Source organism: Lepus europaeus, chromosome 6, assembly GCF_033115175.1.
Source record: "Lepus europaeus isolate LE1 chromosome 6, mLepTim1.pri, whole genome shotgun sequence".
NCBI lineage: Eukaryota > Metazoa > Chordata > Mammalia > Lagomorpha > Leporidae > Lepus > Lepus europaeus.
Genome location: NC_084832.1, coordinates 54,865,341 through 55,009,519, shown reverse-complemented (window position 1 = coordinate 55,009,519; position 144,179 = coordinate 54,865,341). Strand labels below are relative to the sequence as shown.

General features: G+C 42.7%; 1 protein-coding gene and 1 pseudogene across 4 annotated transcripts; one reads left to right on the top strand and one right to left on the bottom strand.

The window, feature by feature from the left end:
* Nucleotides 1-1,062: 1,062 nt before the first annotated feature.
* On the top strand, nt 1,063-1,755 carry LOC133762322 (YEATS domain-containing protein 4-like; annotated as a pseudogene).
* A 38,961-nt stretch (nt 1,756-40,716) lies between these two features.
* NAA16 (N-alpha-acetyltransferase 16, NatA auxiliary subunit) lies at nt 40,717-134,089 on the bottom strand. 4 transcript variants are annotated; one of them, XM_062194114.1, is made up of 21 exons: nt 133,795-134,089; nt 129,363-129,447; nt 126,826-126,930; nt 124,727-124,884; nt 121,734-121,868; nt 112,043-112,196; nt 106,461-106,580; nt 105,402-105,428; nt 102,380-102,475; nt 83,656-83,762; nt 67,749-67,821; nt 64,122-64,291; nt 63,632-63,784; nt 54,372-54,500; nt 48,414-48,627; nt 47,519-47,712; nt 46,333-46,441; nt 45,725-45,823; nt 45,364-45,507; nt 42,988-43,085; nt 40,717-41,938 (listed from the first exon to the last, which is right to left on the bottom strand). In XM_062194114.1, the coding sequence occupies exons 1-21, from the start codon at nt 133,846-133,848 to the stop codon at nt 41,741-41,743; spliced, it is 2,622 nt and encodes an 873-aa protein (XP_062050098.1). In that variant the 5' UTR covers nt 133,849-134,089; the 3' UTR covers nt 40,717-41,740. The 4 variants fall into 4 exon arrangements, with proteins under 4 accessions (XP_062050098.1, XP_062050099.1, XP_062050100.1 ...); XM_062194115.1 differs by lacking the exon at nt 105,402-105,428; XM_062194116.1 differs by lacking the exon at nt 126,826-126,930.
* Between the last annotated feature and the right edge of the window lie 10,090 nt (nt 134,090-144,179).

Genomic DNA, 144,179 nt, shown 5'->3' with positions numbered 1-144,179 from the left:
ATACGTGTATGAACGTTTATGTGGACGTATGTCGTGAGTTCTGTAGGAGTAAAATTACTAGGTTAAATAATGGCTCTATGATTCACATTTTGAGGAACTGCCAAACTGTTTTTCCAAAGTAGCTACATCATTTTACAGTCCCACCAGCACTCAATAAAGGGTTCCAATTTCTCTGCAACTTTGCCAATGCTTGTTATGTCTTTTTGATGACAGACATCAGAGTTATGAAGTAACAGCTCACTGTGGTTTCCTTTTCCCTATTTTCCCTGGTTTCTGATGACTTCTAGCGTCAATTCCTGTGCTTGCTGATTGGTCTGTTCTAGATCTTCTTTGGGGAGATAGCTATTTGTATCCTTTGCCCGCTCATTAGTTGTTTATTTCTCTTTATCATTGAGTTGTAAAGGTGCTTCATATATTTGGCATACAAGTCATATATTTATATATATAGCTACTTGGGAAAATAATTTGGCAGTTCCTCAAGATGTTAATCATAGAGCCATTATTTAACCTAGTAATTTTATTCCTACAAAACTCAACGTTGTTACTTTTGATGAAGTTGCTTATCCATGTTGCTTCTTGCGCTTTTAACTCCCTAAGAAACAATTGCCTAATCGAGGTTGCAGAATTTACTACATTTTCTTCTACAAGTTTTGTAGTTTAAGCTCACATGTCTGGGTCTAATTTTGAATTCATTTTAGGTGTGGTGTGAGCAAGGTCTCTAACTTCATTCTTTTATGTATGGCTTATCTACTTATTCCCGCACTATTTGTTGAACTTACACTTTTATTTTTTGCATAATCTAAATTCTTTTTCACCTTAAAAATTATGTAATTGAGCTTCTGCTCTGCCCTCCTCCCGCGCCGGGGCTGAATGGCCTTCAGGGTCGGCGTCCGCATGGAAGGGTTGGCGGCTGCTGAGCGCCTCAAGCCTCCGGGACTCGCCTTCCCTTAGCAGGAAAGCCTCCGCCTGCGCCCGCGGGAGGAGCGGGTCCTCCGAGGGGAGCGGCGACCCCGCCGGCCCCAGGCTCTTTCACTGGCAGCCTCGGCTTCTCCGTGGGACAATATGTTCAAGAGAATGGCCGAATTTGGGCCTGACTCTGGCGGGAGAGTAAAGGGAGTAATTATTGTTAAACCAATAGTTTCTGGTAATGTCGCTTGATATTTTGGAAAGAAAAGAGAAGAAGATGGGCACACACTTCAGTGGACGGTGTAGTTAAGCCATATAGAAATGAGGATATGTCGGCATATGTGAAGAAAATCCAATTTAAATTGCACGAAAGCTATGGCAATCCTTTAAGAGTTGTTACTAAGCCTCCATATGAAATTACCAAAACAGGATGGAGTGAATTTAAATAATCATCAAGATATTTTTTATTGACCCTAATGAAAGACCTGTAACCCTGTATCATTTATTGAAACTATTTCAATCAGACACGGATGCAATGCTGGGAAAAAAGACAGTGGTTTCAGAGTTCTGTGATGAAATGATATTTCAAGATCCAACAGCAATGATGCAACAATTATTAACAACAATTAATAACATCGCATCAGCTAACATTAGGAGCCTATAAGCATGAAACAGAATTTGCAGAACGTGAAGTGAAAACTAGAGAAAAATTAGAAGCTGCCAAGAAAAAAACAAGCTTTGAGACTGCAGAGCTGAAGGAGAGATTAAAAAAGCAAGTCGTGAACTATAAATTGTTTAAAAAATGGAATCAGGAAACTTGAGGGAGATGATCAGACAAAAGACATATAAATGGCTTTGAAGAGGACTTGCTAAAAATAAGGTGGACTTTGATGGAGAAAAAGACCTAATGAAAATGCTGTGATGTTTCTTAGAGGAACTGTGCATGTAGTTGTTGACAGATTCTCGGCAATGAGGTCAAAGTATTCGTACTACTCAAGCAATCTTTAAAGGGGAATATGTCTATAGTAAGGACCAATCCTGCATAGGATTTTACCAACCCATTTTAGGGAAATTCTATGACATTAAGCACAATTTTTAAAATATTTTTATTTTAGTATATGTGTAGGTTATTGTCCTTTGACAGGTACCAAAATTTCATTATGAAGAATAACTTGTACAAATTTTGCGTGTATTTCTCTAGTAGTTAGAATTAGTGGTAAAATTAGCCTGTGTATTTAATTTCTTCAAGTTCTTACCTGCCCCTATGTTACCTGTCTTGTATATGGTGTGCCCAGTACATAGTCAATAAATATAGTTTACAGATCCTGAAAAAAATTATGTAATTGAAAAATTTATAGCACTGTCATAAAAGTGAAATGAATATTATCTGCCATAAAAGGAGAGACATACAAGTAAATATTCAGAAAACAAAATACTGTAAAATATGATTTAGAGATACTTGTGGCTGCTGAAGACCACCTGTCTGTCAAAAACAGATCAGCAAGTGCTGGGGTCGACTAGGCTATCCTAGCTCTTCCCAGTTAGGATTAAAAGAAGGTCTCAAACGAAGATACACTTGCCCTACTAAGTGATTTGCTGGGAGTTAGGGCCAGAGCTGAGCGCCTCTAAGCACGGGTGGCTCCCTTTGGGAAATACTTGTCTGTGTCGCTAGCATCAGCAGAACCAGGAAGAAGCTGGGCTGGGGAAGGAAGCCACAGCACGGGTCCTGCTACAGCTTGAATAGCATTTGACTGCAACTCACGCGGACATTCAAACTCTCAAGTCGTAAGTTGGTGGTAACAACTTGATCCAGTTATGGTGTTTAAAAGGTGGGGGGCCTAGCGCGATGCCCGCAGGTCTTTGGTGGGGTGAGCCCTCAGAAACCAGTTCTCAGGAGAGGGTTGGCTGTATGAGCCAGCGTCTCCATGTGACCATGCCTCTGCACACCCTCAGCCACTGCTATCCTGCAGCCTCACCAGGCAGCCAAGCCCGTGGGGCCCACCCGTCCTGGCTGTGAGACCTCCTTCGTAAGTAGCTTCTTTTAGGCATTGAGTTGCAGTAACAAAAGACTGCATAATACAGCTTTTTTTTTTTTTTTAATTTGACAGGTAGAGTTATGGACAGTGAGAGAGAGATCTTCCTTCTGTTGGTTCACCCCCAAATGGTGCGCTATGGCCGGCACGCTGTGCTGATCTGAAGCCAGGAGCCAGGTGCTTCTTCCTGGACTCCCATGTGGGTGCAGGGCCCAAACACATGAGCCATCCTCCACTGCTTTCCCGGGCCACAGCAGAGAACTGGACTGGAAGAAGAGCAACCGGGACTAAAACCCGGCGCCCATATGGGATGCCGGCACCGCGGGTGAAGGATTAACCAAGTGAGCCATGGCGCCGGCCCTGCATAGTACAGTTTTTAATCCCAGGCCCATCACTTATGGCCAGAATCCGGGCAGGTTGTTCAGCCTTGGTCTCACGGGACCTTTGTTCAACTGAAGGGAATCTCATCCTAATGTGTGGTGTGAGGATTTAGGACTACGCCAGATGGAGGCAGGTCGATAAGGAAGGCCCTACAGAAAAGTGAGTGCTGGCCTGGTGTTCTGGCCACTTCTAGAAAAACAGAGATGCCAATATCCTAGCCATGTTTTCCAAAATGTGGCTAGCGGCATGGCCCCAGAAGAAAGATGGAGGAGGATGTCCCTGCCGCTCAGTGACTCCGTCGCACACCCTGGAAACTGCTCCCACACACCTGCCTGGGTTCTCCGTAACTCCTGTCACCTCCGTCTTGACAGGCCCGTCTTGCTGAATGTTCCCAGAAGAATCTGAGTTCCTTCCATTCCTGAAGACACAGCCTCTGACAACCACTTTCAGGGTCTTTCAAGGCTTGGGAATTTGGTTTTATGAATGAAAGGAAATAAAAATTAAAGGCACAGAGTCCAAACACATTACCGAATGTTCAATGCTTCCAAAGACAGGAGCAGTGGCCACAGCCTGTCCTCACCCTTCTTCTCCCCAGCGTCGACGGTAGAAACAAAGATACAGAAATAAAGCACAAAGGCCATCCATGGGCTGCAGAAGTGGGACACTGGGAGATCCAAGCTGAGAATAACCCGGCCCTGAAAAACCAGGAGCTCACTCCTGCCATCAGGAACTACAGGGCTCCTCCTGAGGCCACAGCACCAGACACTGAGGGGTACAGGTGCCTTGAGGAGACGGACATGGGAAAACACACCTAGAACCTCACAGCCTAGAGGGGAGAAATCTCACGTCAAGTTAACTATCAACACAGGAGAGATCCTGAGGCACAAATCGTTTGTATGGGTGCAGGGCAAGGAAAGAGAAATAGTGACAGTGAGTTAACAAGGGAGGGAGGGAGGAGCGCAGGCCCCAGAGGAGGGATGTGTGGGAGGGATGGGGAACCAGGGTAACGAGGAGGATGGTGGGTGGGGGTGAGGACGACGGTGGGGCTTCCCTTATGGGTGGTGCTTTTTCTTTTTTTTTTTTTTTTTTTAATTTTTGACAGGCAGAGTGGACAGTGAGAGAGAGAGAGATAGAGAGAAAGGTCTTCCTTTGCCGTTGGTTCACCCTCCAATGGCCGCCGCGGTAGGCGCGCTGCGGCCGGCGCACCACGTCGGTCCGATGGCAGGAGCCAGGTGCTTCTCCTGGTCTCCCATGGGGTGCAGGGCCCAAGAACTTGGGCCATCCTCCACTGCACTCCCTGGCCACAGCAGAGAGCTGGCCTGGAAGAGGGGCAACCGGGATAGGATCGGTGCCCCGACCGGGACTAGAACCCGGTGTGCCGGCGCCGCAAGGCGGAGGATTAGCCTATTGAGCCGCGGCGCCGGCCTGCTTTTTCTTTTAAACAATTGAGAGGCACCGGCACTGTGGCATAGCGGCGAAGCCTCTGCACCCACGCGGGAGACCCAGATGAAGCTTCTGGCTCCTGGCTTTCACCTGGCCCAGCCCCAACCATCGTGGCCATTTGGGGCTTTAACACGCTGTGCCACAGTGCCTATCTTCAGATGTGCGATCTTTAAGACGTGATTAGGCCACGCGGGCTCTGCCCTCACGAGTGGATGAATGTTACAATTGCAGGAGTGGACTCCTTGTCGTGGCCACGTCTTTGTTATAAAGCAGTCGCTTCCGTCCCCTCTCTCACTCTGTCTATCCCACTCTTCTGCCTTCCACCATGGGATGTCACAGCTCGGAGACCCACCAGATGCTGGCAGTCCTGCCCCGAAAACTGTAAGCAATAAACCTCTGTTCTTTATAAATGATCCAGGCTTGGGTATTCTGTCACAGCAGCACCAGATGCCCTGAGACGCCCCCTCTTGGGCCTGCGTTTCTGATTCAGATTGGCAGGTGGAATCCTGACTATAACCTTAAGCCTGCCTGCTCCCCTACTTGGCAGAAATTCCCTGCCAGGCCAAAGTAGCTGATGGTAGAGGTGGGAAAAGCAGGTGAGGTGGATTTGAGGATGTCTTTCCCCAAAAAACCTCTTCTGTTTATCTGTCCCAATAAACATGCATGGAACAGTGGTGCTGGTGGCTTTCTTGCTCTATAGTTTGCATCCATGAAGTTGTCCTTACAAGATGATTGTGACATGGGGTCAGCACTGTGGCATAGTGGGTAAAGCCCCCCACCCACCCACCTGCAGTGCCAGCATCCCATATGGGCGCTGGTTTGAGACCTGGCTGCTCCTCTTCCGATCCAGCTCTCTGCTATGTCCTGGGAAAGCAGTGGAAGATGGCCCAAGTGTTTGGGCCCCTACACCCATGTGGGAGACCTGGAAGAAGCTCCTGGCTCCTGGCTTTAGATCAGCACAGCTCTGGCCATTTCGGCCAATTGGGGAATGGACCAACAGATAGAAGACCTCACTCGCTTGCTCTCTCTCTCTCTCTCTCTCTCTCCTTATCTCTCTGTGTAACTCTTTCAAATACATAAGTAAATCTTTAAAAATTTTTTTAAAAGTACCATCAAAAAAATAAAAGAAGCAAAGGAAACTCTGTACGCTGACTTTTATACAATTGAAACAATCTTAATATCTGTTGCTAAAAAATCCATATGGTAAATTGTGCTATGCATAATGGAACATTATATTACCATTAAAAATGACTTTTATTTTGATTTGGTTCTTTATTAGTTTCATTCTGCTGTAAGAACACAATGGGAGATCTACCCTCATGCCCACTCATTAACTGCTCATTTCTCCCTTCCTGCAGCCCCAGCACCACCATACTGCTCTTTGGTCTCAGGAAGTTGAGTGTTTTAGACACCTCAAATGCGTGGAATCGTGGATTATCTGTATTTCTGGAACTGACTTATTACCACCCCATACTGATCATAGTAGTTATATATTAAAAAAAAAAAAAGACAAGAAGTGTTGGTGAAGAGGTAAAGAAATCCGAACCCTTGTACCTGTTGGTAGGACTGCAAACTGATGCCCTCACCATGGAGAACAGCATAGCAGTTCCTCAAAAAACTGAAAGGTCAACTATCATATGATTCTGCAATTCCACTCACATAAATGTATGCTAAATAGTTGAAACCAAGCTCTGAGAGAGATGTCCGCATTTCTGCTTTCACCCAGGCTTCTTCCGGGTTACCAGCATCCCTGCGGGACACAAGGCAGTGATCCCAAGATGGATGGCTCCAGGGTGGGCACTTGGTGCAGCAGGTAAGTTGCAGCTTGGGTCACCTGAACCTGGAGTTGCAGTGCCTGACTGAAGTCCTGGCTCTCTCTGACTTCCAGGGCAACCTCCAGGTAGTTAGAGCTCCATCACCTGTGTGGGAGACCCTGCTGAAGTTCTGAGCTCCTGGCTTCAGCCTGGCCCGGCCCTGGCTTTCTTAAGCATTTGGGGAGTGACAAGCAGATGGAAGACCTTTCTCTCTCTCTCTCTCTTTCAAATAAAATAAAAATTAATAAACTTTAAAAAATAGACGCATGCCTCCCTAGCCTCCCCCAGCAACCTAGTTTCAAAAACCAGCTTTCAATTCTATCCTAAATGTTAGTAGTATTTCTTGCTGTTCCACCTCAGCTTGATCTCTCTCTTAATAGAGGCCTCCCATTCCCTCAAACGATACTTGGCATTTATTTGTTGAATCCTCCTATTTCAATAGGATTTTATGTGCTATTTAAATTATATGGAGGTTAGGATTGGGAAAAAAAAATTATCAACCTGGAATTTGCTATGGATTTGTTATTGTTAACCAGTCCTTTCATGAAGATGGAGTTTTTCAAGCCTTCTGGGTGCGCCCTCTAGTGGTGGTAATGTGGAGCTGGGTCCCACAGGCTCCAGGAGCGGTAGTGCCTTCTCTTCCCAACTTCCCAGAGTAGTTATGCCCAAGAAACAGCAAAGTGTCCGTGTCGGGCTTCCCCTTCCCCAACCGGTTATTAAACACTCACCAGCATACAACTGACTTTTCGTATACATTTAACCTGTTTTCTCTCTACACCACTGCTTACTAGGAAGATTTTACTCTGGAGAAATCCGAAGCCAAACCACTACGTGGTAACACAAGACTGAGCCAGCGCTCGTGACTTCTTTTCTCCATGCCCCACCCTCCTGCCCTACACCCTGGCCCCAGCTCTCACCTCCCTTCACTTCCTCCACCTGGATTAAAGGGCAAGAAATGATAGGGGGTCAGGAAAGGAGGTGGAAGTTGAACTGCCTGTAACTTCTTAAAAATATACATTTAAAAAAGTAGATACACCTTAAGGAACAGTGCTTCCATGAGTCCATTATTTAAGCTTCATTTATTTTTACTTAAGGACAGAGAAAGAGAGAGAACTTCCATCCAGTGGTTGACTCTCCCAAATGCCCACAACAGCCAGGGCTGGGCCATGCTGAAGCCTGGCGCCCAAAACTCCATCTGGGTCTCCTGTTTGAGTGGCAGGGACCCATGTACTTGGGCCATCTGCCATCCCAGGGTGTAGATTAGCAGGAAGCTGGAATTGGAAGCAGAGCCAGGATTCAATCATGGGCCCTCTGATATGGGATATGGACACCCCCCCCCTACCAAGCAGCATCTTAACCTCTCTGCCACACACTTGCCTTGGGCCCCATTAACACGCAGACCTCTCATGAGCTAGCCCTGGGGATTGCGTCCTATGTTCTGAACAGGTGGATCTGGGTAGCGATAATGGCATCTTCAAAGACTAGTAGGAAATTAGGGAAAAAGATGTATTGGCAACATTTGTGTTTCAAACACTAGCGACTGTAGGTGAGAGAGCAGGTGACAAACAGAGCCCTGAGGTCTCTCATCTGTCTCACATGTCTCTGACTTCGGTTTCTTCCTCTCTTTGGCTCATTTTCTGAGTCCCTGGGAGCTATGAAAAAAAAAATTTTTTTACTACAAGGTTAGAATCCTTGACTTGAATTTTCCAGTCTGGCTCCCATTGTAAGTAATCAAATATTCTCAACACCTGAAACCTGCACACTGTTGCATTCAAAGGATATTGTGAATTCTTTCACTCTCTCTGTAACTCTGCCTTTCAAATGAACAAATCTTAACATGCCACAATTTCCTTTTTGTTTATCTAAATCCATTGAGTTTTTATCCTTTTACACTCGTTTTCATATAAGCATTCACAATTGTTGATGCGCTGTATGAGATTCAGGGTGGCTGTTCCGTTGAGAAAAGGGACGTGGGCTCCCTGAGGCTGTGGGGGGAGCCGGCGGGAGGCTCTGGCTGCCACCCACGCCCACCCCAGTCCCTGCCATTTCACAGTGTGTAGATAAGAGACTTGGGCTTTCTGCCAACCCAGCGACTCCTCTGGTAAGTGGAGAATTAAGTCGACCCAAACCTCATGTTGCTCTCAGAGCGGGCTCTGACTGCAAGGTGCCTCTCCCCAGCTTAGATGAGGCCCTCACTGATGTGGTCCCACGTGCTCCCAATGAAACTCTCTCCCCGGTGCGGAGGAGTGGAGAGCAGCTGAGAACCCTTCGAAGGAGCCTGAGTTCCCCGGCTGTGCTGGTGACAGCGGCTGACGGACATGGCGCCGGGGCGAGGCTGTGGCAGGTTCCTGGGGGCGGTGGGGAAGGTGTGCACTGGTACTGGGACACACTTGTCAGCAAGGCACACAGACAGATTCCTAGATGGCTCCCAGACTCAGGTAGCCAGGGGAATCTAATTATGGTGGGAGGTGGGGGTGGTGGGAGTCCCTCAGCACGGGGCGGGGCGTGCCCTTGGGGAGGCGATTCGCAGGAGAGGGGCTGGGTATTTAAGCAGATCTCTCTACTTCCTGGCTCACCTTGGGTTTCTCCCTCTGTTCACAAGCCTGTCTTGCCATGTGCTGCTCTGCACCGCCTCGGGACTCAGCTCGCAAGACTGCCATCAACAGATGCCCCATGGATGCAGCTGCAAATCTTAAGATGGTGACTGCAAACGGTGAGCAGAAGGAATCTGTGACTGGCCCTACTCCCTCAGTGAGGGGAGGCTGCGAGGGCACAGAGGTGCCTGTGCTCTGGGCGACTGTGATGCTGTAGAATATGTGAGAAATGTGCAGTACATCTGACCCTGTGCAGCTTCCTGGCACACAGCACCCTAAACCAACCCCCTCATCTCCAACGCCACAGGTGTGCTTTTGTATGTTAATGATATGACTTGGGGAGTTGGGGAGGGGGGGCTCCTGGATGCCTCTGGATGGGTCCTGGTTACCAGGTGAAGCAACCAAGGGATTAAAGGATTGGAACTTTCAGCCCCACTGCCCCTTTAGGGAGGGGGAGATGGGCTAAATGTCCAGTTCATCGCTGATGCCAAAAGGATGGAGTTGGGAGGGCTTTGGGTAGTTAAGCACCTAGAGGAGGTGGGATAGGAGGGCGGGGCACTGGGAGGGGGCAGGCAAGCCCCACAGCCCTCCCCACATACCTTGTCATAGGTGCTTCTTGCTTCCTCTGGCCTTCGTATCATCTTTTGCAATATGCTGGTGCACAACTGTGTGCCTGAATTCAGAGAGCCGTTCTAGCAGATGATCCCACCCAAGGAGCAGGGCACGGGAGCCGCCTGTTGAAGGCTCATCACTAGAGGTCCTGGAGGCCTGCACTTGCAGTTGGCATCTGAAATGGGGGCAGTCCTGTGGGACCAAGCCCTGAACCTGTGAGATCCGATACTAACTTCCAGTAGGTAGGGGTTAGAACTGGACTGAATGGTAAGACACCAGTGGGTGTCAGAGAACTGGTCCCTGTGGAATGTACAGCCACATATCTCATCACAGAAGTGCTCTGTGCTGAGTGTTCCGAGTTCCATCACTTCCCAGTATCCGCAAAGGACTGGCTCCAGAACCCTCCTCAAATTCCAAACCTTGTGAATGCTCTGGTCTCGTAGAAAACGGTGTAGGATCACATAGAATCCACATAATCCTTCCGTGTCCTCTGAATCACCTCTACATTATTTACAACACCTTTTGCACTGTCAGTGCTAGGTAAATGATGGTTATATTGTTTAAGGAATGGCGATCAGAAAATTCTGTACGCATTCAGTACAGAGGCAAATCTTCCCCACATATTTTGGAGCCACAGTTGGGATGAAGCTGCAGAGGAAGACACACAGGCTGAGTGCAGGAGGAGGAACTGGGCTCGTTCTGTGCCAGCGAAGGTACTTGTGGATAGCAAAAGGGGTCTCCCACACTGCTTCCCCCTCAGGGTCTTGTAGTTTCAGGACACAGAGACAGGGCATACTGTCGCTTAGAAAGGCCTCCTCACTCTACAGGTGAGAAATGGGGGCCCTGGGAAGGCGTGGCCTGCCTGAGACCAGTCCCCGGTCCTCCCAACACAAAGCTACTGCCCTCTGACAAACCAGCTGGCTAGCGGTTTTCTGTCTCGGCAGAGGGCAACTAACATAGGGTACATTGCATCAGGAGGAATCGCATACACTTCCAGCACATGGAGAGAATCTAACTTCTTTGAAACAATTAAAACGAAAAGTTCAGGTCCATGAATAGGTACATTAATTTTTAAGAACTCGGAAAAATAAACTTGAGTTGGAAAGCTTGCCCTCTAGTGGGGACACAATGAACTACACACACATCAGTTTCACACAAAAGTGATTGCTGCCCTGAATTTTGTGTTAACCAAGTGTGTTTAACTGGAAAATGAATATTAAGGAACACATGTAGCACCTGGTATAGGCTGAGTGAGACCAGACTTTAAGCACACATGGGACCAGACAAATCATGACCGAGAGAAAGGGGCGAGGTGCTTGGCTCAAAGCTGGAAGGAGTGAGTTTCGATCCTGGTCTGTATGGAGAAGCTGCGAGCCCAGGGAAAAGCATCTGTCCTATTAGCTTGGTGCCATCTAAACCGAGAATCCCTCTTCGACGGGGTGAATGAGGGCTAATGAGAGACTAGTGGAGTACATAGTGACTGTGCGAGTTCCTCACCATGCTTCCTGCTAGTTTGCGTCTTTCGTAAAGACAGACCACAGAAATGATTGAGGTGACAGATACGCCAGTTCTCCTAATCTGGTCATTATGCATTGCTTATGAGTATTGCATGGTCACGCTGCACACAGGAGAGGGCTTCAAAAAGTAGGTGGAAAATTTACATTATGAGAAAACTGAATGGATTCCAAACCATTTTTGTGTGGCCCGGTAGGTTAACCCACCACGTGGAATGCTACTTCGAATTCTGGCTACTCCTCTTCTGGTCCAGCTTCCTGCTCATGGGCCTAGGAAGGCAGCAGAAGGGGCCCAGGTACTGGATTGCCTGATACCCACATGGGAGACCTGGCTGGAGTTCTGTGCTCCCGACTTTGGTGCCCAGCCCTAGCTGTTGTGGGCATTTGGGAATGAGCCAGCAGGTGGAAGACCTCCATCTCTCCAGACTCTCTGTTGCTCTGCCTTTCAAATAAATAGATTTATTATTAATATTGTTATTATTATTACTACTATTATTATTTGAAAGGCAGAGTTACAGAGAGAGAAGGAGAGACAGGTCTTCCATCTTTGGTTTGCTCCCCAAATGGCCTCAACAACTGGGGCTGGGCCAGGCCAAAGCCAGGAGCTTCTTCCCGCATAGGTGCAGGGGCCCAAGCACTTTGGATGCCTTACACTGCCTTCCCAGACTCATTAGCAGAGAGAGGGATCAGAAGTGGAGCAGCTGGGATGCGAACCAGCACCCATATGGGATGCTGGCACCACAGATAGCAACTTTACCTGCTACAGCACAGTGCCAGCCCCTAAAAAGATCTTAAAAAATGTTGTTGCACCAAAATAAACTTACTTCCATTTTTCTGTGAACTTTTTAAAGTACCCTCAATGTGCAATTATTATGTCAATACAAAACTATTTTTTATTATTTCACTTACAGATTCTTATTTATTTGAAAGAGTTACAGAGAGGGCCAGCGCTGTGGCATAGCAGGTAAAGCCGCTGCCTGCAGTGCGGGCATCCCATATGGGCACCAGTTTGAGTCCTGGCTGTTCCTCTTCCAATCCAGCTCTCTGCTGTGGCCTAGGAAAGAAGTAGAAGATGGCCCAAGTCCTTGGGCCCCTGTGCCTGTGTGGGAGACCCAGAGGAAGCTCCTGGCTTTGGATCAGCGCAGCTCTGACCATTGCAGCCAATCAAGGAGTGAACCAGCTGATGGAAGACCCTCCCCCCCACACACACACCTCTCTTGTCTGTGTAACTCTGCCTTTCAAATAAATCTTTTTTTGGAAAAAAAAAAAAAAAAAGAGGTCTCCCACTTGCCCAAGCACTTGGACCGTCTTTCACTGCTTTCCCGGGCCATAGCAGAGAGCTGGATCAGAAGTACAGCAGCCGGGACTCGAACCGGCACCCATATCGAATGCTGGGGCTTTAACCCACTGAGCCACAGTGCCACTCCCCAAAATTATATATATATATTTTTTTGACAGGCAGAGTTAGACAATAAGAGAGAGAAAGGTCTTCCTTCCATTGGTTCACCCCCCAAATGGCTGCTACGGCCAGTGCGCTGCACCGATCCGAAGCCAGAAGCCAGGTGCTTCTCCTGGTCTCCCAGGCAGGTGCAGGGCCCAAGCACTTGGGCCATCCTCCACTGCCTTCCCGGGCCACAGCAGAGAGCTGGACTGGAAGAGGAGCAACCAGGACTAGAACCTGGGTGCTGGTGCTGGAGGTGGAGGATTAGCCAAGTGAGCCGCCGGCCTATGTTGTAATATTTCAACACAGATACAGAGCATAACCCAAGCACTCCAGGCAACTTAGCCTTTCCATTTCCTTATGTCTGTTTTGTGTTTGGAGTCTCCCAGGTCTTTACACCGTATGTAATACACAGTGGTGAGGCAGCCTCACCCTGCCGTCCTGTTAGCGCCACCGCACAACTGGGGTTTGGTTCCCATCATCCAATCTCCCTTCCCACTCCTTAGCCCAGCCCCTACTAATCACTTTTAGATTCAGATCGAATATAACCTTTGCACTTTTTAGTTTCTATATATTACAAAGAACAGGCAGTCTTTTGTGTCTGATTGACCTCATTGAATATAACGACCTCCGGCTCCACCCATTTTGCTGTTTGGAATGTCATTCCTTTTTACAGTAGATTAATGCTTGCTTTTCTTGAGCCGTTCATGTATTGATAGATACCCAAGTTGGTTCCATAGCTTGGCTATGATGAATAGTGCTGCAATGAGCATTGAAGTACAGCTATCTGTTTCAGCTGCTGATCTCATTTCCTCCTGATAAATACCCAGAAGCGGGCTATCTGGGTTCATGTGATCTATTTTTAGTATTTTGAGGCACCTCCATACTGTTCTGTTTTTTTTTTTTTAATTAAGATTTACTGTATTTATTTGGAAGGCAGAGTTAAAGAGAGCTTCCATCTGCTGGTTCACTCACCAAAGAGCCGCAACATTCAGAGCTGGGCCAGGCTGAAGCCAGGAGCTTCATCTGGGTCTCCCGTGTGGGCGCAAGCTCCTGAGCCACCTTCCACTCCTTTCCCAGGCACATTAGCGGGATGCTGGATCAGAAGTGGAGCAGCTGGGACTCAAACTGGCACCCACATGGGGTGCAGATGTGGCAGGCAGCAGCTTTACCTGTTAACGCCACAACACCAGCCCCATCCTTCTGTTCTTCAGAGAACTTCCCAAAGGCCAGAAAACCAATCAAACGCATTGTCCTGGCCACCCCTGGCTTCATAAATAGCACATTCTGACATCTGCCACAGATTTCAGCATTATATTACAATCCAAATTGTTTCTCTTCAAGAGGAAGAGAAACAAACGGCCTTCTCTACCTGGTAAGAATGACAGGCATTCCCACACAAGTGCAACCAACATTTACACACCGATCTTCCTGTTCAGTCATCAGCTGTCATTCTAACCCCTGCAACATCAAAATGTAAGAATTGCCGGCGCCGTGGCTCAACAGGCTAATCCTCCGCCTTGCGGCGCCGGCACACCGGGTTCTAGTCCCGGTCAGGGCACCGATCCTGTCCCGGTTGCCCCTCTTCCAGGCCAGCTCTCTGCTGTGGCCAGGGAGTGCAGTGGAGGATGGCCCAAGTGTTTGGGCTCTGCACCCCATGGGAGACCAGGAGAAGCACCTGGCTCCTGCCATTGGAACAGCGCGGTGCGCCGGCCGCAGCACGCTACCGCGGCGGCCATTAGAGGGTGAACCAACGGCAAAGGAAGGCCTTTCTCTCTGTCTCTCTCTCTCTCTCACTGTCCACTCTGCCTGTCAAAAATAAAAAAAATAAAAAAAAAGAAAAATGTAAGAATTTACTTAACACATCAGCTTGATAAAAGCTGGGACAGGACAAGCCCAACCTAAGCTTAAAAAAAGCTTTTTCATCTTGAAGGTGTTACTGCCTGCCAACCACTTAAAAGACCAACACATTTGGTTACCTCCATACTGTTCTTAATAATGACTATACTGACTTTTGCATTCCCACCAGCAGTCTGTAAGGTTTCCCTTTTCTGGAATATCCTTGTCAGCGTGTTATTTTTTGTCTCTTTGATGATAGACATTCTAACTGCAGTGAAATGAGATGATACTTCATTGTGGTATTGATGTGCATTTCCCTGGTGGCTAGTGATATTGAGTATTTTGAGTATTTGCTATTTGTATTTTTTGAAAAATTTCTATTCAGAGTGTTTGCCTATTTCTTAACTGAATTGTTTTTTTGTTTTTTGGGTTTTTTTTTTGCTATTTTGAGTTCTCTGAATTCCTCATATATTCTAGACAGTAGCCCTTTGTTAGATGCATAGTTTGCAAATATTTCCTCCTCTCCTATTGGTGGTCCCTTCCTCTGTTATGCAGAAGCTGCATAGTTAGCTATAACCCCATCTGTCTAGTTTTACTTTAAGGCGTGATCCAAAAAAATCATTGCTTATACCAATGCCTTGAAGTGTTTCTCCTGCGTTTTCTATTAGTTGCATAGTTTGGGGTCTTACATTTAGATATTTGATAACATTTTGAGTTGGTTTTTGTATAGAGTGAGAGCCAGGTGATCAAGTGAGGGTCTTCTGTATGTTGAATATCCAATTCTCCCAACATCATTTGTTGAAGACCTTGTCCTTTTTCTTTTTTTTTTTCCTTCATTTTCAATTCTCTTTATATACAAAAGGTCAGTTTAGTATATATTAGGTAACGATTTCAACAGTTTGCCCCCATATAGCAACACAAAGTGAAAAAAAAAATACTGTTGGAGTACTAGTTATAGCATTAAATAAGAGTGTACAGCACATTAAAGACAGAGATCCTACATAATATTTTTTTAAAAATTAATTAATTTTCTATGCCATTTCCAATTTAACACCAGGCTTTTTTTTTTTCATTTCCAATTATCTTTATATACAGAAGATCGATTCAGTATATAATTAGTAAAGATCTCATCAGTTTGTACCCACGCAGAAACACAAAGTGTAAAAATACTGTTTCAGTACTAGTTATAGCATCACTGCACATTAGACAACACATTAAGGACAGATCCCACATGGGATGTAAGTACACAGTGACTCCTGTTGCTGACTTAACAATTTGACACTCCTGTTCATGGCGTCAGTAATCTCCCTAGGCTCTAGTCATGAGTTGCCAGGGCTATGGAAGCCTTTAGAGTTCGCTGACTTTGATCTTATTCCGATAGGGTCACAGTCAAAGTGGAAGTTCTCTCCTCCCTTCAGAGAAAGGTACCTCCATCTTTGATGGCCCCGTTCTTTCCACTGGGATCTCACTCACAGAGATCTTTCATTTAGGTCTTCTTTTTTTCTTTTCCATGGTATCTTGGCTTTCCATGCCTACAATACTCTCATGGGCTCTTCAGCCAGATCCGAATGCCTTAAGGGCTGATTCTGAGGCCAGAGTGTTGTTTAGGACATCTGCCATTCTATGAGTCTGCTGTGTATCCCACTTCCCATGCTGGATCTTTCTCTCCCTTTTTGATTCTATCAGTTAGTATTAGCAGACACTTGTCTTGTTTGTGTGATCCCTTTGTTTCTTAGACCTATCCAAGCCATCGAATGTGAACTGAAATTGATCACTTGGACTAGTGAGATGGCATTGGTACATGCCACCTTGATGGGATTGTATTGGAATCCCCTGGCACATTTCTAACTCCATCATTTGGGGCAAGACTGATTGTGCATGTCCCAAATTGTGCATCTCCTCCCTCTCTTTTTCCACTCTGAAATTTAACAGGGATCACTTTTCAGTTAAAATTTAAACACCTAAGAATAATTGTGTGTTAATTACAGAGTTCAACCACTAGTACTAGAACAACAACAACAACAAATACTAAAAGGGATAAAGTATTACATTGTACATCTAGAGTCAGGACAAAAGCTGATCAGGTCATTGTTTCTTATAGTGTCCATTTCACTTCAACAGGTTTCCCCTTTGGTGCTCAGTTGTCGCCGATCAGGGAAAACAAATGATATTTGTCTCTTTGGGACTGGCTTAATTCACTCAGCATGATGTTTTCCAGATCCCTCCATCTTGTTGCAAATGACTGGGTTTCATTGTTCCTTACTGCTGTGTGGTATTCTATGGAGTACATGTCCCATAATTTCTTTATCCAGTCAAATGTTGATGGGCATTTGGGTTGGTTCCAGGTCTTAGCTATTGTGAATTGAGCTGCAATAAACATTAATGTGCAGATGGCTTTTTTATTAGCCAAATTAATTTCCTTTGGGTAAATTCCAAGGAGTGGGATGGCTGGGTTGTATGGTAGGGTTATGTTCAGGTTTCTGAGGAATCTCCAGACTGACTTCCATAGTGGCTTAACCAGTTTGCATTCCCACCAACAGTGGGTTAGTGTCCCTTTTTCCCCACATCCTCTCCAGCATCTATTGTTGGTAGATTTCTGGATGTGAGCCATTCTCACCGGGGTGAGGTGAAACCTCATTGTGGTTTTGATTTGCATTTCTCTGATTGCTAGTGATCTTGAACATTTTTTCATGTGTCTGTGGCCATTTGGATTTCCTCTTTTGAAAAATGTCTATTGAGGTCCTTGGCCCATCTCTTCAGTGGGTTGTTTGTTCTGTTGTTGTGGATTTTCTTGATTTCTTTGTAGATTCTTGTTATCAACCCTTTATCTGTTGCATAGTTTGCAAATATTTTTTCCCATTCTGTTGGTTGCCTCTTCACTTTCCTGACTGTTTCTTTTGAAGTACAGAAACTTCTCAATTTGATGCAATCCCAAATGTTAATTTTGGTTTTGACTGCCTGTGCTGTTGGAGTATTTTCCAGGAAGTCTTTGCCTGTGCCTATATCTTGCAGGGTTTCTCCAATGCTCTCTAATAATTTGATGGTTTCGGGTCGTAGATTTAAGTCTTTAATCCACGTTGAGTGAATTTTTGTGTAAGGTGAAAGGTATGGGTCTTGCTTCAAGCTTCTGCACATGGAAATCCAATTTTCCCAGCACCATTTATTGAATAGGCTGTCCTTATTCCAGGGATTAGTTTTGGATCTTTGATCAAATATAAGTTGGCTGTAGATATTTGGATTGATTTCTGGTGTTTCTATTCTGTTCCATTGGTCTATCCATCTGTTTCTGTACCAGTACCATGCTGTTTTGATGACAACTGCCCTGTAGTATGCCCTGAAATCTGGGATTGTGATGCCTCCGGCTTTGTTTTTGTTGTACAAGATTGCTTTGGCTATTCGAGGTCTTCTGTGTCTCCATATGAATTTCAGCATTATTTTTTCCATATCTGAGAAGAATGTCTTCGGTATCTTGATTGGTATTGCATTGAATGTATAAATTGCTTTTGGGAGAATAGACATTTTGATGGTATTGATTCTTCCAGTCCATGAGCATGGAAGATTTCTCCATTTTTTGGTATCCTCTTCTATTTCTTTCTGTAAGGTTTTGTAGTTTTCATCGTAGAGATCTTTAACGTCCTTGGTTAAGTTTATTCCAAGGTATTTGATTGTTTTTGTAGCTATTGTGAATGGGATAGATCTTAGAAGTTCTTCCTCAGCCGTGGCATTGCCTGTGTATACAAAGGCTGTTGATTTTTGTGGATTGATTTTATATCCTGCTACTTTGCCAAACTCTTCGATGAGTTCCAGTAGTCTCTTAGTAGAGTTCTTTGGGTCCCCTAAATAAAGAATCATATCATCTGCAAAGAGGGATAGTTTGAGTTCTTCCTTCCCGATTTGTATCCCTTTAATTTCTTTTTCTTGCCTAATAGCTCTGGCTAAAACTTCCAGAACTATATTGAATAGCAGTGGTGAGAGTGGGCATCACTGTCTGGTACCAGATCTCAGCGGAAATGCTTCCAACTTTTCCCCATTCAATAGGATGTTGGCCGTGGGTTTTTCATATATTGCTTTGATTGTATTGAGGAATGTTCCTTCCATACCCAGTTTGCTTAGAGTTTTCATCATGAAAGGGTGTTGTATTTTATCAAATGCTTTCTCTGCGTCTATTGAGAGAATCATATGGTTTTTCTTCTGCAGTCTGTTAATGCAAAAATCCTCAATAAAATTCTGGCCAATAGAATGCAACAACACATCAGAAAGATCATCCACCCAGACCAAGTGGGATTTATCCCTGGTATGCAGGGATGGTTCAACGTTCGCAAAACAATCGACCTTGTCCTTTTCCTGGTGGATACTTTTGGTGCCTTTGTCCAAAAAGTTAGCTGTAGATGCCTGAATTCATTTCTGGGGTGTCTGTTCCATTGGCCCATCTTCCAGTACTATGCTGTCTGGGTTGCAATAGGTCTGCGGTATGTTTTTGGTTGGTTGGTTGGTTGGTTTTTTTTTAAGATTTATTTGAAAGAGTGGCAGAGAGTTGCAGAGAAAGACTTGGGCCATCTTCTACTGCTTTCTCAGGCCATAGCAGGGAGCTGGATCAGAAGTGGAGAAGCTGGGACTTGAACCAGAGCCCCTATAGGATGTCAGCACTGCAGGCGGTGGCTTGACCCCTATGCCACAGCGCCGGCCCCTGCAGTATGTTTTACTATCTGGTCTTGTGATGTCTCTAGCCTGGTCCTCTGTAAGATTGCTTTGGCTACTCAGAGACTTTGTACTTCCATATGAATACTGGAATTTTTTTTTCCTAGTTGAGTGAAGAATGTCATTGGTATCTTGATGGAGGTAGCATTGAATCTGTGAGCCATTTTGGATAGTTTGGACATTTTAGTTCTTCCAATCCATGAACACGAGAGGTCTTTCCATTTTTGTGTCTTCAACTCTTTTGTTACTGTCTTGTAATTTTCATGGTAAAGGTCTTTCACATCCTTGGTTAAATTTATTCTGAAGTATTTTAACTTTTATATCTATTATGAATGGGATTATTCTAAGGTCTTAATGAATTAGTTGTTGATATATTGAAATTCTGATTTTTTTTTTGTATGTAGATTTTTGTACCCTGAAAGTTTACTGAATTCGTTTGTCAGTGCTAATAGTCCCCAGTGGAGTCTTTTTTTTTTTTTTTTTAAGATATTTATTTGAGATGTAGAGTTACAGACAGTGAGAGGGAGAGACAGAAATTCCATCCATTGGTTCACTCCCCAGATGGCCCACATGGCCAGAGCTGTGCTGATCCAAAGCCAGGAGCCAGGAGCTTCTTCCAGGTTTCCCGCCTTGCGTGCAGAGGCCCAAGCACTTGGACCATCTTTCACTGTTTTCTCAGGTGCATTAGCAGGGTGCTGGATCAGAAGTGGAGCAGCTGGGACTGGAACTGGTGCCCATTTGGGACTCTGGAGCTGCAGGTGGAGGCTTAGGCCACCACAACACAGTGCCGGCCCAGTGGAGTCTTTAAATTTATATTTATACATAGAATCATATCATCTGGGGGAAAAAAGGCTAATTTAACTTCCTCCTTTCCTATTTTTATGACTATTATTTCTTTTATGCAGTTGCTCTGGGTAAACCTCCAGTACTATGTTGAATAATAGCTTCACCCCCATTCAATCTAATGTTGGGGGGCCAGTGCTGTGGCATGACAGGTAAAGCCGCCACCTGTGATACCGGCATCCCATATGGGCACCACTTTGTGACCCAGCTGCTCCACTTCCTATCCAGCTCTCTGCTATGGCCTGGGAAGTCCTTGGCCCCCTGCACCCGCATGGGAGACCTGGAAAAAGCTCCTGGCTTCGGATAAGCGCAGCTCCAAACATTGCAGCCATCTGGGGACTGAACCAGCGGATGGAAGACTCCTGTCTCTCTGCCTCTCCTCTCTGTGTAACTCTGACTTTGAAATAAACCTTTTAAAAAAAACATGATGTTGGTTGTGGGTTTGCCAAATATAGCCTTTGTTATACTGAGGTATGTTTCTTTGACACATAATTTGTTCATCCCTATTGAATTTTTAGTTAGGCCACTGTTGGAAGAATTTAGGTGAGAGGTAGATGTCCATCCACAAAAATGCAATAGATAAACAGTAACGTGGCATTGTAACAGACACATGGTTTAAACGGGTCAGTGTTACACCAAGATTTTTTTAGTAGAGAATACTCATCAATCCCAATAGACACACAGTATCATTGATAATCATTGGTTTGATTACCATGAGTTACACTTCAGGAAAAAAAATTCCAAAAAAATTCCCCAAATGGGAGGGACACGTATGTATGTCAGGGCTGGCCCTGTGGTGCAGTGAGTTAACGCCCTGGCCTGAAGCGCCAGCATTCCATATGGGCGCCGGTTCTAGTCCCGGCTGCTCCACTTCCAATCCAACTCTCTGCTATGGCCTGGGAAAGCAGTAGAAGATGGCCCAAGTCCTTGGGCCCCTGCACCTGTGGGGGGGGGGGGGCAGAAGAAGCTCCTGGCTCCTGGCTTTGGATCAGCGCAGCTCCAGCTGTTGTGGCCAAATGGGGAGTGAACCATCGAATGGAAGACCTCTCTCTCTCTCTCTCTCTCTCTCCCCCTCCCCCTCCCTCCCTCCCTCCCTCCCTCTCTCTCTCTCCTTCTTTCCCTCCCTCCCTCCCTCCCTCTCTCTCTCTCTCTGCCCTCCCCTCACTCCCATAACTCTGACTTTAAAAAAAAAAATAGATGTCAATGTCTGGATGCATGAAGAGGTTGATGAGGGTGTAACAAATAATATCTTTGAGTCTGATTTTTTTGTTTTAATCACACAGGATAACCTATAATGTTCTAAGTGGCTAAGGTTTTTATTTTTGTTTTTGTTTTAGATTTATTTGAGAGAGTTTCAGATAGAAGGAGAAACAGAAAGGTCTTCCATCTTCTTGTTCACTCCTCAAATATCCGCAATGACCAGAGCTGGGCCAATCCAAAGCCAGGAGCCTCCTCCGGGTCTCCCATGTGGCTGCAGGGCCCCAAGGGCTTGGGACAACTTCTGCCGATTTCCCAGGCCATAGCAGAGAGCTGGATTGGAAGAGGAGCATCTAGGACTTGAACCAGTGCCTATAGGGGATGTTGGTGCCTCAGGCAGTGGCTTTACCCACTATACCACAGTGCTGGGCCCCAAGAGGTGGTATTTTCCCAAGTATACTTCTGGGACTCTAAGAAAAGATAGAATTTGAATAAGCACATTAGACACCATGGTTCCAAGGGCATAAATTATAAGAAGTGTAAATGCAGGGCTGGCACTGTAGCACGATGGAGTAAAGCCCTGGCCTGCAGTGTCTGTATCCCATATGGTGCAGGTTTGAGTCTTGGCTGCTGCACTTTCAATCCACCTCTCTGCTAATGTGGCTGGGAAAACAAGGGATGACCCCCCAAGTGCTTGGGCCCCTGCACTCATATGGAAAACCTGGAAGAAGCTTCTTGCTCCTGGCTTTGGATCAGCCCAGCTCTGGCCAGTTGCAGCCAATTGGGGAGTGAACCAGCAAATGGAAGACCTCTTTCTGTCTGCATCTCTCTCTGTAACTGTCTTTCAAATAAATGAAATAAATCTTTTTTAGAAAAGTGTAACTGCATGCATTACAGGCCTGGTCAATAGTCCTAGGTATCTAGCTGTCTGCATTTGATAGTGGCAATCTCTCACCCTCATTCTAGCAGTATAGCTTTAATTTGAATTTGGATATTCATTAGAAAGACCTCTTTGGAATTGGCACCTTTTTAGATGAGAATTATGAGCCCAAGAGGCAATTCTTGGAAGCTTAGCAACACACAAAGTGGTTACCAGGACCTGATATGGTCCCTTCCATTTAGGCTGCAGGGAACGTTTTACCTAATGATTCCACAGCATAGTGACCTGCTTTGTCATGAGCCTGCACATCTTCATTTGTGAGTAGATGTGATAGCTGATGATGAATTTGTATGGTCTTTCAGATTTTTACTCAGTTGTTTGCATAGTGTAATAGATATTAGAGCAAAGTAGGTTCATATATTCCTCCTTTTTAAAATGTATTTACTTGAGAGGTATTTATTTTACAGAGAGGCAAAGACAGATCTTCCATCTGCTGGTTCACTCCCCAAATGACCACAACGGATGGAGCTGGGCCTATCTGAAGCCAGGAACTTCTTCCAGGTCTCCCACATGGGTGCAGGGATCCAAGCAGTTGGGCCAACTTCTGCTTTCCCATGCCATAGCAGAGAGCTGGATCAGAAGTGGAGCAGCCAGGACTCAAACCGGCGCCCATATGGAAGTCAGCCCAAAGGCAGTGGCTTTACTTGCTATGCCACAGTGCCAGCCTCTATTCTAAGATTTATTTTTCCCAAAGAACCTTTTATTTAAGGAATACAAAATTCATGCATTTCATAAGTACAGCTTTAGAAATATAGTGATTCTTCCCACCATACCCGCCCTCCCACTCACACTCCTACCCCTCCGCCTCCTCCCTCTTCCATTCCCAGTCCCAATCTCCACTAAGATCCATTTTCAATTAACTTTATATACAGAAGACCAACTCTATACTAAGAGTTAAACAATTTGCATAGGAAAAAAAAAACTACTGTTCCTCAACAGTCATGATGAGGGCTGTTCAAACTCATTGCATCTTGAAGTTAATTTCACTACTTTTATTTTCTTTTTAGAAACGTATCTTTAAAGAAGCACCCAAGAATGATATCTTTTGTGAGCACTTAGAGACATAATTATAACCTATGAGACATAGGAATATCCCCCACTTAATATATCAAAAGAAAGTCCTTGGGAATAAGTTTTATCATTAATTAAGGAAGCAACTAAGAAAGCAGGCAATGGAGTTGTACGCTTAGGCATAACTAAAACTTAAGAGACATTAGAATATCCTCCACTTAATACACTAAAGAATAAATCTTTGAGAACAAGTTTTACTGTTAACTCTTAATACAACTCTGTGGATAGAGGTCCTTCCTGGAAAGTTGGTGCACAGTGACTCCTGTTGTTAAATTAACAATTGACACTCTTGGGTGATCACTGACGTCATACCTAAGGCTCTTGATATAAGCTGCCATGGCTGTGGAAGCCTTTTGAACCCACAAACTCCGTCAGTATAGAATTATAGTATAGAAAAGGCCATAGAGAAAGTGGAAGTTCTCTCCTCCCTTCAGAGAAAAGTACCTGCTTCTTTGATGACCACTTCTTTCCACTGTGGTCTCATCCACCGAGGTTGTTCTTTAGGACAATTTTTGCCACAGTGTCTTGGCTTTCCATGTCTGAAATGTTCTTGTGGGCTTTGCAGCCAGACCAGAATGACTTAAGGGCTGATTCTGAGGTCAGAGTGCTGTTAAAGCTATAGTCATTCTATGAGTCTGCTGTATGGACTTCCCATGTTGGAGCATGTACTCCTTTTTAATTATTATTTCCAGACACTTAATCCTATTTATATGATCACTTTAACACTTAATCCTATCTATATGATCCATTTACACTCGATCTTAGCCAAAAGGCCATGACCAGTTAAACACTTAATCCTATCCATATGATCATTTTAACACTTAAGATGGTATTTTTACCACCTAGTTAAGGGGACTTAGGGTCCCATGGCAAGCTTTTAAGCTGTACCCTCAGAAGCAAGTCCATAGGGATGTATGCAGAACAATACAGCTCTACAGTTAAACTGCATATACTTCATAATTACAACCTTAGGAACATGGTGGTTCATAAACCTGTGCTCGCCCTCCCATCCATACTCTCACCCCTCTCCCTCCTCCCTTCTTATTCCCACTCTTATTTTTAACTGAGATCTATTTTCCATTTTTAGAAAGCATTTATATATTTATATATAAATATATTTAAATATTTATAAATATAAACTTATATTTATAAATATAAACATCATAGGTACAGCTTTTGGAATATAGTGGTTCTTCCCCCCATACTCACCCTCCAACCTTCACTCCCATCCTACCTCCTACTCCCTCTCCCATCCATTCTTCATTAAGGTTCATTTTTAATTATCCTTATATACAGAAGACCAACTCTATACTAAGTAAAAATTTCAAATTTGTATCCACTAAGACACATAAAGTATAAAGTACTGTTTGAAGACTAGTTGTACTGTTAATTCTCATAGTACAACACATTAAGGACAGAGGTCCTACATGGGGAGCAAGTGCACAGTGACTCCTCTTGTTGATTTAATAGTTGACACTCTTATTTATGATGTCAATGATTACCCGAGGCTCTTGTCATGAGCTGCCAAGACTATGGAAGCCTCCTGAGTTCACCAACTCTGACCTTATTTAGACAAGGCCATAATCAAAGTGAAAGTTCTTTCCTCCCTTCAGAGAAAGGTACCACCTTCTTTGCTGGCCTCTTTTTTCCACTGGGATCTCACAGAGATCTTTCATGTAGGTCATTTTTTGCCACAGTATTTTGACTTTCCATTCCTGAAATGCTCTCATGTGCTTTTTACCCAGATCCAAATGCCTTAAGGGCTGAGTCTGAGGCCAGAGTGCTGTTTAGGGTGTTTGTCATTCTGAAAGTCTGCTTCCCATGTTGGATCATTCTCTTCTTTTAAATTCTATCTATTGTTATTAGCAGACACTTGGTCTTATTTATGTGGTCCCTTTGACACTTACTCCTATCTTTATGATTAGTTATTAACTTAAACTGATCACTTTAACTTGTATGATGGCATTGGTACCTGCCAACTTAATGGGATTTGGAGTCCCATGGCAAGTTTTTAGCTTTACCCTTAGGGGTAAATCCATGGGAACATGAGGCAAACTGTACAACTCCTCCCTCTCATTCTCAGTCTCATTCTTCAAAAGCATCAGCTTTCAATTGAATTTAAAAACATAGAATTATTCTTAGGTGAAATAGAGTTCAACCAATGGTATTAAGTAGAAAAAGAAAATACTAAAGAGAATAAAATAGTAAGCTTTTCCTCAACAGGACGTGGGCTGATCAAGTCATTGCTTCTCTTAGTGTCAGTTTCACTTCCATAGATTTCCTTTTAGGTGCTCAGTTAGTTGTCACAGATCAGGGAAAACACATTTGTCCCTTTGGGACTGGCTTATTTCACTCCGTATGATGTTTCCCAGATTCCTCCATTTTGTTCCAAGTGACGGGATTTCATTTTATTTTTTGCTCCTGTATAGTATTCCATAGAATACATATCCCCTAATTTCTTTATTCAGTCTTCCATTGATGGGCATTTAGGTTGATTCCATGTGTTAGCTATTGTGAATTGAGCTGCAATAAACATGGAGGTGCAGAAAGCTCTTTTATTTGCCAATTTAATTTTCCTTGGGTAAATTCTGATGAGTGAGATGGCTGGGTCGTATGGTAGGACTATATTCAGATTTTTTTTTTATGTACTTGAAGCACATCTCATTATCAACCCTCTTGTGCAGTCTCCCCTTCATTTTCTACCTTTAATTTGACTGAGCTTTTGTACATTCTCCAAATGTATTCTGTAATCTTCCCCAGCCTCTTCGGTCCTGAATGTTTTATATCTTGCATATGCCTCTTGCTCACCCTTGATTACTCTCAGCTCTGTTCCTTCATTTACATGGTCTCTGGAAAGCCTATATTGTGTTTACCATTCAATGGCTTGCATAGCCCCTGGGCATATATTAGTTTTTGTTCAAATGCTTGCCATTTCCTTCTGCATCCTTCACTTCCATCAACATGTCTTTTTTGTCCCCATTCATTATACCCCATACTCCCTAAGAGATTGATTTTCTAGGCAGTGTTTTCTTAAACATTATTCTTTGAAATTTTTAAAAATATTCTTAATGTGTATCATAACACTAATTATCTTATTTTCTTTCTTTTTTTTTTTTTTTGATCAATTCTATATTCAGATTTCTGAGGAATCTCCATACTGTCTTCCATAGTGGCTTTATCAGTTTGCCTTTCCACCAACAGTGGATTAGGGTACCTTTTTCCCCCACATTCTCACCAGCACTTGTTGTTTGCTGATTTCTGTATGAAAGCCATTATAACTGGGGTGATTTAAAACCTCATTGTGGTTTTGATTTGTGTTTCCCTGACGGCTAGTGATCCTGAACATTTTTTCATGTGTCTGCTGGCCATTTGGATTTTCTCTTTTGACAAATGTCTACTGAGGTCCTTGGCCCATCTCTCAAGTGGGTTGTTTGTTTTGTTGTTGTGTAGTCTCTTGATCTCTTTGTAGACTCTGGTTACTAATCATTTATCAGTTGAATAGTTTGCAAATAATTTCTTCCATTCTGCAGGTTGCCTCTTCATTTTCCTGACTGTTTCTTTTGCAGTACAGAAACTTCTCAATTTGATGTAATCCCAGTTGTTAATTTTGGCTTTGGCTGTCTGTGCATCTGGGGTCTTTTCCAAGAAGTCTTTACCTGTGCCAATATCTTGCAGGGTTTCTCTAATGTTCTCTCACAATTTGATGGTGTTGGGTCATAGATTTAGATCTTTAATCCAGGTTGAGTGGATTTTTATGTAAGGTATAAGGTAGAGGTCTTGCTTCATACTTCTGCATGAGGAAATCCAGTTTTCCCACACTATTCGTTGAATAGACTGTCCTTGCTCCAGGGATTGGTTTTAGCTCCTTGGTCAAATATATAAGTTGGTTGTAGAGGTTTGGATTGACTTCTGGCATTTCTATTCTGTTCCATTGGTCTATCCATCTGTTTCTGTACCAGGACCAGGCTGTTTTGATTATAACTGCCCTGTAGTATGTCCTGAAATCTGGTATAGTGATGCCTCCAGTTTTCTTTTTTGTTGTATAAGATTGCTTTAGCTATTCAAGGTCTCCTGTGTTTTCCTATGATTTTCAGCATTTTTCTAGATCTGAGAAGAATGTTCTTGTTTGGTATCACATTAAATCTGTAAATTGCTTTCAGAAGAATGAACATTTTGATGATATTCTTCAATCCATGAACATTAAAGAGTTTTTACATTTTTTTGTGTCCTGTATTTCTTTTTAAAAAAAGTTATTTATTTGAAAGAGTTACACAGAGAAAGAGAGGCAGAGAGAGAGAGAGAGAGGTCTCCCATCTACTGGTTCACTCCTCAGATTGCTGCAACAGCCAGATTTGCAGCAATCTGAAGCCAGGAGCCAGGAGCTTCTTCCAGGTCTCCCACAGGTCCTGGGCCATTTACTACTGCATTCTCAAGCTACAGCAGAGAGCTGGATCGAAAGTGTAGCAGCCAGGACTCGAACCGGCACCCATATGGGATGCCGGCACTGCAGGTGGTGGCTTTACCCATAAGCTGCAGCGCTGGCCCCTCTTTAATGTTTTGTAATTCTCATAGTAGAGATTGTTGACATCTTTGGTTCAACTTATTCTAAGGTATTTGACTTTTTTTGTAGCTGTTATGAATGAGATTGATCTTAGAAGCTCTTTCTCAGCTATGGGATTGTCTGTCTATACAAAGGCTGTTGATTTTGTGTGTGTGTGTGTGTGTGTGTGGATTTTATATCCTGTCATTTTACCAAACTCTTGTATCAGTTCCAATAGTCTCTTAGTGGAGTCTTTTTGATCGCCTATATATAGAATCATGTTGTCTGAAGATAGGGATAGATTGACTTACACCTTCCCAATTTGTATCCCTTAATTTCTTTTTTTCTTGCCTAATGACTCTGGCTAAAACTTCCAGGACTATATTGAATAGCAATGGTGAGAGTGGACATCCTTGTCTGGTTCCAGTTCTCAGTGGCAATGCTTCCAACTTTTCCCCATTCAATAGGACACTGATCATGTGTTTGTCATAAACTGCCTTGATTTTGTTGAGGAATGTTCCTTCTATACCAATTTGCTTAGAGTTTTCATCATGAAAGGGGGTTGTATTTTATCAAATACTTTTTCTGCATCTGTTGAGATAATCATAATTTTTGTTCTTCATTTTGTTAATGTAATGTATCACATTGATTTGCAAATGTTGAACCATCTCCTTGTATACCAGGGATAAATCCCACTTATTCTGGGTGAATGATATTTCTGATGTGTTATTGGATTCCATTGCCTGTATTTTGTTGAGCATTTGTAGAGATACTTTTTTTTTTTCCTGTGATGGCTTTTATCTCTGGACTATGCCTCTGTGGATTAGTGGAGTGTCTTACTTTTTCAGTGAGTACCTAAAGCATGTGGTAGGTGTGGCCAGGGAGCTCCATTCAGTGTTTTAGGGTGAAGGGAATGTCTGTGGTGACACCCAGGTTGGGCATGGTAAATCTCCTCTTTTTTTATATCAGAGGGGAGATTTGTTCTGCTGTGTTGGTGTAGACTTGGCTAACCTCTCCTCAAAGGAGACCAGTGCCTGGGCACTAGCCTCAGTGGGTATAATATTCATCCACACTGCCACAAGAACCACACAAAGCATCTGTGCAGTCCTTGGTGTATGCATATTCCACAGCAATGTCCCTCCCAGGTAACCAGGAAGCCCTGAGCATGTGGAGCCTCCCACAGTGACTCCCAAGTCCCAGCCACACCCTGAGCCCTCTCACTCAGCCTCAGTGTTTTCACAGTCCCAGCACACCAGCCTCCCACAGTCACAAGCATCCAGCCCCCTGTCATTTCTTCCTAACAGACATGAGTCTCCACTCTGCTGGTTGCGGGGTGCAGACATGAGCTGACACAGTTGTTACATATGTGCAAAATGGCACCTGCTCCCTATCAGCTTGTTACAGCACGTAGTTGCAGGGTGACTGGGGAGAGAGAAATATTCCCCTCTATTTCTCCTCTAGTTTGGCAGGTACACTATCCCCTACAGGGCTCCAAGCCTAACTTACTTCAGGCTCTTCCTGCAGCTTTATTGCCAGTGGCTTGGGCTTCTGAAGTCTGGTCTCATCTTGTTGTTGTTGAATTCTCTACAATGTTGCAGTGGGTTCGTTTCTGAGAAGAGCAGCATGGTGGGGGCAATAGGCGCGGAGTCAACACACAGACCCCGGGAGTCCGGTGAGAGCAGGCTTGAGGCGAGCAGCCTGCAGACTCGTTTATTACAGTTGGTACAACAGCTTATATAGCCAAGACCAGCCAATCTGGTCAAGGGGCGGTCCATACCCCAACCAATCACAGCCTGTCGCCAGGCAGTTTCCAGAGCCATCCAATCACAGCCTGTTGCTAGGCAGTTTCAAAGCCATTCCTGACTAACTGACGCTCGCTTGCCAGTGGCCACCTTGGCATGGCCTTCTCATTCCACTACATTTTCCCCTTTTCGTTTATTTTTGAGCAACGGGAGGCATGATTCTTGGCCATACCATTGTTGACCCCGTTTCCATGTGGTCTCCGTACGCAGCTGTGCCTGTCTTAGGTTGTCCCCCAGGGGATCTTACCCGTCATTGACTAACCAGCGCTCAAATCGAGAGACCACAGGATTGCTTGCTCAGATAGGGGTAGGAATGAGGAATAACGGTTATCAGGAATGGCATGACCGCACACAGGCTGTGGGCCATTGGAGTGGCTGACCAGAGCTAGTGGGGTACACAATGGTAACAGATGTGGCTTTGGGCAGTTTCTCAGGGTAGGATGATAGGGCAGGTGTGTCTGCTAACAAGGCGGAGTCTCGGTCTTATTCAGCTGGTTCTGGTTGGCTGTCAGTTGCAGGCTTGATGTTTCTGGCTGGTACCCAAAAGGGCTGTTCTGCATTCTCTGGAAAGACACAAGCATATCCTCGACCTTTGGTTAATAGAAGCCTTTTTACAGGCGTTGGAATCCAGGGCCTGAATTTTGCGTACACTTCGACATTAGCAGCAAACATACTGATGGCATGGGATCTAGCGGCTGCCCTGAGATATTGGGGTACCCAAGGACTGCCACAAATGTGGGGATCCTCACTGGGTGCAGATGGGATGACATTGCATGAGTTATTGTCTAGAGGTCCTCTTAATTCATCCCACGGGTATGTGGGGGGTGGCTGACTAGGCATTGCTACCTTGTTTGCTACATTGTTTTTTTTACTGTCGGAGTTCTCTCTCCCTAAGTTGGCAACCGTTGTCTGTGAGACAGGGACCTGGAGTGTCAGGCTCCTATCACTCACAGATTCACTATCTTTGATAATCTGCACAGGATTCTGAGAGGGGGGTATCTTTCCCATGTCTGAGCGCTTAAGAGCGGCACGGTACGCCAACTCTAGCCAGAGGAAAGACACGTATAGCACTGCTACCGTAACAAAGCAAATTCCTAGCACCTCAACTGTGGATGGCATTTTGTAGGAGGTTTCCCTATGCTAGACAAACAGATAGTGGTGTATCAGATCGTACGTATGTCCTGTGCTTAGTGGGGGACTTCCTTGATTCGTTAGGTCAAGGCCGTATGCCCACACGGTGTCTCCGGAGCGTCACCTCTCTCGAGTGAGGGAAGATGACTTGGTTCTGAATTCTGGGATGATCAGTCCCTTATGTGAATTCGCCGGGCGAACCGAAAGTAAAAGGAGGAGCCGAGAAGCGACGTACGCTTCAGGGCGGTGTGTGCTAACCTGGGGTCACTTAGACCAAGGACAAGGACAAGGAAAGGGGCGTAGGAGGGGGTTCTGTGCTCACCCTCACAGAACCGAACAGCACACAAAACACCGAGGGGCCTACTTGCCGAAATCCAGGGGGGACCTCACCGAGTCCTACACGCTGTTTCTTTCTCAGTCACGTTGGGGCGCCAGATGTTGTTGTTGAATTCTCTACAATGTTGCAGTGGGTTCGTTTCTGAGAAGAGCAGCATGGTGGGGGCAATAGGCGCGGAGTCAACACACAGACCCCGGGAGTCCGGTGAGAGCAGGCTTGAGGCGAGCAGCCTGCAGACTCGTTTATTACAGTTGGTACAACAGCTTATATAGCCAAGACCAGCCAATCTGGTCAAGGGGCGGTCCATACCCCAACCAATCACAGCCTGTTGCCAGGCAGTTTCCACAGCCATCCAATCACAGCCTGTTGCCAGGCAGTTTCAAATCCATCCAATCACAGCCTGTCGCCAGGCAGTTTCCAGAGCCATCCAATCACAGCCTGTTGCTAGGCAGTTTCAAAGCCATTCCTGACTAACTGACGCTCGCTTGCCAGTGGCCACCTTGGCATGGCCTTCTCATTCCACTACATCATCTCACTCTCTAAAGCTGGTGAGGAGGCTTTCAGCTGCTGGAGTCCTGAGTTGTGCATGCCCGCACCCTCCACATAGGTCCACAGTGTCCCTCAAATTTGTATGGAGTTTCCTTCGCAGTTTTCTCCCTAAGTCTTCCCTGAGATTGCACCCTCTCCACTTTTTTTTTTAACTCTCTTCTCCTAGAATAGAATAGTAAGCTCCCTCCTTACTCTGCCATCTTAATCCCTTCTCAGAATTTAACAAAGAGAAATACACAGCACACTAACTTTGTAGTTACCCTACTGTGTCACAGAACCACAGAACTTCTTTCTCCTATCTAACTATAACTTGCTGTTGGTCAACCTTACTCTACTCCTCTTGCCTCCTCCTCCCCAGTCTAGTAACCACCATGATACTCCTAAGTTCTGTGACATCCATGTTTTTTATGCTCCACTTATGAATGAGATCATTAGTACTTGCTTTTCTGTGCCTGACTTATTTCAAGTCAGGCACAGAAAAGCAAGTACTAATGAAATACTTACATAATGACCTTCAGTTCCAGCCATGTTGTTGCAAATGACAAAGATTTCATCCTCTTTATGGCTGAATAATACTCCATTGAACATATGTAACATACTTTTTATTTATCATTAGATTGACAGTTAAGTTGGTTCCATTTCCTAGCTTTTGTGAATAACATGGGAGTGCAGTTGTCTCTTGGGTGTATGACCAGTAGTGGAATGCTGGATCATACAGTAGTTCTATTACTAGTTTTTTTTTTTTAAAGCATCTGTATACTATTTTCCACAATGACTACTAATATACTTATTGATCATTGGTATGTCTTTTTTTTTTTTGAGAAATGTATGCCCATTTTTAATCAGATGGCTTGCATTTTAGCAATTGAGCTGAGATCTTCATATATTCTGGTTATTAACCCATTGTAAGATATCTAACTTGCAAATATTTTCTCCAGTTCTGCACACTGCCTCTTCACTCTATCGATCCTTTTGCTGTGTAGAACCTCTTTAGTTTGATGAAATCTTGTCTTCAGTTTCCTGTGCTTTTCGAATCTGGTTCAAAAATTCTTGCTCCATCCCAGTGTCCTGAAGCATTTCTCCTGTGTTCCAGTAGTTTAAAAGTTTCTGATCTTACATTTAGATCTTCAATCCATTTTGAGTTGACTTTAGTACACTACGAAATAGGGGTCTGGTTTCATTCTTCAGTATGTGACTATCCAATGATCCCTGCACTATTTACTGAAAAGATTGTCCTTTTTCCATGGCATATGATTGTGAGTGCATGGGTTTACTTTTAAGATCTCTATTCTGTTCCATTGGTCTCTTATTGTTTTTATGATAATGTCTTAATTAACTTTGTAATATACTTTAATTTTTAATTTTTCCCTTCTGCCTTTTTAAATTCTCATTTTACTTGAAATGCAGAGAGATAGCAAAAGGTCTTCCATCTACTGATTCATGTTCCAAATATTCACAATAGCCAGGGTTGGGCCAACATGAAGCCAGGATCCTCAAAGTCAGTCTGGGTCTCCCACATGGAATTCAAGGACCCATAATGCTTGAGCTAGATTGTAAGTGGAGAGGCCAGGGCTTGAACCAGGCACTAATTTTGAATGTTGGCATCTCAAGCAGCAATCTAACCATTATACCTAATGCCTGCCCTGTGCTTTGTGCTTCTTACTCAAAATTGCTTTCGTTATTCAGAGTCTTTTTGTGGTTCCTTATAAATTACAGAATTGTTTCTGCTGGTTTTGTGGAAAATGTCATTGGTGTTTTGAAAGCAATTGTACTGTATCTGCAAATCACAGTGAGTAGTATGGACATTTTAATGATATATAACATGGATGTATTTCCAATTCTTGTGTCTCCTTCTATATTTTTTCATAAATGATTTGTGCTTTTCATTTCATTTGTACTTTACATTTCCTCCAGAGCTTTTTTCCCTGATTGATTAAATTTATTATTAGACTTTTTGTGTTATTTTATAGTTACTGAAAATGCGATTGCTTTCTCTTTTTTCAGATAATTAACTGTTAGTGTGTGAACATGCTACTGAGTTTTGCATCTTTGTATACTGCAACTTTTCTAAATTTGGTTATTAACTCTAATAGTTTTTTGGTGGAGTCTTTGAGGTTTTCTATATATAAGATTGCATCGCCTGCATACAGCAGCAATTTGATTTCTTTCCAGTGAGGATGCCCTTTATTTCTTTTGCCTAATTGCTCCAGCTAGGGCTTTCGGTACTACATTGAATAAAAGTGTTGAACATGAGCATCCTTGTCTTGTTCTAGGTCTTAAACTTTAAGCCTTTAGCTATTTCCATTTTAGTAAGAAGTTAGCTTTTTGGCTTTTAAGGCTTTTATTCTGTTCGGGTACATTCCATCTATACCTAATTTTTTTTCAGAGTTCTTATCAGAAAAGGATGCTAATTTTATCAAGTGTCTTCTTGGCGTCTATTGATTATCATGAGTTTGTCCATTCTGATGTAGTCGGTCACACTTACTGATTTGTCTATGTTGAACCATCCTTGCACCCCTAAGACATATCCCAGTTGATCACAATGAATAATAATTTTAATGTGCTGTTGGATTTGGCTTGCTAGTATTTTGCTGAAGATTTTCAGGTCTATATTCATCAGCAATATTTGTGTGAAGCTCTTGTGTGTGTCCTTGTCCAGTTTTTCTATCAAAGTAATGTTGGTTTCATAGAATGTCCTCTTGCAAGGATTCTTCTAAAGAATTCTCTCTCCTACTTTTGGAGATAATTTGAGAATGGGTGTTCATCCTTTAAATATTGGAGACATCAGCAATGAAGCCATTGTTGGGCTTTTCTTTCATGGGAGACTGCTATTTATTAATTCAATCTAACTTCTCAGTGATCTGATTAGTATTCTGTTTCTTAGCGATTCAATCTCGCTAAGGTGCTTGTGTCCAGGAATTTGTTAATTTCTTCTGGATTATCAAATTTGTTGACATAAGTGTTCATAGTAATCTCTAGTAATTCTTTGTATTTCTGTTGTTAGGTATAATGTTCTTTTCATGTCAGATTTTATTTGAATCGTATCTTCTTAGTCTAAGGGTTTGTCAAATTTATTTACCCTCTCAAAGAACTAGCTCTTCAGTTCATTGATTTTTTTGGGGGGAGTATATTTTCTTAGCTGGTATGTCATTTGTGTTCAGAATTTTATTTCTTCTACCAATTTTGGATTTGATTGGTTGTTTTCTAGTTCCCTAAGGTACAACAAAATAAATTGAGAATGTTCTCCTTTTGATGTAAGCATTGATTGCTATCAACTTCTCTTTTGCTGTATCCCATATGGTTTGGTATTTTGTGTTTCCATTTTCATCCATTTTAAGAAATTCAAATTTCCTTTTTTGTTTCTACACTTATCCGTTGGTAGTTCAGGAGTAAGTTGTTTAATTGCCATGTATTTTTCAGTTTCCAAAGTTTTTCTCATTATTGATTTCTACTTTTATTGCATTGTTGTCAGAAAATATATTAAATATGATTTCTCTTTTTAAAACTTTGAGACTTGTTTGGGACCTGTCACATGATGTATCCTGGAGAATGCCCCATGCACATGTGTATTCTGCAGCTGTTGGCTGGAACATTTTGTAAATGTCTGAGCTACAGTATCATTTAACTCCATGGTTTCTATGTTACATCCTGCATGGATAATCTGTCCATTCCGGAAAGTCGGGGGTTAAAAACTCCTCCAACTATCGTGTTAGAGTCTCTCTCTGCCTTTAGGTCTACTAATATTTGCTTTATATATTTGAGTGCCCTACTACTGAGTGTGTACCTATGTACACATCTGTTACTACGTTTGCCTGGATTGAACCTTTTTATACAAAGACCTTCCTTGTCTCTTTCCCTGTTTGGATTTTTACATATATTTTATCTAAGTATGACTGCCCCTGTTTCCTCTTGGGTTCCATGTGCATAGATCATTTTATTGCATCCTTTCATTTCCAGTCCATGTGTATCATTAGAGGTGAGGCCAGTTCAAGTAGCACACAGTTGGATATTTTTTTTTTTTTATCCATTTGGTCCCTCTTTTTTTAATTAGAGAATTTTAACCGATTAAACTTAAAGTACTTATGGATAGGTACGGTCTTGCTCCTGCTATTGTGGTTCTTGTTTTCTAGTTTTATTATAGTTCCTTTCTGTCTTTCCTTTCTTTCAATCTTTTGTGGTTAAATGACTTTATTCAGTAATATGCTTTGATTCCTTGTTTGTTTATTTTGGTTAACTCTATTACAGATTTTTGCTTTGTGGTTATGAAGCTTACAAAGATCTCAGGATTGTAACAAGCTATTTTGAAATAACAGCATCTTGACATTTGTTATAAGATAGGAAAACAAATAGTAATAAAGAACTCTGCACTTAAACTGCATTTTAAATTTTTTTATTTTGACAGTTATAAACAGTGTCATCTTAGACTTATTCATGGGGGCAGCGCTGTGGCATAGCGGTAAAGCTACCACCTGCAATGCCGGCATCCCATATGTGTGCTGGTTCGAATCCCAGCTGCTCCACTTCTGATCCAGCTCTCTGCTATGGCCTGGGAAAGTAGAAGATGGCCCAAGTCCTTGGGCCCCTGCAACTGCATGGGAGACTCAGAAGAAGCTCCTGGTTTCAGATTGGCCCAGCTCCAGCCATTGTGGCCATCTGGGGAGTGAACCAGCAGATGGAAGATCTCTCCCTCTCCCCTCTCCCTGCCCCACCTCTGCCTCTCTGTAGGTCTGCCTTTCAAGTAAATAAATCTTTATTTAAAAAAAAAAAAAAAAACTTATTTGAAAGGTAGTTAGAGAGGTAGAGGCAGAGAGAGGGAGAGGTCTTCCATCTGCTGGTTCACTCCCCAGTGGCCACATCGGCTGCAGGTGCGCTGATCTGAAGCCAGGAGCTTCTTCCCAGGTCTCCAACTCGGGCCATCTTCTTCTGCTTTCCCAGGCCATAGCGGAGAGCTGGATCAGAAGTGGAGCAGCCAGGACTCCAAGTGACATGTATATGGGATATTGGCACTGCAGGCAGTGGCTTTACCCCGGTACACTATAGCGCTGGCGTATTTAGTTCTGTCTTTTTAGTTTCATACTGAGATATGACTTATGTACCATGTTTACAATATTAGAGAACTCTGAATTTGTCTATATATAGTTCATTACTCTTGCTGAGTTTTCTACCTTCTGTATTTTCTTAAGTGTCTGTAGTTTGAAGAAATCACTTTAGCATTCCTTGTAAGGCAGGTCTGGGGGAGGGGGAGAGGAGTGATCAATTCCCTTGGGTTTTGTTTGCTAATGCCCTTGTCATTCCTTCTAAGCATCTCCCCCCCTCCCCCGCCAAAAAAAAAAGGCTTGGCTGGGTGTGGTAGTGTTGGCTGGCCTGCTTGCCAGGACGGTACACTTGCTGGTGAGAAGTGTTCAGTCATGGAGTTGGGAACACTTAATGTGCTTCTTTTCTCTTGAAGCTCGGGAAATCCTCTCTGGAGAGGACTGATTACGAATTGTGATCAACACAATTTAAATCTGACTGGTGACCCCAGGCTTTCCTGTACCTCGATAATTGTATCATTTCTTTTTTGCTTATTTGAAAGACCTACAGAGAGGCAGAAAGGGAGGAGAGAGGGGTCTTCTATTGCTGGTTCACTCCCCAGATGGCCACAATGGCTGGAGCTGAGCCAATCTGAAGCCAGGAACTGGGAGCCAGGAGCTTCTTCCTGTTCTCCCACACAGGAGCAGGGGCCCAAAGACCTGGGCCATCTTCTACTGCTATCCCAGGCCATACCAGAGAGCTGGATTGGAAGGGGAGCAGCCAAGACCAGAACTGGTGCCCATATGGGATGCTGGCACTTCAGGCCAGGGCTTTAACACGCTGCACCACAGCGCCAGCCCAAGACTAGTTGCTTTCCTCAGTCTGTGTAATCTGGCTTCATTGATAGCTTTGTTCTCCGAGAAGGGCTAAAAGGTCTGCTTGTTTTCAGAACCTGTGTGCACTTTTGCTATGTTAGCACTAGATGGAGCCCTATGTCAAGGTTTGCTGGAAGTCCACTGTTGACACTCAGTGTTGTTCAGAATAAACGTGGTTAGTGTCTTAAAGGGGATAGACAATCCTCTTCCTGGTGCTGGAGTGACCACCAACACCACAATGCTAGATCATACCTAGAGCCTAAAGCTTGCCAAGACCAGCACAGCACAGGGGTTGGATCATAGCCTACTTAGCTTGTCTGCTTTAGCGATGGATTCACACAGCCTAGGGCCACTGCAGCCCGTCACAGGTGACGCCGCCTGGGTTATAAATCCAACTGGGGCCATGGGACCCCACTTGGCATCTGGGCAGGTGCCAAGGCCGCCTCGAACACACTGTCCTGGGGATAGGGAACATTAGGATCTCTCCAGTGTTGGGTATTAGCAGCCCTGAGCCTCAAAACCCAGTCCAGTGGTTGGTGGACAGCAGCAGTCCTTTTGATACAAAGCTAGGTCAATTCTGGAGGCCTGTATTAGGCTGGCAATCATTTGAAACAAGTCTCTTCCAGCAGAGCTCACACTTCTGATGCCAGGGCAACTCGGAAGGACCCTAGTCTACAAGCCCTAGCCTGGGAAGTAGAGGCTTTTTGGCGTTATTAGGTGCTTCGCATCACAGGTGGTGGACCCAGCTCTGAGCTCTACGGCAAGGTTCTAAATTCCCTTTCCTGCCTTAATCCCCAGCAGCTGGAGTCCTGCCAGAGGTCGACAAGGGGTGGTGGAGGCAATCCCTGGGCACCTGGAAAACCAAAGTCCAGAGACTCAGCCTATGTGGGGGTAGGGCCCTGTTGTTTCTGTTTCAGCATGGTCGTCTGGTCCTCAATTTCAGGTCTTGGGATCTGAACCTAACTCTTCCCCTCCAAACTGGGAGGGGAGGCAGCTCCCTGAACTACTTGGACATGGCAGAGGGGCGATATGGCAACTCTTTCCTGTCTTCCTGAGTCTTAATGTAAAACCAGGCACTGGTGGTCTCCCACCGGGCTTCCGAAGCTCTCGTGAAGGTGACTTGCTATGTGAACAGCTGGCTCAGTACGCCTGAGGGAAAGGATCACCAGGGCAGCTGGGCCACCATCTTCTGCCTCCCCTTGGTCTTTCCAAGGGACATCCTAGTAAGGAACTTCTGAATTGCCTTCCCCATTACCCACTCATGGAAGAACTTAGCGCATACCTACCTGCAGTGCAGACAACTGGCTGAAAAAATTCAATCTTGAGTAATCCAGAAATGTAACACTGGGGGGTGTCTCACTCTTAAGGCCAGGGCCCCGCATAAACTGGTAGGCTGACAATGGGGCCTGCGCAGGCACTGGGGCTTCAGCATCCACACGGTGTTCCAGTTGGATTCAGGTGATCCACTCTGGGTCCCCTGATGACTGCCAATACTGGCAACCGAAATCATCAGTCCTGTTAGAGAATCAAAGCGAGCCTATTCAGAAGTCAAACTGAGGGTTTAAGCTGGGAAAACCATTGCTTGGGTAGATGCCCCTCCAACTTCTCTTTGGTTGCAAGTTTCATATTCTTTTTTTTTTTTTTTTTAAGACTTATTTATTTGAAAGAGAGGCAGAGACGAGAGAGGTCTTCCACCCCTTTGTTCACTCCCCAGATGGCTGCAATAGCCAGAGCTGTGCCAATCCAAAGCCAGGACCCACAGGTCCCTTACATGGGTGCAGGGGCCCAAGGACTTGGGCCATCTTCCACTGCTCTCCCAGGCCATAGCAGAGAGCTGGATTGGAAGAGGAGCAACCGGGACTAGAACTGGCGCCCATATGGGATGCCAGTGCTGCAGGCCAGGGCTTTAACCTGCTGTGCCAAAGTGCCGGCCCCATGTTTCGTATTTTTCATACAGAATGTATACACACAGTGAGTCAAGTTTAAACAAGACAGATCTGTGTTGCAGTTATTTTTAATATTTGAAAGTCAGTTACAGAAAGGAAGACAGAGATACCTTCCATCTGGGGGTTTACTCCCCAGATGACCACACTAGCCAGGGCTGGGTCAGGAGCTTCTGCCAGGTCTCCCACATGGGTGGCAGGAGCCCAAGTATTTGGACCATCTTCCACTGCTTTTCCCAGGCCACAGCAGGGAGCTGGATCAGAAGTGGAGCAGCTAGGTCATGAACCGCGCCCACATGGGATGCCAGTGTCACAGGGTGGGTGGGTGGGTGGTTTTCTGGCCTATACCTTGTGATTATTCTTAGAATGTATCAAAGGAGGTTACATTTAGTTATGGTTTAGTCTTGGTTATTTATCTCAGGGATATATTACATCCCTGTGCTGATTGTTCATTATTCTTCTTATAATGACCCTAAATGTAAACCTAACTCCCTCCATCCTGTTTATTCCTTCTTAGCACAAAGATGTTTCTTAGGTTACGAGGTCAGAGGCTGCTGAAAGATCCTGGTGAATGTGCTTGATATATGGAACTGACCTTCATGGTTTCTTCACAGCACGGATGTGACCTGGCTGACTTAGGCCTATGTAGTCACCATTCTACTCTCAAAGCTGCAGTGCCACTGACAAAAAGGTACAAACATCTCTCCTCTTAAGCAATACTGATAGATCACTATAGAGGAAATACAGCTACATCTATATTTTTGAAAGAAAACACTTTTGTATTCGAATCAGAAAAAAAGATAGAGCATGCCTAATAATATTCCTTTGCCCCCAATCCTCTTATAAATACCTCAACAATCAATTGATCTGACTCAACCAGATAACCCTCTGCAATCCTACTGTAAGGGCACTGATGTCCAGTGCATCTGCTATGTTGCCAACTTTTCTTACATTTCAGATAGTATAATTAGACATCTTATGAGATATGGTGTAGTTTCAAAATGGCTACTGTTGAAAGCATAATGTCCACACTGTTTACGTAAATGGCATTTTGTTGAAAATAACAGGACAAACTACAATTTCCCATGACAACCAGTTGACAACATTTTTTTAGACGTGAAAAAACTAAGTTCTCCCTCTAAAAACACTTTGCCACAAATAGTTGGGCAGTGTGAAGTAGTTAAGAAAACACAAATAAGCAACTGTGTACAAAATAATTTATTCAAGCATTTTCTAGGTTGGCATTATTTTACAGTGAGGCTTTTTTCCCTTTTAACACTTTTGAATCTAAACAGATAAGGGTGAAGGGAATCCAATTAGAATATTTGCCTAAATAAAATCTGCCTTTTTGAATTATATTTGCCTATAAGGGGTGCATTAACATTATAGACATATTTACAGTTAAAACTTAATCAGTAACTCCATTGTTTTCTGTACAAGATCCAACAAAAAGCTAACTGTCCTTAAATCCTCAAAATACTGTTCAACAATATTATGTCTTACTAGTCAAAGTAATGACAATTTAAATTCTCATCTTGCTAAGATATAAAAATGCATTTAACATAGCTATAAGTTAATAAAGCTTCGTTTTAATTTGTAGTCTGCTCTTTTATGCACCCTTGAAGCAGACCTCTCAGTATAAACTACTTACTAACACTCAAAGCAACCTGTGAGCAAGAAATATGCAAAAAAGTCACCAGTGACTTTCTATGGTTAAGAAGGGAAACCAAATTTTCACATTCTCAATCTACGTAAAACTGGAGTACCCTTGTGTCACTGTCATGGATGCTACAAAGGAAATGGTGAGTCATGAAAAATTAAGGTGAAAAAGGGGAGACTTAAATTTCAGTATCTGCCAAGAGCAACTTCATACTGACTTTAACAGTTAACACCTTGAAAGAAATAAACAGTAACAAAACAGCAAGACAAGGGATCAAAACACACATCCTGAAACCAGAGTCTAAAGAAAAAAATACACCAGGATTCAATATAACTTAACCTATAACAATCACGAAGCTGATAATTTGAGTTTTAAGAAAAACTATACAAGTACAAACAGTAATCTTAACAGACATTTATGTAAGTGGCAAGGTCAAAGAATAAAACGAGCTTACAGAATACTCCATTTAAAAATTCAACCCAAACATCGCATTTCACATCTATATTAAAATGTACCCTGGCAAGGACACCCTGATCCATGTCTGCGTCACTCTTCCGTGAGACTTCACATCTCATTTGCCAACACCTCGGAGTTCACAGTGTGCTTCAGCGCTGCAGCAGGACTGTCCGCTTTGTTCACAGCAGGCAGGAAAGCAGGTGTGAAAGGAAGGAGGTTATGACAGGCCACCCTGTACTCTTCATATTGGGAACTACAGTTCCCAAAGCTGCCATCAAGCAGTGCCTCGGAAACCTTTATTAAAGTCTAAAGAAACGAGGGGAAAATACAAGTGACTTTTTTTTTAAATGTAACAAAAAAGCTCACTTAATTACTTTGCAGCTATTGTTCAATTTGCTCATGAAATCAAGACAAAACCAAAGAAGTTTCATTCTGATAACTCTTTGGTATCTACAGTAAGTAAACATCTCCTAAAAAGCCCTGCCAAAGATAACAAGTACTGGCAAGGATGTGGAGAAAAGGGAACCCTGTGGGTGAGAATATGAATTAACACAGCCATTATAGAAAATAGTACACAGGTTCCATAAAATATTAAAAATAGTAGGATTGCTGGGTTACAGGGTAGTTCTATCTGGTATGTACCCAAAGAAAATTAAATCGGTATTGGAGAGATGACTGCATGGAATGTTTACTGTGGCATTATTTCACAAATAGCCAGGTACAGAAAGATAATTTCTGAATGATCTCACTCATTTGTGGAATCTAAAAATGTTGAGAGTAAAACAGTGGTTACCTAAGGCTAGGAAGTTGAGGGGGAGAAGAGGGACACGGTTGGTCAACAAATACTAAGAAAAAAAAACGAGACCACAAAGAGGTATAGAAGCTTACCCTGACTGGAACATTATATAATGTATACCTGTATAAGTACATAACACCCCACAGATACACTGGAATTTTGGCTTGTGAATTCAACAACAAAAAAAATGTTTTGCAGAGTTGATTTATAAGTAGTAAAATTTTAATACTTGACAAGCTCTCCAACTGACGGAAAACAGAAGTGTTGTTGATGAGTAACAACAGCTCATGTTCACTGAGTGCTTACTATTCCCCAGGTACTTCCTGCTACTACTTACTGCTCTGATATAGGCAGTATTTTCCTTACCTTTAAAATAAAGGAGACAACTGTCTCAGTCACCTGAGACATGGCTGAGACATGAGTCACCATGGCTTGTGATGGGTGGAGCTGTGATTTGTATCTGAGCATACCTCTAAGGGCCACTTAGGAATCCGTGAGCTAAAGATACATGTTTTGTTCCATCACTCAGCATCTACAGTCAGCCTGTGAAAAATCTTACCTTTACATTTTTATCTTTTATAGTTTCATCCAGTCTAGTGGCTATAGCAACTGCTTTCTCTTGCCTTGACTTGTCCAGGAAATACATCATTTTGGCACCTGAAATATCAGGACATTTCAAAGTGAGTAAACTCTTACATTTTACATTTCATCTGATTTATACTGACTGGTGACTTAAAACTCTTCAAACCATATTTTATCTGTGGTGAGCTAGTGCTGGCTCTCACCAGTTCTCAAAAGTCCTCTGTGACATCTCTCCCCAATTTCCTATTCAGTGAAAAATAAATGAACCTTACTTTGTTTCTTCTGCAAATTATATGGTTTATATTCTATATTCATTTTTGTTGGATTTTTATTAATTTATAAGGGTATATTAGCTTTTTATCAGTTACATATCTGAGATTATTTCTTCCTACTTGGACTTTCTTTATAATACTTTATTTTCATATTGTGAATATTTTTCTTTTTTTCTTAGAATTTTATATAACAGTTGGAAATGCATTTTCTACAACTACAAAAGAGAAATCTTTTCTTCCACCTAGCCTCTAATCTTGAAGTGGTTTTATTTCTAATTCTTCTTTCAAGTAAAAACAAAGAGTAAGAAAGACAGATCTTCCATCTACTGGTTTACACTCCAAATGGTCACAATGAAACCAGGAGACTATAACTCCATCCAGGGCTCCCACATAAGTTGGCAAGGGGCCCAAGCACTTGGGCCATCTTCTGCTGTTTTCCCAGGCCGTTAGCAGGGAGCTGAATCAGAAGCGGAGCCCATAAGGGATGCTGGAGGTGCAGGCAGCAGCTTAATTCATCGCGCCACAACACCACCACTAGAAGAGAAATTCTTATCTGTTTTTACTATCAAGAAGTAACTTTTCAGTTCTTGTGTCTATGGAAAAAAATCCTTCTGAAAAGTTTCCTTTTAACAAGAAAGCTTAAGGTAGCATAAGCGTAAATCTATGGCTTAAAAGCCTGCCTCAGTATGGTCCAGCCTTCATTTTGACCCCAACTCCCTTTTCATTTACACCATACTGTCATTCTACACATTGGTATAAACTGCCTAAAACCTTTCCTGTAGCAAGGCAAGTATATAAATAAATAAATCCTCAAGGTAGAAAATACATAAAGCAGTAACAACATAAGAAAAAATAAATCACTAAGAACCACAACAGTCAAAGGCTACATTAAAGCTAAACATATACTTCTTTCATTCAGCCTTTCACCCCCGTAGGCGCTGAGATACTGTGGGTGCATGTCTGGATATGTAGTAGAAAAGTATTTATCCCTATTACTACAAACACTTCGAAGAAACACCATCTTAAATAATGACCTGGTATTCCACCCCACGAACCAACCTCCGTTTTACCTATTATGACACATACAGTTAACCTGACCTCCCTCTTTCCCCCAAACTTACACACAGCATTTGAGTATCTTTGCACATAAAGCTCTTTTTTTTTTTTGCTTCAGGATAGTTATTTTAAAATTATTTATAGAAACTTCCATGTGAGGGGACGATCTTGCTAAGAACAAGACAAACAGCTCTCCTAACTGGCTGGGCCAATTTACAATCACAAAGTACAAGTGTGCCACATCCTGTGCACACTTCACTCTTCTTTTTTACACACTTTTGGGGGTGTATATTTGGTACAGCAATTAAGTTGCTGCTTGAGACCCCCCATCCCATATCTAAGTGCTGGGTTCAATTCCTCGCTCTAATTTTAAACCAGCTTCCTACTAATGGGCACCTTGGGAGGTAGTAGGTGATAGCTCAAGTACTAGGGTCCCTGCCCCCATGTGGGAGACCTGGATTGAGTATATGCTGCCTAGGCCGGCGCCGCGGCTCACTAGGCTAATCCTCCACCTTGCGGTGCCGGCACACCGGGTTCTAGTCCCGGTCGGGGCGCCGGATTCTATCCCGGTTGCCCCCCTTCCAGGCCAGCTCTCTGCTGTGGCCAGGGAGTGCAGTGGAGGATGGCCCAGGTCCTTGGGTCCTGCACCCCATGGGAGACCAGGAGAAGCACCTGGCTCCTGCCATCGGATCAGCGCGGTGCGCCGGCTGCAGCGCGCCAGCCGCGGCGGCCATTGGAGGGTGAACCAACGGCAAAAAGGAAGACCTTTCTCTCTGTCTCTCTCCCTGTCCACTCTGCCTGTCAAAAAAAAAAAAAAAAAAAAAAAGAGTATATGCTGCCTGGCCATACCCTGCCTATTGAGGGTATTTAGAGAGAGAACAAGTAGATGGGAACTCTCTCTCTCAAATTTAATTTTTAAAAAATGGTACTGTGTTCATTTATTTTACGCTTGTAACATCTTTCCAAGTGTTTTCCACCACAGTCTTTTCCTATAAACATTTTAACCCCTGGGATGAATTACAAACCTGAAAGTAGGTGCTGAAGAGAGGTAGAATTATGTTTGAGAAAATCTTCATTAAAACTTTCCAAATCCCTGTTGACAAATATTTTCTGCATCTCTTGAGATAGAACTTTGCTCACAATGTCTGGAAGATTACTATGATTCGATACTGCAAAAATAAAAATCAATGTTTTTGAGCCCTTTGAAAAAAATTAATTAGAAAACTTAGTATTTATTACTCTGCTCGATATATTCCACACAGTAAAAATACTGCTTTGGAATAAAACACATCTTCATTTAAATAATATAAACATTTCCTTTAACTTTGTTGCAAAATGGAAAATAGCCCTATTTGCTTCTCTATAAACATTACCTTTAATACTTACCAGATTTAGAAAATTTAATTAAACATTCATGTAACCATGGGTTATTGCTGTTGATAGCAAAAGCACGTTTGACAGACTGCAGCATCAGTAGGAACTTTCCTGTGTCAGAAAAAATGTAACAGCTTCAATATGATTTTTATTTGTCAATTAAATTGAGTGAACTTTTCTATAATATTAGTAGGCAAAATTCAAAACTGACAAATAATTATCAAAACAACTTGTGGTTTCCAAAGAAAAGCTTAAAAATCATCAAAACTTCTTTGGGTAAACAATTCTTAAACTGGATTTTATCTTAACATGTAATACATATTTCTGTGCAACATTTCAGCACATGCACACATCATAAACTGACCAAATCAGACAATTTGTATTTCCATTTCCTTTTAGGTTTGAAGGACTGTTAGTCATTCGCACAGTATACACCACATTATTATTGTGAACCAGTTATTCCACTGTGCTGTGTCAGCAAAGTTTTGAGGAACAAGGACAAGAAGATCAAGAGTCTTTGCAAAGTTAAAGTGGAACTCTAAGAAATGAAACAGATCTAACTGACAAAGATTACACTGAGCATAATCACCAATATAATTAAGGATTAAAAAAACTATTACCTTTTCTAAAATATATTTCAAATGCTAATAGATGAGTGTTAATGTTATCGGCAACAAGATTCTTAAGAGGTATAAGGAACTTGATAGCTTCTTCTAATGGGTTCTCTACCTGTTTTGGAACAAAGGACAATTATTACATTTACACAGCTATGCAAGTCAAATGTCCCCTACAGTTTTGGATGGTTTTCTTCATATATCCATATAAGAAAACATGTTAAAACAACTATCTTCTACAAATATATTTAAAGTACAGAGTCAAATTTTCAAATAGCTCCTTTTTTTTATTACAAAATCAAGGTACTTTTTATTAATATTCCACACACTTAAGAAAATGATACACTAAGTACAGACCTTTATATACCACAAATATTGCAAGAAAGAAAATGGCATCATATAATTGGGGGAAAAAGTAATGATTGATTCAAAGTCCTTATACTGGATTTACAGTGACTGTAAGGCAGAAAGCTAAATATTTCACTAAATCTACTAAATTTATCAGCAATAGAGATGAACTATTGCTGTGTAGCTACATTATCTAATAAGACATAAAATTATTCCATGTTTAGTAGGCAAATCTATTGCTGCAATAATGTATTACCAAAAAGTTACTGGATTAAAGCAAAGCAAACTTATATTGCAGTTCAGTCTGTCTCACTGGCTTAAACGTCAAAGTGTCAGCAAAGCTGCCATTTTGAAGGTGTTGGGGAAAATGATCCCAACCTTTCCTAGCTTCTAAAAGCTAGAGGACTCCTTGGCTTGAGGTCCCTTCTCCCCAACTCCAAAGCGAGCAGCAGCAGGGGAGTGCTTCTCCCATCACCCTAACCTTTTCTGGCTTCCCTCAGAAGCCCCTTCTCCTTGCACTGGGTAACCTGGAAAACCCAGGCTAATCTACCAAGTTTGGGGTCAGCTATTACAATCTTAACTCCCCTTTGCTAGGTGAGGTCTCACAATCACAGGTTCTAGGGATTAGAGCCCAAAAAGCTTTAGAGAACCATTACTCTGCCAACCACAATAATTCTATATATAATTTGCATTAACCAAAATGTACATATTATCTCTCAAAGACAATTGATGTGGACCTTGAAATATTGCAAAATGGCTTCTCACAAGACAAATCATGCTCATGGCCAAAAGAACCAAACGGCATGCTTTTTACCAAATAACAAAGATGGTAAATTCATCTCACCCTTTCTAATTTCTCAGGTATGAGTTCCTCCTTGAGACCACTGGCTTCTTCTTCATCATCATCTCTTTTTTTCTTTAGATTTTTCTGTTGACGTTCCTTTTCCGAATGCTTTCTCTCTTCTTCTAATTTAGCTTTTTTCTGAGCTCGTCTCTGTTTGCTAAGCATTTTCTTCAATTCTTTGGCTGACAGGTTTTCTATAAACATCCAAACAAAAATTCTATTTGAGTCATTGTTTGCATTTTTCCTCACATTCTAGTACAGCTTTTTTGAGAAAAGAGGGGCTCAGAAAAGTAATGGTAAATGCTGCATGAACTATAAAATGAACCAATTCTAGCCAGTTCTGCCTCCTAGTTAACGTCTAACCTTTTAGTCTCAAGTCCTAAGTTGTGTAAAAGTGGGCTGATATCATCAACTATCCTCTGAGAATATTTCAAGGGTAAGTGAAATGGATTTAAACACACTTGCAATCTTTAAATGTCATATAAATGTTAGAATGAAAGCTTGAAAAATTTGCCTCCATGCCAGTAATTCTAATATTCCTACATACTAACATTCTAGGAAATAAAAAGCTGTACAAACAGTCTTACTGGCATTCGTATAATAAAGCAGGTACTAGAAGTTTTAAGAACATACATTTTCCTTGTGCTCAAAGCTACTTTCATTTACAATTTACGAAAAAAGAAACAAGATCATAGGCATTTCTATTTGTTCTGAACCACTCCATTAAAATGACTAAGAAGCATCAGCCCACAGAGCTTCAGTCTCCTTTGACTCTTCCCCCACTAGTCAGTAATTGATACCTTCATATCCATGTGACAAGGCACTTTTCTAGGCATTGTTTGTTAATGACACTCTATAATTTAGTGTTCTTTTCAAATCTCTTTAAGTCAGTTACCTGAATTTATTTCTTGTTGTTTGCTTTCATTGGTTAAAGGGTTATCATACAATTTCAAGTATATTTCAATCGCTGATCTAGCAGCCTTGAAATAAAAAGCATGTCTTCTGAGTATATCTTCTAACCTCAAAAGGTCAACATAGGCACGGAGGGTCATCTTTCTCATGCAGTATGTATGGAAGTCAAATTGATCATCGGTTATCTCAAAAAAATGCTTAAAAACAAAACCACAGAATTACCCCTTACATTTGTGTCAGTCTACCTTTTGAAAGAAAACCATAAAAAAAGCCCCCCAACAAAACAGTGTAAATAATGCCTTTTTTATTAACAGTATCATGTTCGAGTTTTTCCTACAATACATCCCCATTCCCTATAAATCAAGTTTTGTGATGATATTCAACAAGTCAAATGATCAGGTTTTTTAAACTGGACATTCGTATATGTGATGTTTTCACTTTAGTAAGTGATTTCTCCTCCATATTCACCAAATTCAGAATGGCAGAGTTAAACATAAGTCTGGATGAAGACTAACCATGTAGGTACACACTAAATGTTCACAAGTCAAAACTGTTCTACCCCACTCAGCTCTTGGTGGGAAAGTCTTATCTTCTCTATCCCCACTGCCTGGCACAAGAGCCTAATAAGTGGCAGACATTCAACAGCCACAGTATTTTGCCAGCTTGAGGGATAAGCTGCTTAGGAGACATGTGACCTGAGAAAGCCTTTTCATCTCCCACAGTTATACAGTGAGGAATGAAACTCTACACAGCTTGTTTCTTAAGGCTGACTCTCAACAGTAAACTGCTAAGCCAGTGCACAGCACTATGGTTTTCTCCCTTCTCATTAAGCTCCCATTAACTGTCTACATTCCATTTTAGCCCAATTCACTCATCTGGATTCTTCCTAAAGAGACAGCTCGAGAGCTTTCATCCAATTATTAAAGGATAGATGGCCCATAAAAGGTTATGAACATTTGGTATTTTACATGGAAAGGAGAACATCAATGCCTTACTCCTCAAAAAATTTTGTTCTTTTAAAGTCAGAGTTAGAGAGATCTTCCATTTACTGGTTCACTTCCCAGATGGCCACAACAGCCTAGGCTTGGCCAGACCTGAAGCCAGGAGCTTCTTCCAAATCTCCCATGTGGGTGGCAGGGTCCCAAACACTTGGGCCATCTTCCACATTCTCCCAGGTGCAGCTGGGACTTAAACAGCACCCTTATGGGATGCTGGTGGCAGGCGGTGGCTTTAGCCAATATGACACAATGCCGTCCCACCAACGAACAGTTTTACATTTTATTTTCTCTCCTCTATGCATTTCTACCTCTGATTCTGTTTCCCTACATTACTTTTTCCATGTGACTTTAGAGATGCTAATGATTCTACCCATCAACAGAGGTAAGTTTCTCTTGCACTTGACAGTCCTGGGTGTCTACTAAGTCCTCACAGTGAGGACACATCAGTAATCACCCATAGCCATTTGACAGTTTTAGCCATCATGGTAATTACAAACACACTATACACAGAACATTCCCTAGACTTTAAGATTTTTAAGAATAAAAGCACACAATGTGGAGGGCAAGAAATAGAAAAAAATATTTTCTATTAGTTTATACTTATAACTAAAAAAATGCTTTCATGTTCTATTCAAGTACCGAATTCTTCCCACCAATAAAATAAGCAATTCATATATAACAAACTTGGCTTCATTTTCAAAAAGTGAAAAGGTTATTATGTCATAAAGTTGCTGGTTTTCCTTAAATGCAAATCAAGTAACAAGTACCATATCTTAATATTCAATACAAATGACCAAGAAAAAAATAGCAGTGCTAATAGTCATGGCCACAATGATACAAAAACACCTAAGAGATTTTAGGATGATTTCTAGGTTGAGAAACATAAAAAGGCAGATGACAAGCTTCAAGAGATATTCCTAGCAGCATCGGTAAACAGATTTTAAGTCAAACTTTGAAAGGAACCAAAATTCTTGATGCTGCCTCTTTAATCAGTAACAGCCCATAGGCTGCCTCTCTCCAGTTAATGTCTTCCATATACAGGGTGACCAACTTATCCCAGTATGCCGAGGCTTTCCCAGTTTTTCCAATGAAAGCACTGAGTCTCAGGAACCTACCCTGACAGAGGCAAACCTGAGCAGTTAATCACCCTATAGTAAGCTAAAGGTGATATAGAATATGGCTAGACTAAGAAAAAGTAGGATACAGCAGCTATGGCTTATTAATCCTTTTGCTTTTCAAGAAATGGTGTATTGGGTAGGTCTTTTTAACCTTTTGTTCTGAAATAATTACAGATAAAGTGGACGTTGCAAAAGTGGTATACAGAGGTCCTATCTATTCTTCCCTCAGTTTCCCCCAAGGTTCCAGCATATAAGCTACAGGATATGGCCAGCGCCGCGCCTCACTTGACTAATCCTCTGCCTGCGGCGCTAGCACCCTGGGTTCTAGTCCCGGTTGCTCCTCTTCCAGTCCAGCTCTCTGCAGTGGCCCAGGAGTGCAGTGGAGGATGGCCCAAGTGCTTGGGCCCTGCACCGCATGGGAGACCAGGAGGAAGCACCTGGCTTTGGGTCGGCACAGCGCGCTGGCCGTAGCGGCCATTTGGAGGGTGAACCAACGGAAAGGAAGACCTTTCTCGCTCTCGTTGTCTAACTCTGCCTGTCAAAAAAACAAAAACAAACAAAAAAAAACTACAGAATAGTATCAAAACCAAGAAACTGCTATTGGTACAATATGTATCTACAGTTCTATGTGGTTTTATCATGTGTGGATTCACATAAGTGCTACCAAAATCAAGATACAGAACTATCATTACAAAGTTCTCTCTTACACAATCAGGATTGATTTGTCTCCAAATTTGTAAAATTTGAAAGTAAGCTAGACAACACAAAGTTTGTTTCTCTGCACTTTTTAGCCAAACACAAAGTGCACCCTAAGTCACTTGTCAGCTCAATGCAGAAAGTTAGGTATCAAAATCTTACTAACATACCCTTTCCTCTAAAAATGCTAGTTTTTTTGTTTGTTTGTTTGTTTTTGAGGGTCGGGGCAGGTTGCTGGCAGGAGTTGCTGGAGATGTCAAAGGTAGGCTTGAATCAAAGACAGGTTAGCAAAGACTGAAAAGCCACTCACAGTTCTACAGAGTGGTTTCTTTAGGAATCCCTGATGGGTCTTTCTCCCCTGGTTCAGATTCTTCTGCCAGTACTTTGTGTTCCTGAGTGACACTAATAAGAGTTTACACACAGAAAAGCAACAGAGCCTCTGAACTTTAAAAATAACTGGGGACAACGCTGCGGCATAGGAGGTTAAGCCTCTGCCTGTGGCACTTCCAGTCCAGCTTCTGCAGATGGCCTGGGAAAGACGGCCCAACTGCTTGAACCCCCAGAAGTCAGGTGAGAGATCCAGAAGAAGCTACTGGCTTAGGATCGCCCCAACTCTGGCCGTTGTGGCCATTTGGGGAGTGAACCAGTGGATGGAAGACCTCTCTCCCCCTGTTAACTCTGCTCAAATATTTTTAATAACTAGAACAAGGAGAATAAGCAATTTGATTTTCTTTATAGAGAATCTGTCATTAACAAGCATATGTCAACTTGATAAAGATGCAACATAAGATAGTTATGAACTGCCTATAACTTCGGTTTATCTAAAGTCCAAGATCTTATCAGATATAATTGCTGCCCTGATTCCCATATGAACCAGCACACTAAAACAATGGGAACCTAGTCACCTGAAGTTTAAAAAAAAAAAACCTCACTTCTTGAAATAGTTAAAAATGTTATTCTGAACATCAGTTTCTATAGAATATTTTGGAAAAGATTGTTTTAATAAAGCTCATTTCAAACATCAGACTGGTTTGTACCACATAACCTTTATATATAATCCTAAAATCCTATGAGAGGGAGCTGGTGCTGTGGCATAGCAGGTAAAGCCGCTGCCTGCAGTGCTGGCATCCCATATGGGCGCTGGTTCGAGTACCGCTGCTCCACTTCCCATACAGCTCTCTGCTATGGCCTGAGACAGCATGGCCTAAGTCCTTGGGCCCCTGCACCTGCGTGGGAGACTGGGAAGAAGCTCTGGCCATTGCGGCCAGTTGGGGAGTGAACTAGCGAATGGAAGTCCTCTCTCTCTCTGCCTCTCCTCCTCTCTATGTAAATGACTTTCAAATAAATTTTTTTTTAAAAAAAATCTAGCTCTTTGTACTTTGTACTTCTTAACTACCCTTCAGTTTAGAAGGTAAACGGCAAAACTTTATTTTTGAAATATGTTCATTTCCTTATTCAAAGCATTAAACATTAAGTACCTCAACGATACCTATTACAATAAATTCCTAAATTTTGTAATTCTAAATCCTTCCAATGAGTGTAGGAATTTTCTTTTAGAAGTTAATTTTAGAAGCATTAATCAACATGCTATTTGTACTAAGCATCCCATTTCTATACAACATGTAGAAGATGTGTAACCATATAAAAGATCTTTATTTTTAGTAGAGCTAAGTCATTATGAAAAGAATATAATACAAGTCGTGCAAGAGCTTATCATCTAGTTTTTCTGTCTAGTTTTATTCTTGTTTATTTCTAGTTCCTTTTCTTAAATTCTTAAAATTTCTAGCAAGTTATGTAACATGACAATGATTTCTGCAATGTTTTAATCTGATATAACCAATGATTTTTAAATTTTTTCCTCAAAAATGTCTTCTACAAATTAAATCATTTCTTGAACTAAAAGTCTTTTACCTGACATATAGAAGCTTATTCAATGCTACTCAGTCAAGTTCACTACAAATTTAGGGGAAGTATAACCTAAATGTAACAGTGATGGAAGATCAATTCATATTCTAACAATTCTCAAAAATATGAAAAATATCCTTTAAAGGCATTCTGCTTCTTAAGTGATGGTCATCTAGCAAGTATCAAAACAAGCTCAGAATTGTCACAGAAATAACAGCCTGACTTAAACTAGAATGCTTAAATAATTCATGTATCATCTAGGAACTCTACATTTTTCAAGGAGAAAATGACAAAGACTTTCCCCAAAGAGATAGCCATCAAGCCCAGGCTTAAAAGGGCAGCAAAAACAAAACAAAAATCAGGTTATTTCTAAAAAGGCTCAGGTATAATCCTGGTTCCGATTCCCTTCAAAAACCACCCCCTAGGATTAAGCCTTCCTTGTGGGTAACCTCAGAATTTCCCCATGGAAAAAGGCTGAAGTGACTGCCACGGTGCAGACATCAGGCTCACCTGACTCTGATGCCTGTGGTTTTATACTGCGTCAGCAGGGGAACTGTGGTGCCGATTGCCCCCACAACTGAGGGCTGCTGAGGACTGCCTCAGGGGTGCATTTGCGGCTCTTTTCCTCCTGTGGTCCATGTGGAAGGAGAGCGCTTCAGAGATGACAAAGAACAGGAAAACAAAAATTCACACAAAGGAAAAGAAAAGTCCCCTCACTAAGGCACATCACACATAATTCTAAAAGCAAGTAATAAAATAAGCCTGCAAACTGGCCACAGATTGCCGTACAGAGCACTGGGTGTGAGAACAAACATCCTGGGAAGACCAACTGGAGAGAGGCTGACTGCGGACCAGGTCCTGAGCCTTACAGGATAAAGAGGTTGCCATCAGCAATGTGTTCTAGGCTGGTGATGAAATCAAGTAATAGCCCAATTAGGGAACAGCAATTCTGACTTTATGTTAATAATAGCACTAGTGTTCTACTAATTCATCTTTCCCCCTTCCTTCAGACAAAAATAAATACACGTGGCAAAAGTATAATCATTTGAGGATCAAAAATCATCATTTGTTCACAACTTCTGATTGAAAGGCTAAAAACCAAAGTTTTGTTCTTCAGGATGAAGCTCTCACTGCAGTTAGAAGAGACAGACGATCCTGTGCAGAAATCTACCTGTTTTCACCACCTTACAGGAGCAAACCAAGGACAAAATCCTACCAGCTTACCCTTTCTACTTCATGGCACTTCTTCAAGGCATCCCCGTATCTGCCCAGACGCTGATAAGCTGCAATGCATTCAGTCTGAAACCACATACACTGCATTTCATTCAGGTTTTCCATGGCAGACGTTCCTTCCTGAAATGGAAGCATTCACAACTATAGGGAGCAAACAGGAAGACCCTAAAAATCTCATTTTGTCTTCTACACTTATTTTTACTACATTAAAAGTACTATAACAATCAATTAGCAAATATATTAATTAAGCAAATGACTCCCATTAGTTTTAAATTATATAAAGTCTAGTGTAAAGTCTTATAGTTTGATAAAATCTATGGCTCTGTTGGAGTATCCAACACTCTATATAAAGACTCCAGATCACTAAAGATGCATTTTTGAGCACCAAAGCTTTGACTTAAATCATTTAATACAGTAATCTTAGGAAACACTGCCTATCTTCTGAGCTTTAAGCAAAGACAACTTAACCTTCCCTTGCTTCCCAACACTGTTGAATCTGTTAGTAAGTTTCAGGTCTTCTGTTCAATTTCCCAGACTCCTTCCTCCAAATTAGAATATCCACTGTCTCTCAGTTTCAGTGTATACAGCTGCAAATGCACTATGAACAATTCCAGGTAGTTAACTTTTTGAAATGAAAAGTAATGTACATTTCTTAAAATATGTGGTCACAAAAAAAAAGGAGGCCGGCACCATGGCTCACTAGGTTAATCCTCCGCCAGCGGCACCGGCATCCCATATGAGCGCCGGGTTCTAGTCCCGGCTGCTCCTCTTCCAGTCCAGCTCTCTGCTGTGGCCTGGGAAGGCAGTGGAGGATGGCCCAAGTGCTTGGGCGCCTGCACCCACATGGGAGACCAGCAGGAAGCACCTGGCTCCTGGCTTCGGATCGGCGCAGAGCCAGCCATAGCTGCCATTGCGGAGGTGAACCAATGGAAGGAAGACCTTTCTGTCTGTCTGTCTCACTGTCTAACTCTGTCAAATAAATTTTTTTAAAAAAGGAACAAATTTTAAAAATCTAAATTGAAAAATCTGTAAGAAGGAAACAGGAACATTTCACTCATTTACTGGCAACCAGCGCTAAACTGGGTTCAGCAATTAAACAGGGCTATTAGCAATTTTCTTCTCCTAGTTCACTATGTTAATCACATCTTGTGAATTTACAAAGCCAATGAACAAGCTCTGTGAACAGCATGGCACCCATCAAAACCAGATGACCAGAGGCAAATGATGAGCAATTTAAGCCATAGATTATGGTGGCTACTTCCCTTAAATAACTAACTCTTCTCACCATCTTGTTCTCCTGTTCCTTTGAAGACACATCCTCGTTAGTTGCGTTCTTTGTTATTCTGAAGTCACTAGATTTAAGTTCTGTACACTCACCTTTTTAAAAAATTTATGAAAAGGGAATAAATTTTATATATTTCAAATATAGTTTTAATACTCCCAACCCTACCCTCTCTCCTACTCTCTCTATCCTTTACTCATTTTTCTTTTAATTTAAAAAATGATAATTTCAATTTACTTTATAATCACAAGCTTAACCCTCCATGAAATAAAAAACTCAACAAGCAGAAAAACTACTGTTCCTCAAGAGATAAACAAAGGCTGGCTATAAACAATCAATTCTCAAAATGTCAATTTCACTCATACTTTTTTTTGTACTCTGTATATTTACCACAAATCATGGAAAATGCAGTGTTTGTCTTTTAGGGAAGGTAATGGTCTCCAGTTGTATCCAATTTGTTATGAAAGGCAGGATAGCATTAGCTCTTACAAGTGAGTACTATTCCATTGTGTATACAATTTCTTTATCCAGTCATCAGTTGATAGACAGCTGGGTTGATTTCATATCTTAGATATTATGAGTTATTGGGCTGTTATAAATATGGGGTAAGTTCACTCTTTAATATGCTGATTTCATTTCCTTTGGGTAAATTCCTAGGAGTGTATGGCTTGGTGATATGGCAGATTTTCAATTTGTGAGGAATATCCAAACTGTCTTCCATAATGGCTGTACTAGTTTACATCCACACCAACAGTGTATTAGAGAAAGGGCACCTTTCTCTCAAATCCTCACAAATATCTGTTATTTTTTTAATTTTTGAATGACAGCCATTCAAACTGGGGTGAGGTGAAACCTCATTGTGGTTTTGATTTGCATTACCATGATGGACAGTGATCCTGAGCATCTTTTCATGTGTCTGTTGCATATTTGTATTTCATCCTGTGAAAAATGACTATTTATATCCTAAGCCCATTTCTTAGATACTGTTTTCTTGTTGAGTTTCTTTTTCTTTTCTTTTTAAAAAGATTATGGCACTGGTGCTGTGGCGTAATGGGTACACCACCTGCAGTGCCAGCATCCCATATGGGTGCCAGTTTGAGTCCTAGCTGCTCCATTTCCAATCCAGCTCTCTGCTATGGCCTTGGAAAGCAGTGGAAGATGACCTTAGCCCTTTGGGCCCCTGCACCCATGTGGGAGACCCAGAAGAAGCTCCTGGCTTCGGATAAGCGCAGATCCAGCCGTTGTGGCCAATTCAGGAGTGAACCAGCAGATGAAAGACCTCCCTCTCTCTCTCTCTCTCTCTGCCGCTCCTTTTATCTGTGTCTAACTCTTTCAAATAAATAAATAAATCTTTTTTAAAAAAAGATTATTTATTTGAAAGAGCTGGAGAGAGGCAGAGCTAGAGAGAGAGAGAGAGAGAGAAAGTCTTCCATCTGCTGATTCACTCCCCAAATGGCCTCAACGGCCAGAGCTGTGCCAATACAAAGCCCAGCTTCTTCTGGGTCTCCCACGTGAGTGCAGGGGCCCAAGGACGTGGGCCATCCCCCACTGCTTTCCCAGGCCATAGCAGAAGAGCTGGGTCAGAAGTGGCACAGCCAGGACTTGAACAGGCGCCCACATAGGATGCCGGCACTACAGGCAGCGGCTTTACCTTCTACACCACAGCACCAGCCCCTTGTTGAGTTTCTTGAGCTCCTTACAGACCTTGGATATTAAGTATTTATCAGATGCATAATTTGCAAATATGTTCTCTTCTTCTGTCAGTTGTCTCCTTTGTTGTGTTTCCACTGTTGTGCAGAAGCTTGATGTAATCCTATTTGTCTATGTTTACCTTTTCTGCCTGTGCTGCTGGGGTCTTATCCAAGAAGTCTTTGCCTTTGCAATACATTGCAGTATAACCCCTGTTTTCCTCTAGTAATGTCATGGTTTCAGGTCTTAGATTTAGATCCTTAATCCATTATGAGCTGATTTTTGCACAGGGTATAAGCAGTGTTGTTTAATTCCTCTGCATGCCATGCAGAGATCCAATTTTCCCAACACCGTTTGTTAGACTGTCCTTTCTCCAAGGAATGATTTTTGGCTTGTCAAATATTAGTTGATTACAGATTTTTAGGTTAATTGCTGGGGTCTGTAGCCTCTTCCGTTGGTTGACATGTCTATTCCTATGCCAGTACCAAGCTGTTTTGATTGTAACTGCCTTGTAATGTGTCTTGAAATCTGGTATTGTGATGCCTCCAGCTTTATTTTTTTATTTATTTACTTTTGACAGGCAGAGTGGACAGTGAGAGAGAGAGAGACAGAGAGAAAGGTCTTCCTTTGCTGTTGGTTCACCACCTAATGGCCGCTGCAGCCGGCGCACCACGCTGATCCGAAGCCAGGAGCCAGGTGCTTCCTCCTGGTCTCCCATGGGTTGCAGGGCCCAAGTACTTGGGCCGTCCTCCACTGCACTCCCGGGCCACAGCAGAGAGCTGGACTGGAAGAGGAGCAACCGGGACAGAATCCAACGCCCGACCGGGACTAGAACCCAGTGTGCCGGCACCGCAGGTGGAGGATTAGCCTATTGAGCTGCAGCGCTGGCCTATTTTTATTACTTAAGACTGCTTTAGCATTTCGGGGTCTCTTGTGATTCACAGGAATTTAAGGGTCATTTTTTCCCAGAAGAGAGAAGAACATCTTTGGTATTTTGCATTGGGATGACACTGAATCAGTAAATTGCTTGGGTAATATGGACGGTTATTAGTTCTTCCAATGTACAAACATGGGAGATCTTTTTATTTTTCTGTGTATACTCATTTCTAATTTTACTTTATATTGTTCTTTTACCTTGGCCATCCAGGCACCATTTTTATCTAAAAAACAGTATTGCTTTTTTTAAAAATAATTTATGTATTTGAAAAGCAGAGGGAGGGAGGAAGGGAGATAGGGAGAGAGGTCCTCCAAATGCTGGTTTATAGTGGAATGAGAAGGCCATTCCAAGATGGCCACTGACTACAGAGCCTGCCAGACAACAGGCTGTGATTGGATGGCTTTGGAAACTGCCTGGCAACAGAGCCTGACTGGCAACAGGCTGTGACTGGATGACTTCAGAAACTGCTTGGCAACAGGGTATGATTGGTTAGGGCATAGACCGCCCCTTGACTGGATTGGCTGCCATGGCTATATAAGCTGCTGTACCAACTGAAATAAACGAGTCTGCAGGCTGCTCGCCTCAGGCCTGCTTTCACCCGGCTACCAGAGTCTGTGATCAACCGCAACACTGGTTCACTCCCCAAATGGCCACAACAGCTGGAGCTGAGCTGATTCAAAGCCAGGGGCTTCTTCTGGATCTCCCATATGGGTGCAGGGCCCCAAACACTTGGGCCATCTTCTGTTGCTTTCCCAGGCCATTAGCAGGGAGCTGGATCCAAAGTGGAGCAGCCTTGACTTGAACCAGTGCCCACATGGGATGACAGCACTGTAGGTGGTGCCTTTATCTGTTATGTTATCTGTTAGCATTAGCGCCAGCCCCCCAGTATACTTCTGTGTCTATTCTGTATACTCTGTTCTATCTTCAAACCTGTGATTCAATGGAAAGGGTGATGAAGAGTTTGAACCCGACCACTGTTTACTACTTGACCAAAGATCCTTTGAGTAACCTTCTCAGAATTTCAATTATCTTACTATAAAATGTTAGAACACTTGATAAGCACTACAGGAACATACACAATATTACTATTTTCCTTATTTTTTTCTCCTAACAATCATCATTGTTGCTGATCTTCTTTCCCAACATTACATGTGCTGTCTTGCCTCTGCCAAGGTACAAGTTTTAGAATCACTATTCATTGCAGTTGCTCTTCCTATTACAGTTATGGTTTGGCAGAACGTGAGCGCCAGGATCAGAGATACTGAATGTAGAATCCTGCCTCCAAATTAATACAAAGCTGATTATTTCCAACTGACTGGTACTTGACCTCCATAAATATTTCCTTAACTATAATATGGAGGATTACAAAGGGTACTGTTTAACATTAAATTATATATATATATATATATAATACTTAGTTCAGTGCTTATTAAGAATAAAGTTACTTTTCTGTTTCCCCTTTCAAATGATAAATAAATTATTAGTATCAGTGAATAACATCCAATGTTAGGCTGCTTCATATATGAAGAAGACCTTTATATAATGAGAAACAATAAATGTTCTATATTACTGGCCTTTAATGAAAATTGACAGTGTTATATAAAAATATACCCTGTTATATCAGACATAAACTTCAGCCTATTAAATGGTTCTAAAATGCTATCTTATTTTTTAACTTGCATCTCTCTGATTACTAGTAAAGACATCTTTCTTGGACATTCCATTTTCCACTTCTATGAATTAAACACACTTATCACTTGCCTATTTTTCTTGTTGCGTTTTTTTTTTTTTAAGATTTATTTATTTGAAAGTCAAAGTTACATAGAGAGAGGAGAGGTGTCTTCCATCCACTGGTTCATTCCCCAGATGGTTGCAACGGCTGGAGCTGCGCCGATCCGAAGCCAGGAGCCAGGAGCTTCTTCCTGGTCTTCCACGCAGGTGCAGAGGCCCAAGGACTTAGGCCATCCGAGGAACAGCCAGGACTAGAACCGGTGCCCATATGGGATGCCGGCGCTTTAGGCCAGGGCATTAACCCACTGCGTCACAGCGCCAGCCCCTTTCTTTTTTTTTTTTTTTATTATTATTATTTTTATTTTTTGACAGGCAGAGTGGACAGTAGAGGGAGACAGAGAGAAAGGTCTTCCTTTTTGCCATTGGTTCACCCTCCAATGGCCGCCACGGTAGGCACGCTATGGCCGGCGCACTGCGCTGTTCCGATGGCAGGAGCCAGGTGCTTCTCCTGGTCTCCCATGGGGTGCAGGGCCCAAGCACTTGGGTCATCCTCCACTGCACTCCCTGGCCACAGCAGAGAGCTGGCCTGGAAGACGGGCAGCCGGGACAGGATCGGTGCCCCGACCGGGACTAGAACCCGGTGTGCCGGCGCCGCAAGGCGGAGGATTAGCCTAGTGAGCTGCGGCGCCGGCCCAGCCCCTTTCTTGTTGAGTTTTAACTTAAAGTGCTCCTATGACATTCTTGCAAATTGCTAAATTTTCACAATAAAAGTTCAAGCTATTCTGCAAGTTCTAAATTATAAAAAGTTGCCATAAATAAAAAACTAAAGTCCAGTTACCATTTAAGGAAGATGATACCACTGATGCAGTATTAGTGACACCTAAGCATCACTGAACACAGCAGTAACTTATTTTCATCCTCAAGAATTTACTGGTGAGATGGTGATGTGGACCAAAGGTTAAACCGCTACCTGCAGTGCTGGCATCCCTTATGGGTGCTGGTTCAATTCCCAGCTCCTCCACTTCCAATCCAACTCCCTGTTAATGCGCCTGGGCAGGGGCTGGCAGGGGAGGGTGTAGTGGTGGAAGATGGCCTGAGTGCTTGAGTCTCCGCACCCACATGGGAGACCTGGAGGAAACCCCTGGCCCCTGGCTTTAGCCTTGCCAAGCCCTAGCTGTTGCAGCCATTTGGGACATGAACCAGTCGACAGAAGACCTCCCTGTCTCTCTGTAACTATGCCTTTCAAATAAATAAATCTTTAAAAAAACAAAAAAGACTTACAAACACAGTTTCCTCATTATACCTCAATCTCACATTTAAAATGTATTACAGAATATTCAGTGAATTATTTGGAGTTCTTTATGAATTCTTTTTCACTGAAGGCTAAAAATATCTTCTCCAATTCTTTTATCTATTCTTACTTTGCTTGTTCTTATACATAATCCTAAAAGTTTGACACTGTGAATTTTACTCATACTTTACAATTTTGGGGTCTCAAGTGCTTTCAAGGGCAGGCTTTCTGGTGCAGTAGGTTAAGCCACCACTTGGGACAACTGCAGCCCACATCAGAGTGTTGGTTCAGGTCCCAGCTCCTGTGTTTCCGTTCCTGCTAATGCATTCTGGGAGAAAGCAGACAGAGTTCCAGGCTCTTGATTTGACTTGACCCAGTCCTGGCTGTTGTGGGCATTTGGGGATAAAGTAGCAGATGGAAGATAATATCTCTGCCACTTCACCTTTCAAATATATAAACATTAAATTAAAAAACTTTCCTATACTAAGCATAAAGAATGTTTCTTATCCTGAAAATAAACTATATTTTCTTCTGATAGTCTGAACGGTTTTCTTTCTTTCCATATTTAGATCTTTAAAATTGATTTGTGGGGCCGGCACTGGTAAAGCCACCACCTGCAGTGCCAGCACCCCATATGGGCACCAGTTCGAGACCCAGCTGCTCCACTTGCGATCACACTCTCTGCTACAAATGGGAAAGCAGTAGAAGACGGCCCAAGTCTTTGGGCTCTTGCACCCGTGTGGGAGACCCAGAAGAAACTCCTGGCTCCTGGCTTCGGAATGGCACAGCTCCAGCCATTGCAGCCAACTGGAGAATGAACCAGCGGAAGGAAGACCTCTCTCTCTCTTTCTCTCTCCTTCTTCTTCTCTCTTTGTGAAGGAAGACCTCTCTCTCTTTCTCTCCTTCTCTTTCTCCTTCTCTCTTTGTGAAGGAAGACCTCTCTCTCTCTCTCTCTCTCCCCCCCTCCCTCCCTCCCTCCCTCCCTCCCTCACCTTCTCTCTTTGTGTAACTCTTCCAAGTAAAATAAGTAAATATTAAAAAAAATAAATTGGGGGCCGGCACTGTGGCACAGTGGGTTAACACCCTGGCCTGAAGCACCGCCATCCCATATGGGCGCCGGTTCTAGTCCCGGCTGCTCCACTTCCTATCCAGCTCTCTGCTGTGGCCTGGAAAAGCAATAGAAGATGGCCCAAGTCCTTGGGCCTCTGCACCCGCATGGGAAACCCGGAAGAAGCTCCTGGCTTGGAATCGGCGCAGCTCCAGCCGTTGCAGCCAGTTGGGTAGTGAACCATCAGATGGAAGCTCTCTTTCTCTCTGCCTCTCATTCTCTCTGTGTAACTCTTTCAAGTAAATATTAAAATAAAAAACTAAAAAACTAAAAAAAATTGATTTGTGTGCAGCACAAGCCTAAGATAGGGATGCCATTTTATTTTTTAAACAAAAATAATTGTCCTGGCAATATCTTTTCATATCTGATTCTTAAAAGTATCTCTGGCTATACAAGTTTTCAAATATAAGTCAATCTGTTTCTGAGCTTTCTATTCTGATTAGTCTACTTCTGAACATAAAACATATATTATTGAGGCTGGCGCTGTGGCGTAGTGGGTGGAGCCGGCGCCTACAGTGCCAGCATCCCACGTGGGCACTGGTTTGAGTTCCGAATGTTCCACTTCCCATCTAGCTCTCTGCTGTGGCCTGGGAAAGCGGTGGAGGATTGCCCAGGTCCTTGGGCCCCGCGTAGAAGACCCAGAGGAAGCTCCTGGCTCCTGGCTTTGGATAGGCGCAGCTCCAGCTGTTGTGGCCAGTTGGGGAGTGAGTCAGTGGATGGAAGACCTCTCTAACTCTGAATTTCACATAAATAAATAAATAAATCTTTTAAAAAATGTATTATCTTCATATTATAACAAATTCTAAAAAATGAATAGATGTTTAACACAAAGGCACCAGAGAACTTGCATTTTAGAATGTCACTCACAGACACTAGTGGTGCACATAGAAAGAACTCAGAATAGTTTTGAAACAAGACACTGTAAAAAAGAATTAAAAAGCCATCACAAATCACTAGGGAGATAAAAAAATTAAGATATAAATTGAATTTTACATACTAGCACTGAAGTACAGCACATTGCTTATATTGGTATTGAGGTATTCTGCTTCTGCTATTGCTTTTTAACAATCCCCTGCCAGAAACACATACAGCGACACCCTTAAAATGTGGGCTAAACAGGACTTAAAAAAAATTCACATGAACGTCAGTGGCAAATTTCACAAATCATAAAACTTAAGCACAAATTCAGATAATTACATATGCTATTTCCTACCCTTGTGAACTTGGAACACATTTCCTCTGCTTCTTTTATCATATTTGCTCGAAGCATATATTTTGCACATTTGGAATTGATGAATCTGTCAGCTGTGTCCAAAGACTGTGCTTCATCCATCCACTTTGCAGCTTCTTTGAGATTACCTATATGCTATAATAAAAGCATTAAAAAATCAGTTTATTATCAAGAGAATACATGTATACTATAAGTGGGAAAACAAATTATTTGCTAAACAAATTATTTGCTACCATTTCTGTCAAATTTATCTAGAAGTCTAAATAATTAAAATTCACATTTACTAAGAGCTGAGTCAAATACCAAACACTGATTACACAACAATGTAATATGAAGCTCCTTGGGATTATCAGAGTATTTTAAAAAAGATTATCAGAGTGCCCTAGAAATTATTTCTACACAAAAATAACTCAAAGGCTTCTTAAATGGCTAAATTCTTCAACTATTCAAAAAAATATGACAAAGAATTTACCTTGTAAATTTTTGCTTTCATATAGAATAATTCTATTAGAGTTGGAGTACTAGCAATTGCAGCATTAATATAATCCAAAGCCAATGAGTGCTGTCCAAGTTTATCAAAGTGCTGTGCCAGGAAATACTGAACCCAGAGTAGTGTTGTTGGGGGTTCCTTTTCCCCATTCTCTGTAAGTAAAACAAAAGTCAATTACATGGAAAAGGCAAACTGAAACAAATTATGTTCTCTCTCTGCCCTAATTTTAATAAAACTATTATTACAGAAGTGAAACCCCAGAAAAAATGTCCAATTTCAACAGATCAAAAAGTGACAACCACACAGAGGATTAAAACATCTAGTTTCAGACTTCTGATCCCAATTCCACTCCAAAGAAACAACGATGAGGAAAGGAACTCAAATCAATCTAATTCTGTGAATTCTCAAACTGAAAGGAAAAAGCAGCAAGCCCAGTAAAGTCAAGGAAAATAACTCAGAGAGGAAACTGCTTAACTACTACAGCAAGATTTCACCAGAGGAAAACAATGGCCAGACTTCCAGGGCTTAGCATTTTCTAGGCCTCACCACTTAAATCAAAGAAATAAAGTTCAAAGATATGATCCTCAGGAAATGGATACATCCTTGAGAGTATGGAAATAACCCTGCCAGGTGACAGGAATCCAAGAGAGAATACAAACCAAGCCCTCTAACAAAAGCAGTCAATACACTGAGTTCTATTCTGTTCCCCTTAAGCTACACAAAGGTAGATAAGAAATAACAGGCTCTCCAAATGGATTTCAGAAGGGAATGGGGCTGGTACTACAGCACAGGAGATTAAGCGGCTGCCTTCAATGCCTAGATCCCATTTGGGTACTGGTTCCGGTCCCAGCTGCTCCACTCCTGAACCAGCTCTCTGCTAATGCACCTGGGAAAGCAGCAGAAGACAGCCCAAGTGCTTGGGGCTTAGCCAGAAGAAGCTTATAGCTCCTGGCTTCTGCCTTGCCCAACCTCCACCACTGCAACCATTTGGGGAGCAAACCAGTGGATAGAAGATCTCTCTCTCTCTCTCTCTGCCTTCAAATTAAGCAATCCTTAAAATTTAATAAAAAATTTTTGAAAAAAAAGGAAGACATACAGGTCTAAAATGAGGTGAGAAGGGCCTGGCATTGTGGCACAGCAGGGTAAGTTGCCTCTTGCAATGCCAGCATCTTGTATCAGGGTACTGGCTTGAGTCCTGGCTGCTCCATTTACAATCTAGCTCCCTGCTACTGTGCCCGGGAAGGCAGCAAAAGATGGCCCAAGTGCTTGGGACCCTGCCACCCACATGGCTCAGGCCAGGTTGTTACAGCCATCTATGGAGTGATGGAGATCTCTTATCTCTTTCAAATAATAAATCTTTAATAATAAAGTAAAGTGAGGTGAGAAAAGAAATTATGTATGTCTGAGGTGACAGATATGCCAATTACTCTGATCATTACACTGTATACATGTATTGAAATGGCATATTTTATTCCATAAATATGCATAATATTCATTAATCAAAAATATATGTAAAAGAATAAATGAAAATGGAAGGAGTAAATCTATCCATGCACCATCAGAACAAAAAGGTCTCCAGTTAAAGCTAATAAAATGATATAAAAATAATGCAAATGCACTGTCACATACATTAAAATACAAATAACAAAGGCAAAGGGTCAAGTTCCTCTTATATCAACTGTATTTCAGTAAAACAAAACTCTTTAGAAAAGAGCTAATAAATCAGAGAAGAAATGATAGAGTAAAGGGAACTGGGGCCAGCACTGTGGTGTAATAGGTTAAGCCTTCACCTGTGGCACTAGCATCCCACATAGGCACCGGTTCAAGTCCCAGCTGCTCCACTTCCTATCCAGCTCTGTGCTAATGGCCTGGGAAAGCAATGGAAGATGGCCTAAATGCTTGGGCCCCCACACCCACACCAACAAGGGGGACTCGGAAGAAGCTCTTGGTTCCTAGTTTCTGATCGGCCCAACTCCACCGCTGCAGCCTTTGGGAAGTGAACCAGCAAACAGAAGACCCTTTTTTTTTTTTTTTTTTTTTTGACAGAGTGGACAGTGAGAGACAGACACAGAGAGAAAGGTCTTCCTTTACCGTTGGTTGACCCCCTAACGGCTGCTGTGGCTGGCATACTGCGGCCGGCACACTGCATCAATCTGAAGCCAGAAGCCGGGTGCTTATACTGGTCTCCTATGTGGGTGTAGGGCCCAAGCACTTGGGCCAAACTCCACTGCACTCCCGGACCACAGCAGAGAGCTGGACTGGAAGAGGAGCAACCGGGACAGAATCTGGTACCCCGACCCGGACTAGAACCCGGGGTGCCAGAGCAGCTAGGCGGAGGATTAGCCTATTGAGCCACGGTGCTGGCGCGGCACCAGCACCCCAGGTTCTAGTCCCGGTTAGGGCGCCGGATTCTGTCCCGGTTGCTCCTCTTCCAGTCCAGCTCTCTGCTATGGCCCCAGGAGTGCAGTGGAGGATGGCCCAAGTGCTTGGGTCCTGCACCCCATGGGAGACCAGGAGAAGCACCTGGCTCCTGCCTTTGGATCAGCGCGGTGTGCCGGCCGCAGCGGCCATTGGAGGGTGAACCAACGGCAAAGGAAGACCTTTCTCTCTGTCTCTCTCACTGTCCACTCTGCCTGTCATTAAAAAAAAAAAAAAAAAGAGCCACGGTGCCGGCCCAGAAGACCTTTTTGTAACTCTTTCGGTAACTCTGCCTCTTAAATAAATAAATAAATCTTAAAAAAAAAACAACAATGATCCAAAAATAATCAAATCGAAAAGCCCATGAGACACCATTTAATGGGCACATCAGGCTGACAGCAAACCGTGATCAATCTTAACATCAAAAAGCACAATCAAAATGCCACCTGCCATGACACAACAGGAAGCACAAGGCTCCTGGTTCATGGCTTCTGCCTGGTCCAGCCTACCACTGCAGCCATCTGGGCAGTGAACCAGCATATAGACGATCCCTCTGTGTCTCTCCCTCTATAACTCTCCCTCTCTAAATCTTAAAGTTCACGGAAAAATAAACTGATAGTGACACAAAAGTAGTAATTTTTAAATCCATGCAAGTTTTTCCTTAAATCTGAAGATTTATATGCAGATTTAAATTTTTTTTGCACCAAAACAGAATTGATTATATCCCACTTTCCATAAACTTCTTTAGAACCCTCACAAAGATACATGAAGAACCCAACCTAAAATTACCATCTGCATGACTACAAAAATTCTAGTATTTTCTAAATTAAATCATCCTTATTTACATAAAACCTTACAAACAGAAAAAACAAAACAGAATTATACAAGATTGAAAGGAATAAGAGTAGAAAAAAAGGTTCCAAATGAAACTGCATGGTCTCAGCAAGCCACTTAACCTCATCAAGGCTGTTTTTTCATGTCAAAATAGGTTTAACTCCCTCCTGCCCACAGGATGATGGAAAATTTAAATTAAATGAGATTGAAAGTGTTTTCATTTCATTCTCTAATTCAATATATATTTAATAAGTAGCTTTTATGTAGTACATACACAATAAACATAAAATAGTATTACTGCACATGACTAAAACTGATAGAAATAAGTAATCAAATTCCAATTTAATTTAAACTTACCATAAGGGCTAAAAAATTCACATTTTTTAAGAGAAGCTTCATAATTAGTAACAAGTTCCTGGATTATAGAAACCTGTTAAAGAAACATATTTTTTAAACTTCAAAATATTTTATTGAAGGTACTTCACACTTATTATCAATTACATTTGAGAAGCACTCTACAGCTTGTTTCAGAGCTATAAATTAACGAACTACCAGGATGTCTGCTTCTCCCCTCCCTTTGCATATGAACATTTCCTGGTATAGAGAAAGTGAGAAAAAACAGAAAATACACTATATTTACTAATAGCAAAAAAGAACCTCTTAAATTTCTCAATAAGCAGTCTGAAATTTTGAAAGACAAATTTCTACTAGTTACTACAAAATCTATTTTTTGACAATAAACACATTAACAGTTAATTTATCCTTTACTTCAATACTGTAAAATAGTAAACTGTTCATTATATATTGATTTTCTAACATGTCATTACAAAAAAGTGAAATGAAAAATGACTGCTTACTTACTATTGCTAGCAACCTTAATGAAATGCAGAAAGCAGGATCTCCACTTAGAATTACAGATTTTCCTACCCAACCTCCTTATTATCTACCTGCTAAAGGAAGGTCTGAAAGACTGCTTAGTATTTAGTGAAAAGTGGAATGCTATCCATTTTTAATTTCAGAAAAAGAATTCTACTTCTTTTCCATTGCCAGCCTTCTTTACAAACTGGCAGGGTTCGATATGCCTTGAGTGAGGCCCCCAAAGGTCTGGATACTGGAAGCTTAGTGTGGCACTGTTGTAGAGGAATGCAGTTAGGGCGATGGGGATACCACCCTCTGAGGGGATAAATGTAGTTCTTAGTCACACGTTGTGATGCCAGCTGGGGGATCCACCTCCCAAAACTGTGAACTAAATAAACCTCTTATCTTTATAGAGCCTTAGATATTTTGTTATGGCAACAGATAATGGACTAATAACCAAAGTTCCTTATGGTTTCCCTAACACTGAAGAGCAGACCCGGTGTCACCAACTCCTAGCAGATTTTATACATACGCAAGAATTCAGTTTTATGTATATACAAGAAATTTCTTCACACATTTAATGCAAGATGATATTCTTCAACTAGCTTTATTTTGAATTCAATTTAATCCCCACCCCTCAAAATCACAGTGTCCATGAAACCACTGACATTCCCATTGATACCAGCCAACTCAAGAAAGATCAAATTAAGAAAAGTCTCAGGCCTACGTATCTGTTTGGCCAAATGCTGCCTCACAAGTGTAAATCTCTAGTTAAAATAAAAATTTTAAAGAAAACAGTTTATTCTGGTATACAAAATTTGAAATCCATGCAGTTTTTTCATAGTATTTTTTTGAAGACTCTTTTGAAGACCCCATTTTATGTAGAAAGAATACAAACTCAATGAAAATATGAACAGAGTTTACAGTGGTAGAAAATGGGTATTCTTTTCTCTTTTTTTTAATTTTAAAATAGTGGTTATGAAAGTGTGATCCTCAGAACTTTAATATCATTAATATTAGCATTATCTGATAATTTGTTAGAGATAGATTTTTGGACCACACCCCAGACCTGTTAATCAAACTCTGGTTCTGTACATCATGTTATTAACAAGCTCTCTGGTTAAAACAAACACAGTTTGAGAATCACTGAAAAAAAAGATGCAAAAGTATTTTTACTATACAACAACATCAAAGATTAACAGAATTTTAAATCCACCATGACCATCCCACCAATCTCGCAGTGTATGTTAACTAAAAAACTATTTCCAGGCTTAGAAATTCACAAGTTGTTCAATGCATAGAGGCAAATATTTGTTCATTAACTTATGTTGCCTTCTACTGGTAGTTGCAAAAACTGCAGCTAGTCCAGGTTTTAAATAGGGTTTGTGAAACTTTCCTGCATCTCCAAGGTAAGAAATATTTTTAAAGTAAATTGTATTAAATAAGATATAAGACATACACAGAAATTATACATAATCTTTAATTAAAGGTGTATAAGTATTGGTGAATAACAGACATCCAGTTTTAGAACTTTAAAATAAGATGTGATTATAAAGAAAAAAATCCTAATAATAGAAAGTTCACACAGAAATAAAAATCCTATGAAGAGCACTGGATTTTTTTATCCAGTAAACATACTGTTTGAATCTCAAAAAATCATGTTTCAGTCACTTCTAATACAGTGAACAATTTCCCAAATTTGCCTATGATATTTAAGGAGTTTCGCTCAGGTTTTACTCAAGTATACTAACCATTTATTTCTCAATTGAAGTATGTAATATGAAAAATTATTGGCTATTCTTTTTCTAAACAGAAAAATTCTCATGGTAGCTTTATTTGTAACAGCCCAAAACTATAAACCACCCAAAGTCCTATCAACAGGTAAAACAAATTATGGTATATACATACAATAAAAATGAATTACTGATACACACAGTAATACGAAACAGTCTTAAAATAATTACACATAGGGGAAGCCAGACATCACCACCAAAAAGAAAGAAAAAGCATACATAATGCAAATAATATATAAACCGAAGGTTAATCAATGGTTTCCCAAAATCTAGAGATGGAGAGGGACTAGAGCCTTACAAAGGAGCAAAAGGAAACTTTGGAATGATGGGTAAGTTTATTATCTTGATTGCAATCATAATTTCATGAACATATACATGTCAAAACCCATTGAACTGTGCACTTTAAATAAACTGTACACTTTAAATTGTCCCTCAAATATATCCCAATAAAACTGCAGAAAAATAAAACAGAATCAAAGAGTCTGTGGCAAATAAAAAATTCCTCAACACACAGCCCAGAAGAACTGAGAGGAGCAAACAGATATTGGTATACCAATGTTCATACCATCAACATTCACAAAAAAGTAAAATGGCCCACACACAAATACATACATAAAACATACAAATACATGCATCTCCAGCCATACTTCACGCAACATGAATACATTAAAAAAATGCATGGGTGGGGCCGGTGCTGTGGTGTAACAGGTAAAGCTATCGCATGCATTTTCAGCATCCCATATGGGCACCAGTCCTGGCTGAACCACTTTTTTTTTTTTAAAAAAGATTTTTATTTATTTGAGAGGTAGAGTTACAGACAGTGAGAGGGAGAGACAGAGAGAAAGGTCTTCTATCCGCTGGATCAATCCCCAAATGGCCACAATGGCCGGAGTTGTACCCATCCAGGAAGCCAGGAGCTTCTTCCAGGTCTCCTGCAGGGGCCCAAGGACTCAGGCTATCTTCCACCACTTTCCGAGGCCATAGCAGAGAGATGGATGGGAAGAGGACCAGCTGAGACTAGAAATGGCACCCATATGGGATGCTGACGCCACAGGCAAAGAATTAACCTACTGCACCACAGCGATGGCCCCCTGGCTGCTTGATCCAGCTCCCTGCTAATGCGCCAGGAAAAGCAGCGGAAGATGGCTCAAATACTTGGGCCCCTGCACTCATGTGGGAGACTGGAAAGAAACTCCTGGCTCCTAATTTCAGATTGGCCCACTTCCAGCCATTGTGGCTATTTGGGGAGTGAACCAGTGGATGGAAGACTTCTATGACTCTCCCTCTCTCTGTAACTCTACCTTTCAAAGAAATAAATCTTTAAAAAAAGATATGTCCTGCATGACAATAAAAATGGAGAAATAGTAAGCTGACTCAGGAAGTATTCAGAACGTTCATCTCCAAAAAGGTTCTATAGGGGCTGGCACTGTGGCACAACAGGTAAAGCTGCCATCTGCAGCACCTGCATCCCATAAAGGTACCGGTTTAAGTCCTGGCTGCTCCACTTCCAATCCAGCTCCCTGGTAATGTGCCTGGGAAAGCAATGGAAGATGGCCCAAGTCTTTAGGCCCCTGCACCCACGTGGGAGACCCAGAAGAAGCTCCAGGCTCCTGGCTTCGGATTGGCCCAACTCCAGCCATTTTGGCCATTCGGAGAGTGAATCAGTGGAAGGGAGACCTCTTTCTCTCTCTCTCTGGCTCTCTGTGACTCTGCCTTGCAAATAAATCTAGCATACATACATACATATGTATATATATATGTGTGTGTGTGTATGTATATATATATTCTAGATATGTAGCCAGTGCTCCATTTGGACAAAACATCCATAGGCCTGTTCATGACTAAGAATGTGTGCATCTTCCTTAGAGGAAATGGTGTTTTTTTAATTGTGATAAAATACATATAACAAAAATCTCCACTTTATTAAAGTGTACAATTAGTTATAAGTACCTTCACACTGTTGTACAGCTAACACCACAATCCATGAAGAACTCTTCAGCTTGCAGAAGTGAAATTCTGTATCCCTTAAATGATAACTCTCTATTTTCCCTTTGTCTCAGCTACTGACAACTACCATTGTACTTGCTATTTCTGAATTTAACCATTCTGCGTCTTATATGGGTGGGCTCCTGCCAGATTAGACCTTAGCACTGACTTCAGGATTCATCTCCATTATGGCATGTGTTTCTTCCATTTCTGGGAGCTGAATTCTACTTCACTGTACTCATCTGTATACAGTCATATACAACAATGGCATTTTCATCAATGATGACTGCATGTGTGATGGTATGTACCATCTGGTAAGAGTGTGTGAAAGACTATACCCTCTAGGTTTCTAAATGGAGTGCTGAAATTGCCTGCCTGTGCTTTAAGATTTACTTATTTATTTGGGGGAGGGGGAGGGAGGGGAGGAGTGGGGGGGGGGGGGGAGAATTTCCCAGGCCATATGCAGGGAGCTGGATTGGAAGAGGAGCAACAAGGACATATGCCCATGTGTGCCCATATGCAATGCTGGTGCTGCAAGTAGAGGCTTAGCCTATTATGCCACACCACCAAGCCCATCAGCCATTCTTTAAGAGTACTTTGTAGGCTGTCAATTTGGGTTTGCCTGATGCTTCCTCATGGCTGGCTTCAGTTTTATCAGTAATACTACAAAAGGCATATTGTGTGCTTCTTAGTGTATCATGTCAGGAGGCTCCACACACAGGTTTGTGCCATTATTTATTTTTCAATGGGAGAGGTAAAGTATTATTTTCTTTTTCTTTCTCAGATTGACTTATTTCACAGTCAGAATTACAGAGAGATTTGCCATCCACTGGTTCACTCCCCAAATGGCTGGGCCAGGCCAAAGCCAGGACCCAGGAGCTTCATCTGGGTCTCTCTCATGGGTGCAGGGGCTCAAGAACTTGAGCCATCTTCTGCTGCTTTCCCAGGCACATTAGCAGGGAGTTAGATCATAAAGGTCTCCCAAATGAATGTTCATTCACCAGGATTCTCTTTTGATACTGCCCAGGACAACTTTGCAAACTAGACTTTAACTTTCAAGGTTTTATAAAATATATACTAGCATAAACCCATGATTTTCACACACAAAAAAAGGTAATCCAATTTAGTAGAAAATATTCAGTAAACTGAATGATATTATAATTTGGCAAAAAAATATGAAGGAGATTACTAGCTGAATACTGGAAGACATATTACATTGTGATACCTCCCTAGCTAGGAAAAGCATTCATTTTTATTTTCCTCTTTCAAACAGTAGAAGATGGCCCAAATCCTTGGGCCTCTGTACCCATGTGGGAGACCCAGAAGAAACTCCTGGCTTTAGATCAGCACAGCTCTGGGCCACTGCGGCCAACTGGAAGTGAACCAGTGGAATGGAAGAACTCTTTCTCTGCCTCTCCGTCTCTCTCTGTGTAACTCTTTCAAATAAACAAATAAATCTTAAAAAAAAAAAAAAAAAAAAAAGGAAATATGAAATGAAGCATTTAGGGTATCGCTGTGGCATAGTGGGTAAAGCTGCCATCTCCAGTGCTGGCATCCCATATGGCTGTCAATTCGAGTACCAGCTGCTCCACTTCCAATCCAGCTCCCTGCTAATGTGCCTGGGAACGTAGCGTAATGGCCCAAGCACTTGTGCCCCTGCACCCACATGAGACACCTGGTAGAAGCTCCTGGATTCTGGCTTATATCAGCCCAGCTCTAGCCATTGCAGCCATTTGGGGAGTGAACCAGCAGATGGAAGATCTCCTCCCCCCACCCATAACTGCCTTTGAAATAATGAAATAAATCTTTAAAAAAAAAAAAAAAGCACTTTACTTAAGGATTATTTTGCTTGACCACAACTGTGAGAGTATTACAGAGTGAGTATTCCTGAGAAAATATCTAAGTTTTTGCAAAATTCACAATTTTTTGAGCACTGACGACATGGGCCAAGCAGGCAGCTAATGCAGGATAGCAGAGCTGGAGGTACTTGCAAGCCCCCCTCCACCACGTGTAACTCTACTCTACTTGTCAATCAAAATGTTCCCTTTCCCAGGATGCCCCTGTTTCATCAGGAACTTGATGGGGGGTGAGGAGGAGACACCATGTAAATATAGATATTAGGCTCCATGTGAAATTTTATGCAGGTGTCATAAACCCCCAGGTAGCTTAATGCCTGTAGAGTACCCCCTCCAACATCAATAAAGAGGCCAACAACTGGAGGGAACATTCTCTTGCACAGGGAGATCCAACTGGAAGAAGTGCTTGGGTGCTCTTTCTCTTTCCCGTTTCCCACCCCATTCTTGGCTCACTGCCCACTAGGATTGATTTGTCTGTGGGGCAACCCATGTGCGCGCGCGTGTGTGTGTGTGTGTGCGTGCATGTGCATGCTTTCACTTTCTTGCCTTTTGAATAAGAATTACTTATGCCAGCACTAGGATTTCTTGTCTCTGTGCATCGCAAGAGCCTGGAATAAAAATTGAACCCACTCCCCCATAACAACGTGACACCACAAGTAGAAAATTTCACACCTGTACTCATGTAATGAGTTGTAGTCATAACACAAGTGCTCTAAAAGTATTGTATAAAATTATCTTCAAGCTATGTGTATAATAGTGTATATGAAATATAAATGAATTCTGCCTAAATTAGGCATATTCCAAAATCTGTTAAAAAAAATCTGAAACCAAGAACACTCCTGGTATCAAGAATCTGGGATAAGGGACACTGCACCTGCATAACATTAATAGAATTCTAATATTTTTATACTGTTCTTCAGCTTTAGCTTTTTCTAATTTACCTTTACAACTAAAGTTAGACAGCAGACAGGTATTAAATCACTTTTATAGCTGGTCTGAATTAACTAAAGATAAAAGAGTCACTAGATCATCAAAATGTAGCTGCTTTACAGTGATGTCAATGAACCAACTCAGTTCATCTTCATCGATGAAGAGGAAGTGTTTAATGAAATACAACATCCTTTCATAACAATGGGTGCCAGTTTAACTCCTAGCTGCTCCACTCCAAGCCAGCTCTCTGCTGTGGCCTGGGAAAGCAGAAGACAATCCAAGTCCTTGGGCACCTGCACCCGCATGGGAAACTCAGAAGCTCCTGGCACCTGGCTTCGGATCGGCACAGCTCTGGCCGTTGTGGCCAATTGAGGAGTAAATCAGTAGATGGAAGAACACTCTCTCTCTCTCTCCTTCTCTCTCTGTGTAACTTTCAAATAAATAATTAAATAAATCTATTAAAAAAAAAAAAAAAAGGAAGAAGAATAAGACGGCCCAAGTGCATGGGCCCCTGCACCCACTTGGGAGACCTGGAGGAAGCTCTTGGCTCCTGGCTTCAGCCTGGCCCACCACTGGCCGTTGCAGCCATTTGGGGAGTGAGCCAGCAGTCAGAAGAACTCTGTCTCTCCTCCTTTTTCTCTTTGTAATTCTACCTCTCAAGTAAATAAATGAATCTTTTAAAAAAAAAAAAAAAGTGAAATTGACACTTTGGGATAAGGTGATTTTGAACAGCCCTTGTCTGTTGAGGAACAGTGGTCAATGTATCATATGCACCTGAATCAACTCATGAAACCTTGATGTGAGACTAACTGAAGGAGAATCTTCACTCAACAATCTTGACTCACAAATGAATGGCTAGAGAAGAAACCTAGGAAGTACTTTCCATTATTTGTGAAAATGGGAGTCCAAAAAAAAGGGGAGTACATCTCTTCTTAGAGTCAAACATTTTAGTTTCTTTTAATGCATTTAAAATATAAATAAATGTATAGACCATAACACTGACAGTTGAACTAAGATTAAATCAAAACTGATTTTTGCTAATTAACTTTCTGAGCAAATTCAGAAATTTATCCTTAGAGAAAACCTATTTTCTCACCCACTGAATCAGCAAAATAAAAAAGTCAAGTGAATACAACACTAAGCACACATTTAAAAGACACTAGAATTGAAAAAATTAAAAGCAGAAGAACATAAAGATTAGAGTGGAAATGAAGGAAACAGAGGGAAAAAAACACCAGTAAACCCAAAACTCAGTCCTTTGAAAACTTCAACAAAGTTGGGCAATGTTCAGCTAGACTGATCGAGAAATAAAGCAAACTTAAAATAGTAAAATTTTAAAAAATGGACATTACTACTGACTTCACAGAAATAAAATGATTATAAAGCAAAACACAATTATATACAAATATTGGGAAACTTAGATGAAATTTAGAAAGCAAGAGGAAATAGAAAATCTGAATAGACCAGTAAGTAAAAAGTTTGAAGCAGCAATCAAAAAACCCACAAAGAAAAATCCATGCTCATATGGCTTCACTAATGAATCCTACCAAACATTTCAAGAAGTAATACCGGGGCCAGAGCTGTGGCACAGTGGGTTAACGCCCTGGCCTGAAGCGCAGGCAAGCCAGTTCAAGACCCAGCTGCTCCATTTCCCATCCAGCTCTCTGCTATGGCCTGGGAAAACAGTAGAAGATGACCCAAGTGCTTGGGCCCCAGCACCCATGTGGGAGACCTTGAAGAAGCTCCTGGTTCCTGGCTTCAGATCAGCGCAGCTCCGGCCGTTGTGGCCAATTAGGGAGTGAACCAGTGAATGGAAGACCTCTCTCTCTCTCTGCCTCTCCTCTCTCTGTGTAACTCTTTCAAATAAATAAATAAATCTTTTAAAAATAAGAAAGAAAGAAATAATACCAGTTTTCACCAATCTTTTGAAAATGAAGAGAGGGTAGAGTTAGACTGCCTTTCCCAACCCATAATGAGGCCTATGTCACTCTGACACCAAAACCAGATAAGGTCATCACAGAGAAGTCCAAGTTTCTGATGAACATAAACACAAAAATCCTCAACAAAATATTAAGAAACTCAATGCAGCAATATATAAAATTATCTATCATGGGGGCCGACACTGTGGCATAGTCGGCTAAGCTTCTACCTGCGGCGCCGGCATTCCACATGGGTGCCAGTTCATGTGCCGGCTGCTCTTCTTCCTATCCAGCTCTCTGCTGTGGCCTGGGAAAGCAGCTGAAGATGGCCCAAGTGCTTGGGCCCCTGCAGCCGTGTGGGAAATCCATTAGAAGCTCCTGGTTTCAGATTGGCCCAGCTCCAGCCATTGTGGCCATTTGAGGAGTGAACCAGTGGAATGGAGACCTTTCTCTCTGCCTCTCAAATAAACAAATAAACTAACAACAACAACAAAAATTATCTACCATGACAAGGGAGGCTTTATCTCAGCAATGGAAGATTAGCTTAACACCTGAAAATTAATTTAAAATACACCTATCAACAGAATTTTTAAAAATTATCTCAGTGGACAAAGAAAAAGCATTTGACAAAATCCAATACCAAGGGCAGCACTATGGCGTGGTAGGTTAAAGCCCCAGGCTGCAGCACCAGCTTCCCATGTGGCTTCCAGTTCGAGTCCTGGCTGTTCCACTTCCAATCCAGCTCTGCGGCCTGGGAAAGCAGCAGGGATTGCCAAAGTGCTTGGGCCCCCGCACCTGCACCTGCACGGGAGACCCAGATGAAGTTCCTGGATCCTGGCTTTGGCCTGGCCCAGCCCCGGTGGTTGCAGCCATTTGGGGAGTGAACCAATGGAAGGAAGACCTCTCTCTCTCTGGCTTTCAAATAAATAAAAAAAAACTTAAAAAAAAAAATCCAATTCCCTTTCATGATAAAAATGCACAAGAAACTAGAAACTGAAGGAAACTTCCTCAACATTATAAAAAGACACCTACAAGAACCCACAGCTAAAGACTACATCCTCCCTTAAGAGCAGGATCAAGAAAAAGATATGCATTCTTGGCCAGCATAGTAGGTTAAGCCTCTGCCTGCAGCACTGGTATTCCATATGGGCACCCGTTTGTGTCCTGGGCACTTCTCTTCCAATCTTTATAAAATGTGGTATATCTGTTAGGTAGGAAGTTAGAAATTTGCCTATGTGTAGGAGAGAAGGAAAACAAAGCGTGGTGGAAAGGAACATAGCAGCCTCTAGCAGCCTCACAAGCACAGTTTGGAAGCAGTGCAGCATTTTATACTACGAAGTCCTACCTATACCAGAGTAACTTTATAGGTGGTCCCAGGCTTCCCCTCAAGAAAGGCAGCCCAGGAGAATCCACTCTGCCCAACGACAAATGGGCTACCTGTCTGATAACATGAGGCAATAAAACATTCACAGCTCTCCTACAAGGAAGACACCCAGCAGAATCCTCTCTGCCCAGCTAAGTTTGGTAACACTGGGTAATAAAACCTTGGAAGGAATTTTACTTATTTCACACCCAGCAAATCCACTGTCCAGGACAAGAAGGTGGGATGAAGAAAAACATCAGGAAGTACTGGACCCCACTCCCTCATAAGCCACAGCCTGAATAAAAACCTCCCTCTCAGCCTGGTCCTCCAGGTGCATCGCTCTCGGCTCTCGGTTCCCAGTCCTTTGCTGAGTTGCCTGCCTGGCCTGCAAGTGTATTCTCTCCACTCAACTATGTTGCTTTGCTTACCCGAGTCTGAAGGGCGAGGCACTCTCAGATTCTGTCTGGAGAGGTGCCCATCTGTTCTGATGGATACCCTGCCCCATTGAACTTTGCTACCTTGCTTACCACTACTGTGTCTCAGATCTGAATTTTTCTTTCGATGAAGACAAGAACCTCTGTTTCAGCCATCTCCACAAACATATCCATATGATGAAATACTATTTAGCCATAAAAAGGTGTGAAGTATTGATTCATGCTAAAATATGGATGAAAATAATATAGTTAAGTATTAACTTAGATCAAAAATAAAAAAGGCCATACTCTTCTATTTATATGAACTATCTAGATTGGAAAAGCCATAGACAGAAAGTAGGCTAGTAGTTGCCAAGAGCTGGGGAAGGAAAGGGCGGGGAAATTACATGAGTTTCTGTGGAGACCATTTTCTAATTAAAATTAAAATACTGCAGTGATACTTTCACAACTGTGAATAAAAAGAATTGAATCAAACATTTTAAATAGATAAATTACAAGGTATAAGGTATGTGAATTATAGTTCAATAAAGCTGTTACCAAGACAAACAAAAACAGAAAGAAGTTCCTGGCATTTTGTTATTTTGTTGTTAGGGCTGACGTTTAACATCCTGCAGTGAACAGAACAGCCACCCCTAACAATTATCCAGCCAAACATGTCAAGAGTGGAATTTGTTGTGGGAAGCTATCCTGTGTATTCGGGAGTGTTCAGCAGCATCCCTGGCCTCTACACTGGATGCCAGAATAAATCCCCCATCCCCCCCCCCCCCCCCCCAGTAATAACAATCAAAAACTTCTCCAGGCATTGCCACATGTCCCCTGGGGCACAGAATCCACCTGGCCAATTCTCTCACTGAGAAGTCCTTCTCTAGAAGAAGAGGACTTTCTAAGCTGGTTCTAAAACAAAGTTACACTACCACAACAGAAACAAAGACTGACATACCTGGTTCCACTAAATGTTCAACTTCTCAGTGTTAAAACAAAAACAAAAGCCTCCATAGAAAAGTAAAAATAGGATAGGAAAATATTCGCTGGTGAGGCGAACCTTTCCATCCACATAATGGCAATACAATTAGTTTATAACTTTGTGGAAACCAGTTTATTATTATTTTATCATTATTTATCAAAAACCACAAAAATGTGATACCATTTTACCAATTCTACTACTCTAGGAATTTCAGAAGGAAATAATCCTAAGCCACGCTATAGGTACAAATATATTTATAATGTCTTTCTTACTTATTTTCTACTTATTTAAGAGCGAACACACGCAAGTGAGTGTGACAGTGAGTGCTCCCATCCACTAGTTTACTCCCCAAAGGCTGGGAATGGGGAAGGGACTGAAGCCAGGAACTGGGAATTCAACCCAGTTCCTATGTGAGTAGCAGCACTGAACTATTTAAGTCAGAACTGCTGATTCCCATAGTCCACATTAGCAGGAAGCTGGAATCAGGAGTTGGAAATGGGAATTGAACCCAGGCACTCCAATGTGGGATGCATGCATCCTAGCAACAACTTAATCTCGGTCCATGTGTTCAACCTGCAGTATATTTTTTTAAAGGCAGAGTGAGAGTGAGAGTGAGAGAGTGAGAGAGAGGTATTCATCTGCTGGTTCACTCCTCAGAAGGCTGCAATGGTGGAGCTGCACTGACCTGTAGCCAAGAGCCAAAAGCCAGGAGCCTCTTCCCAGTCTCCCATGCCGGTGCAAGGGCCCAAGCACTTGGGCCATCTTCTACTGCTTTCCCAGACCATAGCAGTGAGCTGGATCAGAAGTGGAGCAGCCGGGACTAGAACCGGCACCCATATGGGTTGCTGGAGCTGCAGACCAGGGCTTTAACCCGCTGTGCCCCACCACCAGCTTCCACTCTGTAGTATTTTTAACAGGGAAAACTTTTAAAAATGAAGTGAAATTCCACAATGGAAGTATGGTTCTGATAAAAGACTATACAGTCATTAAAATGAAAGATAATGGGGGCCGGAGCCATGGCTCACTTGGTTCATCCTCTGCCTGCAGCACCGGCATCCCATATGGGCGCCGGGTTCTAGTCCCCGCTGCTCTTCTTCCAGTCCAGCTCCCTGCTGTGGCCCGGGAAGGCAGTGGAGGATGGCCCAAGTGCTTGGGCCCCTGCACCCACATGGGAGACCAGGAAGAAGCACCCGGCTCTTGGCTTCAGATTAGCGTAGTCTGGCTGTAGTGGCCATTTGGGGGGTGAACCAACAGAAGGAAGACCTTTCTGTCTCTCTCACTGTCTGTCAAATAAAAAAATGAAATATAATGAAGGCTATTGCTATAATTTCAATATCTGTCCCCCTAAACTCAGATATTTGGTCTCCCAAAGTCTCATATTAATGGTACCAAGAGGATGGAAACTTAATCCAATTATAGTATTTAGACGTGGGATCTTTGGAAGATGACTGGTTTGGATTGCTAGGGTACAGCCCCCATGAACTGAATTCTGGTGGCTTTATAAAAGATCACACATACAGACATGTATTCCCTGGGTCTTGCCATATGATTCCTGTTCCACTTCAATTTGGGACTCTGCCAAATCAGTGGGGGTACCAAACCTGATCTTGGACCTGAACATACAAAACTGTGAGCTAAATGAACCTTTCCTCTTTATAAAGTTTGCTGCCTTCATTATTTCATTAAGTAATAAAAAGCTAATAGAACTGTATAACAATACAGCAAATGCTTAGGAAATTGCTAGGGGAAAAAGGAAAAACAAAACGTTATGGTCAAAATGACTAGTTTGGCCTAGCAGTTAAGATGCCCGTGTCCTATCTGATAGTGCCAAGGGTCAGTTTCCCACTCCAGCATTTGACTGCAGCTTCTTGAATAAGCAAAAAATGATGCTAAAGAAGCAGTGAGGGCTCATATAACCTGGTTCCTGCCACTCGTGTGGGAGCTGGGCAGTGTCAATTCATGGCTCCTACCCAGGTCCAGTCCCAACAGAAGTTAAGAAGGGAATCTGCAGATGGGATCTCCTCCCACAGACTCACACCCAATGTCTCAGCTGTTGTGGACACTTGGGAGATTTCTGTTTGTCTCTTTCTTTTAAACAAAAACAAACAAAGGCAATCTCCTAGTTTTACATAAAATATTAGCAAATGCTTAATACCTTTATAATGATAATTTGGAGAGATTTTTAAAAAATTAAGACTATGTTCTTTATATAAACTGATATAGGCTGTGAGAGTTCAGTGATAGCCTAAGAGAAACAAATCCTTTAATGACCCGAAGTCAGCAGATATTGCAAGATAGTCTTAAAACAGTAGTCTACTTCACATACATAAACGCCTTTATTATTTCCGACATTTTATCTCACCTTTCTCCTCTGTCATCCTCGTAAAAAAAAAAAAAAAAAAAAAAAAAAAAAACATAGGCCAGCGCCGTGGCTTAACAGGCTAATCCTCCACCTTGCGGCGCCGGCACACCGGGTTCTAGTCCCAGTTGGGGCACCGGATTCTCTCCCGGTTGCCCCTCTTCCAGGCCAGCTCTCTGCTATGGCCCGGGAAGGCAGTGGAGGATGGCCCAAGTGCTTGGGCCCTGCACCCGCATGGAAGACCAGGAGAAGCACCTGGCTCCTGGCTTCGGATCAGCGCGATGCGCCGGCCGCAGCGGCCATTGGAGGGTGAACCAGCGGCAAAAAGGAAGATCTTTCTTTCTCTTTGTCTCTCTCTCTCTCTCTCTCTCACTATCCACTCTGCCTGTCAAAAAAAAAAAAAAGAAAAAAAGAAAAAAACAGAAGAATTTCGGCAAATGCTAAGTAACCTAAAGAATTACTAATAGGCAATGTTACATTTTCCACATTAATCAATCACTATTTCTCATAAAATAGATATCACAGCCATTGACTGCAGTCAAATAAATCATGCTACAAAACTAAGATTTTTTAAAAATGTGTAATATGATACTTTATACTAACTAGATAGTAGATATTACCAATTGTCCCTTTAAGCTTAAGAAATCTGCTGCCTCAGGGAGGAAGTTTTTATTCAGTTTTATCTATCAGTGAGTCTTTTTTCAATATTTTATTATTCACAATTACTGTTAATTTGCAAACTGTTAAGTATGAAAGGTAAATAAATATAAAGTGAAAGAGGTTTAAGTAAAAATATTTTCCTTTTCTACTTAGTAGCTTTCACAAACTTTGGCTAGAAAAAAACTGATTTTAAGCTTTAATAAATAATACTAAGAAACAAAAGTATAAATATTAATTTTTGATTATCTAGTTATTTCTAAGACCAAGTATTTAAGTGCCTATTTCTTAACTTAAAAAAGCATAGGGCACCGGCGCCGCAGCTCAATAGGCTAACCCTCCGCCTGCGGCACTGGCACCCTGGGTTCTAGTCCCTGTCGGGGCACCAGATTCTGTCCTGGTTGCTCCTCTTCCAGTCCAGCTCTCTGCTGTGGCCCGGGAGTGCAGTAGAGGATGGCCCAAGTGCTTGGGCCCTGCACCCGCATGGGAGACCAGGAGGAAGCACCTGGCTCCTGGCTTTGGATCAGTGTGGTGTGCAGGCCGCAGCGCGCTGGCCGCAGCGGCCACTGGGGGGGTGAACCAACGGAAAAGGAAGACCTTTCTCTCTGTCTCTCTCACTGTCCACTCTGCCTGTCAAAAACAAAAACAAACAAACAAAAAAAAACAGGGCAGCATTTTCTTCAAAAACTGACTATAGCTATTTTTATTAAAATGTATTCTACTGGTTAAAATTAATAAATTATATTTTGTTGATCAAATGGCAGCTTATTGCTGCACTAAATTATCCATGCTCTAAGTTTAAAAGCAGGCATAACAAGTTGAAAAATCTATATCTACACTACAAAATAATAGATTATCATCATGGAGCAATTAAATATAGACTGTGATAATATGTCAAACCCAAAATTCTAACAGAAAACTATTAAAAATAAACCACCTTTATAGTCTTAGTACTCTAAATTTCAGAGATTGACATTTCTTACACCATATATATATATATATATATTTCCAGTACATACATTAACAGACTAAAATTTAAGGTGAATAACATCACTAGAAGATGATTAAATCATGTCATATGTGCGTGGGGATCTTCCTATAGCAATTAAGTTCATATAGCAAACTGAATAAATACCAAATTTTACCTTTTCTGTATTGTAATATAAAGATTTCAATGTAGTAAACAAGGGTGGGCAGCCTTTACTGAAGTTAACCCTCAGGAACTTATCCATTAGTTCTTTAAATTTTTCACCTAGAAACAAAAGTGTACTTAGGTTATATTTGATTGGTATAAGCAAGTCTTAAAATAATATTATAAATAAAACAACCACAGGAACAATTATCTCCATATCCAAATTTTAAATCTAAAAAGTCTGCATTATTTCTTGATAATGCCAAAAAGCCTAACACTTAATATCTCAGTTGGTAATTTTATTTTTCTCTAAATCTAAGTTGAAAATACCTTCAAGAGAAGTAAACAAAATGTGCGATTTCGAGCAGAGTGAAAGTAGGCATAACAAGTATCCTTCCCGACCAGCCGACTCAATCCTACTGTCTAAAACTCAAAGCCCTACAGACAACTCAAAATGCTCTGCAGCAGACTACTCTAACCACCCCTGTATTCAAGGAGTAGCCAACATTTCCTCTTAAACACTAGGGGATATTTAGAAATATTTCCCCAAATCATCTTGTGTTTTACTTCAATATGCATTCATTTGTTCATTACACCATTATGTATCAAGCACCTATTACATGCCAGACACTGTTTCAGAGCTAGGTGACACAGCAGTGGCTAAAACAATTTTTTTAGAAAAAGTCTGCCCTAAAAACATACATCAGACATTAGACTGAGCCCTGGGAACATTAAAATTAAAATGTTCCATTTGCAACATAAAGTCAGTCAGTCTCCTCTTATTGCTAAATCCTTACAAAAAATTTTTAGCATCACTGTTTGAAAGCAGAAAATATTGAGAAAATTTTTTATTTTAACTTTAAATATAAAGATGGTTAAGAGTTAATACTTGGGGCCAGTGCCATGGCACAGTAGGTTAATTCTCTGCTGCAGCACCAGCATCCCATATAGGCGCCAGTTCTAGTCCCAGCTGCTCCTCTTCCAATCCAGCTCTCTGCTGTGGCCTGGGAAAGCAGTAGAAGACGGCCCAAGTGCTTGGGCCCCTGCACCCACGTGGAAGACCCAGAAGAAGCTCCTGGCTTCTGATCGGCACAGCTCCGGCCATTGAGGCCATTTTGGGGAGTGAACCAACAGAAGGAAGACCTTTCTCTTTGTCTCTCCCTCTCACTGTCTACAACTCTACCTCTCATATAAATAAATAAAATCTTTTAAAAAAAAAAAGAGTTAATACTTAAGAACATGAATTTGCCCAATGATTTTTTAAAAAAGAAAAATACATATGTCATGAATGATTTAGCCTAAAATAAAAGACTGGTAAAATGAATTGTAAAGAATTTAGGAACCACAACACTGTACAACAAGCCCCAACAATCCCAAGTGTTTTTTTAACTGTTGTGGCTGGTCATCTTAAACAAAACATGAATATGTAATACAATCAGCTGTAAGAAAATTTTGAAGGAAAAATTTAACTCAACTTACTACCAAGATTGTTTTCAATTCATCTGTGAACTTTTTCTAGATCATATACAACATACTGGTCTTGAAATTCACAGATTACCAAGACAACACGAAACTTTGCCTAGGTTAAATACTTTTATGCATCATTACTTACTTAAAAGCAAAAGTCATGGGGCAGGAGAGGCAGGGCAGGGCCAGTGCTGTGGCGTAGTAGGTTAAGCCTCTGCCTACTGGACCAGCATCCCTGATGGGCACTAGTTAGCTTCCTGGTTGCTCCTCTTCCAATCCAGCTCTCTGCTATGGCCTAGGAAAGCAGTAGAAGATGGCCCAAGTGCTTGGGCCCCTGCACGTGAGAGACCCAGAAAAAGCCCTGGCTTAGGATAGGCCGAGCTCCAGCAGTTGGGGCCATTTGGACAGTGAACTAGTGGATAGAAGACTTCTGTCTCTTCTTGCCCCTCTGTAACTCTGCTTCTCATATAAATAAATGAATCTTTAAAAGAAAAAAAAAATCATTGAGCTGGCATTGTGGCACAGCAGGTTAAACAATGCCAACATCCCATATGAATATCAGTTGCATCCTGGCTGCTCCACTTCTGATCCAGCTCTCTGGTAATCTGCCTGGGAAAGCGGCAGAAGATGGCCTGAGTGCTTGGGCCCCTGCCACACACATGGGAGACCCAGATAAAGTCCTAGGTGCCTAGCTTCAGCATGGGCCAGCCCATCCTGGCTGTTGCGGCCATTTGGGAGTGAACCAACAGATGGAAGAGCTCTCGGTCTCTCCTTCTCTAACTCCACTTTCAAACAAATAGATTTAAAAACAAAAATCAAGTGATTTCAGAGTTCAAATCCTTCCAGCACTTCCTTTGGTATACAGCAAAAGTTAATTTTATGGTAGACAGTAAAAGATGCTGTTGCTTAGCATACATATTGCTCCACTTCCCTGCTGTAGGACCTTGGACAAACAATCTGTAACCTAAAAATCCTGTTTCTCCGACATAAAATAAGGCTAACAACATTACTGGCTTCAAGAGCACTCTTCTATGGCTCAAACAAGATGACAGTGTACGGCAAAGAGCAGTATTATAATAATCACTAAGTGTCGCCTATTATTATCTGTCCTAATATCTGGTGGCTATTATACTCCTACGGTTAAGATTCTGTTTTCCAAACTTGCTATCTTCTGCTGAGAAAACAAACATTGGTGTTAGTTTTTGCAGCCCCCATCTTGGCTACTGCAGCAGAAGGTTTCTGACAAATAAATCTTGCTTTACACTGCCTATCCTCATGGAAATCCTTATATGTGAGACAAGAACCAAGATCATTTCCTTTATCATTTTCTGGGTCACAGGCCCTCATGACTCGGATCCAGCTAGAATTTGACTCCAGCCAGTATTGGATCGCCTCACTGGTCCAAAAAGCAAGCAGCCTGCTCTTGCTTGTTTTTCAGAGTCTCACTCCCCTCCATAGTAACTCTCTCAAAAGGTCCCTGTTAAAAGTGGTTAGCACAGTTAGGTTCAGGTGTTAGGCTTGCTGACCAGGCTGGAGCAATCCCCCGGAGAAGAGACTCTATACTTCTCGTCTCAGCTCTGGGAATTTTGGTCCTATCCAACTCATTTTCTTCTTCTTCTTCTTCTTCTTTTTTTTAATAAGATTTATTTATTTATTTATTTATTTGAAAGTCAGAGTTACACAGAGAGAGGAGAGGCAAAGAGAGAGAGGTCTTCCATCCGCTGTTTCACTCCCCAGCTGGCCACAGCGGCCTTAGCTGTGCCAATCCGAAGCCATGAGCTTATTCTGGGTCTCCCACACAGGTGCAGGGGCCCAAGGCCTTGGGTCATCTTCTATGGCTTTCCCAGGCCATAGCAGAAAGCTGGATGGGACATGGAACAGTCAGGACTTGAACTAGCGCCCATATGGGATGCCAGCACTGCAGGTGGCAGCTTTAGCCACTACGCCACAGCGCTGGCCTCCAACTCAGTTTGTTTGTGGGGACTGGCCTCTTGTGTGAGACTGAGAGCAGGTCCTGGAGTGATTATGGAATTCAGGGCAGGATAACACACATGTTCTTCAAAGATAGCTTGACTAGACAACAGACTCTGACAGCCTGATAGTGTGTCGAGCTGAAAAGTGCACTCTGTTCTTTCCTCGGAGATCAATTTGTCAGCGAGATGGGGGGGTGCGCTTTGGAGTGAGGCCATGGGCTCCATACTCTATGTCCCAACAATTTTTTCTTCACCCCAAACCCTAACAAGATCTCTTTTTCTGTTTGCCTCATTCTAGAGGCTCTCCTTACCCCACCGAATCTACAATTCCTACAAACTCAAATTCCTGGCCCCATTAGCCTGTATTTCCTTAGACATCTGGTTAGTTCTGCATCACAGTCTACATATCTCTTTCACGGAGAGGTGGCTTTTCCATCCAGACTCCACCTTAGGTGTAGATCCCCTCATGACCTGAACTTGTGGAGACAGGACCTCCAGTGTGTTCACAGGTATCCCCTTCCTCCTCAGGTCTCTGTCTCTCTTGTGTCCCTTTCTGTCAGGTACTTCCTATGTAGTATTTATCTCTCCAAGGTAGCACAATAGGGAGAATATTTATTCTCCCACTATGCTCCTTTATCCCTCCCTCCACCTGCCTATTTAACAAACTAACTGCTCTACACAGCTTGTACCCTCCCTCCAAACTCTAGCACAAAATATTTTAAGGCTCTTTTTGTGGAGGCTCATTGTCTATTTCAGGCCCATGAGATAGGACTCAAGGCTAAGAGGTGTATAACAACTATTTCTCTTCATGCAAGGGAGCAAAGTGATGGCATACATTTGACCAGGCAGAGGTAGAGTTCTAGCATATACCAGCAAAGGGATCTGATCACTCCCTGCAAATGCTGTTCTGACAAGTACATATCCTAGGTTACAGGCATGGAAGGCTGAGTAAGCATGGGTAATACATGCTAGTCCCAGCTGCACCTTCCTCTCTTCCCTGTGGGCTTCAGGGCATGTCTGGATGGCACAGGCAGTGAGTGTTTTGAAAAATGTCTCAAACTCAGGAACACAAGAACTGAATGATGCTTCTGTTTTTATCCTCTCATTCCAGATAGGAAACAAACCACAAACAGAACACATTCTCTTGGGATGGATCCTTAGATTCTGGAATTCCTTTGAACCCCTAGAGTTTAAAAAAAAAAAATGCTTGATCTTTCTCTGTACCACCACGTAACCAGTTACAAGTTAGAGGAAGGAGAAAGTTAGCCTAAGTGAGAGGAGGTTCCTTATGTACAGGCTTTCTTTGTGCTAAACTGTCCTTGATAGATCAAACTCAATCTGCCCAAGGCATTAGGAAAAAGCTCCACAGACCTGCAATAGGACCTCAAAGTACTCTGGATGACCACTTAAAGGTGGCCACTATAGTCTTTTATAACAACCGAAGAGAGGACCCAACAGCAGAAAGAAAAGATAAGAGAAGGAGTGTGTATCTGCTGATGTCTCAGCTCCAGTGAGACCCGTAGAGACCTGCAAAGTGCTTTCACTGCAAGGGCAGTGGACATTTTGCAAAGGACTCTTGAAAAGGACCCTCAGGCCGGCACCACGGCTCAATAGGCTAATCCTCCACCTGCGGCGCCGGCACACCGGGTTCTAGTCCTAGTTGGGGCGCCGGATTCTGTCCCGGTTGCCCCTCTTCCAGGCCAGCTCTCTGCTGTGGCCCAGGAAGGCAGTGGAGGATGGCCCGAGTCCTTGGGCCCTGCACCCGCATGGGAGACCAGGAGAAGCACCTGGCTCCTGGCTTCGGATCAGCACGGTACACCGGCCGCAGCACACCAGCCGCAGTGGCCGTTGGAGGGTGAACCAACAGCAAAACAAAGACCTTTCTGTCTCACTGTCCACTCCGCCTGTCAAAAAAAAAAAGAAAAGAAAAGAAAAGAAAAAAGGACCCTCAGTCCATGTCCTATCTACTAAAGATTTGACTGCCCCGAAGACTGAGAACTCTGAGGTTCTGAAGCAGTGGCATCCCATGTGGGCGCCGGTTCTAGTCCCAGCTGCTCCACTTCCAATCCGGCTCTCTGCTATGGCCTAGGAAAGCAGTAGAAGATGGCCCAAGTCCTTGGGCCCCTGAACCTGCATGGGAAGACCCAAAGGAAACTCCTGGTTCCTGACTTCGGATCAGCACAGCTCTGGTCACTGTGGTCAATTGAGGAATGAAACAGTGGATGGAAGTCATCTCTCTCTCTCTCTCTCTCTCTCTCCCTCTCCTTCTCTGTATGACTCTTTCAAATAAAAAAATAATTAAGTCTTAAAAAAAAATAAAGCAATCTTATAAACAAAAACAAAGCTGGAGGCATCACAATACCAGATTTCAAGACATACTACAAGGCAGTCATAATCAAAACAGCCTGGTACTGGTACAAAAATAGTTGAATAGACCAATGAAACAGAATAGAAACACCAGAAATCAATCCAAACATCTACACAATCAACTTAAATTTGACCAAGGAGCTAAAAGCAATCCCTGGAGCAAGGATAGTCTCTTCAACAATGGTGCTGGGAACTCTGGATTTCCACATGCAGAAGTATGAAGCAAGACCCTTACCTTACACCTTACCAAAAAAAAAAAAAAACACTCAAAATGGAGTAAAGACCTAAATCTATGACCTGACACCATCAAATTATTAGAAAACATTGGGGAAACCCTGCAAGACATTGGCACAGGCAAAGCGTTCTTGGAAAAGACCCCAGAGGCACAGGGAGTCAAAGCCAAAATTAACGAATGGGATTACGCCAAATTGAGAAGTTTCTGTCCGGCAAAATAAACACTCAGGAAAGTGAAGACGCAACCAACAAAATGGGAAAAAATATTTGCAACTGATGAAGGATTAATAACTGCACTGATAAAGAATTAATAACCAGAATATACAAAGAGATCAAGAAACTCAACAACAAAACAAACAACCTAGTTAAGAGATGGGCCAACGACTTAAAAAGACGTTTTTTAAAAGAGGAAATCCAAATGGCACACAGACACATGAAAAAATGCTCAGGATTACTAGGCATCAGAGAAATGCAAATCAAAACCACAAAGAGGTTTCACCTTAACCCAGTTAGAATGGCTTTAAATCAGAAATCATCAACAACAAATGCTGGCGAGGATGTGGGGAGAAAGGCACACTAATCCACTGCTGGTGGGATTGTAAACTGGTAAAAGCCACTATGGAAGACAGTATGGAGATACCTCAAAAATCTGAAATATAGACCTACCATATGACCCAGCCATCCCACTCCTGAGAATTCACCCAAGGGAAATGAAATCAGTAAACAAGAGTTATCTGCACCCCCATGTTTACTGCAGCTCCATTCACAATAATTAAGACATGGAATCACACTAAATGTCAACCGAAGACTGGATAAAGAAATTATGGGATAGGTACACTATGGAATACCTCATAGAAGTTAAAAAAAAAAAAAAAAAAAGAAATCCAGTCATTTGCAACAAAATGGATGCATCTGAAAATCATCATACTCATTGAAATAAACCAGTCCCAAAGGGACAAACACCATACGTTCTCCCTGATCTGTGATAATTGATAGAGCACCTAAAACAAAATCTGTAGAAGTTCAACTGACACTTCAAGAAAGGATGACTTGAGCTGCCCCTGTCTGTCTGCCGAGGAACAGTTTCGTTTTTTTCAACTTTTTTTTTCTTCAGACTATTTGCTGAACTCTACTTAACACAGTTAATCGTATGTGTATAAAGTCAACTTTAAATAGAACTTGGTAAAAAGTAGGAGTGGGAATAGAGCGATGAGGAAGTCTGTAACTGTAAAGCTGCATAGTTCTGCATACATTCCTACAGACTTACTTCTAAGGGTACGATTTAAAAACGTGTCATGGGACTCCAAATCCCATTAAACTGTGGTAAAAATGCCATTTTAATTGTTAAAGTGATCATATTAAGTGTTAAAGTGAGCGTATAAATAGGACAAAGCCCATGAGAGCATTTCAGGCATGAAGACACTGTAGCAAAAAATGTTCTACATGAAGGATCTCTATGACAGATGCCAGTGGAAATAAGCAGCCATCAAAGAAGTATGTGCTTTTCTCTCAAGGGAGGAGAGAACCTGCACGTTGATTATTGCCTTGTCCAAATACTGACGGAGTTTGTAGATTCAAAAGGCTTTCATAGCCTAGGCAGCTCACGTCAAGAGCCTTGGGTGATCACTGATGTCATACATAAGTATTGATTGTTAAAGTGACAACAGGAGTCACCGAGCACTGACTCCCCATGGAGGACCTCTGTCCTCAATGAGATGTATTGAGAGTTGACTATAAAACTACTTCTCAAACAGTTGTGTGTATCTATGTGTGTGCAAATTGTTGAAATTTTTACTTAGTGTAGAGTTGGTCTTCTGTGTACAAATTTAACTGAAAATGAATCTTAATGGAGAATTAGATTAGACTGGCAAAGAGGGAGGAAGAGCAGTGGCAATGTGGGTGGGAGGGTTGGTATGGTGGGAAGAATAACTATATCCCTCAAGTTGTGCTTTCATTTTTTTTTTTAAGATTTATTTATTTATTTGAAAGGCAGAGTTAGAGAGAGGCAGAGAGAGAGGTCTTCCATCTGATGGTTCACTCCCCAGTTGGCTGCAACGGCCCGAGCTGTGCCAATCCAAAGCCAGAAGCCAGAAGCTTCCTCCAAGTCTCCCATGCAGGTGCAGGGGCCCAAGGACTTGGGCCATCCTCTACTGCTATCCCAGGCCATAGCAGAGAGCTGGATCAGAAGAGGAGCAGCCAGGACTAGAACTGGCGCCCATATGGGATGCCAGCACTTCAGGCCAGGGCGTTAACCTGCTATGCCACAGCAACGGCTCCTAAAGTTGTGCTTTTGAAATTTGTATTCCTTAAAAAAAAAGGGGGAGGGGGGCGCTTATAGGCCAACTTCCTCTCTCTCTCAAACTCTCTACCTAGGCCCTCCTGACTTTGGCCTGCTTGATCTGCCTAGGGGCTGTTCACTACCTCCTCTTCTTGGCCTCAATCATCAGGAAGGGGCTGGGGGAGAAGTGGGGGCAAGGTTGTATTTGTTCACATACAAGAAGGCCCAGCACCTGGTTTCAGTTGGCCCTCCCTATTAAAGGATGCCAGGAGTCTCATTTTCCAGACCTCCTTAGTCTCCATTTTGAAGAGATACTCAGAAAAACCTGTTCTAACAGCATATGACTGGGTTTTTTTGTTTTAAACACCAACCAGACTCTGAAAGGCCATGTTTTCCAATCTCCCTCTTAAGTTTTCTCCTATACTGACAACCGTGGGCACTCTGGCTGCTCTGATTCAAAGAGTTCACATTTTCTTATTTGCTGAATTATAGAAGTTTCTCTGCCCTCCTATTTAAGATTCTTCTGTTGCACAATCATCAATATATGCTTGTTAAAGGAGAGTTCTCCAACTGAATGCCACTGCCCTAAAAAGTATAAAGGTCTGTAAAACCTTGTTATACTTTCTTTTTTTAAACTTTTTTTATTTTTTATTATTTTATTTTATTTTATTTTTTTAACAGGCAGAGTGGACAGTGAGAGAGAGAAACAGAGAGAAAGGTCTTCCTTTGCCGTTGGTTCACCCTCCAATGGCCACCACGGTCGGCGCACCGCGCTGATCCCAAGGCAGGAGCCAGGTGCTTCTCCTGGTCTCCCATGGGGTGCAGGGCCCAAGCACTTGGGCCATCCTCCACTGCACTCCCGGGCCACAGCAGAGAGCTGGCCTGGAAGAGGGGCAACCGGGACAGAATCCGGTGCCCCAACTGGGACTAGAACCCGGTGTGCTGGCGCCGCTAGGCGGAGGATTAGCCTGTTGAGCCACGGCGCCGGCCAAACCTTGTTATACTTTCTAAGACACTACAAACTTAGTTGTTGTAATCATAACTAATTTAAATCCTTTGCGATTTGCAATGTGATTTTCAAAATATTTATGTTATACCTTAACAAAGCATTGTTGGTACTATCCTTAAGTGTCTTCTAGGCTAAACATTTTCCAAGACTCCCAGGCTTTGCAATACTTTGGTAAACTATAACTGTATAAAAGTCATTTACCTATTTCCTACCTGGATACAAAACCTGCTTTAATGTTTTCAAAACTCAGAAACTGCTATTAAAGTAACTATGGGTTAAAATTCTGTATGTTCCTTTAAAAATTATTTAAAGATTTATTTTATTCATAAGTCAGAATTACAGTTAGGCAGAGACAGAGACACACAGAGAATCGTCCATCTGCTGGTTCACCTCCCAAAAGCTGCAACACAAGGGCTTTCAGGAGACAGGAGTTTTTCCCATGTCTCCCACATGGGTTCAGCGACCCAGGCACATTAGCAGGGAGCTGGATTGGAAGTGGAGCAGCTGGCAACTGAACTGGCAACCATATAGGATGTTGGCACTGCAGACAGCAGCATTGGCCCCAAAAGATATTTTTCTTAATTTAGAGATAGTTAAGGATTGTTTAGTATAAGAACTGAAGGAACTAGTACGTAGGAAAGAAAGTTGTGGAGAAAGGTATAAGTATCAGAGTACATTCTCAGTTATAGAAGATTAAGTGAAATTTTGGATATTAATAATTTTTTTTTGATAGAAACTAAAGAAACAACCATGGCTTGGAAGTTGAATGCTGGGTAAGATTGGTTTGATGACATTAGAAGGATATTATTTACAAACTTAGATCTTCTAAAAGATAGCAGGATTACCAGATTCTGTACCTCTTTGCCATATGACGTATTTACCTGTCCTCTGTGATGGATTCATATGCTGAAATCATATGCTATCCTTTTCATTCAAGGTTTTCCTGTGTTTAATAACTAGCCTACGTAATAAAGTTTAATGTATCACAAGGAAGTTTCATGTGTTTTTTTGTTGCCCTTACTGCATTTAATTGCTTTAAGAATTTAAATCTTGGGGCAAGTGCTGTGGTGTAGTAGGTTAAGGTACCGCCTGCAGAGCTGGCATCCTACATGAGTGCCAGTTCAATTGCTGGCTGCTCCACTTCCAATCCAGCTCCCTGCTAATGTGCCCAGGAAAGCAGTGGAGGATGGCCCAAATCCTTGAGCCCCTACACCCACATAGGAGACCAGGAAGAAGCTCCTGGATCCTGGCTTTGGTTTGGATCAGCTCCAGCCATTGTGGCCATTTGGGGAGTGAACCAGTAGATGGAAGATCTCTCTCTCCTTTTCTCTCTATAACTCTGCCTTTCAAATAAAACAAATCTTTTTTTAAAAAATTAAATCTTAATGGAGTTAGCTTTATCTGATTTGAATTGGTCCACAGCTTTTTTGTTTAAGATGCTCAGGTTTATGGCCGGCGCCGCGGCTCACTAGGCTAATCCTCCACCTTGCGGCGCCGGCACACAGGGTTCTAGTCCCGGTCGGGGCACCGATCCTGTTCCGGTTGCCCCTCTTCCAGGCCAGCTCTCTGCTGTGGCCAGGGAGTGCAGTGGAGGATGGTCCAAGTGCTTGGGCCCTGCACCCCATGGGAGACCAGGAGAAGCACCTGGCTCCTGCCATTGGATCAGCGCGGTGCGCCGGCCGCAGCACGCCAGCCGCAGCGGCCATTGGAGGGTGAACCAACGGCAAAAGGAAGACCTTTCTCTCTGTCTCTCTCACTGTCCACTCTGCCTGTCAAAAAAAAAAAAAAAAAAAAAAAGATGCTCAGGTTTAACTTACTTTGCACAAATGGTTTAAACCTCTGAAAATTCTTTCCCATTTACAGCTCCAAAACTGAATCTCTGACATTGAGACTTCCAGCTGGATCCCTAGAACTCGCTGCTGTCCCTCAATGATGCCCCCTTTCAGCATGAAGTAGCCACAGTGGTCATTACCCCCCATATCCCTAACAGGAGTTAGGGTCCATTCTTCTGAGGGGATGGATTTTGAGGAAACAGCAACTAAGTGAGGTCCCTGCAGGAATGAGAAAAGAGGGAAATTTCTAAGAATGTACAAAATGCAGACAAGCACTGTAGCATAGCTGCAGTACCAGCATCCCAGTCAACTGTTCGTGTCCCAGGTGTTCCACTTCTGATCCAGCTCCCTGCTAAAGGCCTGGGAAAGCATCAGAAGTTGGCCCAAGCGCTGGGGCCCCTGCACCCACGTGAGAGACCTGAAAGAAGCTCTTGGCTCTACCCTGAACCAGCTCTGGCCACTGTGACCATTTGGGGAGTGAACCAGAGGATGGAAGACTTCTCTGTCTTTGCCTCTCCCTCTCTCAGCCTGTCAGATAAATAAATCAATCTTTTAAAAAAATGTACAAAATGCATGTTTCTCCCCTAAAGCTACTTCTAACAATACAAAAGTGCTGATCCCACTCTAATGAATTTCTAGTTTTACCATGAGAAAAGAAAGAAGTTACCCATCCTACCCTTCTGATGGCTTTATTGTGAGGAGGCTTGACTGGATCACAATACAGGCCATCTGATGGGTTTTGTCCATACCCTTTGATTGATTCTTCCCCAAACCGTGCTTAAAAGACTCTACTTCAGCCGGCACCAAGGCTCACTAGGCTAATCCTCTGCCTTGCGGCGCCGGCACACCGGTTCTAGTCCCGGTCGGGGCACCGATCCTGTCCCGGTTGCCCCTCTTCCAGGCCAGCTCTCTGCTGTGGCCAGGGAGTGCAGTGGAGAATGGCCCAAGTCCTTGGGCCCTGCACCCCACGGGAGACCAGGAGAAGCACCTGGCTCCTGCCATTGGATCAGCGCGGTGCGCCGGCCGCAGCGCGCCTACCGCGGCGGCCATTGGAGGGTGAACTAACAGCAAAGGAAGACCTTTCTCTCTGTCTCTCTCTCACTGTCCACTCTGCCTGTCAAAAAAAAAAGACTCTACTTCAGTCAGTTTCTTGGGTCTGCCCCTTTTGGAGCCCCCCTCCTGGCTATAGCTGCAGGATGTTTTTGACTTAAATAAATCCTGCTTTGCCAAACAAACAAAAACTAGCATTTTATCTTCCTGTGAGAATTCACGTCTGAATTCCTCTTCTTGGTCAACTGTCTTGGGTCTGTTCAGATGACACTGGCAAATTTGATTTAAAAAATAACATACTCTGAGGCTGACACTGTGGCATATAAGCAGCTTCCTGTGATGCCAGCATCCCATATGGGTGTCAATTCAAGTCCCAGCTGTTCTACTTCCAATCCAGCTCCTTGCTTATGTGCATGTGAAAGCAGCTGAAGCTGGCCCAAGTGCTTGGGCATGTGGGAGACCCACAGGAAGCTCCTGTCTCCTGGCTTTGGAATGGTACAGCCCCGGCCATGTGGCCATTTGGGGAGTACACCAGTCCATGGAAGATCTGTCTGTCTCTCCCTAACTCTGCCTTTTTTTAAGAAAAAGAGACAATGTATTCAACTCTCATTTCCCCATAACACAGAAAGCCTCTTCCATTAAACTGTTAGTGAGACTGCAGCTAAGAGTAAGCTATTTATGTGCTGATAAAAGGACATCTTCAAATACAGAGTAAGTAAAAAGAAAATGCAGATGCAGAACAATCCACATTATCACTTTCATTTAAAAAGGGGGAGGGGTGTGCATGAGAGGGCAGTAAAAAGGAAAGCTGTACATAAACCTCTCACACATTTTTGCTTGTATATACACAACATGTTTTTGGAAGAATACACCATCAACTGATAATAACTGCTGTCTCAAGGAAAGTGAATTTGGTGGACAGAGGAGATTAAAAAGAATTCACTTAAAACCCCTTTTGGACCCATTGTTACTCTATGATACTATCTAAACAAGAAGCCTACACACAGCTACTCACTGTATCCCAAAATTACTTCCTATTTAACCATTTCATAATTTTCTTTATACAAAAAAATACCTTTCCACAAAATAAACTGGTTCCCTTCCTCCTAGTTATTTCATAGTAATTCTTTAGCACCTGATAGACTTTATTTAAAGGAAAAAAGAGCAATCATTCCAAGTTTATTTAGCATTAAGTTCACAAAACAGATTATCTCACTGCATATATATACTTAATTAATCTCTAGATGTATACTCTAGGTGTTCTAGGGCCAGCGCAGTGGCATACCTGGTGGGTAAAGCCGCCTACAATGCCAGTATTCCATATGGGCACTGCTTTGAATCCTGGCTGCTCTACTTCCCATCTAGCTTTCTGTCATGGGGTGGGAAAGCAGTACAAGATGGTCCAAATGCTTGGGCTCCTGCACCCACATGGGAGACCAGGAAGAAGATCCTGGCTTCAGATTGGCCCAGCTCCAGCAACTGTGGCCATTTGGGGAGTGAACCAGCAGATGGTAGATCTCGATCTCTCTTGCTCTTGCTCTCTCTGCCTCTGTAACTCTGCCTTTCAAATAATTACTTTTTTAAAAAAGATACCCCCCCTCAAAATCCATTACTAAATTGATCAGCATAAACATCAAGATAAGACTGTTTCTGATTCACTGGAAATTTATTTAAATAATGGATCAAATTGAATTAGCACTCTATGCTGTCTCCTGACCTCTCTCCACCTCTTTGTCTATGAAGAATAATTAACTAGTTATTTTGAAAAGTAGCTTTAAGGGCTGGCACTGTGGCACAGTGGGTTAATGCCCTGAGACCCAGCTGCTCCACTTCTGATCCAGCTCTCTGCTATGGCCTGGGAAAGCAGTAAAAGATGACCCAAGTCCTTGGGCTCCTGCACCCGTGTGGGAGACCCGGAAGAAGCTCCTGGCTTCGGATCAGTGCAGCTCCGGCCACTGCGGCCAATTGGAGAGTGAGCCAACGAATGGAAGCTCTCTCTTTGCCTCTCCTCTCTCTGTGTAACTTTCAAACAAACAAATAAATAACTCTTTAAAAAAAAAAAAAGGAAAGAAAAGAAGCTTTAATCACTGCATTTTTTTCCACGGTATTTAATGCTTTATAGTATACAGAATTTCCCCAGGATTTCTACTGTGTTTACTGCTCTGTATTACAGCTTTTTTAAAATAAGATTTACTTTTATTTATTTATTTGAAAGGCAGAGTTATAGAGATGCAGAGAGAGAGTGCGAGAGAGGTCTTCCATTTGTTGGTTCACTTCCCAGATGGCCACATTGACCGGAGCTGTGCTGATCCAAACCCAGGAGTCCGAAGGCATTTCCAGGCCTCCCACTCGGGTGCAGAGGCCCAAGGATTTCAGCCATCTTCTACTGCTTTCCCAGGCCATAGCAGAGTGCTGGATCAGAAATGGAGCAGCGAGGACTCAAACCAGTACCCATACGGGATGCCGGCACTGCAGATGGTGCGGCTTTACCCACTACACCACAGAGCTGGCCCCTATTACAGCCTTTTAAATCTAAAAATGGGAAAGACCTTTTAAAAGCTTTGATCTTGGGACTGGCCCCATGGCAGAGCAGGTTAAGATGCTGCCTATGATGCCAGCATCCCATGAGCGCATATCCAACATGATTTCCGGCTGCTCCAGGCTGCTCCATTTCGGATCCAGCTTCCTGCTAATGCAACTGGCAAAGTAGCAGAAGATGGTTCAAATACTTGGGCCCCTGCCACCCCATGGGAGACCTGAATGCAGTTCCAGGCTCCTGGCTTTGACTTGGCTCAGCACTGGCTCTTGTGGCTATCTGGGGAGCGAACCAGCAAGATGAAAGATCTGCATTTCTCCCTCTCTTTTTCTGTAACTCAACCTTTCAAATAAATAGAAATAAATCTTAAAAAAAACACATTTTTGGTGCAAATTTTGCAATCTATGCAGTGTTTTCATAATAAGCATTTCTATGAATTTTCTGATAACATATCATGTGAATATTTCAAAAAAGCTACCTTTTTTTTTTTTTTTTTTTTTTTTTTTTTTACAGGCAGAGTGGACAGTGAGAGAGACAGAAAGGTCTTCCTTTGCCGTTGGTTCACCCTCCAATGGCCGCCGCAGCTGGCGAACCATGGGGTGCAGGGCCCAAGCACTTGGGCCATCCTCCACTGCACTCCCGGGCCATAGCAGAGAGCTGGCCTGGAACAGGGGCAACTGGGACAGAATCCGGCGCCCCAACCAGGACTAGAACCCGGTGTGCCAGCGCCACAAGGCGGAGGATTAGCCTATTGAGCTGCGGTGCCAACCCAAAAAAGCTACTTTTAAAAGGAGAAAGAAAAGGAGTAATTAAAGAACACAATGAGCCTGAACACAATGAGCCTAAGTATCTTCCATACAACACTTTTATCAGTAAAATGCTCTTCCCTGTACAGTATATTCCATCTTGAAAATTCACACTATACATGAGGAGGGCTTCAAAAAGTTCATGGAAGGGACTGGTATTGTGGGCACAGTGTTTAAGCTGCCATTTGAGGCAGACATCCCATGCAAGTGTCAATTCAAGTCTCAGCCGCTCAGCTTCCCATCCAGCTGTTAATATAACAGCCTAGGAAAGTATATTGAAGAGATGGCCCAAGTACTTGGGCACCTGCCATCCCTGTAGAAAACCCAGATGAAGCTCCTGGCTTCTTTGGCCTGGTTCAGCACCAGCCACTGAGGCCATCTGGTGAATGAACCAGCAGATTTAAGATTTCTGTCTGTCTCTGTGTCACTCTGCCTTTCAATTATATAAATAAATCTTTTTTAAAAAATTCATAGAAAACTAGTATTAGGAAAAAATTGTGTATGCATAGATTTCAAATTTTGTGGACCAAAATAAACTTAGCATTTAATTCTATTTCCCATGAACTCTTTGACATACTTATGTGTATTAAAAAGCTCTGCAGAAACCTGACAGCTGTGTTTCTAGAGTTTTCTAAACTTTCTTTAATAATATCCCAGCACACTTTTACCCTGCCTACCAAATCTATTTTCCTAGAAAGTTTTACAGAAATATACTCTCTGAAGTCTACAAAAGCAAAAAGAATCAGAAAAATACAAGTCATCACCTGTGGAAATGAAATCAGCAGAAAATCAAGTTTTCAAGTGAATTCCTAGGATGGGCATTTGGCACAATGGTTAAGATGATTGATACGTGGGACGGTGACACCCCATATAAGAATACCTGGGCTTGGGGCCCGGCGCTGTGGTGTAGCGGGTAAAGCCACCGCCTACAGTGCTGGCATCCCATATGGGTGCCAGTTTGAGTCCCGGCTGTTCCACTTCCAGCCCAGCTCTCTGCTATAGCCTGGGAAGGCTGTCGAAGACAGTCCAAGTGCTAGGGCCCCTGAACCCACATACGAGAGTTGGAATGGGTTCTGGGTTTTGGCTTCAGCCTGGCCCAGCCCTGGCTGGTATGGGCATTTGGTGAGTGAACCAATGGATGGAAGATTTGTCTACATGCCTTTGAAATACATAAAATAAACTTAAAATGAATTCCTTGCTACTATACAATTCAACACATCTCTAAGACAGATTTCATATATTTTTCAAGAGAATCAGGGGCCAGTGCTGTAGCACAATAGGTTAATCCTCTGCCTGTGGTGCCAGCATCCCATACGGGTGCCAGTTCTGGTCCTAGCTGCTCTGCCTCAGATCCAGCTCTCTGCTATGGCCTACGAAAGCAGTGGAAGCCAGAGCACCTGATCCCCTGTATCTACATGGGAGACCCAAGGAAAGCCTCCTGGCTCCGGACTGGCCGAGCTCCAGCCATTGTAGCCATTTGGGGAGTGAACCAGTGGATGGAGGACCTTTATCTGTCTCTCCCTCTCACTGTCTTTAAATCAAATAAATAAATTAGCTCTTTAAAAAAAAAAAAAACTCTTTGAAAAACCTTATCATAAATCTTCTGATAAAAATAAAACTTATAACCCAATGATCTGAACAAGCATTAGAGGGGCCAGTGTTGTGGCATAGGAGGTAAAGCAGCCTGCTGTGATACCAGCATCCTGTATGGGCACCCGTTAGTGTCCCAGCTGCTCCACTTCCAATCCAAATCCCTGATAATGGCCTGGGAAAAGCAGTAGAAGGTGGCCCAAGTGTTTGGGCCCCCATAACCCACATGGGAGACCTGGATGAAGCTCCTGGCTCCTAGCTTTGGCCTGGCTCAGTTCTGGCTGTTGTGGCAATCTGGGGAATGAACCAGCAGATGGAAGATCTCACTTTTTCTGTCTCTCCCTTTTTAACTCTTTCAATTAAATAAAGCTTTTTTTTTTTTTAAGATTTTATATTATTTATTTGACAGAGTTACAGACAGAGAGAGAGACAGAGAGAAAGGTCTTCCTTCCATTGATTCACTCTCCAAATGGCTGCAACGGCCAGAGCTGCACCTACCCGAAGCCAGGAGCCAGGTGCTTCTTCCTGGTCTCCCATGCGGGTGCAGGGGCCCAAGCACTTGGGCCATTCTCCACTGCCCATCAGGCCACAGCAGAGAGCTGGACTAGAATAGGAGTAACCGGGACTAGAACCAGCACCCATATGGCATGCAAGCGCCACAAACGGAAGATTAACCTAGTGCATCACAGCTCCAGCCCCATCAAATAAATAAATCTTTAAAAATAAATAAATGAAAAAGTACTAGAAAATTTATTCAACCTCACTTCCACTCTCTGGAATACAGATTTTTTTAAAAGATTTTATTAGCTTTCTGCAGTCTGAATTGTATCAAAGTAAATGTCAAAAGAAGTCTCAATTCGTAATCTATAGCACTTAAAAACTGAAATTAAAGAAGACCAACAAAAACATACTTTTTAAAATAAGATCATCAACAAAGATGTTAACTATGTGCAGAGCTAACATATTCTCTTCCATCTAATACAGCCCAAAAGCAAATCAGAGATGAGCTACATACAACAACTTGGCTTAAGGTCATGAATATACTATACAATAAAAGCATATCATAGAATATATATCGCGGTATTCCAATTTATTTAAAGTATTGCACCAGTTTTTTAAAATAAAGGTAATTTGGAGCCCTGTAAGTAAAAAGCAACGGTGTGATAAAAACTGAAAATAAGCAAAGTGATCAACTCGGAGCAGGGGGTCTTCAAAAGGAATGGTGATGTTCTTATCTTAAAACACTGTGGTGAGCACAAAGACCTCACAATGATTTACTTGAATTTATGCTCTACAAAGAAGATTTAACTTTAAAACTTCTACCACTTAAATTGTAACACTTCATATATAATTTGTCATCAATTTAGGAAATTTAATTTACCTCCCAAGTAGTTAAGTCAACTAAGAAAACAGTTTTATACAGATAATTTCTGCTACTTTAAACCAAACTGCAGCTACACACTCAAGTAATAAAACTCTCTCCCACAAGACTGTTATAGATGTAAACTCTATACCAGCAACAAATTTTTAAAATACAAATAGCAGTTGGTAATTTCAACGAATTATTAGTCTCACAAAAGGTATCCTAACATTACCTGGGACAAGATTCAAAGGTAATCTTCTCGGTGAAATTGCTCTCGGGTGCTGTTTACTAATTTCTTCATAAATCTGAAGCCTCTCTTCTAAAGTGCCTGTTATCAGTAAATATATGTGAGAGTCACAGCAACAAAACTTATTTATAATAAAATGTTAATAACTTTAAACATTCTCTTATAAATAAAAATTACATTATTAATAGTAAAGCTGTTCTCAGTTTTTGCATGCATGACCCTTAAAACTCTGGTAGAAAACACCGTAATTAGTAAATCATCATATTAAACCCAATCTCCAGAGAAATTCAACATTTCTTTCATCACAAAAGGTTTGATATCAAATTCAAAATCAGATACATCAAGCCACAGACTCAAGATATACTGTACTTCCCTTTGTACACTATCCATGAAAAAGTAAATCCTTTTTATATCCTCTATAACATACCTTATGTACACACTTTAAGACTACTTATGCTCCCCCTTCACACAAAGTGTTTAATACCTATTGATTAGGCCTAACGAAGCAACAATTCAGGATCATGACTGCAAATGTTTCATAGTTTAAAAGGTGAACTAAATTTCTATTGTAGCTTTGACATTTAAAATCTCCAACAGAGACTCCATTATAAAGAATTACATTAGTTCAGATTCTTTAAAGTGGTAATCATTTTTCTCAATATAAAATACACTTCCTGGGGCCTGCGCTGTGACGCAGTAGCTTAACTCTCCACCTGCAGCACCAGTATTCCATATGGGCGCCAGTTCTAGTCCCGACTGGCTGCTCCTCTTCCAATCCAGCTCTCTGCTATGGCCTGAGAAAGCAGTAGAAGACGGCCCAAGTGCTAGGGCTCCTGCAACCACACAGGAGACCTGGAAGAAGCTCCTGGCCTCGGACTGCCCCAGCTCTGCCATCGAGGCCATTTGGGGAGTGAACCAGTGGATGGAAGACCTTTCCCTCTGTTTTCCCCTCTCAGTGTCCGTAACTCTACCTCTCAAATACATATAATTAAAAAAAAAAAAAAAAAAAAAAAAAAAAACCTTTGTAATAGTATCTATATCTTCCCTCCCAAGAATCATCTTGTGAAAAATTTTTTAATTTTCTGAGATAACATTTTTTTCATGTTTTTTTTTAATTTTATTTTTATTTATTTATTTATTTTTTGACAGGCAGAGTGGACAGTGAGAGACAGAGACAGAGAGAAAGGTCTTCCTTTGCCGTTGATTCACCCTCCAATGGCCGCCGCGGCTGGCGCGCTGCGGCTGCCACACCGCGCCGATCCGATGGCAGGAGTCAGGTGTTTCTCCTGGTCTCCCATGGGGTGCAGGGCCCAAGCACTTGGTCCAACCTCCACTGCACTCCCGGGCCACAGCAGAGAGCTGGCCTGGAAGAGGGGCAACCGGGACAGAATCCGGTGCCCCGACTCGGACTAGAACCCGGTGTGCCGGCGCCGCAAGACGGAGGATTAGCCTCAGAGCCACGGCGCCGGCTCTGAGATAACATTATTTTTAACACACTTTATAGTCAAAGGCTACTAAATAAAGAACTCAACAAATAAAAAGTTAAAAGAACACAGTCCAGCAGGAAAAGAGGCAAGGCTATTAAGAACCACCTATCTTATAGGTCCGCGTAGAGGACTTCTATGTAAACTATGTTTGTCTGCAACAATTCTTCTATGTAAACTATGTTTGTCTGGGGCCAGCGCTGTGGCACAGCGGGTAGAGCCACAGCCTACAGTGCCATCATCCCATATGGGCACCGGTTCTAGTCCCAGCTGCTCCACTTCCGATCCAGCTCTCTGCTATGGCCTAGGAAAGCAGAAGATGCCCTAAGTCCTTGGGCCCCTGCACCTGCGTGGGAGACCTGGAAGAAGCTCCTGACTCTTGGCTTCAGATTGGCGCAGCTCTGGCCATTGCAGCCATCTGGGGAATGAACCAGCAGATGGAAGACCTACCCCCACCCCCGCCTCTCTCTAACTCTGCCTTTCAAATAAATAAATAAATCTTTTAAAAACAAAAAGCAGGCCGGCGCCACGGCTCACTAGGCTAATCCTCTGCCTGCGGCGCCGGCACCCCGGATTCTAGTCCCAGTTGGGGCGCCAGATTCTGTCCCAGTTGCTCCTCTTCCAGTCCAGCTCTCTACTGTGGCCCGGGAAGGCAATGGAGGATGGCCCAAGTGCTTGGGCCCTGCAACCGCATGGGAGACCAGGAGGAAGCACCTGGCTCCTGGCTTCGGATCAGCTCAGCGTGCTGGCCGTAGCGGCCACTTGGGGGGTGAACCAACGGAAGGAAGACCTTTCTCTCTCTCTCTCTGTCTAACACTGCCTGTCAAAAAAAAAAAAAAAAAAAAAAAAAAGCAGAACACAAAAAAAATCTATGTCTGCAATACTTTGCAGAGTAAGATCTGGCTGCAGTTCATTATTCTAAAATAATTCATATAAAATGTACAAAGAATTTACATGATTATACAGAAGCAACAAAAACAATTTATAGTAAAATTTTTTATGACAAAGCAAACAAACCCATTTTTTAACTAAAAAGATTTAACAGATTTTAATTCAGATTACAAAAATATGAGAATAACCTCTGGTACTAGCAAACACGTTATTTCCATAGTAAATGTAGTGTTTACTTTCAAGATCTTAAACAGCATACTTTAAAAGGTAAAGTATGATTGTGTGTAGACTCATTCCTTCCCCCAATAATATGTTTTGGAGCTCCACTGTGATTATATTTTAAAACTGAGATATATAAAAACAATTCTCACAGTCTATTAATGATCTGAAGACATTATGAAATATTAACTACCTTTATATTAAAATTTATGTGAAAGCTACTGCATATATTTAAAAATAGTAGTTCTCATATTTATCCTAAAAAATGGCAAACTGTTAAGTAAAAACAAAAACAAAAATCTCCACTACCCTGGATATAACAAGTCTTATAAATGTAGTTAAATTAACATGAAGACAAACTATAGCATTACAATGCCCTATGTGAAGTCACAAATTGGAGCTCCAGAACTTACCATGGGGGAGAAAAGGTCCTAAGGAACCTAAAAAAATAAAAGTACTTTCATTAGTTTGAAATCAATGCATTTCACAGTAACCAGGATCCTGACAGATGTTATAATCAGTATATTAAAAACACTTAACTATTATTACTAGCAATGAAACTAGTACTTTAAAGGAAATCAATTATCTCATATTTTCAACCTTTAGGCATTATGACTTTCTTTTTACCAGAGCATCAATCTAATCAATATTTTAAATTTAATCATTTTCTTAAAAATAGCTAGTTAAGGAAATAAAAATACTTTTAACAACTTGGGATACCAAAATCTAAATATTAACCGGAACACTTGGACTCATTTAAACAATGACTAGAATTTAACAAACTCTTTTCATAATTCATAATACTGTGTAACTGAATATAAGTAACTACCTATTTATCATACTTCATATTTAGAAATCATGCTGTTCAACATCCTCAAGCCAGTTTCATAATTCGTTCAGGCATGCTATTCACTCCTGAGTAGAATGATTTTAGGAACTATTGCCACCAACAGTTAATTTGAAAATATTAGGGAAAATTTGGAATAACACTCTAGATTTCTAAAAAGGGTCAAAACTACCTAATTTCCAAAAATGATGATTAACCTTTGTTCTATGCAAACTGCCCTAGTTTGAAATTCATAGAATAATTTTCATGCCAATGCTATACACTACATACCCTCGGCAAGGTTTCTTTGGCCCAATTCTTAGGTTTAGAGGTGAGGTAACAAGTCTGTAATGATTTAAAAACATTAAATGACTGTAACATTTCCTAGAAACAAATATTCATTTTTCCCCATCTCTCTAGCTAAAATAGGGTTTTAATGGATCAACAAAACTAAAATTATCTGTATGAGCTTACCACTTAAGTATAAATATTTAAAGTCATTTTCACTCATGTTTAACCTATAATTTTACTAAAAGGAAAAATAAGTACTAAAACTTAAGTTACCTGTTCAAGTATTATTATAACTTTGCATTTTATTATAATTCAAACATTAGTTAAGAGAAGGAAGAGGAAAATCATTACATACTAAGTTGGAGAGCTTTTTCCAAGCCTTCATAATAACACCAATTTTCTGCATTCCGATCAATCAAGTTTTTGAATACTTCACTGGCTTCATTTAATCTTCCCAATTTCAACAGTATTTCCCCTAAAATTAAGTTTAAAGTCATATTCACTTTACTCAAACATTAAATGTCCCGTGATTTCACTAAGCATTACTACTGAATAGATGTTTATGAAAGACAGAACACTGTGCTCCCCCTGCACATGTTGCACTTTATTTACATAGATCAATACACAGCTTGCCTTTAGAAATGAGCCTTCTCCTCAACAGTCCACATTCCTTTTTTTGCTCTTTTCCAAATATACACGTAAGATGTTAATTTGTTAGAAAAAATCTGTTACATTTTTACGTGCTTTTTGAAGTGATCAAAGCACTCCTTCCAACACACACACAGGAAAACTAGGCTGCCAAATAATTTTAATGAAATACCACTAACTTCCTACTTCAAAATTGGATGTACCTTTAATTAGTTCATATAATAATTCTCCATTCAATTCTTGTAATTGCCTTTCCAGGTCACTAAGATTTATGAAGTGTTAGTAAAATAAAACTAAACACCGCTTCATAGCAAGAAACCACACAAGTTATGTTCTTTTATGGGTCACCTCTAATAACCCACACAAACAAAGTAGGTGCACAGAATGAGGAACCTCTCTGATATAACTGAAAGCCCACCTAACTCAAGACAAGAGAGATTCTCAAAAAAGAATAAACTTCAACTTCCATCCCCCAAAGAATCTATTTCAAGGGCCGGCGCCGTGGCTTAACAGGCTAATCCTCCGCCTTGCGGCGCCGGCACACCGGGTTCTAGTCCCGGTTGGGGCGCCGGATTCTGTCCCGATTGCCCCTCTTCCAGGCCAGCTCTCTGCTATGGCCCGGGAAGGCAGTGGAGGATGGCCCAAGTGCTTGGGCCCTGCACCCCATGGGAGACCAGGAGAAGCACCTGGCTCCTGGCTTCGGATCAGCGAGATGCGCTGGCCGTGGGGGCCATTGGAGGGTGAACCAACGGCAAAAAGGAAGACCTTTCTCTCTGTCTCTCTCTCACTGTCCACTCTGCCTGTCAAAAAAAAAAAAAGGCCGGCGCCGCGGCTCACTAGGCTAATCCTCCGCCTTGCGGCGCCGGCACACAGGGTTCTAGTCCCGGTCGGGGCACCGATCCTGTCCCGGTTGCCCCTCTTCCAGGCCAGCTCTCTGCTGTGGCCAGGGAGTGCAGTGGAGGATGGCCCAAGTGCTTGGGCCCTGCACCCCTTGGGAGACCAGGATAAACACCTGGCTCCTGCCATCGGATCAGCGCAGTGCGCCGGCCGCAGCGCGCTACCGCGGCGGCCATTGGAGGGTGAACCAACGGCAAAAGGAAGACCTTTCTCTCTGTCTCTCTCTCACTGTCCACTCTGCCTGTCAAAAATAAAAAATAAAAAAAATAAAAATAATAAAAAAATAAATAAAAAATCTACTTCAAACCAATAACCTTAGAAAATATCTTCAGTGATACTATTTCAGCATTCATCATGTTGGAGAAGGCAGCATATTACCATAGTTTTTATATACTGTTATAGTACTATTTATATACTCTCAAGTCCCTGCGCAGGACTGAACTAAATATAATTAACAATTCCACCATTTAACAGCTTTCTGATCTTAAGCAGGAGGGTGGCTTGCTAAAGTAAACACTGTTAAGATTTACCCCCATTCATCTGCAATTATTTTCTAGCCAGTCTAGTTTTTACCCTGCTTACCCCAGATACAATAAACAACAGCATATTTTTCATTTCCCAAAGTATATTATCTGTTATCACTATGAAATAAACAATATTATTAGAGGACTATGCAAGACAAATAAGTACATGTACATAATCACAAAATAAACGGAGTAAAATCAATGAAAACCTTTACCTTTATTGTTAAGGATCTCAACATTCACAAGCTAATGACTACAAAAGACAAAGGCATGCAAAGTTCACTGAAAAATTAGAAAATAATACTGTAAACTGTTTCTATTAAGAATATAGAGGGAGCCGGCGCTGTGGCGAAGGTTAATCCTCCTCCTGTGGTGCCAGCATCCCTTATGGGCACCAGTTCTAGTTCCAGCTGCTCCTCTTCCTAACCAGCTCTCTGCTATGGCCTGGGAAAACAGAAGATGGCCCAAGCACTTGGGCCCCTGCAACCATGTGGGAGACCCGGAAGAAGCTACTGGCTTCAGATCAGCCCAGCTCCAGCCATTGCAGGCATTTAGGGAGTGAACTAGTAGATGGAAGATCTTTCTCTCTGTCTCTCCCTCCCACTGTCTGTAACTCTACCTCTCAAATAAAAAAAATTAAAAAAAAAAAAAACAGAACATTGGCTATATATGTAACATTTATGGCCTCCAAATTACTCATATTATTTTTTTAAACATATTTTTTTTAATTTGACAGGTAGAGTTATAGACAGTGAGGGAGAGAGACAGAGAGAAAGGTCTTCCTTCCGTTGGTTCACTCCCCAAATGGCCACTACAGCCAGCGCTGTGCCAATCCAAAGCCAGGAGCCAGGTGCTTCTTCCTGGTCTCCCATGCAGGTGCAGAGCCCAAGCACTTGGGCCACCCTCCACTGCCCTTCCGGGCCACAGCAGAGAGCTGGACTGGAAGAGGAGCAGCCAGGACTAGAAACGGTGCCCATAAGGGATGCCAGCCCTGCAGTCAGAGGATTAACCAAGTGAGCCCTGGGGCAGGCCGAAATTACTCTTATTAGCAATACACACATGTGAATGAATGTGGCTATGAAGTAATTTGCAGGATTTTTTAACTAGGGGCCAGCATTGTAGCATACCAGGTAAAGCTACTGGCTGAGATGCTAGGAGCTCCTGGCTCCTACTTCAGTTCAGCACAATTCTGGCCGTTGCAGGCACATGGGGCATGAACTAGCAGATCAAAGATGTCTCTCTCTGCCTCGCTGTAACTCTGCCTTTCAAATAAATAAATAAATCTTTAAAAAAAAATAAAAAATCTTAAAATAAAAACTAAGTCTGAAAGACACTATACATTAACATGTAAGAGCGGCCGGCACCATGGCAAAATGGGTAAAGCCACCACCTGCAGTGTCGGCATCCCATATGGGCACTGGTTCGAGTCCCAGCTGCTCCACTTCCTATCTAGCTCTCTGCTAAGGCCTGGGAAAAAGTAGTAGAAGATGGTCCAAGTCTTTGGGCCCCTGCACCCACGTAGGAGACTGGGAAAGATGCTTCTGGCTCCTGATTGGTACAGCTCTAGCCATTATAGCCATCTGGGGAATGAACCAATGGTTGGAAGACCTACTTCTCTCTCTCTCTCTCTGCCTCTCAAATAAATAAATAAATGTTTTAAAAAGATAAGTATGAATTAAGTAGAGTAGTTAAAAGTAAAGGCTCATGAAAAGAGGAATCTTAAATACATATTACTAAGGTAAAGAAGCCAACACAATAAAGCTATTGTATGATTCCAACTACATGATGTTTTAGAAAGGCAAAACTATGAAATATCAAAAAGGTCAGTGGTTGCCAGGAGTTGAGGGGAAGGAGGGATGAATAGGTAAAGCTTAGAGAACTTTTAGACAAACTATTCTGCATGACACCATAATGGTAGATTATATAATACCTTTGTCAAAACCCAAAGAACATGACAGTGGGAGAGGCTGGGGTGTACAGAGCATGGGGACATTTGGGAATCCTCTAACTTTTGCTCAATTTTCACTATAAATATAAACCCATTCTGAAAAATAAAGTGTATTCTAAAAAAAAAGTGGGGGAACTGTGAAATCAAAATATATTGATAATGTTTAGAAACTAACTCTGGCATTTAAAAGACTGGGTACACCAGACAAGTCTTCAATCTCTCTAAACCTCAGTTCCCTCAACTATACAATAGGGACAGTACATAGTATTCTCCTTAAAATAGTGGAAAACTAAATGAAACAAAGCGGTTTAAAGCAATCACCAAGCTCTGAAACACAGAAGAGTAAAATGTTATTATTTTTATTGTTTTAAAAGTCCTTCAACTCTATGAAACTTTAGTTCTAAACTAATGATTATTTTAGGTGGGTGTTCTATTAATGCTGTTCAGGGTAATGGGTAACTGATATGCAAAGTTCTGAGAAAAACTTTTAAGCTTCTGTTGATTAACACTGTTTAGGGATTCCTTCCTTTATAACGAGTCCATAATGAAAATGCCTCCTGCTTTCATGATGGCCCCAAGTGTCATCACTTACTGTTCTCTGTATTTACCACATATGAAAATAAGCATATATGGATCTGTTTATGTATTAAAGTTCATAGAGGGACCAGTACGGAGGTGCAGCAGGTTACCTGCAATGCCATCATCCCATACTGAAGCGCTGGTTTGAATCCTGGCTGTTCTGCTTCTGACCTGACTCCCTGCTAATATGTCTGAGAAAGTAGTGGAAGACAGTCCAAGGAACTGGGCTCCTGTCACTCATGTGGGACACCTAGACAAGAGTTTCAGGCTCCTGGCTTTGGCCTGGCCCACCCTTGGCCACTGCAGTCATTTGGGGAGTGAACCAGTGAATGGAAGATCAATCTCTCTCTCAGATCTCTTCTATTTCCTCTATCTGTTGCTCTTTCAAATAAATAAAATAAATCTCTTAAAAAAAAACTCTCACAGAAATGGGATTAAAAATTTGTTTTGGTACAAAAATGTTTGAAACCCATGCATTGTTTTTCCCTAATATTCATTTTCCATTAACTTTTTGAGGACTAGGAAGGCAGTGTACCAATATACTGCTGAAGAGAATAGAACCTAGGGGCTGCCCAGTATTATGGCACAATGAGTTCCTGCCTACTGACTTCAGCATGGCCCAGCTCCTGTCATTGTAGTCATTTGCGGAGTGAACCAGTGGGTAGAAGAGCTCTCTCTCCATCTCTCCCCCGCTTTGTAACTCTGCTTTTCAAATAAGCAAATACACATTTTTAAAAAATGAGAAAGAGAGGCAGAGAGAGAGAAAATAGAATCTGGACTCAAATTCAGAACCACCCAGTTTACTAAGCTATGCAATTCTGAGCAAGTCATTTAATTTCTGTTCTTCAGATCCCCATATCTAAAATGTATGTAACAAATATATCACAGGGTTTTTATGACGCTTAAATTAAGTAATAATGGCTTAGAGGCCAAGCATTATGGTGTAGTGGGTAAAGCCGCCACCTGCAATGCCAGCATCCCATATGGGTGCTGATTCGAGTCCCAGCTGCTTCATTTCCAATCCAGCTCCCTGCTACTGTGCAAGGGAAAGCAGCAGAAAATGGTCCAAGTCCTTGGGCCCCAGTACCCATGCAGGAGACCTAAAAGAAGCTCCTGGCTTCGGACCAGACCAACTCCAGCCGTTGCAGCCATTTGGGGAGTGAACCAGAGGATGGAAGATCTCTCTGTCTCCCTCTTTCTGTAAAGTCTTCCTTTCATTTTTTAAAAAATGGTTTAATGTGCTTATATCGCCTGATAAACAGTAAAAATAATTTAACTATTTATCTATTAGAAAAGAATACAGTTTTTTCCTTTGAGATCACTAAAAAAAATTCAATTTACCTTTAATTTCTTCCACAAGAAGTTTGTCACATACTTGTTTCTCATACATTTCTATATGTTCCAAAGACTGCTGAAATAGATCTGCCTCTCTCATCACTTGATTCTGGTATAATATGAGTTCACTATATTCATAGTCTACTTTATTGGGAGGAACCTGGAAAAAAAAGAGCAAATTACCTTACTTGCATGATTATATAAAGCAGTTGCAAATCTTTTGTTAAACTGCTTTCCCAGGAATCATTCACAGAGACTTCAGAGAGCAACTCACAAGCAGTTATAAACAGAGGAGTGATTTACAGCACAGATTAATACATCCTTTAAAACAAATAAAAGAGGTGAAACTTCTGTGAGACTTCCATGGTCAAATGAAGAGGCCAACAATTCTAATATCCACGTATAAAAATGGTTGAAATCCTAAGGAATCTACCAAAACAAACAAAACTACTGAACTTTTAAAGGAGTTATTATCACAGAATAAAAAAGCAGCTTATCAAAATAAATTATATTTCTATAAACTAATAATGAACAACCCCAAAATAAAATTATAATAATTTCATTCACAAAACTACAAAATATACAAGAAAAATTAAAGATATAAGTGGTTGGTGTTTATTTTAGCAGGTTAAGACATCTAAATCCCATATTGGAGTGCCTAAGTTTAAGTCCCAACTCCTAACGTGCCTCCTGGGAGGAAGCAGGCCAGTGGCTGGGTTCCTGCCAACTACATGAGGGAACTTGAGTGGGTTACTGCCTCCCAGCTTCCGCGTGGCCCAACCCCAACCTTCTGGCATTTGGGGAGTGAACCAAAGGATAGGAGATCGTTGTCTCTGCCTCTCAAATAAAAACAACAATAAAAATATATTAAAGATCTAAATAAATGGAAAGACATTGCATTAATGAATGATGTTAATAAAACAAAACACTCAATATTGTTAAGATGGAAATTCTCCCCAAACTGATCTACAAACTCAAAGCAATAACTCTATTAAAATATTTTGATAAGTTAATTATAAAATTCATATGGAAATGCAAAGGACCTGAAACAGCCAAAAGAAGAAAGCTAAAAGGAAATACATTTCAAATTTCAAATTTATTATAAAGCTACAGTAATGAAAGCAGTATGGCATTGCCATAAGAACTAACACACTTAGTTCAGTGGAACAGAATAATAGGTCTTGAAATAATTTCTTAAAAAAATTTTAAGGTTGGCGCCGTGGCTCAATAAGCTAATCCTCCGCCTTGCGGCGCCGGCACACCGGGTTCTAGTCCCAGTCGGGGCACCGATCCTGTCCTGGTTGCCCCTCTTCCAGACCAGCTCTCTGCTGTGGCCCGGGAGTGCAGTGGAGGATGGCCCAAGTCCTTGGGCCCTGCACCCCATGGGAGACCAGGAGAAGCACCTGGCTCCTACCATCGGATCAGCGCGGTGCGCCGGCCGCAGCGCGCTACCGCGGCGGCCATTGGAGGGTGAACCAACGGCAAAAAGGAAGACCTTTCTCTCTCTCTCTCTCTCTCTGTCTACTCTGCCTGTCAAAAAAAAAAAAATTTTTTTTAAAAAGCTCATGGAAGGGCCAGAGTGGTGGCACAGCAGGTTAAGCTGCCATTTGCAGTGCCAGCATCCAATATAGGCACCGGTTCAAGTCCCAGCTGCTCCACTTCTGATTCAGGTACATGCTAATGCGCCTAGGAAAGCAGCAGAAGATGGCCCAACTTCCTGGACCCATGCACCCACCTGGAAGACCCAGATGAAGTTCCTGGCTGCTGGACTGGGCCTGGCCCAGCCCCAGCCCCAGCTCTACCCTCACCATATGGGAGACAGAACCAGCAGATGGAAGCTCTCTCTCCATCTCTCCCTCTCTAACTCCACATTTCAAATAAACAAAATGAATCTTAAAACAAAATAGAAAATATGCATTCTAACAACTGATTATCATCAAATAACCCTATACTCACATCATATAATATACAAAAATTAACTCAAAATGGATCATAGGGGTTGAATATTTGGCCTTTCTACTTGGAATGCCTGTATCACCTATCAGAGTACCTGGGTTTGAGTCCCAGCACTACTTCCAATTCCATCTTCTTGTTAATGCATATCCTGAGCAGGTGATGGCTCAAGTACCTGGCTCCCTGCCGCCCATGTAAGAAACTCACAACTGAGGTCTAGGCTCCTGGCTCTCCAGCCCAGTGCAGGCTATCATGGGCATCTGCTGAGTAAACCAGTAGATTTAAGAACTATCTCTGTCTGCCTTCCATAGAAATTTTAAAAAAATAAAATACCAGAGACCTAACTGTGAGTGCTATACTGTAAAATTAGTTAGAAGACTGAGAGAAAATCTTTGTGATCACATGCAAAATAGCAAATGGAACTGCATCAAAATCTAAAACTTCTCGGGGCTGGCATTGTGGCAAAACGGTAAAGCCACTATCTTCAACGCCAGCATCCCATATGAGCACTGGTTTGTCCCCTTGCTGCTCCATTTTTTTTTTTTTTTTTTTTTAATAAGCAGAGTGGACAGTGAGAGAGAGAGACAGAGAGAAAGGTCTTCCTTTTGCCATTGGTTCAACCTCCAATGGCCCCCACGGCCAGCGCGCTGTGGCCGGCACACTGCACTGATTCGATGGCAGGAGCCAGGTGCTTCTCCTGGTCTCCCATGGGGTGCAGGGCCCAAGCACTTGGGCCATCCTCCACTGCACTCCCTGGCCACAGCAGAGAGCTGGTCTGGAAGAGGGGCAACTGGGACAGAATCTGGTGCCCCAACTGGGACTAGAACCCGGTGTGCTGGCGCCGCAAGGCAGAGGATTAGCCTACTGAGCCGCAGCGTCGGCGCTGCTCCACTTCTAATTAAGCTCCCTGATAATGGCTTAGGAAAAGCAGTGAAGATGGCCCAACCATGCGGGCTCCTGCACCCATGGGAGACCCGGGGGAAGTTTCTGGCTCTTGCTTTGGCCTGGCTCAGTCCTGGTCAATGCAGCCATCTGGGAAGTAAACCAGCAGATAGAAGAACTCTCTTGTCTAATTCTGACTTTCAAAATAAATAAATCTTTTAAAAAAATTAAAACTTTTCCTCTTGAAAACAGACCTTTAATAAAATCAAAGTATAAGGTACAGAATGGGAGAAAATAATTCATTGCAGATATGTTTGCTAAGGAACTTGTATCCAAAATATCCAAAACTCTTACAACCCAACTATAAGACAAATAACACAATTATAATATGGGTCAAGGGGCTGGAGCTGTGGCGCAGCAGGTTAATGTCCTGGCTTGAAGCACTGGCATCCCATATGGGCGCCAGTTTTGGTCTCGGGTGCTCCTCTTCCAATCCAGCTCTCTGCTGTGGCCTGGGAAAGCAGTAGAAGATGGCCCAAGCCCTGGGGCCCCTGCACCCGAGTGAGGGACCCAGAGGAGACTCCTGTCTCTTGGCTTCGGATCAGCGCAGCTCCAGCCATTGTGGCCAACTGGGGAGTGAACCAGCAGATAGAAGACCTCTCTCTCTGTCTCTACCTCTCTCTGTAACTCTGTCTTTCAAATAAATAAAATAAATCTTTAAAAAAATATATGGGTCAAAATGGCTAGTAGGAACAAGATAATGGGACAGGTGTTATGACTCAGTGGGTTGGCAGGCCTGCATCTCATATCAGAGTGCCTGGGCACCCTTCTGTCACTTTCAATCTAGTTTCCCACTAATGTACCTTGGAGACAAACGATGGCCCAAGTACATGGGTTCCAACCAACCACGAGAGAGGCCAGGATAGAGCTCTTGGCTACTGGCTGTGGTCTGGTCCAGCCCCAGCTTTGGGAATATTTGGGGAGTGAACCAGCAGACAAGAGATTCTGTCTCTCCATCTCTGTCACTCTTTCAACTTTTAAAAATGTACTTACTTGAAAAAGTTTTAAAAGTACTCAATATCATTAGTGATTAAGAAAATGCAATTTAAAATACAAGTACACTCCACTAAGATGCCTTCACCAAAAAATGAAGCTATGTAGAAATTAAATGAAGCTATGTAGAAATTAAAACACCATACATTCCTTTTGAGAATGTAATATGACTTAGTTATTTTGGAAAACTGGGAAGTTTATTAAAAAGTTAAATATACATTTACCGGCTGGCGCCGCAGCTCAATAGGCTAATCCTCCACCTGCGGCGCCGGCACTATGGGTTCTAGTTCCGGTCGGAGCGCCGGATTCTGTCCCGGTTGCCCCTCTTCCAGGCCAGCTCTCTGCTGTGGCCCGGGAGTGCAGTGGAGGATGGCCCAAGTGCTTGGGCCCTGCAACCCATGGGGGACCAGGAGAAGCACCTGGCTCCTGCCATCAGATCAGCATGGTACGCCGGCCCCAGCGGCCATTGCAGGGTGAACCAACAGCAAAAGGAAGACCTTTCTCTCTCTCTCTCACTGTCCACTCTGCCTGTAAAAAAAAAAAAAAAAGATTTCTTTGAAAGATAGAGTTACAGAGAGGCAGAGACAGACAGAGAGGTTTTCCATCCGCTTGTTCACTCCCTAGATAGCCGCAACGGCCAGAATTGAGCCAATCCAAGTCAGGAGCCAGGAGCTTCCTCCAGGTCTCCCACGTGGGCGCAGATTTCATAACGTTATATACAATGTGAAAACCTGTGAAATCCATATAGGATCTGTACCTGAGGTATTAATATTGTACCAACATCAATTTCATGGGTTTGACAATGTCTATGGTTATGTAAAATACTATCACTGGAGAGTACTGGGTGAAAAGTAACTCTCTATACTTTGTAAATTATTGTGAACAGTTAAGCTAAAGAACTTTTTTTAAAGTCAACCTATAGACCAAAAAAATAAGAATCTGTTGCAAAACAAAAATTAAACATTATCAACCTTGACAATGTAACAATGAATCAAAGTTAACAGAAATTGGGGGATACAAGGGCCATCACTGTGGCACAGCGGGTAAAGCCATCGCCTGCAGTGCAACCATACCATATGGGTGCCGGTTCCAGTTCCCACTGCTCCACCTCCAGTCCAGCTCTCCACTATGGCCTAGGAAGACAGTAGAAGATGGTCCAGGTCCTAGGCCCCTGCACCCACTTGGGAGACCCCGAAGAAGCTCCTGGCTCCTGGCTATGGCCTGGCCCAGCTCTGGCTGTTGTGTCATTTGGGTAGTAAACCAGTGGATGAAGGGATCTCGATCTCTTTTGATCTAATTCTTTCAAATAAATAAATCTTTAAAAAGAAAGAAATTGGGAGATACAGAAAAGAACATAGATAAAGGATACATGCCTCGGAGTCAACCCTGTGGCATAGCTGGTAAAGCCACCTCCTGCAGTCCCAGCTGCTCCACTTCAGATCCAGCTCTCTGCTATGGCCTTAGAAAGCAGTAGAAGATGGCCCAAGTGGGCTTCTGTCCTATATGGGACACCTGGAAGAGGCTCCAGGCACCTGGGTTCAGATCGGCCCAGCTCCAGCTGTGGCAGTCATTTGGAGAGAGAACCAGATCAAAGACCTCTCTCTCAACCTCTCTCTCTCTCTCGACCTCTGTAACCCTGCCTTTAAACACATAAATCTTTAAAAAAAAAACAAACAAAAAAAACCGATATATTTTAAATTTTAGAAACAGACTTGATATGACTATTGGTGAAAAGATATCATTTACAAACAATGGTGTTGGCATAACTGTATCAGGCTGTAAGACAAAAATTAACCTTGACCCCTACTTTATATTATAAATAAAAATTAATTAAAAGTTATCATAGTAGCCGGCGCCATGGCTTAACAGGCTAATCCTCCACCTTACGGCACCGGCACACCAGGTTCTAGTCCCGGTCGGGGTGCTGGATTCTGTCCCTGTTGCCCCTCTTCCAGGCCAGCTCTCTGCTATGGCCCGGGAAGGCAGTGGAGGATGGCCCAAGTGCTTGGGCCCTGCACCTGCATGGGAGACCAGGAGAAGCACCTGGCTTCTGGCTTCGGATCAGCGCAATGCGCCGGCCGCAGCGGCCATTGGAGGGTGAACCAACGGCAAAAAGGAAGACCTTTCTCTCTGTCTCTCTCTCTCACTATCCACTCTGCCTGTCAAAAAAAAAAAAGACAAAGGAGCTGTGAGGTCTTCTTTGAAAAAAAAAAATATATAGTGTGGTTAACCTTTCAAACAAAAAGATACCTTATTTTTAAAATAATCTGTCAAACTAAAGAATTTTCTTCAAGAAAATACAATGATGTCAGCATAAATGGTAGAATACAGAACTCCAAAAGTTTATTCCTCCATTAAAGGCACTGAAAGAACTGGCAAAAAGCTATCAGAATCAACCTCTTCAGAACTCTGGAAATCAGCCAGAGGCTTACAGCAATCTGAAGAGCCTTTATTAAACAAAAACAGCTGGGTCTCAGCAAGAAAAGTGAACTTCGAAAGCATTTTAATCTGCCCTAGTCCTATCTATGTCCTCCAGCCTCAGAAAGCCTTGAAATACCAGCTTGTACTCCTGGATCAGCTTGGCAGCTACCAAAAAGAACAAAACAAATAGACTTTCAGAGCCTCATTCCTCAAGAATTGTAATTAACTGACAGATCTGGTAGTTCCCAGGAAGACCACACATAGAGCTAACTGAGAGGAAAAAGCCTACTGGGGGCATTTAAAGGAAGTGTTGTAGGCAGGCATATGGATAAAACTGATCAGGTTTGTAAGCTGGAAGACCACGCCTTCAGCACGTCCCATGCGACCTCATCCCCTTACCTGACCACAACTGTGTGCCCACCTGCCAATCAGGCTAATTAACCACTCCCCTTTGTAAGTGGATTAAAGCCGTGGGACACGATGGGCCCAGCCCTTTCGCCTTTTTGCCCCTTTCCCTTTGCCTTTATTCTCCCTTGCTGCCCTACACCTCCGGGGAACCGTGGCCTTCTGGCCACTGGCTCTATTCTTCCTGGCCTGCATGCCCCTCCACATAGCTGGCTCCTGATGCTAAGAATCCAGATTTCCCTCTCTTTTTCAAACAGAGCCCTCACTCTCCTATGCATTTCTCTCAATGAATAAAAAGCTTAAAAAGTTATCATGCTGCCTCATTCATTTATGCCAGTATTCAAAATTCTTTGAATTCATGGCAAGAACCCACAGGCTTATTAATACTGCAAATTTATTAATAAACACCCAGTAACAGAAGGGCATATGGAGAATTTGTCGAAAACAATTACGTACCTTTACAGTGACTGAAGCAATGGAAAACAGCACAAAACAGACTAGTCAAAAAGCTTAAAGGAAAAATTGGGAAATGAGGTATCCATAGGGGATTTATCCTCAGAATCCATAAAGCCAAACAAATGCAGAGGGCAATGTACATGCTCTAGAAAGATCTGAGGAGGGGGCCGGCACTGTGGTGTAGTAGGTAAAGCCACTACTTGCAATGCCAGCATTCCACATGGACGCTGGTTCGAGTCCCAGCTGCTCCACATTTGATCCCCCCTAATGGCATGATAACAGTGGAAGATGGCCCAAGTCCCTGGGCCCCTGCACCCACATAGGAGACCCAGAAGAAGCTCCAGGCTTCAGTCTTCAGTCTTCGAATCAGCGCAGCTTTGCATCAGCTGGGCAGTGAACCACCAGATGGAAGACCTTTGTCTCTACCTCCCTGTAAGTCTGCCTTTCAAATAAATAAATCTTTAGAAAAAAAAAAATCTGAAGAGGCCCTATGTGCTCACTTCTGGCTGACCTTGAGACTGCACAAGCAGGAAGTAAAAGCAAGGACAGAGCTGTAAACTCCCTGGCTGAATGCTGAAGGCATTCCCAGAACACCCACAGAGAAAATTAACCAAACTACAAGTCGGTTCTTTGACAAGGTCAACAAAACTGACAAACCTTAGCTAAAATGACTAAGAAAAATAGAGGAGAGTAAGTATTAAAATCAGGAATGATCACTTCTCGGTCTTTTGGCTAAGCTCAAGTGTAAGATCAGGAATGAAAGAAGGAACATTACCACAAACCTCAGAAATAAAAAGGACTTTATAGAAATATTATGAAAAATTATATGGCAACAAATCACAAAACCTAGATGAAATGGGCTAATTCCTAGAAAAACAAAAGCTACTAAAATTGGCTTTAAAAAAAAGAAAATCTAAATAGACCTACAGCAAGAAGAGAATATATTAGAAATCAATAAATTTCCCATTAAAAAAAAAAAAAGCCAAGAACCTATTGCACAAGAGGTAAATTCTACCAAATGTTTATGTAAGAATTAACATTACTTCACAGTCTTTTCCAAAAGATGAGGGAACACTTCCCAACTTATCCCACCAGTCCAGTATTACCCTGATAACCAAAATAAAAAACTTCAGAAGATTAATACACCTTTTCTCATATCCCTTCACCTCACTAGTAATCAAGGAAATAACAAATAGAAAATAACTAAACAAGCAGAAGACTGATAAAAACTAACAGAGCAGACATCAAGTGTCAGCAAGAATTCAAGAAACAATAACAGTAAAACCCTGCTGTTGGGCATATAAATTAGCACAATGCAGAGAACAAAACTAAAAGATCTAGCAAAGCTGACAACATGCACAGTGGTACAAATATTCAGCTCCAGTTTTAGGTATACTCTTAAGACAAACTGACAAGTGAGGCCAATGAAACAGACAAGAATATCAGCTGTCACATTTTTTAAGAGATGAAGTAGGATGAATAAACAGCAGTTAAAATGAATAGTCTCACATGAATAAATTTCAAAAATATTCACTTAAAAGACCTGCAACATTCATGTAATTTTTTACACATAGAAAGATAGTCGATCTTTAACAGATTAATACCCAATGTCAGCATAACTAGGAATGATTTATCTATATCACTTTCAGAACAGTAGCTACCTCAGGGAGGCATCTGGAGATGGACTTCAACTATTTTTCTAACATGTTATTTTTTTAAAATAATAAAACCTGGGGGCAGGGGTTTGTAAGACTTAAGTCAAGATGCCTAATCCACGTTGCAATGACAAGGTTTGACACATAGTTCCAGCTCCCAAGTCCAGCTTCCTGCTAATACAGACCCTGGGAGGCAGCAGTGATTGCTCAAGTGATTGGGTTCCTGCCATCTACTAGGAAGACTTGGAATGAGTACCCAGATCCCAACCGTGGCTTCAGCTCTGTATCAGCCCCAGCCATCATGAGCATTCTGGAGGAGGGGGGAGCCAGTCAGTAGATAGGACAGGGAAAGGGACCCTGTTTCTCGATCTGCCTCTCAAATAAACAACTAAAATAATTAAAATCTGTAGCAACTATAAAAAATGTTAACACCTTCCTCTGGTCATACATAAGTATGCTTTTGTACCTTTGCTTTATATATGAATATATATTGAAATATATCAGGGGACTCCAAAAATCCATGGAACACTCCTATTACCTTTTAACACCACCTTTCTATCATGGGCCCATGAATTCCGAAGCCCCCTCACAGCTATATGAAATGCAAATACATTTCAGAGAAACAATCCTTACAACTCCAAATGCATTTTCATTTTTGCATTTTCTCTAACCATTTGAATACTGTTGAAATTATAGCATACAAAATTCTTTATATTATTTGTTTGGATTAAGAATTTTCACTTTTATTTTTTCCAATTATTTCAGAATCTTCCAAATTTTTCCATAAGTTTCAAAGACAATGATTCAATTATGGAGAGGTTTAGAAATCAACTATTTTAGTTTGTGAAGGTAGAAAATGTTAAAGTTCTTACTTGTTGAGTTTGTCTAAATTCTTCCAGTAGTTTTAGTGCCATATCATAATCTTTCAGTAAATGGTATGCAATAGCATATCCAACCCAGGAAGCACGTTGTGTCGGGCGCAACTGAAGAAGTTGATATCTTGTCTCCTTTAAAAAAAATTTTTGAAGTTTTTAAAACTTTTAAAACGTTCTCTAAAATTTCATCACTTTTAAGAAAATAGTATCTTTGGGGCCAGTGCTGTGACATAGCACATTAAGCAGCTGTCTACAGCACCAACATCCCATCTGCTCTGCTCCTGATCCAACTCCCTATTAAAGTGCCTGGGAAAGCATCAGAGGATGGCCAAAGTGCTTGGGCCCCTGCACCGACATGGGAGGCCTGGAAGAAGTACCTGGGTTTGGCTTGGCCCAGTCCTAGCCACTGGAAAATCTCCATTCATCCTTTCTCCCTCTGTAACTCTTTCAAATAAATAAACCAATCTTTGGGGGGGGAAAAAACAAAAATAGTATCTTTAACACCTAATGATTTTAATCAAAAACACTGATCTTGAAATCACAGAAACATTTTTTATGTATATTATCTAAACTACGTAAGTTCTAGAATTTAATTCTAGAATACCCTTTAAGGATGTCTCTGAAAACTTGTCTTTGAGGTCTATGCCTTTGGGCTGCCTTATAAAATTACCGTTACATAAATAAGAATTTCTTTTGATAACTTTATAAGACAGATTAAGATAACTTTTATAACACAAGATTTTTGTCGATATAATTACATGAAATTACAATGTATGTACATTGTTACAACTGGTCTCCAAGACAGATGGACACAGCCAGAAAAAAAAATACTCTAAAACCTGACTGGCCTTCTAGCAGGCTTACAACACTGTCATTGTGACACAGCTCAACCAGAACATTAGGAACAATTCCATCATGGTTGCCCCAGAAGAAGCAAGATCTCTTCCCCAGAAATCCCACCTCTCATAACTTGCTTATTCCTTTCTCCAAGTTTTGTGCAAATGTCAATACTTAAATGTTAAATGGTTGAGGGAGTCTGGAAAATCTAGTGTTTAGCTTCAATGACTCTGTTGTAGATGGTTAGAATGGGTATGGATTGAGACCATCCAACACTGTGTGTCATAGGGATCCTCTCCAAATACTTTTACAGTGGTAATTTTGGAGACAGGCATTTGACCAAGTGATTAAGATATCCACATCCCATATCAGAGTGCCTGGGTTCAAAACCAGCCTCTAGTTCCTGCCTATGCAGAGCCTGGAAAGCAAGGGTGATGCTCAGGTAATAGGATTCCTGCCACTCATGTAAGAGACACTGATTGAGTTCCCAGCTCCCAGCTTCTGCCTCTTCTCAGCACCAGCTATTGTAGGTATCTGGGGAGTGAACCACTAAGTGGAAGCACTGTCTCACAAAAAAAGACAGGAGGAAAAAAAAGCCTGAGTTAATTTTCTTCTCTCCAACAAATCCTGCCATTTCCTGGGCAAATAAAACACATGCGGATCAACCATCCAATGACCTATCTTCTTAGTTCCATGATTTCCTCTTTAATGATATTCTCCTTCACCTGCTTCAGAGACCCATTCCCACAGCGACATTCCAGACTCCACTGCCACTCAGAAATCACAGCCTCAGTTCTAACCATGGTTCCTATGCTGCACATCTCGCTCAGTGACACTCCTACCCTTGTTCTTTGTTACCTACATACCTTTAGTTCCTTCAGTCTTTCATGTTCACCAGCAGCACTTTTTTCTTTTTTAAAAAAGATTTATTTATGTGAAACATAGAGCAGTACAAAGAGACAAAAAGGGAGAGAAAAAGATCTTCCACCTACGGGTTCACTCTCCAAAGGCCACAAGAGTCATGTCAGGCCAAAGCCAGGATCCAGGAATATAATCCTGGTCTCCCAGATGGGTGGTAGGAACCAAAGTATTTGAATCATCTGCTGCTGCCTTCTCTGGCTATTAGCAAGAAGCTGGAAGGAAGCACAGCAGCCAGGACTCAAAATAGCACCCTGATATGGAATGCTGGCATTGCAAGCAGTGGCTTAACCCGCTGCACCACAACACTGGTCCCTCACCACCAGCTCTTCTAACTTCACTTATTTTACAATCCAGCTTAGGAATCACTGTCTTTTCAATGTTCTTAATTGATATGCCTCATTCCTATATTTAACTCTGCTATCACACTCATGCTGGTAGGCATAGCTGAAGAAAAACTACCACAGCTGTTACTAGTTCAGCACAACCCTTGTAGCTACTGCAAAAATCTAGAGTGGGGTATAAGGATTCACATGACAGTAGAAGAGAAAGACAGAAGTAAAGGGAGTAGGTATTTGGCTGAGTGGTTAAGACATCCACATCCCATATTGGAGTGCCTGGTTTCAAGCCCTAGCTCCACTCCTGATTCCAGCTTCCTCTAACAATGCAGCACTCTGGGAGGGAACTCATGATGACTCAAATTTTTAAGATTCGAACTGAGTTCCTGGCTTCCAGCTTTGGCCTGGATGCAGTTCTTGGTTCCTGCCTGGCGCAGCCCTGACCAGGCATTTGAAAAGTGAACAAGCAGATGGAAGATCTGTCTCTCCCTCACTCTATGTCATTCTTTCAAACAAATCTTTTTTTTAAGTGAAGGATTTATGTAAAGAGAACTCCTAGGAGTTGGTGGTTTCTTCATGTAAGAATCAAAGAATTCCACTGTGTACATACCAATTCTAGGCTATAAAGCAGACCAAGCACATGGGGTCGCACAGCAGAGCATGGGAGACAGAAGTTTGAAGTGGCCCAACCACAGAAAGACTGATTCACGAACTTTGTAAGGATTCCTTGGAAGAAGTTCCAGAACAGATATTGAGGGGAAAGCTCCCAAGGGACCTTCCCTTTCTATATTGAAAGATCTATAATGAAAAATCAACTAACTGGCCTTCGGTTATGTTTACACAGTTTTAAATAATATCTATTATAAAAACAGGTATATTTAAGACTAAAGTACTTACTCGGTAACCTTCTAGGTCTCTCATTTGGATCTGCAACAGAGAGAGATCCCTCAAAATTTGCAGATTATCTTTATCTAATTTGAGGGCATTTCGGTAACACTTAATAGCTTCATCATATTTCTTATCAGAACGCTGAAGGAGCCCATATACATGCCAACCTATCAAGTTAAGGAAAGAGACATTCACAGACACTACAATATACTATACTGTTATAAAAAAAATTAATACAATGGTATTTAGCCTGGGATTTGTTTCAGAAGGATCTGAGGCCAGAGGAAAAGAACAATGAGAGGTGGTTAAAGATGAAACCAGATTAAACTTGACTGACAACTGTTAAATTTTTAAAGCTGAAGTAATGGGCACATGGGTTCATTATTCTACTCTCTCTACTTTTGTATGTGTTTGAAATTTTCCTTTATTAAAATAAACTTTAAAAATTCTTGAAAACATTCTTCATGTTTTCTGCCCTCTATCCCCTTACTTTTCTACTCCAGCAATTTCAACATTCACTATACTTCATCTCTATATACTGAAACACTACACAAAAATTGCAACCATCTTTTAAAATAAGTTTACATTCAACCAATTCTAAAACTACAAATAACTATCCTTTAATTCACTAGTGATATTAAAGACTACAAAAATTAAAACTATCATACTTACATGCCCCCTTTCTTCACTCTAGGATAAGCACTGGGATAAAGAAATAACTATTTAGTATTTTGAGAACACTAAGCTAAGTGTGAGAAAACACTGCTAAGACTATTCATGTTTAATACTATTTAATGGTTACGTGAATTAAATATAAAAAGATTAGGGTAGTATGTGCAAAGGTTGTGAACACAGACAAAAATGAAAATCAATTTCAGGGATGCAGTCTTCAAGTTTTTTTGTTTTTGTTTTTTTACTAACTAGGATACTAGCCAAAGAAGCACACAATTTTAAAAATCCACTGAAGTAATAACTACATCCCTGTATTAAAAGAAACCAAGCTGAAGAACGAATAGAATATACTTAATACCAAATAAAATTTCAAAATAAGTTGCTTTTAAGTTTTTCTTCTAAGTTTCTACAAAAAGTTTAAGCAATACAAATTTTAGGTAAGTAACTAAAAGTCATTATTTAGAATAGGAAATAGTAACCAAGGTAACTTTTCTCTAACACTAAACACAAATGTAACAAATACACACATTTTATAGTAATGGGTACACAGAGTTCATAAAACTCTCTCTTGTGGCTGATCCTGTGCCTGGCCGGAGACTGCCTGCCTAGCCCATGCAGGAGGGTAAGAGGGCATGGCTGGCCAGCGCCGTGGCTCACTTGGCTAATCCTCCACCTGCAGCGTCGGCACCCTGGATTCTGTCCCGGTTGCTCCTCTTCCAGTCCAGCTCTGTGCTGTGCCCCAGGAAGGCAATGGAGGATGGCCCAAGTGCTTAGGCCCTGCATCCGCATGGGAGACCAGGAGGAAGCACCTGACTCCTGGCTTTGAATCGGCGCAGCCATAGCGGCCATTTGGGGGGTGAACCAACGGAAGGAAGACCTTTCTCTCTAACTCTGCCTGTCCAAAAAAAAAAAAAAAAAAGAGGGCATGACACACTATGACTCCTGGGAAGGACCCACGACCTAACTGCTGGCAGGTGGCAGGAGCCCCAGGCGCATTTCTCCCACCACGCCATTGAAGGGCCTTGTAATTGCCAATCAGGTAAACAGCTCCCAGGTATGGCCCAGACCCATAAGGATCACCTGGAAGGCTGTATGACCTTCAAACTGATTGGAGAAGCGTAGGGGCACCACTATCGGCTTTATCCTATAGAATTAGGGTTCCCCTGAACTAGCTACGCCCCTTCTGCCTGCCCTTTAAAATGTGTGCTTGATTGTTAATAAACAGACGCGTTCACTGAAACTGGTCTCCGTTGCTTCTTGTTGAAGAATGCCGTTGCCCCACCATCCTGGCAATGTGGGCCTCGCAGGTTGAGTCTGCACTCTCTTCTATATACATTTGAAAGTTTTCATAGTGAAAAGGTTTTCAGTTTGAACTAGGAAGAAAAACTAATGAATGGAAATATAAATGAAGTTAAACATTTACTGCAAAAGGATACACACATGACTCTTCACGTCATTACGAAGTCCTTTACGAACAAATTCATATGCTTCTTCTTTTTTTCCTAAACAGTTCAATGTTAATCCTTTCATAGCCAAAGTCTCTGAAACAGAATTTTGGCCTTTATTTACACATAAAAAACTCAAATTACTTTTCTTAACACTTTTTCAATATTTGAGATCTGAAGGATTACTACTATTCCAATGCATAATTATTTTAAGTTCATAATTAGAACTGCTCTCCAAGTATAAAAATGTAAAACTACATTTTAGTTATTTGCTTAACACTTAGCCAAAGTCCTTTTCTGAAATTCCTTAAGGCAGGACAGAATTGCTAAAATGATTTCTGCTCTTTAGACTACAAAGGACATTGATATTATTTGACTGAAGAAAAAAAAAATGCCAGTAGGAAGTCAGTCCCATTGAACCCAATCTACTGCAGCAGTCCATAGCTTTCAGTTGAGATAATTCTAATCAGTCATCACCTTATTTACAGCCCACAAAAACAGTCAATCTGGGGCTGGGGTTGTGGCACAGCAGTCTGGAGTCCTGCCTGTTCTGCTTCTGAGCCAGCTCACCGCTAATGTGCCTAGGAAAGCAGCAAAGATGGTCCAACTATTTTGGCCCCTGCCACCCAAATGGGAGACCTGGATGGAGTTCCAGCACCTGGCTTCGGCCCAGACTAGCTCTGATTTTGCAGTCATTTGGGGAATGAACCAGGGGATGGAAGATTCTCTCTTGGGCTTCCAAAATAAATAAGTCTTTAAGAAAAGATAACAGGGGCCAGTGCTGTGGCACAGCGGGTTAAACCGCTACCTGAAGCACCGGCATCCCAAATGGGTGCTAATTCGAGACCCAGCTACTTCACTTCTGATCCAGCTCTCTGCTATGGCCTGGGAAAGCAGCAGAAGATGGCCCAAGTCCTTGAGACTCTGCACCCGCGTGGCAGACCTGGAGGAAGTTCCTAGCTCCTGGCTTTGGGTCAGCATGGATCCAACTGTTGCGGCCAACTGGGGAGTGAACCAGCAGATGGAAGCCCTCTCTCTCTCTCTGCCTCCCCTTCTATCTCTGTGTAACTCTGACTTTCAAATATAAATAAATCTTTAAAAAAATCTACCTTAACAAAGAGATACACATAATTTTAAAATCACCTTATTCAATATTGGAACAGATTTCATTTTGGGCAGCAAGTTTATTCCAACTGATTTTACTTAAGCTAAGTAATCTCATACTATCATACTATTCCTATATTGTAAATATGGCCCAAATTTCACACATAGGAAATCAAGGTATAAACTTAAATTCTACAGATGGAGGAAATCAGATGTATAAAAATACTGATATATACCAAATATTTCCCCAATGTAGCAACCAACCACTTACCATCTTTTAAAAGCAAACATGCCATGCGTAATCCTAAGCATGATTTAAAAACACCTAAGATAAGGCTCATATGGGGGTGGGCATTTGGCACAGCAGTTGAAGCCACCATTTGGAACCTTGCATCCCATATCAGTGTCTGGGTTCATTTACCAGCTCCACTTTCGATTCCTGCTTCCTGATAATGTACACCCTGGAAGTGAGACTCAAATACTTGGGGCCTGCCAACTACATGGGAGACTTGGATTGAGTTGCAGTCTCCAGGTGTTAGCTTGGCCCAGCCATGGCTGTTGTAGGAATACAAATACACCTAACTGATAGATCTGTCTCTCGGTCTCTCTACTCAAATAAAAAATTTGAAAAATAACTCATACAAAGCATACTAAAAATGCTGTACATTGGTGGACTCTAACGGAGAACCATAAGATTCTTTCACTGTTAAGAATTGTCCGGGGGCTGTCATTATGGCATAGTGGGTAAAGCCACTGCCGCACAGGCACCTCATATGGATTGCTCTACTTCTTTTTTTTTTTTTTTTTTTTTTGACAGGCAGAGTGGACAGTGAGAGAGAGACAGAAAGACAGAAAGGTCTTCCTTTGCCGTTGGTTCACCCTCCAATGGCCGCTGCGGCCGGCGCACCGCGCTGATCCGATGGCAGGAGCCAGGTGCTTCTCCTGGTCTCACATGCGGGTGCAGGGCCCAAGTACTTGGGCCATCCTCCACTGCACTCCCTGGTCACAGCAGAGAGCTGGCCTGGAAGAAGGGCAACCGGGACAGAATCCAGTGCCCCGACCGGGACTAGAACCCAGTGTGCCGGCGCCACAAGGCAGAGGATTAGCCTAGTGAGCCGTGGCGCCGGCCCGGGTTGCTCTACTTCTAATCCAGCTCCCTGCTAATGTGCCTGGGAAAGCAGCAGAGGATGGGTCAGTGTTTGGGCCCCTGCACCCACTTGGGAGACCTGGAAGAAGCTCCTGGCTTCAGAAGTGGCTCAGCTCCAGCCTTTATGGCCATTTTGGAAGTGAACAAGCATATAGAATCTCTCTCTGACTCTTCCTCTCTTTAACTCTGCCTTTCAAATAAATAAATCTTTTTTAAAAATTAAAAAAGAATTCTAAAATTAGATATCCCCAAAACAATCTCTCACAGAAGACAATACCTCCATGTTCAGCAAATTTTGGATTTGAAAGAATCATCTTGCAAAACTTGAGGCCATTTTTGTATTGCTTCTGTTCATAACATTTCTGTAAGAAAATAGAACAAATGTTAGTTCATAAAATGAATAGGCAGTGGGATAACTTTTCATTGAGCTATTCAAATTGTACACAGATCTATAATTTATATAATGGAAAAATTATGCCTTGACAAATTGTTCTAGGATCAGTATTTTTACTTTCATAGATTTAAAAACAAAAAGACATTTAATAAACAGGAGGGGCTGGCACTGTGGCACAGGGGGTAAAGCCGCTGCCTGCAGTGCCGGCATCCCATATGGGCGTCAGTTCGAAACCCAGCTACTCTACTTCCAATCCAGCTCTCTGCTATGGCATGGGAAAGCAGTACAAGATGGCCCAGTCCTTGGGCCCCTGCACCCAATGGGAGACCTGGAGGAAGCTCCTGGCTTCAGATCGGCGCAGATCTGCCTCTCCTTCTCTGTGTAACTGACTTCAAATTAAATAAATAAATCACTGAAAAGGAAAAGATATTTAAAAAATAAAAAAATAACCAGAGAATTTAATTGTCAACTAAAACTGACAGAACTCAGCATTCAAAAGCAAAAATATATATAATAACAGAAAAATACTAAAAATTGTAAATCTTTGCCTCTGCAAGAATGATAATAAAGCACGTAAAAATTTTTACATGGGAGACTTGGATTGAGCTGCAGTCTCCAGGTTTTAGCTTGGCCCAGCCATGGCTGTTGTAGGAATACACCTAACTGATAGATCTCTGTCTCTCAGTCTCTCTACTCAAATAAAACTTTGAAAAATAGACTCATAAAAAGCATATTAAAAATGCTTGGCTGGCGCCGCGGCTCAATAGGCTAATCCTCTGCCTGCGGCGCCAGTACACCAGGTTCTAGTCCTGGTCGGGGCGCTGGGTTGTGTCCCGGTTGCTCCTCTTCCAGGCCAGCTCTCTGCTGTGGCCCGGGAGTGCAGTGGAGGATGGCCCAAGTGCTTGGGCCCTGCACCCGCATGGGAGACCAGGATAAGCACCTGGCTCCTGGCTTTGGATCAGTGCGATGCGCCGGCTGCGGCAGCCATTGGAGGGTGAACCAATGGCAAAAGGAAGACCTTTCTATCTGTCTCTCTCTCTCTCTCTCACTGTCCACTCTGCCTGTCCAAAAAAAAAAAAAAAAAAAAAAAGCTGAACATTGGTGGACTCTAACGGAGAACCATAAGATTCTTTCACTGTTAAGAATTGTCTCCCACGTAAAAATACTACTACTTCTTGGGCAATGACTTACTTACTTCTGTACAAAATTATTGTAATGCTTATAACAATTCCTTATGGTAGGTGTGATTACTTGTACTGTACTGATGCAGAAACTGACACTCAAGAGTTCAAAAATCTTGGTAGAGTGGGCATTTGGCACAGCAGTTAAGACCTTGGTTAGAACACTAGCATCTCATCCCACATCCTGTACTGGAGTGCCTGAGTTCACTTCTAATCCAGCTTCCTACTAAAGCGCACTGCAGGCAGCAAATAATGGTTCAAGTACTTGGGACCCTGCTACTCAATTGGAATTAAGTTCCTGGCTTCAGCCTGGTCCAAACCCACTGTTATAGACATCTGGGGAGTGAAGCAGCTTACGAAAAATCTTCCTCTACCTTTCCATTAAAAATAATTTTTTCAAAGAAAACCCTATAAGCCTGCACTGTGGCATAGTGGGTTAAGCATCTGCCTGCTGCGCTGGGATCCCACATGGGCGCTCAAGTCTTGGCTGCTCCATTTCCAATCCAGCTACTTGCTGATGGCCTGGGAAAGCAGAAGATGGCCCAAGAGCTTGGGCCCCTGCAATCAGAAGAAGCTCTTGGCTCCTGGCACCTGGCTTCAGATCGGCCCAGCACTGGCGGTTGCACCATTTGGGGAGTGAACCTCTCTCTGTAACTATGCCTCTCAAGTAAATAAATAAATCAATCTTTTTTTTTTTTTTTTTTTTTTTTGACAGGCAGAGTGGACAGTGAGAGAGAGAGAGACAGAGAGAAAGGTCTTCCTTTTGCCATTGGTTCACCCTCCAATGGAGGCGCTGATCTGAAGGCAGGAGCCAGGTGCTTCTCCTGGTTTCCCATGGGGTGCAGGGCCCAAGCACTTGGGCCATCCTCCACTGCCTTCCCGGGGCCACAGCAGAGAGCTGGCCTGGAAGAGGGGCAACCGGGACAGAATCCGGCACCCCGACCAGGACTAGAACCTGGTGTGCCGGCGCCACAAGGTGGAGGATTAGCCTAGTGAGCTGCGGCGCCGGCCAATAAATCTTTAATATATATATACAACGGCCCAGCTTAATTGCAAACTCTAATCTGGCTCCAAACACCATGGTCTAGCCATCATTAGTCTAATATAAGCATAAGCAACATCTCTTCCTAAAATGCCACCAGCCAGGCTAATTAACACGTCCTCAGCAGCCACTGATCATGAGCATGTTTCATCTCATTCCAAGCTCCCTTGCTATGTGTTGGGTACAATTTTAAGTGTGTCTACCAAAAGTTCCTGTGCTGGAAACATGGATTCCAGAAGGATAAAATCATTCATTTTTTTCCCTATAAACTTTAAAAAAAAAAAAGATTTATTTATTTATTTGAAAGGCAGAGTTACAGAGTGCCAGAGGTAGAGAGGTCCTCCATTCGTTGGTCCACTCCCCAGATGGCCGCAATGGCCAGAGCTGCGCCGATCTGAAGCCTGGAGCCTCCTCCGGGTCTCCGACGCGGGTGCATGGGCCCAAGGACTTGAGCTATCTACTACTGCTTTCCCAGGCCATAGCAGAGAGCTGGATTGGAAGTGGAGCAGCCAGGACTTGAACTGGAGCCCATATGGGATGCTGGCACTGCAGACAGCAGCTTTACCAACTTTGTCACTGCACCAGCCCCCAAATCGGTTTTGCAGCACCCTGCTAAATTCATGCAGACTTACAATAAACATTACATATCCATAAGAACATGCTTAGTGTTGTCTAATTTATTTGGAGATAAAGAAACATCAGCAACAGCTTTAGCTTTCTTGAAACTTGAGAGTAATAAATCAGCTGGATTTTTGGGTTTTTTTTAGCGTTACTGATATAACATTTGAAGTAGAGGACAGCCATAAAGGAAGAAAAGTGTAGTCATGCTTTGAGTAATCCTGAAACCTATAATTTATAGTTTTCCATTGATGTTTCCGATTCCCTGGAGCCAAAAAAGGGAAGGGGGGCTAACACAAGGGTTCACACCCCCAATTCCACACTGTGTAAAACCCAAATGTATGAGAAAAATCCAAGTAAAAATGTAAAAGGTATATACAAAGCCAAGTTAAGCAATCTGTCACAATGCTTTAATTATCAGCATTTAAGTATTTTGTTTTTACACTTGGTCTTTCATTATTCACTCAACACTAAGCACCATATAAAATGAAGATTTAACATCTTCATCCCATCTACTCTGTCTCCAACATTCTGAAGATGACGTGTGGCGTGTCAATGGGCCGGAAGAAGAACAGCATCTAGGAACTTCTACCCGACGTCGACACATAACACTTAAAATTAACACAAAACTGGAGTCTTGTTGATAGTCCTAAGTCACGCAACTGCTAACGGTCAAACAGGGAAACTGGCTCTCGGTATAAAGTTACCCTTGAAGTCTCAAGGCTCCTTCTCAGATGTAGAGCTGCCAGTCTAACGCACTGCGGTGTGCATCGAGAAAAGCCAAGGCGGCAGGAAGCACCGAGCACCGACAGCCGCGAGGGCACCTGGCGTTGCCACCCACGGAAAGCTGCCCTGGCGGCTCGGTGGCGACCATCACTGCCCGGCCTGCACCGCTCAGGGCACGGCAGGCGCGGGTCCAAAGCCACGAGCAGTGCTGCAGTCTGTGACCACGTACGAAGCAGATCAGGCCACCGAGCCACCCCACCTCCCCGAGACGGGGAATGAATACCCGTGCATTTTCCAACAGGCAGACGCTCGCTCTCCCTGGGGGAGCTAGTGCCAGGCTGGGCTTCCCCGAGCTGCCGGCGTCGCTTTCCCGCAACCGCATTCAGCCTGGGGCCCCCACGGCCCCGCAGCATCGCTTCCGCTGTGAGGGCTCCTGGGGTGGCCGCGCACTCGGTTACGTGCAAAGCAGCCCCGGAGAGCCCCCCGCCCGGGGCAGAGAGCCCACAGACGCAGATCGGGGAGGATGCGGGCGCCGCAGCGGGCAGGGAGCCACTGCCCGGCCGCGGCGCCTTGGCTCAGGGCAGGCACTGCGGAGGGCGCCGTGAAGTTTCTGGAAAGCGCGCGGCCGGGGCGGGGAAGAAGGGTCCCCGCGGGCTCCCTGGTAAACAAAGAGCGGAGCAGCGAACGCAGGCCGAGGCCGGGTCCTGCAGCCGTCGCCGCGCGCGACCCGCGGCCTCCAGCCACTCACCAGGATGCGTTTGAAGAGGTTGCTCTCCTTGGGCGGCAGCTGCACGTTCGGCATCGCGGCCGGCGGCGAGGAGGCTGCTCCTTTTCGCGGGCGTCGGCACCGCGACGGGCCGCTGCCGAAGGTCGGGCCGCGCGCGGAAGGGTGGGTTAGTTCATTGGCCCAGAGTTGGGGCTGGCCAGCCAGGGCAGGGCTATTGGGCAGGCTTGACAGTGGGAAGAGAAGGCGCTGTGAGCAGGACCAGCTTTGGCTCCTGCCCCGTTTTGGAGCGAGCGAGCGCGCGCGGCAAGATGGCAGCCACGGCCCGCCCCTCCACAGGCCGGACGCAGGGCGCATGCGCGGGGCTCCCCGCGGGTGGGCGCGCGGTGGCAGGCAGCGCTGGGAGCTTGCTGAGGGCCGCGGTCGCGGTCGCCAGGCCCTCGGCATTGTAGCGCGCTGTGGTTGCCCGGTCCGTTTTATCGCTGTTGCTCAAAGGGCGCTCCCACGAAGCAGATTCTTGGTGTCGGACGCTATCGTCTTCCTTTTCCCACAAATTCTTCGCAGCCCAGCCGCCCTGATGCGAAAGCACGTGTGAAAGAAATGGGAAAAAAAAAGACTCCCAGCAGTTTGGAGCAGCTTGACGGTTTTCGTGGGAATTATGAGGGCTTTACGAGGCTGCCAATCCTCTAAGTCTGATTATTCCTTCTCAGGTGGTTCCGCCTCACACAAGCCATATAATAATGGGAGGAACAGGATTCAAACCCAGGACCTTCCAGTTCAGGGCCCCCTTCCACAATACTAGAAGACGTACTGATAGTGATGTGTGAGTCTAGAAAGATACTTTCGGAGTGTCAATTTTTAAATCAACAACAGGAGTCACTGTGCACTTACTCCCCATGTTGGACCTCTGTCCTTAATGAGGTGAACTTGAGAATTAACGGTAAAACCTGTCTTCAAATAATATTTTATACTTTGTGTGTATGTGTGGGTGCAAACAGTGGAAATCTCTACTTAGTGTAGAGCTGGTCTTCTGTATATAAAGTGAATTAAAAATGAATGTTAATGAAAAATGGAATGGGAGAGGGAGTAGGAGGTGAGATGGGTGGGGAGGTTGGAAAGGGGGGAAGAAACACTATATTCCTAAAAAGCTGCACATATGAAACTTGTATTCATTAAATAAAAACCTTAAAAATAAATTTTTTTAAAAAAAGATACTTATGTAGCTCAGTGACAAGTACCATGTAAGGACGCCACCGCTTGCAGCACCTTCATTGCATATGGGCATCGTTGGAGTTCTGACTGTGCCGTTTCCAATCCATGTCCCTGATAATGTGCCTGGAAAAGCCGGGAAGGGTGGCCAAGGTGTTTGGGCCCCTGCACCTGTGTGGGAGACCTAGATGAAGCTCCTGGCTTCTGGCTTCAGCCTGGCCACAGCTGAGCAGTTGGAGCCATTTGGGTGTGAACCAGAAGATGGAAGCCCTCTCTTTGTCTCTCCCCCTCTCTGTTTCTTTAAATCTGCAAGGCCTACACTGTCAGGATGGTGGAGCAAGGGTGCTCTTGGACAAGAAGCACCAGAGTCCAGTTTCAATGAACATGTCCGTTTATTAACGATCAGGCACAGGCTTTTCAACGGCAGGCAAGGAGGCACAGCTAGTTCAGGGTAGCACTAATTCTATAGGATAAAGTCGATAGGCTTCTCCAATCAGCTTGAAGGTCATGCAGCCTACCAGGTGTTCTGAGTCTGGGCCACACCTGGGAGCTGTTTACCTAGTTGTCAATTACAAGGTCCTTCAACAGGAAGTGGGGGAGGGGGTACGGGGACATGTGCCTGGGGCTCCAGCCGCCTGCCAGCAGTCAGGTCAAGTGTGGCTCAGTGTGTTGAACCCTTCCACCAGGGTTCCAGGAAGCATGGTGTGCCATGCCCTCTTAATCTGCTGCATGGGCTAAGCAGGCAGTCTCCCAGCCAGGCACAGGATCACCCATATCAAATAAATATTTTTTTAAAAAAAAAGTATGTACATATTAGGCACTCTTTTATTTTTTTAAAGATTTATCTATTTATTTGAATGTCAGAGTGTTGTAGAGAGACCAGAGATTTTCCATCAGTTGGTTCACTCCCCACAAGGATGCAAGAAGCTAGGCCAAACTGAAGCTAGGCCAAACTGAAGCCAGGAGCCAAGAACTCCATCCTGGTGTCTCCTGTGAGTGGCAGGGACCCAAGCACTTGCTTCCCAGGCACATTGTGGGGAGCAAGATTGGAAGCAGAATAGGAACTCCCACTATGGGGTGCAGGTGTCTGACAGCTGCTTAACCCGCCGCAGCACAACATGTGCCGTAGGCACACTTACTCTTAGAAATGCTGGATCTTCCTTTGTGCGTATTTATGAAACTATAGGGTAACGGCCTTTAGTGGGTGATAACGAAAACTGGGCTGGCATGTATCTGACTTTTCTTCCCTCTTGGCTGAGTTGGTTGGAGATGGAAGAAACTATCATAGGAGTCTTTTAAAATAGGGAAGGGACTGTTAGGGCTGTAATTGAAAACGAGAGTCCAGAAGGGTCTGTGTGTTCTCTGCAGAAACTAGGCTGCCCAGGCTGCTAGAGAGGAAGTTAGCAAAGAGGGCCGCTGAGGGAGCTTCCCTGAGCTGCACCTGCACCTGACCCGGACAGCCAAGCAGGTGCACAAAAGTCCCTGCTCACATCACCCTCCTACTCAGCCACTTCCTCAGTCTCTACCTACTCTTTGCTCAGTATGGCATGACTGAAAATTCTTTGGTTCCCAATGCATCTACTCCCCCAGAAGTAAAGGGCTATCTTGGGAAGAGCCCAAACTCTAGTACTCCAACCAAACCATCGCTTGACTCATAGAATGTGGACTTTTCTGGAACGTACCTGGGCCAGCTCAAACCACTTTACTTCATTTCAAGTCCTGTTTCAAAATTACAATTAAGTTTTTTTTTTTTTTTAAAGTAAAGAGCAGAGGGCCGGCACCGTGACTCACTTGGCTAATCCTCCGCCTACAGCGCCAGAATCCCATATGGGCCCTGGGTTCTAGTCCTGGTTGCTCCTCTTCCAGTCCAGCTCTCTGCTGTGGCCCGGGAAGGCAATGCAGGATGGCCCAAGTGCTTGGGCCCTGCACCTGCAAGGGAGACCAGGAAGAAGCACCTGGCTCCTGGCTTCAGATCGGCGCAGCGCCGGCCATAGCGGCCATTTGGGGGGTGAACCAACGGAAGGAAGACCTTTCTAGCTGTCTCGCCCTCTCACTGTCTGTAGCTCTGCCTGTCAAATAAATAAAATAAAATAAAAATCTTTTAAAAAAGAGCAGAGGAGAAAGGAATAATGCCAACCGTAAATATTTTGGAGACAGGAATGTTTATGTTCTATGAGTTTCCTGTGGGCCTCCTCCAGTCACTTTGGTAGCTGTTAAATCCTCACCGTCTTTCACCATTGGTCTCTCCTACCCCTAAATCAGGCAGCCCATGCTGCTGCTACTTTTGCATTTTGCTGCCTTACACCCAGTGCCAACATTTCCCCTTTCCCATGAGCTCCACCCCAGCATCTGCCAGGTAAGACAGCATATGCAAAGGAAATCTTCAAGTCCAAACACTTGAAAGTGGGTGTTTTGGGGCCAGTGCTGTGGTGCAGTGGGTTAATCCTCCGCCTGCGGCGCCGGCATCCCATATGGGCACCTGGTCCTGGCTGCTCCTCTTCCAATCCGGTTCTCTGCTGTGACCTGGGAAAGCGGTGGAGCTGCACCCATGTGGGAGGCCCAGAGGAAGCAGCTCCAGTCATTGCGGCCATTTGGGGAGTGAACCAACAGACGGAAGACCTTTCTCTCTCTTTCTCCCTCTCACTCTCTGTGACTTTACCTCTCAAATAAATAAATAAAATCTTAAAAAAAAAAAAAGTATTTTCCTTGTCTTTCATCCACCATGCATGCATATGTTGCTTGTCTACACGAGGACAGAGGTGAAGGGAGAGAAGTAGAAAATTGATTGAAAAGCCAATTGCGCTGCTGGAGCCTGTCAGCCTGAGTCTTAGAGCATATAAAAAGTGGAATGTAGGCACAACCCAAAGCTGGGATTAACTTGTGGCTATAAGTTTATTGCTGACTTCCTGTTTAGTCTAGAGCAAATCTCATTTCAGCTTTCAACAGAAAATAGGGTTATAATAACATTTTTGTAATCTGCTCCACAGCAGGGTTATGTGAATTTAATGCTTACTCATTTCAAGCCTTTGGTGTGGGGGAGTGCTGTGTAAATCAGAACTCACGGTGTCCCAGGAAGGTGCTGAAGCCCCTTCGGGGACATCAGGGACATTCAACCCCCTGCTCCCTCCTGGTGCTTCAGACAGGGTGTGCCTCCCTTCAGAACCACGCACTAAGTAAAAGATCAGTAAAAGCGTCTGTAAAGACCATTTAAGTTCCCCAAGCACTTTTTCAATATATGATATGAGCCAGCGATCCGCTTGCTAAGTCTAGTAGAGCCAAGGAGAACAGAATCTGGAAAGGAATTTTCTCTACCCCGTGAACACAGCGTATCTTGCAGAGCCAGCTGGCAGAGTCACATCAAGTAGGTTGCTGCTATTCCCACAACCAATTTAACCCTGTAATTAAAGGCTGATGGGAAAAGAACTTATCCGATTGCGTAATACTTTCCACCTCAGATTCCCTGATGTTTCTGCTCCCTTCTACCTTTTTTGCTCTTGTTTTCTTAAAAACAAACAAAAAAAAAAACCAAAACTTTACTTTTTAAATTTTTGTAATAGGTAAGAATTATACATATTGATGGGCTACCATATGATGTTTCAATGTATAATTACAGGACCTGGTGCTGTGGCACAGTAGGTTAATCCTCTGCCTGTGGCACCAGCATCCCTTATGGAAGCCAGTTCAAGTCCTGGCTGCTCCACTTCCAATCCAGCTCTCTGCTATGGCCTGGGAAAGCAGTAGAGGATGGCTCAAGTTCTTGGGCCCCTGCCCCTGTGTGGGAGACCTGGAAAAAGCTCCTGGCTTCTGGCTTCGGATTGGCGCAGCTCCGGCCACTGCAGCCATTTGGGGAGTGAACCAGTGGATGGAAGACCTCTCTGTCTGTAACTCTACCTCTCAAATAAAATAATAAATAAAATCCCTAAAAAATGCATAATTACATTGTGTAATGTCCTGTTGGGGTAAATATATTTCTCTCCTCAAACATTTAACATTTCTTTATCTCTTCTGAGTTTCTTAAATAGAGTAATGTATAGTACATTAACCTTATCTGTAGTCACCCTACTGTGCAGGAGTATCTCAGAACATCTTATCCTATCTAACCATAATTCTGTACCCACTAATCAACCTTTCCCCACCTCCCCACACCTCCCTTTCTTGCTCTTGCTTCTGAGGAAGAACTGGCATTGCCATTCCTCCCTTGGAGTTCTTTATTCCCTCCTTTTTTGCTTTTCCTGAATTATTACTCATCAGTTACTGTCCTCACAATTTACATCGCCTTCTTCCTTATGTAGCTTATATTCTAGTGGGAGAAGACAGACAATAAACACATAAGTAAACAAGATAATTCTTGGGGCTGACAGAACATGGCCCATATGCTTGAGCCCCTGCCACCCACATGGGAGACCTGGATAGAGTTCAGGCTCCCGGCTTTGACCTGGCCCAATGCTGATCATTGCAGCCACTTGGGGAGTGAACCAGCAAATGGGAAATCCCTGTGTCCCTCTGTAACTCTGTCTTTTTTTTTTTTTTTTTTTTTTTTTGACAGGCAGAGTGGATAGTGAGAGAGAGAGAGAGACAGAGAGAAAAGTCTTCCTTTGCCGTTGGTTCACCCTCCAATGGCCGCTGCGGCCGGCGCACTGAGCTGATCCGATGGCAGGAGCCAGGTGCTTATCCTGGTCTCCCATGGGGTGCAGGGCCCAAGCACTTGGGCCATCCTCCACTGGACTCCCTGGCCACAGCAGAGAGCTGGCCTGGAAGAGGGGCAACCGGGACAGAATCCAGTGCCCCGACCGGGACTAGAACCCAGTGTGCCGGCGCTGCAAGGCGGAGGATTAGCCTAGTGAGCTGCGGCGCCGGCCTGTAACTCTGTCTTTCAAATAAATGAGTTAATTTTAAAAAATAGAAACAGGCTAGTGCTTGAAAAAAAAAAAAGACAATAATTTGGGGCTGTGGAAAGTCCTATGAAAGAAATAAAAGGAGGTCATGTGAGGGCAGTGGGGGTTGAAGAAAGACTACAGAACTTTAAATAAAGTTCTTGGGAATGAGCTTGCTCAGGAGAGGTGGTAACAAGTGAACAGAACCTAAAGATGAGTAGGGAGCTAACAAGGTGAAATGCAGGGACAAGGCAAAGGTCCTAATGCAGGAGCACAGTCAAGGAACGAAAGGGTCAGGGAGAATCTGTCTCTATTATCAAGTTCAAGGGGGTGACTGGAGTGTGGGTGCGAGAGAGAAAGTGATTCAGAGTTGGGTTGAAAATGGAGGCCAGTGGAGTTAGCATTGTGGTTTAGTGGGTAAAACTGCACTGGGTCACAGTCTCAGCTGTTCTGCATCTGATCCAGCTCCCTGCTAATGGCCTGGGGAAAGCAGAAGATGGCTGAAGTGCTTGGGCCCCTGCAACCCACGTGAGAGACCCTGATGAAGCTCCTTGCTCTTGACTTTAGCCTGTGCCAGCACGCTTGTTGCAGCCATCTGGGGAGTAAATCAGTGATGGAAGATCTCTCTCTCTCTCTCTCTCTCTCTCTCTCTCTTTCTCTCCCCCGTAACTCTGACTTTCAAGTACATAAATAAATCTTTTTAAAAAAAGACAATGAGGCCAGGTTGTTCAGGGTTTTCATCGCAAGCAATGGACAGTGTAGTTTTTGTTTTGTTTTAACCTAAGTTCAATGGGAATCCACTCAAGCATTTTCAGCAGGAAAGTGACATAATCTGATTTATTTTTTAAAATTTACTCTACTTACAGAAAATGGACAAAAAATAATAGGGCAATTAGTTCTATTCGTTTCTTAAGGTTTCTGTGTCCCACAGTCTTCTGAAACTGTCTTCTGAAATACAGTCCACTCACCAGTATTTATTGTTAAGCATCCACAGTGCAATAGGCAATCTCCTAAGAGTCAAAAATATCTATCTTCATGAAACTTACATTGCAAATTTTAATTTGTTTATTTATTTGAGAGCAGAAAGAGACAAACGGTGCTCCCATCTGCTGCTTCTCTCCCTAAATGTCTGCAATGGTTGGGACTGGGTCAAGCCAGGAACTCATTCCAGCTCTCTCACATGGATAGCAGGGACCCAGCTACTTGAGCCATCACCAGCTGCCTCTCAGGGTGCACACTGGCAGAAAACTGGAACCACAAAGGAAGCTGGGACTCAAACCTAGACATTCTGATATGAGATATGGGCATCCCAACCACTAGGCCAAGCAACTGCCCCTTACAGCTTCAATTTTAAGGACTGGCTAAAAGATTTTCTCAGTCCACGGAGTTCTTCACCTCTCAACAGCATTTCACAATGTAGACCATTCTCTCCATGAATCTCTCTTCCCTAGGTCACCAAGACCCTGCAGAATCCTAGATTTCTTCCTCTCTTTCTAGTTATCCTTTGAGTCCTCCATCAGCTCCCTTTCCTTCTCATACATGTAGGTTATCTGGATGATTCTACTTTGATTTTCAACAACAGCAATTAAACATATTAATTGAACACCTGCTGTACCCTATTCCAGCACATACAGAATTAATACAACAGAATTATAGAATTAATAAGTTCTCCTTGCTCCTACAGCTTCCATTATTAACATCAAGTAGATGATTTACACTGTCTCCTGTTTCAAGGCCTCTTTCTGTGTCCTTGCCTTCATTCCTAGTTGCTTATTACATATTTTCAACTGGTTATCTTAGAAGCAACACAAAAATAAAATTTACCATCTTCTCAACAAACAAGTCCAAGTGCTGCCCTTTTCACATATTTTTGTCAATGAGGCCATTCTTATAGTCATCCTCAAATTTTCATAAACACTACTAACTCTTCTTTATCAGTCCCCACATCCAAGTTGCCAAATCCTTTCATTTCCTCCCCTATTCTTCATTCCCATTCCACTTTCATGTGCCTTAAAATGAAATGTTATGGCTGGTGCTGTTTCGCAGTGGGTCACAAGCCTCCATCTGCAGTGCCAGCTTCCCATATGGGTGCCAGTTTGAGTCCAGGCTGCTCCTCTTCTGATCCAGCTCCCTACTGGTGCTCCTGGGAAAGCAGTGGAGGATGGCTCAAGTGCTTGGGTCTCTGCTACCCACTTGGGAAACCCAGATGAAGCTCCTGGCTTCCAGTCATTCCAGCCTTTTGGGGAGTGAACCAATGGATGAAAGACCTTTCTCTCTCTCTCTCTCTTTCTCTCTCTCTACCTCTCTCTACCTCTCTCTCTGTAACTCTTTTAACTAAATAAAATATATCTTTAAAAAAAAAAAAAGCAAATGCTACAAAAGCCTCATAACTGGTCCCTCTACTTCCAGGCTTTTTTCTTTCCATTTCATTTTTCTCTTTGCCTCTAGATCAGTATTTTCTATCCAAACCTCTAAGTGGGTTACACAGTGAGTCAAACTTTCAGTCCCTCCCAATCCCACTGTCTAGGATCCAGGCTCTATTCTCAGATTTTTCTCACACTTTGCTCCTTTGTTCCCACTAGTCTAGTATTTTCTGAATGCCACACTTTTGTTTAACCTGATATGTTTATCACAAACACTTCTCCCACCATCCTAATCTTGATCTTTATTCCTTCATCTCACATGGCATGACTTTTATGAAGTCTTTCCAGGCCTCTTTCTTCTATGAATTTTCATATCACTTTGTCCTTTTCTGTCCTTGCCTTACTGTTTTACGTTTCATATATTATAAGTTATTTGAAGGCAGTGGCTCCTGACTGTGGCTACTAGATGACATTTTGTGTCATCTGGTGAGCTTCAAAAATTGCTGATGCCAGAGTATCACCTGCATAAATTCGAATTCAACTGGAGTAGAGTGGATACTGAGTTTCTTAAAAGCTTCCCTGAATATTCTGATATGCAGCCAGAGTTGCAAACCACTGTTTCAAAGCGTTTATGAAAATTAGGATGACCTAATCCAGGCTTAAACATGCTGCCCTTCCCCAGGAATGAATTTAGATGAGGCACAAAAACAAAACAACTCTCATAACTAAGATCAAATTTTGAACCCTAATGAGACCGCAGTGAATGTGGTTTAGAATTGGAATCGCTTAAAAGTCTCTGTGTCACCGGGTTCTAGTCCAGGTCGGGGCGCCGGATTCTGTCCCGGTTGCCCCTCTTCCAGGCCAGCTCTTTGCTGTGGCCAGGGAGTGCTGTGGAGGATGGCCCAAGTGCTTGGGCCCTGCACCCCATGGGAGACCAGGAGAAGCACCTGGCTCCTGCCTTCGGATCGGCGCGGTGCGCTGGCCGCAGCGGCCATTGGAGGGTGAACCAACAGCAAAAGGAAGACCTTTCTCTCTGTCTCTCTCTCTCTCTCACTGTCCACTCTGCCTGTCAAAAATAAAAAAAATTAAAAAATAAATAAAGTCTCTGTGTCAGCACACAAATCTTTATATATTTTTTCAAAGACAGTTAGAGAGAGAGGGAGAGGGAGGGAGAAAATCTTCCATGGTCTGGTTCACTCCCCACATAGCTGCAACAGCCAGAGCTGACCCAGGTCAAAGCCAAGAGCCTGGTCTCCCCATGAGTGGCAGGAGCCCAAGCACTTGGCTCATCCTCCACTGCTTTCCCAGGTGCATTAGCAGAGAGCTGGATTGGAAGTGGGGTAGCCAGGACCAGCGCTCACAGGATGCCAGTATTGAAGGTGATGGTTTAACCTGCTGCACCACAAAGCTGGCTTCCAGAAAGATCTTTACCCAAGAGTTCCAATCAGAATGATGAATACTATTTTGCCTCTCAAAGCATCAAATTCTTACCCTTCTAGTCATTTGTCCTGTCATACTCTTGTTTGTTTGGCTCTGAGCCTTCTCCCATAATTCCTCCTTCCACTGCTGTTCTCCACACTCCCCTTCCCACGCTGCTTTCTCCTGAAGCCCTTCAGTCAGCACTCTCTACCTCCTGGCCCTAATTAGCAGTCACCTCCTTACCAAGCACACGACCCCTCACTGTGCATCTTTCCTTCCCCACATAGGTGTTTCCCCCTAGGCGCTGGGGGAGGGGGGTATCAGCATTCTTTTCCATCCCCCTGCCCCTTCCAAATCATTACACTCCACCTTCATTGACAGAAAAGCCCTCCATTCCGAGTCTATGCTCACCAGCTCTATGAATCTCTTCTTTAGCTCTTGGTCACTATCTTTCATCCGTTCATTTGCCAAATGGCAATACTCCTCTTTCGCACCCAAACCAAGACTCTAGTACCTGTATGGATGGTTCAAAGTCCTGGCCTTA

Excerpts from the sequence above, each read along its gene's own strand:
- NAA16 (XM_062194114.1), bottom strand. The coding sequence starts at position 133,848 with ATGCCGAACGTGCAGCTGCCGCCCAAGGAGAGCAACCTCTTCAAACGC. Across the intron at positions 112,197-121,733 it reads AATTTAGACAAACTCAACAA|GTTCCTCCCAATAAAGTAGA; the intron begins GTAAGAACTTTA and ends TTTTTTTTCCAG. Across the intron at positions 47,713-48,413 it reads ACAACAAGAAATAAATTCAG|AAAACCTGTCAGCCAAAGAA; the intron begins GTAACTGACTTA and ends GGATGTTTATAG.